At 34.2% G+C, this 128,999-nt stretch overlaps 7 protein-coding genes across 9 annotated transcripts; 4 read left to right on the forward strand and 3 right to left on the reverse strand.

The window, feature by feature from the left end:
* Window positions 1-497: 497 nt before the first annotated feature.
* On the reverse strand, window positions 498-3,848 carry LOC134271077 (large ribosomal subunit protein mL37-like). Its single transcript, XM_062753335.1, has 4 exons — window positions 3,698-3,848; window positions 2,225-2,352; window positions 1,731-1,907; window positions 498-643 (listed from the first exon to the last, which is right to left on the reverse strand). The coding sequence occupies exons 2-4, from the start codon at window positions 2,328-2,330 to the stop codon at window positions 513-515; spliced, it is 414 nt and encodes a 137-aa protein (XP_062609319.1). The 5' UTR covers window positions 2,331-2,352; window positions 3,698-3,848; the 3' UTR covers window positions 498-512.
* A 9,668-nt stretch (window positions 3,849-13,516) lies between these two features.
* LOC134271078 (ATP-dependent DNA helicase Q5-like) lies at window positions 13,517-44,473 on the reverse strand. Its single transcript, XM_062753336.1, has 13 exons — window positions 44,355-44,473; window positions 23,411-24,078; window positions 22,949-23,166; window positions 21,894-22,056; window positions 21,308-21,340; window positions 21,194-21,243; window positions 20,679-20,900; window positions 18,887-19,004; window positions 18,412-18,519; window positions 17,203-18,054; window positions 16,504-16,632; window positions 15,152-15,221; window positions 13,517-14,617 (listed from the first exon to the last, which is right to left on the reverse strand). The coding sequence occupies exons 1-13, from the start codon at window positions 44,449-44,451 to the stop codon at window positions 14,529-14,531; spliced, it is 2,817 nt and encodes a 938-aa protein (XP_062609320.1). The 5' UTR covers window positions 44,452-44,473; the 3' UTR covers window positions 13,517-14,528.
* Window positions 44,474-44,700: 227 nt separating this feature from the next.
* On the forward strand, window positions 44,701-77,649 carry LOC134271079 (alpha-1,3-mannosyl-glycoprotein 4-beta-N-acetylglucosaminyltransferase B-like). Its single transcript, XM_062753338.1, has 14 exons — window positions 44,701-44,834; window positions 53,769-53,917; window positions 54,746-54,911; window positions 56,138-56,310; window positions 60,164-60,297; window positions 60,599-60,648; window positions 62,422-62,535; window positions 63,411-63,486; window positions 70,887-71,001; window positions 71,104-71,234; window positions 71,333-71,440; window positions 71,667-71,860; window positions 73,215-73,476; window positions 73,977-77,649. Exons 2-14 carry the CDS (start codon window positions 53,818-53,820, stop codon window positions 74,016-74,018), a joined length of 1,665 nt encoding a protein of 554 aa, XP_062609322.1. The 5' UTR covers window positions 44,701-44,834; window positions 53,769-53,817; the 3' UTR covers window positions 74,019-77,649.
* Window positions 77,650-85,213: 7,564 nt separating this feature from the next.
* On the forward strand, window positions 85,214-87,312 carry LOC134271071 (complement C1q-like protein 4). The gene is made up of 3 exons (XM_062753329.1): window positions 85,214-85,300; window positions 85,710-85,933; window positions 86,956-87,312. Exons 1-3 carry the CDS (start codon window positions 85,249-85,251, stop codon window positions 87,235-87,237), a joined length of 558 nt encoding a protein of 185 aa, XP_062609313.1. The 5' UTR covers window positions 85,214-85,248; the 3' UTR covers window positions 87,238-87,312.
* A 6,831-nt stretch (window positions 87,313-94,143) lies between these two features.
* LOC134271076 (dentin sialophosphoprotein-like) lies at window positions 94,144-97,798 on the forward strand. Its single transcript, XM_062753334.1, has 4 exons — window positions 94,144-94,191; window positions 94,413-95,474; window positions 96,006-96,092; window positions 96,522-97,798. The coding sequence occupies exons 1-4, from the start codon at window positions 94,144-94,146 to the stop codon at window positions 97,692-97,694; spliced, it is 2,370 nt and encodes a 789-aa protein (XP_062609318.1). The 3' UTR covers window positions 97,695-97,798.
* A 9,250-nt stretch (window positions 97,799-107,048) lies between these two features.
* On the forward strand, window positions 107,049-109,476 carry LOC134271072 (uncharacterized). The gene is made up of 3 exons (XM_062753330.1): window positions 107,049-107,444; window positions 107,548-107,674; window positions 108,026-109,476. The coding sequence occupies exons 2-3, from the start codon at window positions 107,554-107,556 to the stop codon at window positions 109,351-109,353; spliced, it is 1,449 nt and encodes a 482-aa protein (XP_062609314.1). The 5' UTR covers window positions 107,049-107,444; window positions 107,548-107,553; the 3' UTR covers window positions 109,354-109,476.
* A 1,174-nt stretch (window positions 109,477-110,650) lies between these two features.
* On the reverse strand, window positions 110,651-120,095 carry LOC134271073 (uncharacterized). Of its 3 annotated transcripts, none has more exons than XM_062753331.1 (5): window positions 115,911-116,006; window positions 115,629-115,809; window positions 111,823-111,995; window positions 111,154-111,288; window positions 110,651-110,802 (listed from the first exon to the last, which is right to left on the reverse strand). In XM_062753331.1, the coding sequence occupies exons 1-5, from the start codon at window positions 115,989-115,991 to the stop codon at window positions 110,695-110,697; spliced, it is 678 nt and encodes a 225-aa protein (XP_062609315.1). In that variant the 5' UTR covers window positions 115,992-116,006; the 3' UTR covers window positions 110,651-110,694. The 3 variants fall into 3 exon arrangements, with proteins under 3 accessions (XP_062609315.1, XP_062609317.1, XP_062609316.1); XM_062753332.1 differs by having other exon boundaries at window positions 110,653-110,802; window positions 115,690-115,809; window positions 115,911-115,998; XM_062753333.1 differs by lacking the exons at window positions 115,629-115,809; window positions 115,911-116,006 and adding an exon at window positions 119,550-120,095.
* Window positions 120,096-128,999: the final 8,904 nt, after the last annotated feature.

Below are 128,999 nucleotides of genomic sequence, written 5' to 3' on the forward strand. Positions count from 1 at the left end.
CAATAGATGCTGTATACCAAATATGGTTGAAATTGGTTCAGTGGTTTCAGAGAAGAAGTGAAAATGTTCAAATGTTAACACACGACGCACAACGACGAACGAAAACGGATAGCAATAGGTCACCTGAGTTACTCAGGTGACCTAATAAAAGTTTGATATGCATCATAACAGAGTAGATGGTTGCTACTGATTACATTAGAAGATAAGTATCATTAAGAGCAAGCAGCTTGCCATCCACCTCAAAAGTGAGTAGTATTTCAAACAGCCTACATTGTTTTCTTCAAGCCATGTTTGTTTATCAATCTAAAAGTAGTGACGGCGTCACATGATGGATTTATTTAAAAATAGCCATTTTTCTCCTAGCAGGGTAATAAATAATTATAATTTGATAACTTTATAACGCGTTTAATTTTAATGGTGTAATTTACAGTATTTTTGTAACTTTTATTGATAAACAAAATATATAAATTTCCAATCTTATTTAAACTGGCTCAAGTTATAGCGAGTATACTTTAAGTAGACAGCACTTCTACCTTTATGATTACCTCATCTGGAATTTCAAACTCGCTGACAAGTTGCTGTACATTTTCTGGCATTCCCTCCATCCTCACTGATTTTGTTAGAAAACAAGCTTGTTTTGTGCCTGTAAGGAATTGTATTAAAATTTCTGGATAAATTCTTTTGTTAACTTTTGTTTTACATAATCATATTTCTTATTCTATACAGTTAATTCTCGATAAACCGCCACCTTTTGTAAGTTAGAAATCATGGCGGTATAACGAATTTGGCGATGAATTGAATTTCCTATCGTTAAGGAAACAAGAAGTAGAGTTATCCTTCTTAGAAATACCATTTAGCGTTTCTATTCTTATTATTACATGTACATGTATATAAAAACACATTTCTAAATTTGAAAATACTTCAAGTAATTTCTTTGTGTACAATTTCGCTAAAACAAAATTTACAGTTATGAAATAAAGACATGTACATGTGTATGCATGTAAATCTGCACGTCTCATATTGAAGAAAAAAAACATGCTGGGTCGATCGTCGTGATACTAGTATATAGCCAATAGTATGTAAAATGAATTCTTGAATAAATTCATTGTTTATAGCATCATTGTTAATGAAACGTTCACAATTTCTACCGTATAATTATTTTTTAAGCAAACTTTGCATTGTTTGAAGAAGAGATCATCAAAATATTGGCAACCTTTAACAACAACCGCTTTCGTAACAAAATTATTATAACAGTTCATGTTAAAATCATTGTTTATTTAATTCTTATCTAATTATTTAATTGCATGTACCTTGTCTGGCTTTGCATGCTTTACGAGGGAAGCGTCAACCAATTAGCCGCGCTTCACTGACCACATGCACCTGTGGGCGGTATATCGAGATAATTGACACTTAAAAATGGACGTTTGTTGTGAAAACAGGGTGGCGGATGGCGGTATGCGAATTTGGCGTTATAAAGAGAATTTTATATAGCAGGAAAAACGTTCTTGGGAAATCATGGCGGTATTGCAAAAATGGCGATGAATCGAATGGCGATAATTCGAGAATTGACTGTATTTCAAGTTTTTACTAACTGACAAATGAAACATACAGAGATAAAGATTCCTGTGAATAATATAACACCTGTAGTACCTCTACTAACATTGGAAGAATAAGATTGTGAACAAAATTATAGCAGATGAGATATTAGAGACTTAGTCTCTGAAATTAACCTTCAATAAATCTGCAGTTTTTGTTGTAAAGGAAGGCTGGTTTTTCTCTGTAATTGCTTCTTTCCTCTGGTTTAGGAGGGGAGTAAAACCTAGGGTCATCTGCTAGCTCAGGTGGCAATTGTCTTGGTAGGTTACGACTCACCACCCTGCTTTCTTTTACCTTTTCAATCTCAACATCTGAAATTTAATTAATCACATTAAATATCATTAAAAATCTGACATTTAATTGTAAAGTATTACATACTACGATTTGTCAATGGCAAACCTCGAAAATACGCAAGTACATGTATGCTAGTAAAACCTTTATCAGAAATAATCAGAATTTAATTTAGCCTTTCTTTTCTTTTTATGGCTCAGGAGTTCTGACAAAAAGTACACTAACCTTGACCAGAATGGCAGACATCTCACATCACTCTACGGCTCAGACAGCTAGTAATCAATGAAATCTGATTTCAAATGTATAAAAAACAAGAGGGAAAAATGTCATAGCTTACCTTTGAGAGCAGGAGCATTCAAAGGTAGATCCTTGTAAACTAATTTGTCAAATAAAAACTTGAATCTCTTTTTCCTTGATACAAATAATTGTCTTGTAAGCCGCATGATTAATTCAAATCTTCTTTGTCTGCAAAAAAAGAACAATCAATTTATTTAACAAATAAGAAGCCCATGGACCACACCGCTCAGCTAAGCACTTGTTAAGAATAAAAAAAAAACATACTGCATTGTAAAGTTTATAACCACAGGAGTCGGCAGTTTTATCAATAAACCAATGTAAAGATAACCCATGAGCTTCGCGAGCAAAGCAAGCGTTTGCTCGCGAAGCTCACAGGTTATGCTTACATTGCCATTGGTTTATTGATAAAACTGCTCCTGTGGTTTAATTAAATACATGTAAATTATATAGTCAGGGTGGAATGATTTGAACAAACTTGAGGATGTCATATTTCTTTGACTAACCATGGTTTAAGTAGATTGGTCAAGAATATTTTCGTTTACGATTGATCTTCTGTTGTTGCCTCATCCTAACCCCTTTGGGTCATGATTTGACCAAACTTGATTCTACACCACTAGAGATAATCCGAGATTCCTCTGACTCTAACCCCTGCTTTTATATTGTGGCTTGTGCAGAATCTCCCCTGCACATGTCACAATATTAAAGCAGGGGTTAGAGTAAGAGGAATCTCGGATTATACTGGAGGATACCTTCACCAGGTCCAGTCCAAAGACTATTTCTACCTACGTAGCTATTAATAGCTACCTAGGTATTAATAGCTACCCAAAGTAGCTATTTTTACCTACTTTTTATATTTTCTGCATTTTGTGGCCAAATGACCAAACGGCACAACATGGTGAACAAAATTTTTTGATACAGTCACAGTAATGATGAATATGACAAAAATTTTGGCCAAAAAATGAAAACTTCATATATTATCAATTTTGCATAGAAACTAATGTAAAATTGCCGATTCAGGAAGTAATCATTTTTTGGCCAAATTTTGTCATATTCATCATCAGTGTGACCGTATAAAAAAATATGGTATTCACCATGTTGCGCCGTTTTGTCTTTTGGTCGCAAAATGCAGAAATTATATAAAGTAGGTAAAAATAGCTACTTTTGGTAGCTTTAAATACCTAGGTAGCTATTACTAGCTACGTAGGTAGAAATAGTCTTTGGACTGGACCTGATGAATGTGACCAATCATGGCTTAGTTAATACTTGAATTTATAATTTTATTGGTTTATTACAGTTTCATCTGAGGTTTGATGCAGACTTCAATTTAATTACCTTCAACATTTATTCAGCATTGAATATGTTTGAATAAACGATTTCTTTGTATGAGCATGCTGTTCTTTAATGAGGAAATTCGAGTTAAAAGACGATAGAGAGAACTTATTAGTTTGGATTAACATAGGACGTCAATTTAAACTACACAAAATTCATAAAATAAAAGTATTTCTTATCTTACCAAGATATCAATGATAAATTGTAGAAAATAGTTTTGTCAGTGTTTCCTTTCGAATTCGCTGTCCATTTTTTTCTCTCGATTCTTCTCGAGATCGAGATCTCCGTTTTACAACGACGGGTACCTGACCGTTTCGTCTTTGAGCCTGTTAGACCCGGGGTGGGGGGTGGGGGGTAATATTTTATGTGTACGAAGACTGAGTGAATTAAATATTAATTCGTTGATCTATTTTTTTCTGAAATTCTTATTTTTTTATTCTATTAATGATTTGATCTGATCATATATATTTTTTTGTAATTTATAATAGTACATATATATAGTCTGCTTTAGGTCAAATTTGTAGCCATGGTAACCCCACCATATGGAGCTCATAAACTTGAATAATATTGAGATATTGTAAAGCTATTACATCGTTAGATCCAAGAGTGCCTGTCTGGACTACTTTCATATTTCACAGGTGTATTCCTTGTCAGAGAGGCCTAAAATTAATTGTCCCCTGCTTTCTCGAAAGCGAGGGGACATTAAATCTCATTCATCTGTCCATCCGTCAGTCTGTCCGTCCATTAAAAAAACTTTAACCTTGCCCATAACTTTTGATTTTAATTTGATATGTATTCCTTGTAACAAGACATTTTTTGGGCACCACCATATTTGACCCTAAAGTAACCGTCTAGGGGGTGTGCTTTACAAAATATTTATTAACATCCAACATATATACAAACACAATCACAGTGGGTTCTGGCCCGGGTCGACTCCTCACTCTGCTGCTGTCCCAGACACTTCCTGTCCGCTCGGCATCCAGGTGTAGAAGAGAGGGAGTGTGACTATCCCGCCATCTGAGGTAATACAGACAGTAAGTCGTACCACAGGACAGTCGCACAGATACTACACTCCCCCATGTTTTCTTTGAAAGGCTGGAGTCTACCACAGGAAAGAGGGTCCGGAACCATCTCCATCGTCGGGGCGCTATAAACACCCTCCCGGGCTAACTGCCCAAGAATAACAAGTGCCGGAGCAAGCTCCAGTCTAAACCACCACAAGGATTTACACAAATTTACCAGGTGGTATGTCCGGGATAATTCTGAGATTACCTCCTACAACTCCTGTTTAACATTCACCGAGTGGGCCAAGGTCACCAGGCCAACTTACAACTCAGAAACTGACAAAACTTACACCATCAGGCTCTTGAGGGCAATCTTGCCCTCCGGCGTCGCCCACGCCTCCGCCTGGATCTGTACAAGCGACAAGTACTTTTCTCCTCTGGTGGCGAATCAACAGACGACCAGGGACTGCCTGAATCATACGGGGATGTCCCCATTTCTGCAACATGGTCCTTGGTGACCTCTACCTCTGGGGTTGGGCCCCTGCCCACACAACATGGTAATCCCCAAGAAACATGACCATAGACCACCTTATTGAAAGAAGGTTGGGCTGGTCCTGGGGATAGTGTTTTGACACCGATATCCTCTATGGCAGAATCCAAGAGGAACTCCTTCATCATCTCTACTCCAGGGTGTGGTATACCCAGTGTACTTCCAGGATGGGTCAGAGGCACCACAATACCAAAGTCCCTCACTAAACGGGGAACAGACATACGCCTGTCTGCCTCAACTAGTGGGCCTCCTGTAAAGGTCACTCCTTCCTCTGGAATACCACCAGACCTCCTGAACACCACCTTTATGGCCTCATCCCCCAGAGTAAGGGTACACAGAGTGACAGGCCCCACTATAAATCCTTCCAACTCGGTGTTTTCTCCGGCCTGTCTCATGGTTACATATTCCAAGATTGGGGGCTTAGGTTCCAGCTGATCATACATCTTGGTCGACAACAAGCTGACCTCTTCTTCTCCAATCCCACTGCCATGGGTGACCTGGGATTACCCATCCCTGCAGGCGACCTCAGATCAACATTACATGGGTCCATCCTCCCCAGGTCTTGGGGTTCATCACCAACCATGGCTGGTCCAAACGGCTCCAGAGTGGTGTGGGGAGTTACAGTCCCCACTTCCTCTTCCATGGTGACCACTTCCTCCTCAGCCAAGCAAAGCAACGGTGATGGTGGCATCCCAAATTGATCTTTCAGCCTGCGGCGCTTGTGCCGGTGCCGCACACAGGAGCGGGGAACACTGATCCCCAACTCCTTGGAATCCGACCTAGGGAATGTCTCCACAGGGAGTCCTCCCATACTGGTCCCACTCCTTTGCCCGTCAGTAGCCACTGTCTTCCCTGCAGCTCGGGTGGGGCAATCTCTACGGGAGTGCCCCACCTCTCCACACTTGAAACAAACAGCAGGCTTCCGGTTCCGCTCCGTCCATCTACGTGATGGGGTACCACTCCTCTGATGTTTCTGAAGGGAGGCAGCTTCCCTCTGCCTAATCAACTCCTCGAGTTTCTCTATCCTGCTCCGGAGGGCTGCGAGCTCCTCCACAGCAACAACATTTACTCTCCCGGGATCAGTCTGCTTCATGTCATGAGCAGAATCCAGCTTTCTTACTTCCCTTGATGGCTTCGGCCTGTGACGCCGGGAGTGCTGGTAGTATTGCATGCGCTCCACAGCTTCCTCCACTGTCAGGGGAAGCCCATCAAGTGCGTAAATACCAGCATCTCTATCCTCAGCTCCATAGCATAGCCGAGGTATAGCGTGAGTGTGCACATCAGGCACACTGGGGAAGGCTCGTGTTGCCAAAGTCAGGACCTTGTCGGCCCACTGATGAAGTGACTCCCCAGGGTTCTGGCTGGCAGACTGGAAGTTAAGTTGATGAGTGAGATCGGGGGCAGAGGAGCCAAAACGCTTCTCAAATCTCTGCAAGATCTCACCTAGGCGGAGCTGGCTACTGGTTTCTAACAGCAAGGTATAATACTCGCTTGCTGCCCCTTCAAGGGAAAAACAGAACTGGTCATGCTGCTCCTCCTCAGTCCACAGCTGACTGCGAGACAACCTCACAAACTTATGCAAAAATGCCTTCCAGCTGGTCTTACCATCATACCTAAGGTCCTTATACCTGGGCTTACTCCCAGCAGCTGCCCTACTGGTGTTCTTTGCAGGTGTATTAAAGCTGCTATCCTGTTGGGCCGGGGCAGGGACAGCTAGGCTGACTAGCATAGTGTCCCAGCTTGGCTGTACCATGCACATGTGCTATCCTCTCCCACTCCCTTCCAAAATGGCAGGTTGGGGTATCGAGATAGGCAGGACTACAAGTCGATGACATGGGGACACTATGATGCTGTGATTCACTGGGCATAGTCATACCTAGGTGTGAGGTTTGAATATCCTCACCTCGGTACCATAGGGATTGGGAGTGATCGGGCAGTGGGGGTTGGGCATGTCCACCCTCAGTATTCACCAAGTCTCGGATAAAGGTAGTGTGTGGCATTGAGGTCCGGGGTTGAAAATCATCCCCAGGAAACGAGGACACATTAAAGTCCGCGGGTCCAGGCTGGGTTTGTACGGACAAAGGGTTCCAGGTGAGTCCTAAAGGGTAAACAGGCCTCTGATCATACTCAGAAGTGAGCTGTGCAGGCCTAACAGGCTGTTGATTGGCAAACAGTGCATGTTTTGGAGGGGCGGGGTCAAGCGAGTGGGTTATACCCTCACCAAAGCTTGGTCTAACTCCTATGTCCCCCAGGTTAGCTGTGTCTCCCACATGGACAGGTTGGCTACTAGCTGAGAGCACATGACCTACAAAATACCGATGTTCTAAACCTAAGCTCAAGGGAACCTCACTGTATTCATACCTAGGTGGGCTACAACCCACAGTGCTGCCAGGTGAGCCACACCTACACAGGCTACATAAAGAGGACTCCAAGGAATCACTGGTCATCATCCCTGGTGAGCTACATTGGGGCTGGGCAAACCTGAACTCTCTCCTTGACATACCATGTAACACACTACCCTCCCCACAGGGGATGCCCGAATGCAGGCCAGGCATAGGTGTAGAGGGACCCCCCAGGGGCAACCCCCCTCCCATGTGACCTGACATTGACTGAGCAAAAGGTGTGTGACGGGAGGCAATATGTTCGCTCCCGTTATAAACATATGGTGAATAACCCCCTCCCCCGGGAAAACCATACACACTACATGGAATACGGGGGTTAAATCTGTTGGACTGCATGACACTATTGATAGCCGGGCGTGTGTCCAGGCCTAAAGCCAACACGGCCTCCTCAACAGACATATCCATAAGAAATGTCACAAATAATCAAGTAAAATCAGAGACAATATTTACAAATCAATTCCAAAATTCGATTCAAGAAAAATACATGAAAAATCAACATGTGCTCTCACGTACCTAGCAGCACCAAAAATGGCGGCTAAAATCGATGCCTATAAAAAATACCTGACAGCAGTACGGGAATCTCCGGGCCCCATGAATTGGGCGCCAGTAAAGTAACCGCATAGGGGGTGTGCTTTACAAAATATTTATTAACATCCAATGTATATACAAACACAATCACAGTGGGTTCTGGCCCGGGTCGACTCCTCGCTCTGCTGCTGTCCCAGACACTTCCTGTCCGCTCGGCATCCAGGTGTAGAAGAGAGGGAGTGCGACTATCCCACCATCTGAGGTAATACAGACAGTAAGTCGTACCACAGGACAGTCGCACAGATACTACAACCCTTTGACCTTGGAGTGTGACCCACTTTAAAGTTTTAAATTTTACTTTGGTCATAACTTTTGAACGGTAGACATTAGAGCTTTCATATTTCACATATGTATTCTTTGTGGCAAGTCCTTTCATTGAATACCAACAACTTTGACCTTTTGACCTTGGAGATTTCCATACTTATGGAAAAACTTTAACCTTTGCCATAACTTTTAAACATCAAAGGCTAGCCCTTTCATACTTCACGTATTTAATCCTTGTGACAAGACCTTTCATTGGATAACAAGAACTTTGACCCTCAGACCTTGACCTTGGAGTTTGACCTACTACTTAAAAACTATAACCTTGGCCATAACTTTTGAAGGGTTAGGGCTAGGGCATTCACACTCCAAATATTTCATCCTTGTGGCAAAGCCTTTCATTTGATATCAAGAACTTTGACCCTCTGACCTTGACCTTTGAGTTTAACCTACTTTATAAAAACTTTAACCTTGGCCATAACTATTGAACGGTAAAGGCTAGGGCTTTCATACCCCACAAATGTAATCCTTGTGACAAGACCTTTCATAAGAAACTAACAATTTTGACCCTTTGACCTTGGAGTTTGACCTTCCTTTCAAAAACCTATCCTTGGCCATAACCTTTGAACAGGTGGTGCTAGGGCTTTCATGTTTCACAATCGTATGTCTTGTTAGAAGACCCTACTTTGGGTAACAATATATTTAATTTGCATTTCAGAAAAGTTTGATCTTCGCTAAGTTGCCATACGGTGTCATTACTGTTAAACAAACACATCTTGTTCATTATAACTTTTGACTGAGAAGAGATAGGGCTTCATATTTGACATGTGCATTACCTGTGACAGGATATTTCCAAGCATGCTATGATTTCTGACTCCTTGACCTTCAGGATTGACCTTATTTTTTAAAAATTCAACTTCGGTGATATTTTCTAAATGATACAATGAAGCGCATTGAAGTGGTTAAATTTCCCGTTTAAATGGAACGTTTTGAGCTATCTTTAGAACATTGATTGTCATACAATGACACGCCCATTTCTTTAGAAAGTAAAAATCGGTCAAATGGTTCATTCGAATACCTGTAGAACAGGTATTCCATAAATATAATATCCAATCAAATTGACAGTCTACATAAACACACAGCAAGCACGTGTTCGACCAATACATGTGTTAATAATTGGAAACTCCAATAAACATGATAAGTTCATAATTATGTACAAATTCATTGCAATACATGTTTCACAGAAGCTGGAACACTCTAAATCTCTCTTATAACTTTAAGAATATCCATTTTGGTGTATCTCATGTTGATTGTCGCAATGTGTAGGGTATCGTAAAACATTACGACGAATATTTCTTGTTCGTTTCTAAAGAAATGGGCGTGTCATTCTGTTATAATTGACGTTCAAAACATGACTCAGAACGTTTCATCCAAACAGAAAATTTTACCACTTCAGTGCGCTTCATTGTATATGATAAGTACATATTCATATTTGACACAATATGTAATAAAAAAATGACATCTCACCCACAAAGACACCGGCCAAAAGTGAGGGACCAGAATTCTTTGAATTTGCTTGTTTACTTTGACCTTGACCATCGAGTTTGATCTTGTTGAAAACATTCATTTTTGTCATAACTTTTGAAGGGTTTATCCTATGGCCTTCGTATCTAAAGTTTGACCTTTGTTTGGATACCAATATTTTTCACTTCATGTCGCCTGTGTGGCACAATGTTAAAGCGTCTGCTCTAGAGTCCCGCAGTGTTGATCCTTACGTTGCAGGTTCAAATCCCACTGTGGGATGTGGAAACTGGTCCTTTGGCAATCTAATTAAAATTAAATGTTATAGATCCGCTCGCATACTCACTACACTAAAATCTAACATCCTACTGAGGGTGACAAATCAGAGGTCAAACGTTATCAAACAATCAAATCGTCACCTGCAAAATCATTGTATATTGTTGAACCAAATAAGTCTAGAGTTGTTCCGAATTTGACCTCTGACTTGACCCTCTATCATTCAGGGATGTTGTTAGATGTTAGTGTAGCAAGTATGCAAGCAGATCTAACACCTAATTTTAATTAGATTGGTCCTTTGGATGAAACCCTATAAGCCGAGGTCCCGTAGGTGCTGGCAAGAAAAAGATCCCTCCCTGCAGTGCTCAATGGCCCTAATTGCCGAGTATAGGACAAAATTTGCAGCTCTCCACCGGCAAGTGGTGGCATCTCCATATGTGTGAAAAATTCTCAAGAGGGACGTTAAACAATGTACAATTAATCAATCGTGACCTTGGATTTTCATCTACTTTTGAGACACTTTTACACTTGTCCATGATCTGCCATATGAGGGCATCAATGATTTACAAACTGTCATCTTGTTAATTCTGTGAAGACCTTTTCATTGTTGCACCATTAAATGAATTGCCATTGTTAAGGTCTTCCGTTTCAACATAAGACCTTATTATTCTATTGTTTCTTTTCAACTTTTCTTTAATATTATTATTCTTCTTACCGATTTTGTGCAGGCGATTTCTCGCAAATATGTTGATGGATTTTCATGAAACTTTCAGCATTGATGACAAATTATGTGAACTTAAGGTGTTTTTTTTTTTATTTGATGACGTCACTTCCAGTCGTGAGTTATTCAAGATTTTCTCTTTTTTTCATTAAAATTTTGTCTGTCCCATTTCTCAAAAACGATCAAAGATTCAGTCATGAAACTTTCTGTGACAATAGTTCTTGATCAGTACATTTGCACCTGGGGTTTGGAGTTTTTCATCAGTACTTCCGTTGTCCACGGGAAGTAGTTTAAAAATGTGCTTTTTTGAAAAATTTTCATTTTTAAATGGTTATATGATAGACATAAAAGGTGTCTGAGATCAAGTCATTTTGTTTTCACCAGAAGTTCGGTCTAAAAACTGGAAATTGGGTCTTAGAAATCAGAAGTTGTTCAAAAATGCGTTTTTTTCATTGAAACTTAGAGAAGTCATGAACACACTCATTGTGGAATTTTTAGTTGTTTCGAGCACTTCCTGTCACACCAGAAGTAACTGAAAGAGAACCGGAAATGAATAAATATTTAAAAATCTTACTTTTTATGTGTCTTGATAACATATTTTGAATAATTTAAGCACTTATCTTATCTATCTTTACTTGTTCCTCCATCTTTAAGTGGAACTTTTAACGTCAAAATCGTAAATCGGACGGAAGACCTACTCATTGCTTTGCAACGAACTCGGCTCTAGTTATTATTATTTTTATTATAAAATTCTGAATAGCGCTAAATATAATATTAATGCTTTCATACCATTAATATGACAAAACATGGTTTTTCTGTTCTTAAGAAAAAGAGTTTTTCCCCTTCAAACTCTTATGTAAAACATTGATGCCCAACCCTACCCATATGGGTCATAATTTGAACAAACTTGAATCCAAATTATGTAATGAACTGGTTAATTCCTATAAGTTTAACTTAGCCCAGTGATCTTGAGAGGAAGATTTTTAAAACATCCACCAAATTTCAATTATTATCAACTGATATCCCCTCGAACAAGAGCATGGCCTTTCATTTGTCTATTGCCCAAGGATATTTTGTGGCAAGTTTGATTGAAATTGGCCCAGTGGTTCAGAAAATGTCAGGTGAGCAAAAAATAAAGGAACTGAAGTATGAGAAAAACCAGCTACTTGCTTGCACTGGTTATGCAACCAATATTTATGGCAATTAAGGCACAGTAAATATTCCTTTAAGTAGATGCTTTCTATTAATTGTTTATTAAAAAATCTGATTAACCGGTAATCTGAAATGTTGAGAGATTAATAAAGTGCCATGCCACAGCATGATATGCCCATCAAAAAATTACAATGATCTTAAACAGTTTAGAGTGCAAGAAAATCATGTCAACCTTGATTCTAAGATTTACATAATTTTCCCATTCCTTAAAATAGTTGTTTACCCATCCCGTTACGTAGGCATTAATAGCCCATTATGATTAATTATAACAAATATTACATCATAGATAGATTTCTATACTAGTTGTTTTAGACCTTGTCAAATGCCTACCATATTAAACAATATCAAATTAGTGTTAACAACTTAATCTATACCAAATTAATTTTGAAAATAAAAGGCCATCAAATACATAAGCTATAAACTGATCAAAATTTCTTCCGTCTCATTCCCAAAGGATACAGATAAGACTGCTTGATCAGAGATGCTCTAAAGAAATGATTGAGACAGCTAGCCTTCATACATTGAACTCATTAATCAATCTTTGATTGGATGCTTGTCTGCTCATTATTACCAAGAGATGAATCAATCTGCACTATCTATCAAAAACATTTGATTTTTTAAAACATTTAAAATACTCCATAATTTTTTTTTTTTTTTTTTTTTTTTGAGATTTAATGCCCATAATATCAGATTAATTTATTATGCAATATCAATTAAAACTCCAAGGCTAGCCAACAAGAGCTATTTTTTGATCCAACAGGTTGACCCATTTGCCCAACTCCCAAGGGATATAGATAACACCTGCTTCATCAGAGATGCTCTACCAGTTAGCTCCTCAAGCTAGACTCATTAATTTCTCTCTAATTTGACTTGCAATTTTCTGTTATCAAAATTCTTCTTGAGCAGTGCTTGATATGGGAGCAGTGGAATTTCTCTAACATACATTATATTTGTTATAGATTGCTGTCAAATATATGCTGAAAAAAATAAGTATTTCTTGATTTAACACTTTTTTTTATAAAGATAGTGCAATACTCTTACATTTTTGAGGGATGTGTAAATGAATAGTAAAAAGACACTTTTTTTTTTTAAAATTTCACTTAAATTAAAGGTCATAGTGACCTTGAAACAGGTCATGACACACCTTCTACCTAAGATGCATAAAGTGGCCAAGTTTGATGATTCTAATACTTTTCTAGCGATGGGCCAGAAGGGATTTTCCATATTTGGCTATAACTTCTCAATTAAACGTCAGAGTGACCTACTTTTTGTGTGTGACACACCTTCTACCCAAGATGTATCATCTGACAAAGTTTGATAACTCTAGGCCTTATAGTATTAAAGTTACGAGCCGGACACGAGATTAGCTAACAGACGGACGGACAGCAGGACGGACACAAATCCTATAACATAATATGTCCCATCTTAAGACGGCCGTATAAAAAAAGTTGCCTTATCTGATTGTACGTCAATGTTCCATCTCCTTTATTATATAGGGCTGTCTGATCCTTCTTGTGTAAATTACAATCACAAAACAGAACATTTCAACATTTATAAAATTAAATAATAAAACAACTTAAAATTATTTACATTTTCTACCACAAAAAAGCATATCAGTGGTCATATACAGGTGATATCACAGTCCTCATGTTAAACATTGGGTTTTTATCTGGCACATAAATGTTCAATTAGAAAATTGACTGCATGCAGTTATTCTAACAAGAGAAATTAATAAAAACATGTAAAATTAAAAAAAAAGTTTTGGCAGGACCTTTATCATCCAAAGGACAAACTCAAAGCAGCCAATGACTACACTAACCCTGAATATAAAATGACAGAATACTGGAACACAAAGGAGAAAATGTCTTGAATACAATAAAAAATCAGAGGAAGATAAAATGACCTTCACTTAATTTCTGTGAATAAACTGAATATGCTTACATACACACATATGCAAATAATAGACAGATTCAAGTACATTTGCATCAGAGCTTACATTAAAGTCATTTAAACATAATAAATTGTACTGTCCAATCCACACAAGAAACCTTGTCCTCACCTTGTCTAGTTGTCCTATTGAAAGGGACATGATCATTTATTTGAACAAATTTTATTAGTTGATCTAATAACCACAAAACATCCGAAAAATTATCCATCAGAAAGAGACCAAAAAATCTTAATAATAACTTGAAGATATTTTTCGGACATATTCACTACATTAGCTCCCTGCTACTTACGTTTTTTTTTTTAAATAAGACCTAGAGCCAAATAAGAATGATACCAAACAGATATAAAATAGTTCTAAGACATGATTTCAAATAAATAATCAATCCATATTTTGGAGTGCAATACAGAAATAATGCAAAAAATATGTCTGCAAGATGGCCAAGACTAAAACCAGAAGAAGAATTCTTATGTAAATCAGAACAGTCTGCTTGCTTAAGTAGATTCACTCAGTTTGAACACACAATGTCTTAAGTTCATTTCCAGCCATCAAATTCCTCTGTAGATGTTATTCTGGGATGTTTGGCAAAAATTTCTTTTATCAAGCGTTTACATTCTTGTTTTGCTGAAAGTAGAAAATCTAGAAATAAACAATCAGATAACAGCTAATTTATGGATGAAATCAATATTTTTAAAAATCTTAATAAGTATGAAATCATGTTACAGTAAAACTCGTTTAGTGCGAACACAGACACTGCGAATTCACAGATATAGTGAAGTCATCTTGGATCCCCAGCTATGTAAATTTAAAGAATTTCTAATACGGTTATAACGAATTACGGATATAGCGAAATAATTTCAAAGGTCCCAGCGACTTCGTTATAACAAAGTTTTGCTGTACAAAAGATAATATTAAGGTGTGTAAATTCTGTCATTCATATACTGTGAAAGTACTTTTTTCTATGGGGTCATGACTCTGAACATCAAATCAAAAATTCGATTTAATCTACAGGTAGTTCTAAAATAACACTAATTTCTAGGAATGCAATTGAACAACTGGACTTAAAATTGAATGCCATCAGCTCAGGTGAGCTAATAATACAATAATATAAGATAAAGTCCTTAACTCCTCTTCAATGAGAGGCCTTGTATTCCTTACCCTGATCTTCAGTACCAGATACAGACTGCACCTTGTGAGACAGCATCCTGGCCATAGTTTTGAAGATGTCCTACAAATATGTCACAAAGACTCTTTGAAACGCAATTAATTTTAGTTTGATTTAAATGGAAATCAACATCTACAGTGACACACATGTATAGAATTTGATTCAGTGCTCGCACTCAATCTGTAGCCTCATGATTCATGGATTCTGTAATAACTGGTTAAACACTATTTCTCTATGAAAAAAAAAAACTAATATAGTGTAGAAACACAAATTTTCGTGGGGATAAAATTTCGTTGATTGGTCATCTAAATAGTTTTGATAGCATTAAATTTTGTTGTTTTGAAAGTAACCCTATTCAATATATAGTCATATAAAATTTCATGTGGGATTTAATTTTGTAGATAATTGTTAACAATAAAATAAATGAATTCAAATTTAATCTTCTACAAATATTTGTGCTTTTACAGTATGTAAAATCTACGTTTACCACTTAAAAATAGTAGCCTAATCCCTTATCAAGCTTATCTTAATTGGTAAGTACATGTATAGCAAGAGACCAGTGTTTGAAATAATCATGCGCCTGACTGTTCGAGACGCACAAATTTTATCACGGGCGAACAGATTAGCATGTATTGATGCCCGGCTGGACGTGTAAAATTTTTTCATAAATTAAAATTAAGATATTTCATAAAACTCTTTTAAATCAACTTATACTACTGGTTGCAAAGAGTTATAAGCAAACATGTAGAATTCTTCAGCCTATAGGATCAGGATCCAATATATAGTGAACTGGCCCCATTCACATTGCTGCTAAAACAAACTTATAAAAGACAATTATTTTTTGGGGGGGCTGGTACATTTGGGTAGGACTGACAACTTTCACTAGCAATCAGCCCTGCACATCTACCTAATTTTACAGTGAGTTAAAAACAATGCAAGAGACCTATGATTAACCTTAGCCTGATTTCATCAGATTTTCAAAAGATTTTCATGTTCACATGAAAAAAAATGTTACTCCATAATATTACCAAATTTTAATTTTAAGTGTCACATCACGGGAGTACTTTATTATATGTGGCAAGTATGATTTACATGGCCTTGTAATTATGATACACTACATCAGTAGGCTTTCAAATAATTTTCATCCTTTCTGACCTCACGGTTCTAGAGAAGATTTTTATATTTTTTGCCTATTCTGGATTATCCCCCTTGTAATGAAGCTTGAGTCTTAACTTTGACAATCCAGTTATCCCCTTTACCTAAGGGGTTCTTTAAACCTTCATATTGGACCCAAGAAATTTACATAATTTACAGTAAGACCTATTATGCAATGCATTGCCATTACCTTAGAGACAATGTGCCCGTCCTTGTAATATGGAGATAAGTATCGCACCACCAGATCAGCTGTCTGTTTGACATGGCTGCTTGACGAAAGAGGTTTGTCAAGCTTTTTTCTTTTGACTTCTTGAGTTGCCTATAAAAATTGAATACAAATAATTTGATTGAAAATTATTTCTTTTAACTTGATTACTTAATTTTAAGAATGTTATTTTCAGTTCAGTTCTTCATTCCTTAGGAATAGTTGTATTAGTTTGAAGACACTTGGTCTTCGAGAGTAGTATTGATGAACTTGTTTCTTAAATAGTGAAAACCATGAAAAACCGGACAAATGAATAAAAACTGAAAGTCATCTTCAATATCATTCAAATTACAAAGATCACATTTCCTATTATTATTCCTTATTAAGTTCTCATATCTTCCAGTTTCAATCTTTAAATTAAAGCATCACTTAATTAAGAATGTTGACAGTTATAGAGATTTTTCTCTCATATATTTTTGCCATTCATGTATTTAAGTGATTGCTCAAAGAAGGAAATCCACACTACGACTATGAGTATGATGGCCAAGGGGAAGTAGTATGGAGGCAAAATATGTCACAGGAAAAATATCTACTAGTATATTATCTCTACAAAATTACAAACAGCTTATCAAAGGAAATGCAATCATGATTTTCTTCATCCACAGATTTGTTCTAAATTCATACCTCTTCTCCTGGACTGGCATGTCTTTTTAAGTCTTTCTGGGAGAACTTCTTCTCACTAGCTTTAGCACCAGAAGTGACACTTGGTTTAACAACATTTTCTGATGTTTCCTGGTGAGCATTATTTATAATATCCTTTTCTTCTGATTTCTTGGCCCGTTCAAAGAAATAAGTTATTTTGGGGACAGGTGGCTTGTTAAATGCCTTGGGAATGGAAGATGATGACTTGCTTTTATTGTTATTGAAAACATTACTATTGTTAACTAATTCACTTGCTTTAAGAAACTGAGTACTAAATTTTGTAGAGTCGTTAGGCTCTTTTCCATCTGGTACAGGACTAGAAGTCTTGCCATTTTCAGATTTACAAGAAATTCCATTTGTTGTATAATTAGTAGCAGAGTACGGATTTGAAAGATTTGGCAATGAAGATGATGGTGAACTGCTCTTCATTAGAGAACTTGCTTTGACAAATGTTGAGCCTAATTCTGGATAGTCCTTTTCCACTGGGTCATAGAAGATACAGGATTCTGGTGTTGGGGAGCCTTGCATTGCCGTCTTGTCTGGTGTCTCACTAACTAGGTCATCACAGTTATTCTGGTTCTCATTTCTAGGAACCAGACAACTGTGAAGTTCTTTTGAACCTGTGCACTTCTTAATGTCATTAATGGTCTTCATAATTGAGGCTTTATACACATTGGCCAACTTGTTAGCCTTCAGCACATCATATTCAATGTCAATGGCACAGGTCTTAGGAATGTAGTCAGATGCAGCCAGTTTTGTTGGTATATCTACATAGTATCCAATGTAGTTATTCTTCAAGGCCTCTTCTATCATTCCCAGGCAGTGTTCTCTTATCTGCATCATGAAATTTAATACATATTTCAATAGTATCTGAACAGGAAGTAAGCCCACTGGTTGAATGTAAGAAGATAAGACAAATTTACGCCATTTGATTTGCAACAGAGTATAGTCATACTTAATCATATGCATACATGTACAGGTACATATTTTGTATTTTATAAGAAACAGTTAAAGATTTATACGTAATTTACTGTAGTTTTTTTCATGCTTCATATCGATTATTTTCATGACTGTATTATTTAGCAATAATTACAATCTTTGTAATAGCTTCGTTATGATAAAAAGATGGAAGACAGATGATCGCTATATGAACCAGTCATGTTCTTGGTCAGGCATAAAATCATTATTGACCTTGACAGTGAGTTTAGGAATGCGCTGACTTGCCGGGTCTCTCAGGGGGCAGTCCTCAGCGGGGGGAACAAATTCTTCTGTCTGTTTCACCTCATCACCACCGCTCCTCTAATCATACAAAAACAACCTTTAAAATAGAACTTGTTTACATTCTTTCAGCACACAAATGAATTAGTCATTGTTAATATGTTTGTTTATTAACTGTGACAGTCAATTATGAAATGAAAAGTTCAGTGAACATGATGAGAGACATTCTCATAAATGAGCACAAACAAGAGGCCCATGGGTCTTGACAGTCACTTGAATATAGCAAGAGAACACCTTCCAGTCTAGAGTAAATTAAACTATGGTTTCAACAGGCTCTCTTATAAGTTCCACATATATCAAACATGCTGTGCTTAAGCTGTCACCAGTTTGCTAGATCAAGTTACCTATTACACTAATTTTTGTGAAATGTTTTAACATGTCGTCTTACTTTTCGTTTTTGGAATTCCTTTGCTATGAGTGCACTCCTCTGTCTCTGTTCTGTTTCACGTTCCATTTGGTCCTGGTGATACTCAGAATATTCCTCATCTCCATACTCATCATAATCCCTGTAATATGCGGAAACTTACTGTAAAATTACAACTGTTCATCTCATTTATAACCTCCCTGGTTCTATCAGATATATAGTCTTATTCAGTACCGGGTTTATTCTTTTTTAATTTTGTAGATGAATTTAATTTGCAATAAAGTTCCTGCATGAAAAGAGATGAACAAACATGGTCGAAAATATACTTGCAATTATGAAGGAATAGTAGTTAAATGTGAGTCAACACTATTTTATTTCAAAAGGAAAAAACCCAATGCAAACATGTTGTAAAAAGAAAAACTTAATATTGGAAAGTATCAAGAGTATCCTAGTTTACAGTTGTCTGGTTTGTTTACCTCTTTGATCCCAGTGTACAGATGTCTGGTTTGTTTACCTCTTTGATCCCAGTGTACAGTTGTCTGGTTTGTTTTACCTCTTTGATCCCAGTGTACAGTTGTCTGGTTTGTTTACCTCTTTGATCCCAGTGTACAGATGTCTGGTTTGTTTTACCTCTTTGATCCCAGTGTACAGATGTCTGGTTTGTTTTACCTCTTTGATCCCAGTGTACAGTTGTCTGGTTTGTTTTACCTCTTTGATCCCAGTGTACAGTTGTCTGGTTTGTTTTACCTCTTTGATCCCAGTACAGTTGTCTGGTTTGTTTACCTCTTTGATCCCAGTGTACAGATGTCTGGTTTGTTTTACCTCTTTGATCCCAGTGTACAGATGTCTGGTTTGTGATCCCAGTGTACAGTTGTCTGGTTTGTTTACCTCTTTGATCCCAGTGTACAGTTGTCTGGTTTGTTTTACCTCTTTGATCCCAGTGTACAGTTGTCTGGTTTGTTTACCTCTTTGATCCCAGTGTACAGATGTCTGGTTTGTTTTACCTCTTTGATCCCAGTGTACAGATGTCTGGTTTGTTTTACCTCTTTGATCCCAGTGTACAGTTGTCTGGTTTGTTTACCTCTTTGATCCCAGTGTACAGTTGTCTGGTTTGTTTTACCTCTTTGATCCCAGTGTACAGTTGTCTGGTTTGTTTTACCTCTTTGATCCCAGTGTACAGTTGTCTGGTTTGTTTTACCTCTTTGATCCCAGTGTACAGTTGTCTGGTTTGTTTACCTCTTTGATCCCAGTGTACAGATGTCTGGTTTGTTTTACCTCCTCCCAGTGTACAGATGTCTGGTTTGTTTTGCCTCTTTGATCCCAGTGTACAGTTGTCTGGTTTGTTTTACCTCTTTGATCCCAGTGTACAGTTGTCTGGTTTGTTTTACCTCTTTGATCCCAGTTTACAGTTGTCTGGTTTGCTTACCTCCTTGATCCCAGTTTACAGTTGTCTGGTTTGTTTTACCTCTTTGATCCCAGTGTACAGATGTCTGGTTTGTTTACCTCTTTGATCCCAGTTTACAGTTGTCTGGTTTGTTTACCTCTTTGCACCCCTTATCCCAGTGTACAGTTGTCTGGTTTGTTTTACCTTTGATCCCATTTTACAGTTGTCTAGTCTGTTTTACCTCTTTGATCCCAGTGTACAGATGTCTGGTTTGTTTTACCTCCTTGATCCCAGTGTACAGTTGTCTGGTTTGTTTATCTCTTTGATCCCAGTTTACAGTTGTCTGGTTTGTTTACCTCTTTGATCCCAGTTTACAGTTGTCTGGTTTGTTTTACCTCTTTGATCCAGTGTACAGTTGCCTGGTTTGTTTACCTCTTGGCGCCTCTCCTTCCTCCCTCGTACATTTCCTCATCATCCTCTGACACAGTGTAAATTGCCCCTCCAGGGACCCCCTTCTTCATACTGCCATAAGCACACCTCTGTAGGTCCTCCATGGCTTTCTCTACCTTCTTTGGTTCTGTACAGTGATCACAGGAATTATTACAGTCTGGCTTCTCATCTCCAAAGTACTTGGATATGGACCAATGCCTGCAACTATTTACCAAAAACAGCCTAAGTTGATAAGTTGTTCCAATATTCAAAAATATGAATTATACATATTTTACATGTTTGGAGCTTTAGATCTGAAGATCATTATACTAAATGCTCATTAAAATGAATTCGACTAAACATATTATATACATGAAAATAAATATTAATCAAGGGAGGAATAGTCATGTGTATATACCATAGTACTGTACAGTCTAAAGAATTGTTTATTAATGAATTCATCAGAAGTCTTTAAAGGGCGGGTGTAATCTCGTGCTTAAAATTCTGATATATCATACCTTAAGCTCTCACAATATTTAACCACAGCATCAAAACCACTCTCGGCAGCCTTCTTCCTTATTTTTTGAGCTTCTGCAATATTTAACCACAGCATCAAAACCACTCTCGGCAGCCTTCTTCCTTATTTTTTGAGCTTCTGCATTTTTCTAAAGAAAAAAATTATGATTGTATAGTCATCAATTTTCTTCTTAGCCCAATTCTGCCAGAAAAAGTTATTTAAACTAGGAGGAGGATCACTTCATCAGTGTTTAATAATTTCTTGGTAATAGAAACTTAAATGGGCTGTTAATATTTAACAAGGAAAGAAAAGTAGACACTTTGAAGATTAATTGTTGTTTGCGATTTTCATTACTGCTTATGATGTACTATATTATTACAGTTTGACCCATTTAATCATTTTCTTTGAAATAACTGTAAAGCATACAATGCAAATAAAAATAACAGACCTCTCTTTTTACATCCTTAATATTACTATAGTAGGGGATTCATGTTTCTTGAAATATTTTAGTTTGCATATAAGTTTGACAATTTAAAGTTTATGAGGCCTTATACAGCTCTGTGTGAAGTAAGCTAAACTTAATAGAAAACCTAACCTTTTGCAGTCAGACATCAGATCATCTTTTTATATCTTAATTAATACCAACTTAATATTAATAACAGTGGAACTCCTAGTCATTTCAAACATTTCTACTTCCTCACTGTATATCTAGAGTTTTCCTGATTGATAAGGAATGCCACTGTATCCCTCTCTCGTCTGGAGTAATACATCCTGCAGTAAGACTGGGCCCCGTCCCTCCCCGCTCGTCCTGATTCCTGATAGTAGCCCGACATTGACTTGGGTATTGTCCAGTGAGCAACAAATCTGTAAAAAGATAGGATCAAAACTGTGTATCTCTCCCACAGCATACAGTAAGATTACCATTATAACCATATAACAAGAGATGTTTGTGAAACATTATCCCCCCTCCCCTCTATACATGCTAAGAAAATGAATGGAAAATGCAAATAATTGGAAGTTTTCTAAGTGTAAGAGGCATAATTCTGTCAAAAATTGCTTGATTGTACGAAAAACAAAACCTGACCTAGATAATCTTATGATAAATCTGTATACCAAATTTCATTATGTGCAACCTCTATGAAGAAAATGAATAGAAACTGTTGGTGGACTAAAGGCAGCAACAAAGCAATATACCGGGTATGTCCTCCCTTTTTTGAAGGGGGGTATAATAATGATTACAGTATTTCAGTTTTTTTAAGTGATTAAATTTATCTGTTATGACCATCTTAGTTTTTTTTTTAATACTTGAGGGTTTGTTCCCTGACAGCCCCCACTGAGCCTACTATTTTCATTAATTAAAGTGAGAGAAACAACCTCTGGCATGTTTCAAAGCAATTCAATAATTTAAGTATTTGAGGTGTGCCATTGATATTTGATCTTTCATTTTCATTAAAACATACAGCAACAAAATAAAATATAATTCAAATTTATTAGCACTTGTACATTGTACTTTATGCCTACAGTAACTTTGGATGTTCCTTAGCTGACGTTTGTCAATGATGGTTGTTAAAAATATGCATAAAGATGCTACATACTGTATTGTTGTTAAACATATTGATTTTCTACATGTTCTAGGACTCATTACGAGTTTTGAACCAAAATGTTGCTCCCCCCAAAAATCTTACTTACACACAAGTTTCTGCAATATCAAAACAAAGAAACAAACAAACTGATAATTGCTGTACACATGCACTACCTAACATTAGGTTTGTCTATCCCCATTCCAAAGCTGATGGTAGCGGCCATCACAGGAAACTTGCCCTCCATCCAGTCTGTTTGTACCGTTTCTCTGACATCAGCTTTCAGGCCGGCATGGTATGGCTTGGTTAATACACCCTTTCTGGTCAGGTGAGATGCCACTTCTGCACAGGCATCTCTTGTTCGACAGTAGACAATACCACAACCAAATTCTGTCTGAAATATGAGACGGATAAACTTCAAAACTTCAAAATTTTATCATAAATGTTGACTCGCACCATTATAATATTTAGCATAAAATACATATGAATGCACAAGTTACAAGATTTTGGAAATTTAACTTTTATCTGTAAATGTAATTATGACATATCCTACCCCTGTGAACATGGTTAAATAGATATGAATATTACACTTTTTCTCTCAAAAAAAACTGCATAGGTTAGCTAATAGCTGATTTTACCCAATTTTCTATGAAAGAATTCTCTTCCTTGCTGAAGGATTCTCTTTTCAGTGCTGTCAGTGCAAATTTCATCAAATCTTCATAAGGGTCATGGACAACATCTTTCATTACAACATCATAATAGATGTTTGACCTAAAACAGCTACTTTTGAACTTAGCTACAGGTTCTTTGAGTTTTAACTGCTGGATAATGTCTTCTACTGTCCGCGCTGTGGCAGTAGCAGTTAATGCCACACATGGTACGTTAGGCATTATTTTTCTGAAAGAACCAAGCTTTAGATAGTCAGGTCTGAAGTCATGTCCCCACTGTGACACACAATGAGCTTCGTCTATGATGAAATACTTCAGAATTTTTCTTTTGACGAGTCCCTCTACTATTGTTTTACACCCCTCTGATGCGGCTTGTTCGGGAGTTATGTACAGAAGTCTGGTGTTTGGTTTGCTTTTGTTTAAATCTGCCACAACTTTAGCTCTCTGTTTGGCTGTCATCTTACTGTTGATAGTTTCTGCACGGATGTTGAGGAGGTCCAGATGATCCAGCTGATCTTGCATGAGAGCAATGAGTGGAGAGACCACCAGAGTGACCCCCGCCGACGCAACAGCTGGAAGCTGATAGCACAGGGACTTTCCAGCCCCTGTTGGCATGGAAACAAAAACATCATGTTTTCCTGAAAATGCATGTAGATAAATTTAAAATTTTGGCCAAAAATTGAGTAGAGCAACACAAGGCTGCTCCTATATGCTACAATACAACTATATGAGATGCATATTAACTAGCAAAAGCAAGTCCTCATATACAGTTTGATCATTCTTACAAGAGACAAGCTTTTTAGAAGAGAAAAAAAAATTTAGCAATTTCTGTAACAGTCCTAATGGTCTCACAATCTGACATACATGCATAGATAAAGCACTCAACATAAAAAATCTACTAATAGGGATTAAAGTAAAATACCCTTTCTGTTTAAATTGGGAAAATCAGTCAGGGGTCTGGGGATCACTCCAGCCAGTGCAGGGTGAGCACTGCTGGGGGGGGGGGGGGGAGGGGCAATTGAATTTCACCATTTTCAGGAGTTGAAGACCATTTGAGTGTATAATTTAAAGTAGCAAAGTAAAACCATATTTCTCATATACTGAAAACTTTTACTGGAGTGGACCATGTACATTATAATGAAGGGGAAAAAAAAATCAAAATCAGCACATGCCCATGATCGGCCTAATCCCTGTTGAGATTCTGCTGGGCTAGATATTTGGACTGACGCCGTCGCAGACTGCGGGCCTCAGTCCAAATATCTAGCCCAGCAGAATCTCAACAGGGATTAATGATCGGCCGTATTTCTGAAAAATTGCCAATTTCAGTGTTTGTTTTCTTTATATTTAAATTATATTATTATTTATGCTTTAAAATTCATTAACAATCAATTCCAATACATAAAAGGAATGAATAGTAATATTAATCATAAAACACCCTGTTTACTGGGAATAAACGTAGTTTGAAAAACTTGTAGTGTTGTGCCTGACGTTTTGGGTAATTAAACATTGCGAAGAAGGAGTTGCCTATCCAGTTAGTATGTAGGCCCCTGTCAATATTTTTTTTTTTTTTCCTCGTATTTTCATTACATAAAATACCTTGATCAAGGTATTTGTAATATCTTGATAAAGCTATATAGCTTTATCAAGCTATAAGATAAGATAATTAAGATATGTTTTATTACTAATTCAATGCCCAAATGAGCATAGAGACAACAAACATAAGAAGGAAAGGCCTAAAATATAGTTGAAAAAAAAATCATACATGCACCTATATAAACATGTACATAATGTGGTAGGGGGCATCAACATTATAATGACAATTAATGTACATGCATGTATATGCATTTTCAAACTTAATGCTTATAAGATAGAAAATAAAAAATGCAAAGTACATTAGTACATGTAGTAGAGACTGAAGCATACATGAATTGAAAAATTGTTTTTTTTTCTAATGTTTTACTTTTATTTTTTTTTTATTTTTATTTTTTCAAGAGGTTTTTTTCTCTTAATGAAAGATTTGGATGAAAAGTCACATGTTTAAGTAATATAATGTGATCTTCATTTGTCATAATCCATAAAAATTTTTGATTGTTGGATAGAGTGTTGAAATTTTTATAAGTGTCGCTTAAGAAGTTGAACAAATCTTTCCTCTCTTCATTATATATTAAATAATTTGTAAGGAAATGAATTTCATCTTCAATACAATTTGAATTACAAAGAGTGCATATCTGCCGACTTCTTTCTAGAGGGATCTTTTTCCCATTAATATCTTTAATTTGTATATTCATATCTACCATGTTCAATTCTCAATTCATGTGCACTTATTCTAAATTTACAGTATTTCTCAATGGCAAAGGTATACTTCAACAAAAGCTATGTATCAAGTTTTCCATGTATTTGACCCTCATCATGTATTTTAAGCCAGTATTCATAAAAATGCTTTTTGATAAGTTTTCTCAGTAATCCTTTAAATGTGGTCATATTTCACTCAGGCTTGGGGTCAATTACTTTCAAATGTAATTAATTACTTTCAAATACATTGATAATTTTGTCAATTACTTGCAATTACAATTACAATGATTTTTTCAAATGTAATTAATTACTTTCAATTACTTTGACAAATGTAATTAAATACATTTCAATTACTTCGATTTAATTTTTTTTTTATGAAATAAAAAAAAAAATAAAGATTTTTTTAAATAAGACTTTTTTTTAACAATGGCTTTGGCACGTCTCCGAATCTGCTTCAAACTTTCATTCAGTGTTTTTGTTCTTGGGTATAATAGGGGTTCACACCTGGTCAAAATTAGACCTTTACCTTATAATGAGTGTGACACACTGTATAAACAAATTTTGTATATATGAGACAATTAATTATTGTACAAACACAAGCCCATGCTACACCAGTATGGTGTATGGCAAGATCTTTTTTGTTACTTTCTCAAATCCATATTTTTGACAACAAACAAGGAAATAATATAATATCTATATAAACATTATTTTCAACATTATAATGACAATTAAAATGAATAGCATTTTCAAATACAGGTAAATAAAAAATGCAAAGTACATGTAGTTAGTGAAGCATACATTATTGAAAAATTGTTTTTTTTCTAATGTTTTACATTTTTTTTTCATTTTTATTTTTGCAAGTGGGAATGAAAGATTTGGATGAAAAGTCACATGTTTAAGTAATATAATGTGATCTTCATTTGTCATTTATAAAATTTTTGATTGTTGGATAGAGTGTTGAAATTTTTATAAGTAATATAAACCTCTCCATTATATATAAAACTAAGGAAATGAATTTCATCTTATCAGTATAAGACACTTTTTAAATATAAACTTTCATTTTAAAAAAAGTAATTGAAATGTAATTGAAAAGTAATTGAAAATACATGACCTTTTTTGAATTGTATTTAAATACATTCAACTACTTGTAATGGAAGGCTCGCTCAAATACAAATTACTTCCAATTACTTTGAAAAATGTAATTAATTACACTCAATTACAATTACTTTATTCAATTACCCCATCCCTGATTTCACTGTTTAAATACATGTAAATTAAGACCTAACATGTCTAATTTGTTACATAAAAATTTAACAGAGTCATGCCAGTTATTGATATCAGACTGACTAAGATTTTTCACTCATTATATGCACAATGTCATAAAGATGAATCTGACATATTTTCTAATCTATGCCAATAGGATAGCAAACTAATGATGATTGAACAAAACATGGGTAATCTACCAAGTTCAGAAAGAACAACAATATTTGTACTCTTTTTACCAACACCAAGAATAAATTTACAAGATTTTCGCTTAAACTCATTGAAAAACAATACATGTACAATACAAACTTCTTTCAATGTGCTTGCGTGACATTTGTTTAATACTTGTGCAAGTAGAGTTTATTTGAAGTTTATTAAAAAAAAAAAAACAGTACCAAGATATTTGAGTCCACTCTTAAAGCGGATCTCTCACACCTGAATTTTTGTGATGTTTATAAATTTTTGACAATTTTTTCAATTTTTTTCAATTTCTTTTTTTCATTGTTTTTACCCTTTGATATTATATATCTTTTCAGATATTGAAGAGGATCCAACCAGCTATTCTCAAGAAAATGCTGTTTTAGTTTTTCTTTTGTCTATTTTTGTAAATTTAAATAAAAATTATGTTGATTTTATTTTTAACTTTGTTGGTTATTATTTCAATATTTTATAAGGCCAAAAATAAAAATAGTCATGTTTCCTGCTACCCGACCTACCCTATTTTTTTGCACCCGACCCTAAAGTTTTTTTTAAGTTTTGGGAAAAAAAATCAGGAATTTTTGGAATTTCATGTTCCAAAACTGAAAAAAAAAAAAAATGTTCAATTGGTATTTCATAAAATTCTATGTTTTATATATGGAATTTTATAAAATACCACTTGAGTTGTGCATCAAAAGACTGTAGACTTGAAATTTAATTTTAAAAGGCAATACTGATCTATATGGCATGTTAATTTGATATTGTATTTGTTCATATCAAAAGAAACACCGTCAGAAAAAATAAAATAAACTAGAGCAAAGCTAGTTGCAAAGCAACGAGTAGGTCTTCCGTCCTGTTTGACCGGAAGTAGCTTTCATTTTTAACAACAAGAGGCCCATGGGCCACATCGCTCACCTGAGCACTAAGGGTAGGAAAAAGTAGAAAATGGCTTTTTATTGTCAAGTTTAAATCCAAATGTAGACAAATGACCAATAATGGATTTGCTATTTTTTATAAAATGATTTTTAAAGAATTTTCCTATATATATCTTTAAAAACTTTGGTCGGCCATTGTGGCCCCGCCCTACCCCAGGGGTCATGATTTGAACAAACTTGAATCTACACTACCTGAATATGCTTCCATATAAATATGATCAATTATGGCTTTGTCATTCTTGAGAAGAAGATTTTTAAAGAATTTTCCTATATATTTCTAGGTAAAACTTTGGTCGGCCATTTTTGGCCCCGCCCTACCCCTGGGGGTCATGATTTGAACAAATTTGAATCTACACTACCTGAGCATGCTTCCATATAAATATGACCAATTATGGCTTTGTCATTCTTGAGAAGAAGATTTTTAAAGAATTTTCCTATATATTTCTATGTAAAACTTTGGTCTTGAGAAGAAGGCCTATATATTTTGGCCCCGCCCTACCCCCGGGGGTCATGATTTGAACAAATTTGAATCTACACTACCTGAGCATGCTTCCATATAAATATGATCAATTATGGCTTTGTCATTCTTGAGAAGAAGATTTTTAAAGAATTTTCCTATATATTTCTATGTAAAACTTTGGTCGGCCATTTTGGCCCCGCCCTACCCCCGGGGGTCATGATTTGAACAAACTTGAATCTACACTACCTGAGGATGTTTCTCCATAAGTTTCATCTTTCCTGGCACAGTGGTTCTTGAGAAGAAGATTTTTAAAATATGCCACCAAATTTTCATTAATTCCCAATTATCTCCCCTTAAATGAGGGCGTGGCCCTTCATTTGAACAAACTTGAATCCCCTTCACCCTAGGATACTTTGTGGCAAGTTTGGTTGAAATTGGCCCAGCGGTTCTTGAGAAGAAGTGGAAAATGTGAAAAGTTTACAGACAGACGGACAGACAGACGGACGCCGGACAAAATGTGATCAGAAAAGCTCACTTGAGCTTTCTGCTCAGGTGAGCTAAAAATGAGAAATAACGCCCAAAAATGCTTTGAATCCTCTAAAGTTATGGTAATTAATACAAAAACAAGCCATTTTTTGCTACTTCCGGTTTGACCGGAAGTGACGACGACGCACGGAAAATTAATTTTTAAACTCCCAGAGACATATGTCACCCAAAAACTTGTCAAAAACGGCAAAAATACGCAATTTCCGACTACTTCCGGTTTGGCCGGAAGTGACGATGCTGAACGTATTTTGACGACTCCATTAGATTAACCTTGACATTTTCAACAACTTTGCTTCTTTGATGTATAACAAATTCTCAATACATTTTGAGATATCTGGAAAAAAATTTTGGCCCCTCTAAATCCCTTAATTTAGGGGTCAGACCTTTTTCCGACATATCATTTGAAAGATCTTCTAATTCTGCACATATTATGTTCTATATATCTTAACAAAATATTTTTAGTTTAGAAGATAAAAAGCAAAATATGAGTAGTTTTTGGTTCTTTTAAGCGTTCTAATTTTTGACCCCTATATAGCGCCATTTTGAATAGAGAAATCGAAAAACAAAAACCGATGTGCACAACTTCAATCCTTTCATTATCTAAAATCAGTAGAATTTCTGGTCCAGCTTTAGCCGTCTCTGAGCCTTTGTCTGGAAACGAAAGCCTATAAATTTTCGTTTAAAGGGAAATAACTCAAAACTGGAAGCGACTTTTTGAAATTTTAGTTTGCATTCTGATAAAGTTTATAAACGTCTATAACCTCTGAAAATTTGAGCGAAATCTGTTGAGAAATGAGTGAGATATGAGGCCTCAAAGTTGTGGTCTAGGAAGTAGAAGAAAAAAAAAGAATAATAATCTTTACCATCAGAATCAGTAGAAGGTCTTCCGTTGGAAACGGAAGACCTTAATAAGAAAAATAAAATAATTTTCCTACCTACCTACCCTATTTTTTTCAGGCTGGTAGCAGGAAACAAGACTATTATTTTTTTTGGCCTAACACTAAACTTTGAAGAGAAATTTAAAGCACTGGGCTTTTAAAAAATACAGATAGGAGGGATTTTAACAAAATAAATAACATATTTCAAATATTTCTAAAAAATAAATTGAAATACTTTGGAACCTTATTTTATCAGATATGGGGCCTATTATCAGGTTGGGAACACATCCCCTTTAGCGAGATCATCTCGCTAAAGCGCGATTATCCCTCTGTAGCGGGAGAAAATACATCTCGGTAAACCGAGATTTGTACTTCTATTCAAACTGTAATCGTGTCAACTTCTGAAAAAGGAAAATCCGGGAGTAGGTTAACCCATTTGATAAATATTTATTGTCTCATCTCAATAAATTTGCTTCAAAATATTGCCTCTACTGCTGCAAATCATGGAAATTAGAATAAGTTTATGAACAATAGCGTAGCCTTCCTACGGAGGACCACAGGTGATAATTATCAGTACAACTAAACTTACTTCGGTTATACGGTGTATTGTAATTGCACGTTTACCTCATTTTTTTTAATACGCCTGCTTGAAAAACAGGAGTATATACAGCATGATATAGTGATGGGGTGTCCGTCACTTTGAAGTTTCCTTAGAGCATGACGATCTCGACACGAAGTCTGTTTGGTGACCTATAAATTCTTAAATCGTCTGATTGACTGATATTAAGTCCCACCTTCTTACTGTAAGAAGCGCTCTCATTGGTTCTTTGCTACACTCGTAAGAGTTTCCAGGATCTTTTAACAGATATATTAATTCTTCTGAGTGTATATTTTACCCGTGAAAATAATACGTTCAGTGTCAGTTTTAAATTTTCGTCCTACGTAAATTAATCAACCCTAAAAATTATTTTATCCTATACTATGCACTGTCTCAAACTTTGCAAGTTATATTAGAAACGTGATATTTTAGGTGGGGGGGGGGGGTGTACTTGGAACAAATATACATGTAGTAGGTAGGTTGTGCGACTAGATTTCTTTAAATGTATCATATACCAAGACTCTAATCAGGCATGGTAAAAGCTATCGACATAACCATTTTTAAATCTTTACCATTTTAATTGAAAGTCTTATCGGTAATCAATCAAGACTCGATCTTCTAATAAGGAAGCTATTCATAAACATTAGATCATCATCGCTCATATATAAAGGTGACTCTCTTATTAACTCAATAAAACAATTACAAGGTAAAATAAAATGTAAAATACGAAGTATTCCATGCAACGTTCGTAGATATTCTTTAAAAATAAAGCATGTCATTAACAGTATTCATCCGGCGCCAAAATTAAATAGGGCTGAAATTTTGCCGACTCGGCATTTAACAATAACAATCAACACTTTTAGCTCTTTTTATTTATTTGATTTCTGGGGGCACATTTTTCAGAAGCCCCCCCTTTTTTTTTAAATATAAAAATGCCACCTGGTCTGTATTCTTTCATGCAGCCTATGATTTGGAAAGTATCTGATTCCCTATTAAAATTTACACATTTTAACTTATGCAGGATCTCGACATAGAACTGTTCATTGTCACCAGTAAAAACATTAAGAATTTATGTCTTTAAAATAGGAATACCTAGGGAATACTTCTTTATATTATAATTAACAACACGTTGGTAGCAGTAATTTCAACAATGCAATTTTGCATTTCTGTTTCTCTAATTTCGTATTGTTATGAAATTTAATTCAAGGTAACATGTTTACACTTTCAACATGCACGTTTCAGTGTTAATGAAAAGATGGGTAAGTGGTAACTGAAAAAAAAAGTTCGAAGCTAACCCCCCCTCCCCCTTCTACCCGCACGAAATAGAGATTTGCACAAGGTCAAATTCTCCTCTTTTTTGTCAAGTTTTTTCAGGTTGAATTTTTTCTCTTTGAATTTGCCACCCCCTTTTTTTCCAATTTGCTTCCGACGCCGTTGAATCATGCTTTCCTGAATTTTAAAGTTTACCATGTATCAACATTTGTACTAAGTCAATATCGCTTAGACTCAATATAAACCCTTTTTTTTATTAATTTGTTTTCAATATTCCATTAAATTAATGATTTATCCATGTTCTATACACATCTCAGTAGGGCTGGGTATTGGCCCGAGATTTCGTATTGCGATATATTGCGATATTTTTAACTGTATTGCGATATGTATTGCAATATTTTCAATGTAATAAAAATGGCATTTTCTTACTATATTTACTTTAATTTACATGCAGAATGTACATAACTATGATAAGTAACCAACACGAAAAAAAAAACTTGTTGATTTCATTTAAGTTATGCTCTGAAATGTTCCCACAAAACAACTTCTGACTTACTGTTTGGCTTAATAACAAACTTTCATAAGTCCATTTTTATATTTAATGACAAAATTCCTTAATCTAAAAATATTGCCAGTATATCGATATTACAAAATCGTATTGCGATACGATATTTTTTGTCATTGTATTGCAATATATTGAAATATCGATATTATTGCCCAGCCCTACATCTCAGTTTATACTTGTTTTTTTAAATCATGACTTTTCCACAAACGTTAAAACCCTGTTGCGATTCCGTACTTCTTAGCGTAAACCAAAGATCAAATATTTAAGCAAATATCATGGGTTTCTAGAGAACTTTATTTTTAACTTTTGTACAAGAAAGGAAAGCTAAGATCGTAATGAATATAATTTGGATATCTATACATATTTTATATGCTTCCCAAACATATATATGACTGTAAATCTTGAAACCTTCGCTAAAAAGGCACGATTTACACGTGGATTTCAGCATCACATTCTCACACGCAGCAGTGATTGCCTTATATTTCTAGCCAATATTGTCAGTTTTTTGTAGTAAATTCACGCTTCAATGCAGTTTTCTCCCGGATTTTCAATACGCACGAGCTTTTTGATTATTTTATAACGAAAACAACAAAATTCCCGTTTGTGGTAATGTTTTTTCTTCCGCTAAAGAGGGATAATCGCGATTTAGCGAGATGATCTCGCTAAAGGGGATGTGTTCCCAACCTGATTATTATAGATATGGCAAGAAATTGGTACTGCGTTTTTAGGTGATACTTTTGTACCCTAGGGTACACCCTTATTAAATGTATGGAGAACAGGTTACAAAAAGGGTACACTATTTATTCCTACTGAAAACGAAAGTAGATGCTTCCCAGTGGAAGGAAGACTGTAACATCTATATAAGTAAAATTAAAAATAATGTAGCCGATGCTCAGGGTACAGTGGGTACAAAGGGTACACATGGGTACAGCAGGTTACAACACTATAAGAAATGGATACAAGGGTTAAGAAGGCTGAAATTTTCTAAGTTAAAATTAAAAATAATAAGGCGGATGCTCAGGGTACAGTGGGTACAAAGGGTACACATGGGTACAGCAGGTTACAACACTATAAGAAATGGATACAAGGGTTTAGAAGGCAGAAATTTTCTAAGTTAAAATTAAAAATAATGGAGCCGATGCTCAGGGTACAGTGGGTACAAAGGGTACACATGGGTACAGCAGGTTACAACACTGTAAGAAATGGATACAAGGGTTTAGAAGGCTGAAATTTTCTAAGTTAAAATTAAAAATAATGAAGCGGATGCTCAGGGTACAGTGGGTACAAAGGGTACACATGGATACAGCAGGTTACAACACTGTAAGAAATGGATACAAGGGTTTAAAAGGCTGAAATTTTCTAAGTTAAAATTAAAAATAATGGAGCGGATGCTCAGGGTACAGTGGGTACAAAGGGTACACATGGGTACAGCAGGTTACAACACTGTAAGAAATGGATACAAGGGTTTAGAAGGCTGAAATTTTCTAAGTTAAAATTAAAAATAATGTAGCCGATGCTCAGGGTACAGTGGGTACAAAGGGTACACATGGGTACAGCAGGTTACAACACTATAAGAAATGGATACAAGGGTTTAGAAGGCAGAAATTTTCTAAGTTAAAATTAAAAATAATAAGGCGGATGCTCAGGGTACAGTGGGTACAAAGGGTACACATGGGTACAACAGGTTACAACACTGTAAGAAATGGATACAAGGGTTTAAAAGGCAGAAATTTTCTAAGTTAAAATTAAAAATAATGAAGCGGATGCTCAGGGTACAGTGGGTACAAAGGGTACACATGGGTACAGCAGGTTACAACACTGTACGAAATGGATACAAGGGTTTAGAAGGCAGAAATTTTCTAAGTTAAAATTAAAAATAATGGAGCGGATGCTCAGGGTACAGTGGGTACAAAGGGTACACATGGGTACAGCAGGTTACAACACTATAAGAAATGGATACAAGGGTTTAGAAGGCTGAAATTTTCCAAGTTAAAATTAAAAATAATAAGGCGGATGCTCAGGTACAGTGGGTACAAAGGGTACACATGGGTACAGCAGGTTACAACACTATAAGAAATGGATACAAGGGTTTAGAAGGCTGAAATTTTCTAAGTTAAAATTAAAAATAATGAAGCGGATGTTCAGGGTACAGTGGGTACAAAGGGTACACATGGGTACAGCAGGTTACAACACTATAAGAAATAGATACAAGGATTTAGAAGGCTTAAATTTTCTAAGTTAAAATTAAAAATAATGAAGCTGATGCTCAGGGTACAGTGGGTACAAAGGGTACACATGGGTACAGCAGGTTACAACACTGTAAGAAATGGATACAAGGGTTTAAAAGGCTGAAATTTTCTAAGTAAAAATTTAAAATAATGTAGCGGATGCTCAGGGTACAGTGGGTACAAAGGGTACACATGGGTACAGCAGGTTACAACACTATAAGAAATGGATACAAGGGTTTAGAAGGCAGAAATTTTCTAAGTTAAAATTAAAAATAATGGAGCCAATGCTCAGGGTACAGTGGGTACAAAGGATACACATGGGTACAGCAGGTTACAACACTATAAGAAATGGATACAAGGGTTTAGAAGGCTGAAATTTTCTAAGTTAAAATTAAAAATAATGGAGCTGATGCTCAGGGTACAGTGGGTACAAAGGGTACACATGGGTACAGCAGGTTACAACTCTATAAGAAACAGATACAAGGGTTAAGAAGGCTGAAATTTTCCTGCATTGAGCAAGGTTTAAATTTAGTCAAACATCTGTTTTTGTCTTGGTGCACGAGCAAAATCCTTTGGTGCAGGGGGTTTGAAGTTAGGGAGGAATGACAGAAAATAACTTAAACAAATTATTATTTTATTGAAGCTTTTTTGGAAAAATAACGTGTTTGAGTTACTAAGGCTGGGAAGAAGTAGGTCATAGCAAAGAGAAGTAATTCATTGAGACTCATTTGAGTTATTTTTGAAAATAAATTGTTCAAGTTATGCCCCTGACTGATAATGTGACTGATACTTTAAGGTCTACTAGGCCGATGTGGACCCATATCTTGGGGCATCGCTCACACTACAGATTACCTCCAATTACCACTACGTCTATGGCCACCGGCAGGGAAATGTGAATATGATTTTGGAAACCCGTGTCAAAAAAGCCGTGCCGTATACCATATACGGCATCACAGGATCTGTGAATTTGTTTAGATCTAGGTCATGGCCTTTAGAAAATCCCCAGATGTAACTGTGGATGACAAAATGGTGACTGAAACCAAACTAACCTCCCATTGCTTTACATTAATGCTTAGTTTTAGAATTTTGAAAGTTAAAAATCTTACATGAATATGTCCATTTACTTTCTGTTAAAGATTTACTTTATCAGTTACAATCCATGCTTAGTTTTAAATTAAGATTTTAATGATAATGTGCAATATTCAATTGTAATTTAATCTAGTAGCTAAGTTTGCACAATCTGAGAAAGAATTTAGTTAAAATAAAACTTTCACTAAAACAGTGATGTCACAAAATATAAACTATAAAGGATTAGTGAAAGTCATTCAAATTAACCTAAACTCTTTCATCATGTTCATTGTCAACATTGCAATACAGGAAGATCATGAAAATTGAAAAATTGACTTATTTATTCTAGATTACACTTACTGCATTTAGTTCAAAAGTGATGAAATTATCCCAGACTGACATATATACAATTCCATGCAACTTAAACATCTATTAGTTTAATATTCTTTAACTAGAGTAAAAAAGACACATTCTTTGCTCATGACCATGAATCCCTCCAATTTCATATTCAAATAAAGGAAGTTATGATTGAGCATGCTCAGTAAAAAGCCGTGAGATATATAAATAAATAGTTTTAAGCAAAACCCGCCAGAGTTAAAAAAAACCCTCTACCTGGGACACGGATTCTGTGCCTCCACATGGGTTTCTGTGAGTAAGGATTCCTCACTTTCAGACACAGAAGCTGTGTCCGTGTCTTGGACATGCAGAACCCGTGCGTCTTTTTAAAATCCCGTGCGGATTCCGTGTCTTAGCCAAGCCCAAGCCGTGCCTATTCCGCCTCGAACTTTTGTACAGGAAGTTTTGAAGAGGCTGGTTTTTTTTGCCATTTTAGCTCAGCTGAGCTGAAAGCCATTAAAAAATCATATTCTCAAGAACCAATGGGTCAGAAAAGCTGAAACTTATGTGGAAGCATCCTGGGGTAGTGTAGATTCTAAATTGTTCAAATCTAGACCCCTTAGGGTGGGGCCATAGCGAGTTGTATAACATTACATTGCAAAAACCTAAAAGCTTCTTGAGATATGAATTAAATTACTTCAAATTGCCATGAAAATTAACTGATCAGAAATTTATACCCACGTAATGTATAAATTGATAATCTTGACCTTGCAATTGATGTTTTCAACCAAAATAAGAAGTCTCCTTATATTAGACCAAAAGAGTTATGGTATGGGATCGGGGGATTATCCCCACTTTCAAAGGACTTGAACAGAAGTATGTTTTAACTTTGCGAAGTTTGCTGCTAGAACTAAGCATTCACAGACACACCCTTTCAAAACTTCTTCCCTTTCGGGCACATGACATTTGTATTTTTTTAGGGATGGCAATTTGTAACCGGTTAACCGATTACTCAGTCGGAACGATTGCAATCGGTTAGAAAATCTGTAATCGGTTACTCGGAAAAAATAAAATTTATGTAATTTTGAACCAAATTTTGATAGAAATTCATTTTTGAAAAAAAAAACTTTGGACAAATGTTGATAATTCAGCGTTTTCAGAAGCTGACTTGGATGTTATTATCGTTCTCCGGACTGATATTATAAGGTAATTAGCCATTGTGTGTTTGAAGTGATAATTATATACTGTTAAAACACCGCAAGTCGTTACCCTGACTGTCCTGTATTTCTTTAATGATGATTAAATCACCGTCGAGAACTGAGATTTAGTATGTTTTTTTTACAGTCATCTATCGAATAAATTGCTAAACAAACTTTGTAAATCAAGTGATGAATACTAAGTAATAAAGTATTAATTATGGTGACAACACAACTGGTGACAACTGGGAAAATATCAAATGAATGATTTAATTCTCAGACATGATTTTTGCTTTTCTTAATTTTTCCCTATTCTTTTTTAAAAACTCAAGTACAATTACAGTATTATATATGTAGACTTTATCAGTCTTTTTGTGTATACAATAGATCTACATACTATGTACATCAAGAAAATGCATATTTTGATACGGTTAACCAGTTAATCTGTCGGAACGTCTTGCAGTTAACCGATTAGCAATTGTGTATTCGATTAATTGCCATTCCTAATTTTTTTTAAACATTGTTCCACCTTTATACGTTTACTTTATTTTGCACTTTATATGGTATCGATCCCAGTTATTGTTTTTTTACTGTACTTTTCTACTTGTCAATTATTGAATGAAATTTAAAAATTATTCCTTCGTATCGAACACGTGAGAACAATTAATAAAAGGCTTTGCCAAGGACTGCTCCAAGTTAGTTGCTGATCTGCTGTGTAAAAAGCTTTCTCACATATATGAAATAAGAATGTCATGCCAGAAAAAATCCCAAATTCGCGACTACAGATATGAAAATGCTAAAAGGAGAAGTTAAAAAAGGAAATTTTTTAACATCTCATGCACAGCTATACATTGTTTTAAGCGGAGAGCATAACTGGTTGTAATCTCATGACCGTGGAGGAGCACGGAGGGGGGGGGGGGGGGGGGGGGGGGGGCTTAATAATAATGTTTTGTTTGTGTCCCCTCAATAATAACGTCCTAGAGGAAATTAGATGCAACCACGCATCTATATAAATAACACTAACAAGTGTTTCCATTTATCTAAAATATCATTTTTCAAATTCTATTTAAAGGTACTTAGACACAGATATGAAGTTATTATTTTCTCTATAATATTATGACTTATATATTTTAATAGCATTTCACACAAAAATTAATTAAAAATCTTATTTCATTTAAAAGATATTAAAATTTCAAATTTTTTGGCAGGTTTGATTGACACATCCTTACTAGTAGTTCATTGAATTTTCTCTCCCCAAACACATTCTCTCTTTCCATAAGAAATTTTGTATATGCAGTCGCAATATTTAGTTTCTTCCTAAGTCATCGATTTACCTTTCCTAAAGTTACGACATAACTTAGGAATATCTTAAGATAAGACAAGGTTAGTGAAACAGATAAGTAATGACATAGGAAAAAGTTCCTTCCTAAGATATAACTTAGTCCTAAGTAGGCTTTGTGAAACAGGCCCCTGGCATTTTCATCATGATTTCAAAAGCATGCACACAGTGCCTGAACAATTATAGTAGAAATACAGTGGGGATTGTAAATTTAGGTTTGCACCAATCCAATATGGGAATTTTGTTTATTATACCCCCCGCTTGAAAATAGTATAGTAAATCGGTATTTCAGTCCCATCCGTCTGTTACGCTTTGGGGTACTCATCTCTTATCCTTTTTAACTCCTCTCATACCACTGAAGGAAATTTAGTGAAACTTTCTCAGAATCTTTATTACATATTGCCATTGTGCACCTCCTATTTTACTTTTTGATCTGACACATATTTTGGATTTTCCAGAGGAAAACATGGACACAGCCATTTTATTCATATGGGGGGGGGTATCATTTAGTGAGCTCATTGCTCACAGTACCTCTAGTTTTTTAGTAGTTTTTATTCATTTCTTTCTCAGTATTATGAAACCTAGCTAAAACATTTAAATTCTAAAACATAATCTTATCTGAGGTTGATTGAATATCTTAATAAAAAAATAATTTTCCTCTCTTTCTCTCTATGTTTTGTTTGGCTATATTTATAAGTTCTTGTTTCCTGTCGCAAAGAAAAAAGTGGAGAAGGAGACATGGAGTCACTGATATAAATTTATATCTAATATTGTATAAAGTTCTAACAATATAAACCCATCAAATCCCACCAAAATTTAATTAAGTTTTCATAGTCTTAAAAAAATTGGATATTTTTTCCACTTTTTTTTTTGTGTTATTAATAACTTAAATTTAATTCTTATGTTTGTAAACTATCATTATTGGTGGACATATAATTATGTACAATACTGATATGCGTATCACATGAACATCGCTCGCTCTTTTTTTTTTTTTTTTTTTTTTTTAACATGTTCTGGCTTAAGGAAGAATGCCACACCATTTTATATGAATATATTTTTTTGTAAAACTTAATTGTAATAAAATGTTACTTACATGCCATAGGTGCTTGATGTTTTAAACTTATTAATTTTTATACAAATATTCCAGTTACTTTGTATAATACATAGTGGATTTTTTATTTATGAAAAATAGGCTTAAAACATAAAGTGCCAGTGTTACATGCTGTAGTAAGGAAGGGGGTCACATACTTTATAAATTTAACAAATGAATCAATATATTTTTTTCTATTTTCTTATTCAAAACCTTTATTCCAAGGGGGGGGGGGGGATTGTGAAAAATATGTACATGCAATGTAGACCAAAATCTGGTTCAAAGTAATTGTGAACCCTATCTCCTCCAAACAAGTTTACCTCATTGCAAATTGAAAGACCCCTTCTACTTTTCACACCTTTCCTGGACATGACAAAAGAACTGTATATTTCTTGTATATTCTATGCGAATTGGAAGGTTTTACAGTTTGACACCTGGCCAGGAGAACAATAAACATGCGACTTCATAGGTATGTGTATACCAGGTGGATTATCACCTGATCTTCCTCAGATTCTACCTTAGATCTGATTTATACAGTACACATACAACAGCATTTCAGTTGACCCCCACCCCTCCACAACATATTTCATTAATTTTCTTTTTTGCACAACTGCCTCTATATGTCATCATTTGCTTTAAATATAAAATTAGCTCATATCCTAAAGTAATCCCCAAAAAGTAGATGAACTTTATTTATAAAAGTAATCTTATTTGTTAACTTTAATTTTTTCTTTTTAATTAAATTAATATTTATTGTCAAAATTTCTGTTTACCAAAAATTATGCAGTATTTATTATGATCACATGATATACATGTAATCATGACCTAAGACTACTTGTATAAAAATAATTAACAAATCAGAGGCGGCAGCTAGGCCAGAGGCATATGCTTTTAAATTCAAAATACTTGTAAATTTCTCTTCTTTCCTTCTATTTTCTACTTTATAATCATATTCTCTTCTTTTTATGATACCTATGTAAATTGGCAGAAGAATAAAATGCATGCCATATATAACCAGAAGTCTCTGTCGAGACTGAAGCTCTACTGGTTTGTACTTATAGCAGAGGAAGAGAAAAGTACTTACGCAGTTGGAAATTGAAACTTTTCAACAGCAATAAATGGAATAATGATCCTTGATTAAGTCTCTTTATGTTCTTAGTGTAGTCTACTTGCATGCCACATTATATTATAATCAGACTAAAACTGTATTTGGAGTAGCATTTTAAGAGTATTTAACAGAAATTTCTATTTTTAGTAACCATGGCAACACCATTCATTGAAGTGAAAAACTGATATACAGAATTATGTATCTTAGTGTAGTCTACTTGTTTGCCAAGTTATATTGAAATCAGACCAAAACTTTAGGAAATGTAGCATTTTGAAAGAATTTCACAGAAATTTCTATTTTTAGTAACAACAGCAACACCATTCATCAAAATCAAAAACTGATATACAGAATTATGAACCTTAGTGTAGTCTACTTATGTGCCAAGTTATATTGAAATCAGACCAAAACTGTAGGAGGAGTGGCATTTTGAAAGAATTTTACAGAAATTTCTATTTTTAGTAACAACAGCAACACCGTTCATCAAAATCAAAAACCGTTACACAGAATTATGCTTCTTAGTGTAGTCTACTTGTGTGCCAAGATATATTGAAATCAGACCAAAACTGTAGGAGAAGTAGCATTTTGAAAGAATTTCACAGAAATTTCTATTTTTAGTAACCACGGCAACACCGTTCGTCGAAATCAAAAACTGATACACAGAATTATGTATCTTAGTGTAGTCTACTTGTGTGCCAAGTTATATTGAAATCAGACCAAAACTGTAGGAGAAGTAGCATTTTGAAAGAATTTCACAGAAATTTCTATTTTTAGTAACCACGGCAACACCGTTCATAGAAATCAAAAACTGATAAACAGAATTACGTATCTTAGTGTAGTCTACTTGTGTGCCAAGTTATATTGAAATCAGACCAAAACTGTAGGAGAAGCAGCATTTTGAAATAATTTCACAGAAATTTCTATTTTTAGTAACCACGGCAACACCGTTCATCGAAATCAAAAACCGATACACAGAATTATGTATCTTAGTGTAGTCTACTTGTGTGCCAAGTTATACTGAAATCAGACCAAAACTGTAGGAGGAGTAGCATTTTGAAAAATTGTTTACAGACAGACAGACGGACAGACAGACAGACAGACAGACAGACAGACGGACGGACGACGGACGCATTACTATCGCATAAGCTCTTCTGGTCTCTGACCAGTAGAGCTAAAAACTAACACCTAAGTTCACCTGCTCGTTACATATAGCTGCAAGACTGCAGCTCTAATAGGAAAAATTGGGATGGAAAACCTAGAGCTACAGTGCCATCTATTGAAAAAAAAAACTTTTACAAGTCTGTTATTTCTCTATTTCTTTCTCTGTTTACATGCATTTAAACTAGCTGCCACCTAAAAATTTCACTGGCTTTTCCTAGCATACTTGATTTTGCAACTTTATAATTCCACTGCAAAACATTTCCCAAACCCAATGTTTACATACCTTCTGAGCCTTAAATTTAGATTATCAAAATTTTCACAGATTTATATGCATGTTTTACCAGGGTTCATGTATATACTGCCATATTTTAGAGCTACATTGAAAGAACATATAAATGTCCTATGCCGAACCTGATCTAGAATTTAGTTTAATTTAAGAAAAAAAAGAAAAGAAAAATAATTTCCTCTAATCCAAAGTACTCGATCAATTCAGGAGACTTAAAAAAAAATCAGGTCGGTGGATCCGTAAACCAAGAAATAAACAAAATGTCACCTTATATATGATCAATCAGAAATTTTGAATCAAGTCAAAAAGTTTTATCAAGATTTATATTCTAATACAGATTATAAACTGATTGATATTGATTTAGAAGAAATTATTAACTCAACTGAAATTCAAAAATTAGATAAAATCACTTCCTTGATTAAGAAAAAGATATTGAAGAAAATGAAGTTTTACAAGTTTTAAAAAATATGAAGAATGATAAATCTCCTGGAAGTGATATGGTAAAGCTGAATTTACAACTGAATTTTTTTTTAATTTTTCTGGAGTGATCTTTAAGTCTACATACATTATGCGAGCTACAAATTGTATATTGTCAAAAAAAAAGAAATTCCTATTTCACAAAGACTAGGGATAATTTCATGTATACCCAATGGGAATAAACCCAGACAATTTTTGAACAATTGGAGACCGTAACTCTACTAAATTACAGAATAAAATATACTCTGGATCTTTTGATTTCAGACACTCACACTTAATTCCTAAAAGGAAGATATTTGGGTGAAAACACCAGATTTATTTATGATTTAATGGCATACACAGAAGCTAAAAATATACAAGGATTGTTGGTTTTAATCGATTTTGAAAAAGCTTTTGATTCAATTTCATTGTTCATGGTCTTTTATTTATAAAGTATTGAACTATGTTAATTTAGGAAATAATATAATAAATTAATTGGATAAAAATTCTTAATACAAATTTTAAAGCATCTGAGTTTTGCAATGCAGATTTTTATCAGATAAGTGACATATATTATATTCATGGTGATGGGAGGGGCTTAAATAAAAAAAAATCTCTGTGCTGGTAAAAATCTCAAATCTACCAGCCCATATGATACTTGATAGCAGGGACCTAGCTACCCATGGTATATACTTTTGTTAAAAAAAGGTATTAAATGATCTGTTCAAAGTACTAGTACTATTTACAAATATATTAATAAAGTTTAGCTAAACTTGTTTAGAAATTACTAGTATATAACTTTAATTTACTAATCAAAATTGAATTGGATAAGATAAATACAGTGTATATGGTAATTTAAATTAGTCTGGCCTGAAATGGAAGTAAATGATCACCCAATCCTACATGATCACAATGATTTGATCAGTTTGTGTATAGTACACACCATCAGGTACTGTTAGTAGAGTTTGTGTTTGTCAGACAGAGTGGGGGTACAGGTAAATCATTTGCGATAGGTATACAGTATCAGGTGTGTCATGCAATGCTCAAGTCTGGAATATAATTATCAGTGTAGCTAATTATAACTTCAAGAATCAGGACTATTATAATCATAATTAAAGGTAAGAAGCTGACTTATACCCTCTTAAATACTTACATGAGTGTGGTTGTTTTTTGTAATTAGACCTTTGAAGCCATTAGGTCATGATCATGCTAATATGAATCAAACACTTTAAGTTATGAAAATGTCAATTGTTGTGATTTTGTAGGCATATAGTTTCCTCCGTACCCTGTTTAAATTCTAAAATCAAATAGTTTTAGGATAAAAGTAGAAAAGGTGTTATTACTGTTAATTATGTTAATAAGTAACCACTGTACCCATTGTAACCCGGCTACATTGACAGTCCTTCAGAAATTTTCTACTTTCATTTTCCAATGGTTTTGTACTGTACCCTAATTGTAACCTTATTGGTAAAGGATAAATAGAAGTGTACCCTAGGGTACAAAAGTATCACCTAAAAACACAGTACCAATTTCTTGCCATATATGGATTATTAGAAACAAATACATGCAACAAAAATCAGTTATACTTTACAGGTGTAGAGATCCTCCTTAATATTGATAGACAAAATAAAATAGAAAATACCTTCAAACACACATTTCACAGCCTTTTTCTGCAAGTCAGACTTAAAGTTTTTGTGTTTAAACACTCTTTTTAAAACTTCATACAATTTATCCTCCATCAGTGCAATCCATCAATCAGTGTCACTTGCGCGCTTGTAAACATTGCACACAGGATTTTTAACAAGTTTTTAAAAATTCATGGCGAATGAGTTATTGTTGTATCAGTCTGAAAGTAAGAATCTTCTAGCATGAAAGAATGAAAATTATTTAAAAATAATGAAATATATTCAGAAAATGTTTGTGAATTATGATTCATTATCACATTCCGTTTTATCCGCTTTCCTTTAGTTTTCGGTTTTGATATTTTCTACAAACATTTATGTGACATGGTAAATTTTTGACTGAAGTTGAAGTCGAAGCGAACACATCACCAATTATCTGGATATTTGTAAAACTACAAGCTTGGAAAACTTTCTCCAGTGTTAATTTAGTTTACTCTCTGGTAAGAAAAATAATTTGATTTGTTTCTCTGTAGCCCCTCCTTTAGGAAGCAGAATATCCAGCCTGCCATCACAAGTCACTTGACCCCTTTAAACAGTGTTAAAAATATTTGCATCATATTTTTTGTATAAAACAGTTTTTTTAAAAAATCAGATATTCATTAATTATTTTCAGATGAATTCAAAGTTGAAAATGATCACTGCATCAAATTGAGATTTTCTGCACACCCTGAGAAAAATGCTTTTTTATAGTTCTAAATGAATTGATTTGGTAGCTAAATATAAAGCTACCTCAGGTAGGTAAAAAAAGCAAAGTAGGTAAATCAAGCTACATAGCTAAATCTAGTGATTGTACCAGACCTGGACATTTACAGATATGCATGTATAGACTCTAATGTACGTCACATGATGTCATATGCAACCAAACCAAAGCCTGTATATATAACGTAATTTTGTTAAAAGAACATTTAATCTACTATTTATATGCAATTTTCATGAATGAATAGTTATAGGTTTTTTTTAATTTGTTAACTTTTGTAGTTACTGCGAGAACGTAGTTTATTGTTGTACAAGGACCAACCTACTAAGGGGGCGACTGAGGTGAAAATGGTCGCTTTTGAGCTCAAAACTTCGCTGTATTTATCTTGAAAGTGAAGTTTAAGTGGCCTTTACATTTGCAATCCTTTTATCATGTTTATCGAAAATCGTGAAAAATCTATTAAGAAATGTGGTAGAATCATCAGTATTTTATGAATATTGTTTTATTACTGCTGAAATAAGTGAAACAGCAGGGCACTTGCACCTGTTTTGATATTAAGGTGGGGGGGGGTGCATTGCAGTGAAAGACATCCACCTAATCCAGTCTGGTATTCTTAGATTATAGTTCCATTTTTATGGAGGTTGTTCTCAGTGTTATGTAATAAGTCAAACTTACTTACCCTTGATTGAACATCTGACAGTTTATAAATATGCAGAGGTAGAGATACATTGTAAGAATAGGTCTGGAATCAGAATGGCCTAAATAAAAAAGACATGTATTAAACTTTCCCCTCACCTCCTCTATTCTGTATGAGTATGAAACATACACTATTTACAAATATTTATGTTCCCCAAACGAAGTTGGGGAACATATTGTTTTTACTCTGTTTCTTATTATGTTCCCCAAACGAAGTTGGGGAACATATTGTTTTTACTCTGTTTCTTATTATTATTATGTTCCCCAAACGAAGTTGGGGAACATATTGTTTTTACTGTGTTTCTTATTATTATTATTCTTATTATTTTTCTTCCTGGGAAAATTTTGTCCGCGAGTGATCTTGTAAACTACACATCCAACTTAGGTGAAACCTTTTTAGGGTAAGTAGGCATGTTATGTAGATTTGCGGAATCAAGGTCATTTTGCGCGCACGTGCTTGCAAGAGCGCGCACGTGCGAAACTTAAAATGACCAATATATAATGGATATAACCGTAACTTCTCTATTTTGTGACGAAATGTTTTGAAACTTATAATGTAATGATATATTAGTAGTATGCACAAGATGACATGGTCAAAATAGCAAGATCGCACGCGCATGCACGTGCGCTTCGCTCTGATTGGCTGAAACTAAAGTCTCAATATCTTTTTTGTTTTTTGATAAAATCATTTGAAATTTTGAACATAGTCATACATTAGGGAGATCTACAGCCTGTAATACAAGATTTTTCATGAAAGCATGTGCATGCACATGTGCTTGCAAGAGCTCGCACGTGCAACACGAGAAATGTCCAATATGATTGATACAGACGTAACTATTAAAATTATTGAGGAAATGCTTTGAAACTCATTTTATAAGTATATATTAGTAGTATGCACAAGATGACATGGTCAAAATAGCAAGATCGCACGTGCATGCACGTGTGCTTCGCTCTGATTGGCTGAAACTAAAGTCTCAATATCCTTCTTGTTTCTTGTCATAATCCTTTGAAATTTTGAACATAGACCTACATTATGAAGATCTACAGCATGATATACAAGATTTTTCATGAAAGCATGCGCATGCCCGTGTGCTGAAATCTGATTGGCTGAAACTTTAAATGGCTATATCTACTTTGCTTTTTGACGAAATGCTTTGAAATTTTAAACATTGTCATGCATTAGAACATCCTACAATATGATATAGAAAAAAAATCATGAAATCACGCGCATGCACGTGTGCTGCAATCTGATTGGCTTAAACATGAAATGGCTATAACTCCCTTGATTTTCAACCAAACAGGATGGGATTTAGAATATAGATAAATGTAAGGGACTCCTACAAGAAGGTATGGTCATCATGCACGTGCACGCACGTGCGTGCATTTGGAACGAGTGAAATGAAAAATACACTTGAAAGAGTGATTTTTCATACTTTTGGACTGAATGCTTTAATATATTGTATATTAAAATATGTAGATAGTGTAGACAAGATGATATGATCATAACGCACATGCATTCACATGCGCACGGGTGCAATGCTAAAATTTGAATATAATTGGTATCCTTCTGAGAAAACGTTGTTAAAGTCAAAGTGCACAGAGTTTGTCTTATTTAATGAAGCTTACAGGGAATATGGCACCAAAAAGGAGTTGGGGAGCGTTTGGGGAACATCTGTAACGGTCCCCGTTACAATTAGCACTAGTTATTATTATTATTATTCTTTTTTTTCTTCTTTGTTCTCCGGTACTTTTTTTGTCCGCGAGTGTTCTCAGAAACTGTTCACCCAACTGAGTTAAAACCTTTTTAGGGTTAATAGGTGTGTAGTGTAGGTGTGCGGAACGAAGGTCATTTTGCGCGCATACGCATGCACGTGCATGCGCGTGCAATGAGTGAAATGACTGATATATTTTATATAGACGTTACTTTTACATTTTTTGATGAAATACTATAAAACTCATTATATAAGGATATACTAGTAGTGTAGATAATATGACATGGTCAAATTAGCACGAACTCACGCGCATGCACGTGCGCTGTGCTCTGATTGGCTGAAACAAAAGTCTCAATATCTTTCTTGTTTTTTGCCGAAATGCTTTGAAATTTTAAACAAAGTCATACAGTAGGATATGCTACAGTATGATATATAACAATTTTCACGAAAGCACGCGCATGCACGTGCGTTGCCATCTGATTGGCAAAAACTTTAAATGGCTATAACTTCCTTGATTTTCAACCAAACATGATGGGATTCAGAGCATAGTTGGACATTATAGACTCTTACAAAAAGGTATGGTTATCATGCATATGCATGCACGCGCATGCACGTGAGCTTTGCTCAGATTGGCTGAAACAGAAATCTCAATATCTTTTTTGTTTTTTGCCGAAATGCTTTGAAATTTTAAACATAGTCATGCATTAGGATATACAACAGTATGATATATAACAATTTTCACGAAAACACGCGCATGCACGTGCGCTGCAATCTGATTGGCTAAAACTTTAAATGGCTATTACTTCCTTGATTTTCAACCAAACATGATGGTATTCAGAGCATAGATAGACATTATAGACTCCTACAAAAAGGTCTGGTCATCATGCACATGCACGCGCGTGCACTTCGCTCTGATTGGTTGAAACAGAAATCTCAATATCTTTTTTGCTTTTTAACGAAATGCTTTGATATTTAAAACATAGTCATGCATTAGGATATCCTATAATTTGATAAATAATAATTTTCATGAAATCACGCACATACATGTGCGCTGTAATCTGATTGGCTTAAACTTTAAATTGTCATAACTTCCTTGGTAATCAACCAAACAGAATGGAATATAGAACGGAGATAGACATAAGGGACTCCTACAGAAATGTATGGTCATCATGCACATGCATGCACGTGCATAGAGTTCGTCTTATTTAATGAAGCTTACAGGGACTAAGGCACAAAAAGGGAGTTGGGGAGCGTTTGGGGAACATCTGTAACGGTTCCCGTTACAATTAGCCCTAGTTATTATTATTTTTCTTCTTCCTGGGAAAATTTTGTCCACGAGTGATCTTGTAAACTACACATCCGACTAAGGTAAAATGTTTTTAGGGTCAGTAGACATGTTATGTAAATTTGCCGAACGAAGGTCATTTTGCGCGCACGAGCTTGCAAGAGCGCGCACGTGCAACACGAGAAATGACCAATATAATGGATATTGCTGTAACTTTTCTTTTTTTCGATAATTTTTTTTGAAACTCATAATTTAAGGATACATTAGTAGTATAGACAAGATGGCATGGTCAAAATAGCAAGATCTCACGCGCATGCACGTGTGCTTCGCTCTGATTGGCTGAAACTAAAGTCTCAATATCTTTCTTGTTTCTTGTCATAATCTTTTGAAATTTTGAGCATCGTCCTATATTATAAAGATCTACAGCATGATATATAAAAATTTTCATTAAAGCATGCGCATGCGCGCATGCTGCAATCTGATTGGCTGAAACTTTAAATGGCTATATCTCCTTTGATTTTTGACAAAATGCTTTGAAATTTAAAACATAGCCATGCATTAGGATATCCTTCAATATGATATAGAAAAAAATTCATGAAATCACGCGCATGCACGTGTGCTGCAATCTGATTGGCTAAAAATTTATATGGCTATATCCCCTTTGTTTTTTTGACGAAATGTTTGGAATTTTAAAATATAGTCATTCATTTAGATATCCTTCAATACGATAAAGATAAAAAATTATGAAATCACGCGCATGCATGTGTGCTGCAATCTGATTGGCTGAAACTTCAAATGGCTATAACTCCCTTATTTTTCAACCAAACAGGATGGGATTTAGAACATATATAAATATAAGGGACTTCTACAAGAAGGTGTAGTCATTATGCACGTGCTTGCACGTGCGTGCACGTGAAATGAGTAAAATTAAAAATACACTCGAATGAGTGTATTTTTTAATACTTTCGGATTAAATGCTTTGATATTAAGTATATTAAAATTTTAGATAGTGTAGACAAGATAATATGGTCGTTACGCAATTGAACACGCGTGGAATGCCTATTTTTAAATATATTTTGTATTTTTCTGGGAAGACCTTGATTAAGTCTAAATTCCATAAAGTATTTCTTATTCAATAGAGATTACAGGGAATATGGCACCAAAAGGGAGTTGGGGAGCGTTTGGGGAACATCTGTAACGGTCCCCGTTACAATTAGCACTAGTTATTATTATTTTTCTTCTTCTTCTTCTTCCTGGGTACTTTTTTGTCCGGGAATGATCTCGTAAACTATACATCCGACTAAGGTGAAATGTTTTTAGGGTCAGTAGACATGTTATGTAGATTTGCGGAACGAAGGTCATTTTGCGCGCACGTGCTTGCAAGAGCGTGCACGTGCAACATGTGAAATGACCGATTTAATTAGGGCCCCGCAAGGATTTGCGGGTGCCCTATAGTAATCACTCTGTCTGTCCGTCCGTCTGTCCGTCTGTCTGTCCGTCTGTCACTCTTCCGTCCACAAATTTTCTGTTTTTTTCTAATAACTTTTTTTATGGTTGCCCAATCAAGTTTAAATTTGGTATGGTAGTTCAATAGGCAGAAATACATATTTTGATGCTAAATTTAATTCTCTATGTCTTCTGGTTTGGAGCTGGGGTGGTGGGGTAGATTCCTTAACTATGCATAAGAATGAACTTGCAACTTTTTTTATGGTTGCCCAATTAAGATCAAATTTGGTGCAGTAGTTCAGTAGGCAAAAATACATATTTTGATGCTAAGTTTGGTTCTCTATGTCCCTTGGTTTGGAGCTGGGGTGGTGGGGTAGATTCCTTAACTTTATATAAGAATGCATTGGCAAAGAGAGATAACTGCTGAAGTTGTTCCCATTCAGTAAACTGAATGCTTCTAGGAGCCCCATGGGATTAATTAGCTTTCCTCCTGAAGAAAATCCAGAGCATTATCTTTATCTGTCACATTGAGATTAATTACCACCTCTGTCTGCAAATGAAGTTTGTTTTGAAGTTAAATCAATTTGGAATGCTATGAACACTCTGAAATGTGGATCGATTTAAATATAATTTTTTATTTATTTTTGTTTGATAGTTATGATTTCATTGAATTCTAAAAAAAAAAAAAAAAATTGATTAAAGAAGATTTTTTTATTTACCAGGGTACTTTTTTTTCTCACTTTTTTCACTTTTTTTTTTAAATATATTAATTTAAGAATATTTTAAATTTTAATGTAGTTGTATAAAAACCCCATTCTATCATTAATACTGAAAAAGTTCTTATTGTAAATTTAGAAGAAAATGATGAGAGAGGTACAATTAATCCCTTGGGATTATCTAGCCTGCTGCAGAAAATTTAGTAGGCTTTTCTTTATCTGTCACTTAAGATTAATGAAAACCTTTGTCTGCAACTGCTGTTTGTTTGAAGTTAAGGTCAAGCCTTCATGATATTTGCATTCATTGAAGGCTGGCATTTTATATAACACAAGATTCATAATTGTTTGAAAATACATTCAATGTTAAGTTGTTCTTTACTGCCTAATGTAAATACAAGGATATTATTTTCAGGTTTTTGAATATTCAGGAATTATCTTGAAATTTTAAGAATACAGTTGCTGTTGCTTTTTCTTTGTACATTTATTAATCATTCTGTAAGCTGCACCCTTTTAATTCTTCCCCATGGCGGGGCCCTTGCTGACTGGTCAGTTTTCTAGTTGATATAGGCTTAACTTTTAAAATTTTTGATGAAATGCTTTGAAACTTATAATATAAGGATATATTAGAAGCATAGACAATATGACATGGTCAAAATAGCAAGATCTCACGCGCATGCACGTGCGCTTTGCTCTGATTGGCTGAAACTAAAGTCTCTATATCTTTCTTATTTTTTGACAAAATCCTTTGAAATTTTGAAAATAGCCATGCATAAGTATATCCTACAACAAGATATATAACAATTATCATGAAACACGTGCATGCACGTGCGCTGCAATCTGATTGGTTAAAACTTAAAATAGCTATACCTCCCTCGATTTTCAACCAAACAGGATGGAATTTGGAACATAGATAGATATACTGGACTACTACAAGAAAATATGGTCACAATGCACATGCATACACGTGCATGTACGTGCGCTGCAATCTGATTGGCTGAAACTTTAAACAGCTATAACTCCCTTGGTTTTCAACCAAACGGGGTGGGATTTAGAACATAGATAGATGTAACGGTCATCTACAAGAAGATATGGTCACCGTGCTCATGTATGCACGTGCGTGCACGTGAAATGAGCAAAATCAAAAAACACTTCAACGAGTGTATCTTTTTAATACTTTTGGATTAAATGCTTTAATATTTAGTATTTAAAAATATATAGATTGTGTAGACAAGATGATATGGTCATTACGCACATGCATTCACATGCGCACGCAAAATTTGAATGAACTTTGTACACTTCTGTGTAAACGTTATTAAAGTCTTAAATGCATCGAGTTTGTCTTATTTAATGAAGCTTACAGGGAATATGGCACCAAAAGGGAGTTGGGGAGCGTTTTGGGAACATCTGTAACGGTCCCCGTTACAATTAGCACTAGTTCACAATGAAATTAACAATATTTACACGTCATGCATGTACAGATTTTAAATCGATGCTCAACATTCTATTATGTTGGAACACAGTGTCGTAGTTAGCTCATAACATGCTACCGAGTTGACACAGGTAAGCATTGTGGCCTATGAGCCTATAGTTCTTTCATTTTGGGCAAACTTTTGTTAAAATAAACATATGATTGCATGTGTCGTGTCCTTTAAAGAGCTAGTGCCATGCTAGTCTAAACACCATTTATAAATGCTGATGAACTTTTTATGAAATGTCAGTTTAATTTAATCATCATAAATACCATTTTAAGTAGATAATTATATGCTCTAGCTATGTATGATAAACCCCAGTCTCTGTGTAACTTAATATAACCTTTATCTGTATACTGGTACTTTAGATAAAGTGAAATTGTATACCTTTTCTTACCGCACACAACTGTTTTGGAGTCTTTATATAAGTACATGTGCTTTTGTGAATCTGGTAAGTTTCAAAAATGCTGAGCCTGATACTTTCTTTCATTTAGATAAGGTTTAAGAAGGATACATGTATCTTAGCTGTGATCTCAATACAGAAACACAGGTCATTTCTATTACATAAAAGTCTGACATTCTATGTCTCTACAGATACTAAACTTTAACCTACATATTGAATGTGTAAATTATAAAAAGATAGTTTTGCATAACTGCATTTTTTATGTACAGAAAATATTATTTAAAATGTTTCAATTATTCTAACATCTTTTTAAAATGATATAAATTGACTTTGAATTGTACATGCAATAAGGTGGTTGAGTGTTAGAGCCGGTGTCTGTAGCATTCTTGTACAGATATCTTCACTAAAGTATACTGAATTATTTCTTCAGGGATATATTCATGCTAACTTATACAGTATATTGGTATTAAAATTTTCTGAAAGTTTAATCTCTTTTCTCAGACTAGCTGTCACATTTATACTTCAAAGCTGACATCTAAATAAGATTTTATAAATTCTATGATAAGAGTTGCATGGTAAACATGCATATATGACAGATAAATAAATCCATTTTGTTGTTAAACAGAATGACATTAATTAAATGTAAAGAATAGGAAAATATAAAATTCAAAAATTTTAGAATTATGTATTAGGTCCCTTGAATTATTTCAGTGATTTATTGCTGTATCCTTCATGTTTCATCATTGCATGAGATTGACCACATTTCCCTATCTCCACCTGCCTCACTTCAGGTCCAACTGCCACTTTCTCTTCCTCTGTTATAAGTACAAACCAGTAGACCAACAACTTGTCAAAGACTTCCTGGTTCAATTGGCAAAAATCCATATCTAAGCATGATGAGTGTGACTTGAATTATATTTTTGGTAAATATTTTTATTTGATCACTGCAGGTCAGAAGTATGAGTCAGTCTTAGTGCCATGTAACACATAATTAAGTGGATGAGGATTCCAATGAGAGCAAAGCCCAAGAATGTCCTGTTCTTGATCCTGTGTGTCTGCATCATTCCTGTGTTTTGGATCTCACTTGTAACTAAACAAAGTAAGTCTCTCAATGTATCTCTTTTATACTGTATGTGGGGTTTACATCTATGTTAAGGTCAACAGAGTCACTATAAGGTAACATACAGTACAGTACGTTGTATTGCTATCTGTTTAAGTGTTTTCAGCAGACAGCATGCATCAATTGTTAAATTTTGAACAATATTATCTATCTATGAAAAAAAGAAGTAACTGTAGCCAATTCATTCACAATATGTAGAATGTGTGGGTTAAAGATGCTTGGGCACAGGTTTGAAGTTAATAGTTTCTCAAAATTTCTGTATAATTTCATGAGATTTATCTTGCTATAGCATTTCATACTAAAATATAATAAAAATCTTAATATTTTATCTCAAAGTTATTGAAACTTTGAATTTCTGCCTTTTTCTGGATGTGTTTGATTGACACATCCTTGCACTTTCACAAATTTTAAATTCATTCTTAATACTTAAGAAAAGTAGCAATTTTGTTGTGTATTAATGAAAAATATTAAAACTATAATCCAGAAAATTCAGAGAAGTAATCTGAGAAAAAGCAAAACCTACTCACAGTATTGTAAGTCCGTGCTCAGTGGTGTGTACAGAGTTTAACAAATTGTATTGAGGGAAATTTTTTCTTTATTTTGAAAAAAGTTATTCCTGTTGGATAAGTAACCTGTGTTAATATCTCGTCTGTGTTTTATGTTTACCCACGTTAGCCATGGTTTTGGATCCAGTCAGTGTATTTGTGTTGTATGCATGCACTTAAATAATTTGTTTTGTAAGTTTGAACCTTTACAAGGATTTACCCAGGATACCTTGTTAAAAGATGTAACTTGATTTTTTGATAGATGTACCATTCCCTAGGACTGATCCTAGTGGACTGGAAGATATACAAGACAGGTTACAATTAGCAGAACATGTAAACAAGAGGAGGGAGGCAGATTTAAAAACACTCCGCAGTAATTTTCTTCAAATCTTAAAGGGAGTGATCCATGCAACTAATCAAACAAACAAGTAAGTAACAATGGTATGACAAACTGCCAACTAACCTTTGACCTAGAAAATGGTTCAAGGTCACTGCACACCCTTTACCCAAAGACACTCTGTGCGTGAAGTATGAGCCAGATTGGGCCAAGGAGAGAGATGTGCTCTGGACAAGAGATCTCGGATGGACAGACGGGCAGAAGGACTGACGAACAGAACAGACTGATCACTATAGGGTGCTCGCAAAGTGGGGTCTTAATAATGCCTTAGTCACATTGCCCGACCGGTAGCCGTAGACCGGTGGTAATCTGTGGTGTAAACAATGCCCCAACATCGGTCCACAATGGCCTAGCAGTCCTTAAAGTGTCAGACACATTATCCCATGATGGGGTATATGATGGGCAACCAATGTGTTTTTTGATAAAGATGACATGGTTGCCGGCTGGACTTACAAAGGCCCAGTGATTTATGACTAATCATAAAATGAAGTTCCAGGGTAATCGGCCTATGTATATTACATCGCTCATACATTGGTGAACATCGTTCGTATGTTGGTCGACTATGGGCGAATATTTTGTTGAACATCAACAGATGTCTGTTGCCCACCACTTAACCCCCTCAGATTCAATGGACACTTGACATTGCTCAGCCATACATCGGCCAATCCTTGAGAGATGTGTTAATGTTGGGTTGCCGATCAGGAGCGATGTGGTACATCGGTGAAGACATAGCTGATTTTTAACTTCAACTTATTTTCTACCGATGACCCCCACAGATTTGCCAAATGGCCTCAGTCACCGTCTGATTACTAAAGGTGTCCGTCCGGCAACCACGCCATTTTTATAAAAAAAATGCATCGGTTTCTCATTGTATACCCCATCGCTGGATAATGTGACTGATACTTAAGTAGTATTGAATCAATTTGCAAAGTTATGAGTAAAAGGCAAGATCATCCGTGGATATTCAACTATGATTTCTGCTTTTAATTATATACACATGTATTTCAATATGGCTTACTTTTTGAAGGTAATCTGTTGCAAAACAAATGACTGACATTATGAATTTGTCTTTGACAAAGACATATACATGTGTATAATTTTCTGCTGATAGAACTACCAAAATTGTTCCATGTGTAATTGCTAAGTGAAAACTGAAGGTTGGAATCTGTGGTTGAGCAAATGGATTGATCGAGTTTGATACAATAAATTATTGATGACTGACATATATTTTCTGCTGAAGTTCCATTTGTTTTGTAGATCCATTGCGGGTATGTTTCAGTCAGATCTGGCTTTGCAGCTTAGCAACATGAGCAACATTTCCTCTGAGAATTCCCTGCAGCTCCCCAGTCTGTTTACATACCTCCCCCACATCATCGGCAAGCCTCAGAGTCTTAGGCCTAGCTTCCAGCTGTCACAAAACAGATTTGGGGGTAAGCATTAAACAAACATTTATTGATCACAGTATCCAAAGGAGTACAGAGTGGGCTTAAGTTGGTTATATATTGAAAATCTTATTCATGGACAAGTAGCAGGGAAATTGATCGATTATAATTAGAAATGAATATAAACCTTCTACAAAATTTATAATATTCATGTCCCTCAGGTTTAAAGATACAGGTCCCAGGGCGAGGCAGGGTTGGTCATACATGTTTTTAGCTCACCTGAGCCGAAGGCTCAAGTGAGCTTTTCTGATCAAAATTTGTCCGTTGTCTGTCGTTGTCGTTGTCGTTGTTGTCGTCGTAAACTTTTCACATTTTCATCTTCTTCTCAAGAACCACTGGGCCAATTTCAACCAAACTTGGCACAAAGTATCCTTGGGTGAAGGGGATTCAAGTTTGTTCAAATGAAGGGCCACGCCCTTTTCCAAGGAGAGATAATCATGAATTTGTTAAAAATTAATGGCATTTTTAAAAAATCTTCTTCTCCAGAACCGCTGGGCCAGGAAAGATGAAACTCATGTGGAAGCAACCTCAGGTAGTGTAGATTCAAGTTTGTTCAAATCATGACCCCCGGGGCAAGGGTGGGGCCAAAATGGCCGACCCAAGTTTTACATAGGAATATATAGGAAAAATCTTTAAAAATCTTCTTCTCCAGAACCACTGGGCCAGGAAAGATGAAACTCATGTGGAATCATCCTCAAGTAGAGGAGATTTAAGTTTGTTCAAATCATGACCCCCGGGGCAAAGGTGGGGCCAAAATGGCCGACCCAAGTTTAAGTGTTTTACATAGGAATATATAGGAAAAATCTTTAAAAATCTTCTTCTCCAGAACCACTGGGCCAGGAAAGATGAAACTCATGTGGAATCATCCTCAGGTAGTGTAGATTCAAGTTTGTTCAAATCATGACCATCGGGGCAAGGGTGGGGCCAAAATGACCGACCCTAGTTTTACATAGAAATATATAGGAAAAATCTTTAAAAATCTTCTTCTCCAGAACTACTAGGACAGGAAAGATGAAACTCATGTGGAATCATCCTCATGTAGTGCAGATTCCAGTTTGTTCAAATCATGACCCCCGGGGCTAGGGTGGGGCCAAAATGGCCGACCCAAGTTTTACATAGGAATGTATAGGAAAAATCTTTAAAAATCTTCTTCTCCAGAACCACTAGGACAGGAAAGCTGAAACTCATGTGGAATCATCCTCAGGTAGTGTAGGTTCTAGTTTGTTCAAATCATGACCCCTGGGGCAAGGGTGGGGCCAAAAAGGCCGACCGAAGTTTAACATAGGAATATATATTAGGAAAAATCTTTAAAAATCTTCTTCTCCAGAACCACTGGACCAGGAAAGATAAAACTCATGTGGAATCATCCTCAGGTAGTGCAGATTCAAGTTTGTTCAAATCATGACCCCCGGGCCTAGGGTGGGGCCAAAATGGCCGACCCAAGTTTTACATAGGAATATATAGGAAAAATCTTTAAAAATCTTCTTCTTCAGAACCACTGGGCCAGGAAAGATAAAACTCATGTGGAATCATCCTCAGGTAGAGCAGATTTAAATTTGTTCAAATCATGACCCCCGGGGCTAGGGTGGGGCCCAAAATGGCCGACCCAAGTTTTACATAGGGATATATAGGGAAACCTTTTAAAATCTTCTTTACAAGTACTTCAAAGCTGGGATTAGTGATATTTATATGGAATCATCCTCAGGTAGTGTAGATTCTAGTTTGTTCAAATGATGAACGCCTGGAGGGGTGGGGGTGGGGGGGGGGGAGTAAATTCAAGCCTGATGTGCTCAGGTGAGCGCTGTGGCCCCTGGGCCTCTTGTTTTAAATCCATTATACTCTTGACACCTCATCTTCCAGGAAACAAGCTGTAGGAATGTGATAATGATAGTAGAGTCTCACCAATAAAAATGTTGTCACCCGAGTCCTGATCAGCTCCTGGTTGGGCCAAAGTGGCCATAACTTGAAAAACTCATGATCCTGGGGTGACTTTAACACAAGTACACTTATTAACTAAGAAACAAATACCATTGTTCTGAATGCTGTAATTCTTGATTTTAATTAAGCCCATCACAAGTATGTTTGAGGCATATGGTGGTTATTTTTTTTTATGTCTGTTCTCCTTCTGATTGTTTCTTTGCCCTTCTTAATTTGCATTCAGCTCAAGTTCAAAGAAAGTACATGTACCATATATCCGTTTTTTTTTCATGTATTGGAAATTTTGCGAAAAAGGGGTAGATTTGTAGTTTTTATTTTGCTTAAGTTATTTTTTATGATTAAAGATTTTTAAAAAAATGGTAATGATTTTATGTCATATTTTAGCTGACATAATTTCAGCATGTTTTAAATTGTGCGAGTTAAAAATGATCGCAGAAAAAGTGAAAAATAGATAAAAACCCCCCCCCCCCCCCCCCCCCCCCCACGGATATACGGTATTTGAAATTCTTAGACTAATCAATATTGATTAAAAGTATTCAACTATCACATTGGCATAATTTTTCTGTGACTCCCTATAGTTGTAATTTAAAAGTAACTACCGGGTAGTAAGTAACTGTCCAAACTCTCACACTAATACATACTGGTAAGAACTTTTCATGCCTTGAACTTCTCTATGACCTTGACTGCACTTTTCCTCATTTTGCATTTAATATAAGAGATATTTTTTGATAGTAAAACTTAATCATTTGCTTTGTGATGTTAACAATTTTAGTGAAGTTTGGTAGCAAAACAAAATATGTATGGGTTAACCATTATAGAAATGTTTAGGAGTGTGTTCAACAGCGTAGCTGCTATATAAAGTTACTCTCTTGAATGGAGAGCTAGCTTAGCTGCTATATAAAGTTACTCTCTTGAATGGAGAGCTAGCTTAGCTGCTATGTAGGGTGAGCTATCATAAATATTTTATGCTAAATTCCAAATCCAAGATGGCCTCCTTGTAATAAAATATGGAATAATTTTGTACATTTTAGTGAATTAAATGTGAATATATATATATATATTTTTTGTTTGATTAAAGTAAACATTTTTTGGTTCCATCAATAAGTTAATACTGATACATTTTTATCCCAAATTTAACATTTAACTGCTAGGCTAGGGTCCGTTTAATAGAGATAGATATCTACGGGTGCCCATCACCTATCTGCTAGGTTAGCCACTACGTGTTGAACAATCCTGTATCTATAAATGAAAATCACACAATGTATAGTTACATACAGCTACATGTATTGCGAATCTAGTGTGGACAATTAAGGACATACGCAAGGTACCTTACCTACTGATAATTTTTCCAAGATATTCTAAATTTAAACTTATAATACCATTACATGTTCTTAGACAAAAAATTAGAAATTTTTTGCATTATTCAAAGAAAAATGTACAGAAATTACAAAACATAATTTCCAGATTTTTTTTCATCAAAATTTGTTTGAGAAGAGGTGTACAAATCCATATATAGACATTAAAAGTATTGCACACAGGTCCTTCATTTAGTGGAACTCTTCAACTCCAGGGAAGAACCCAGTAAAGTAAAAACTACGTTGCATATGACCTTAAGGCAAACTTGTTGGGAAACAATTACAGACCTTGGATACTTCAGAAAACACAACCAACAACATCTTTATAAATTGTATGATAATTAATTAAAAAGATCAAGTCACTATATCCTTTTCATTAAATGAATATGTATGTACTACACTGTAATTGAAAAATTGGCTCCTACAAACAAGGAAGACTGGAAATCATTCATATCAATGTTGTGTATGATTAAAAGCAGTTGAATAAAAGAATTGTCAATTTGATTTGTTTATAAGTATGTTCTTGAAATTTGAATGTTATGTTACAGTATCTATTGTGATTGGAATTCCCACGATTCGTCGTGATAAGAGTAGTTACCTACAACAGACTGTTAAATCACTGGTTCAGGGCATGTCAGCTGAGGAACGCAAGGAGTGTCTGATCATAGTCTTCGTGGCCGAGGTCTTGTTATCTCTGTCAACTGATAAAACACTTCCTCATTGAGATTAAAGAAAACTTACAGCAGGAGATAAAAGATTGATTTCAAATTAAAACAATAGTTTTAAATTTTTTGTAATGTTCATGATTCAAAAAAAAAAAAATTCCCAGATTTAAAATAAGGAGAAGAATTTCTATTAATGTTTTGTTGGTATATTATTACTATAGATTTATATCTTGGTATTATAGGTGTTCAGTATTCTGTGTTTATAAATGATACCCCCACTTATTTCACCAATTTTGCTGAATTTTTCTATGTTTACAGCCTAATGATCCTCAGTATGTCAAAGATGTGGCTGAAAGTCTGAAAAAGCAGTAAGTCTTAAACCTCTTTTATGTTCAGACAACATTTAGAAATTTAGCAAGGATATAGGCCAGTTTTCCTCTACGACAACAACTTAGCAATCATATGAATTTCTTTTTTATGTAAATAAGAACTAGCCCAGCTGATGCATAAGAAATAAAAACATGTAAGACAGGCTTGGGTGAAATGAATCCATGGTTTTATTTAATAGTTGAACACACATGTAGAGTATGAAACATTACATAATTTGAAAAATGTGGAATAAAACCATGCTCCAAGAGCTAACTAACAAACTAACTAAAACTAAACTAATCTTTAATGCCAAGCCCCCATCTATGATTCTGAATTGACTGAATGTGACTTTTTCAGAGCTGCCAACCCTTACGATTTTGGCGTAAGGCGTACGAAATCAGCGTCTAAAATACGCCTTACGATTTGTCTCTATATTCTTCCGATTGCAGTTTTTTTTTCAATCAAAGTCTATAATACCCGTATTTTCATAGCTGGCAGTCTATATAGTTTCTACTATTATAATATGTTCATTATTCTTACAATGCTTGCTTGTAACATCGTTTCGGTTTTTGAAGGCCAATCACATTCATGTCAATGTTTTAAAGTAAACAGAATAGAAACATGCCTCAAATTGCATGTTCATTTACAAAACAACATCAGCGGCAGAGGGCCTAGGTGGTCCGTAGACCTCGCCTTACTATTTGTCATTTCAGAATGTTGGCAGCTCTGCTTTTTTGAAAATGGCAGAAGAAGAAGCTAGAATCATTATCTATTCTTCCTGTTTCTGTAAGGCAGTGTATACTTATATGTACTGGACATTTCATTTTGCAGAAGGCCAAACTTCTTAGAACAAATTAAATTCTCTGAGAACATTTTGTCATTTTTCATTTCATTGACTAGACAAACTTAAACTTTGAAGAGAGATTAGATCTGTCCTTTGTGTCAATTTAAGTGTCCCAAAGTAAATTAGAAGTATTGCCATCCTCAATACGCAAGTTTCAAGATTATCTTCCTTGGTGCGCTCTTTCGTTGAGGAGGGGAGTTTCGTTGCCGCGTAAACAGACAGGTGGGGCAGATATTTATATATTGGATACATTGTGTCATCGATATACTGGTTTATCAAAACTACATGATTGTCAGGATGTACACTACAACTTGTGAATAACCGAATTAATGTAAAGACATCATTTTTAAAAGCAAAAAAAAAAAAGTAACAAAAAAGAAAATATCAGTGGATGTGAGACTTTTCATACGAGGGAAGAGATATGGACCTCTAATAAATACGGTGCACATCGGCAATCTAAATGAAACATTGATTCTTTTCCTTATTATAACTTCAAAAAACCCTTTAACTATTTAGAAAATGTTTGTACAATCAAGAAAATGGGTTATTTTTTATAAGGACTACGGTGTTTCTTTCGTTTTCAAGTACCCTATAATTGAAAGTTGATTTGTAAATATACATAATTGAGCTTGATAAAATCATCAAATGCATCACTGCTTAACATTATAATCTTTCGATAACATTTAATAAATTTTAAGAACCATAAATATCGTTCTTTTATTTATGCACGTTTGTATACAGAAACAACCTGTCCCACCTCCATGCTGAAATGGATACTTTTTGTGCCTCTATCGTAGGAGAGTTACAATCTCGAAACTCGCAAATTAGGAACACCTACCAAGTGCATATATATTTATCTTATTCTTTTTTATTCATTATCATAATTAAAAACTTAATTGTGTGACTTATTTTGTACGATATATTGTAGATTTCCAGAGGAGCTACAGAGTGGTCTGCTAGAAGTGATAGCTCCCCCTGCTGAGTTTTACCCTGACTTTAACAATATCAAACAAACGTACGGGGATACCAAGGAAAGGGTCAGGTAAGTAGTCAGAAAGAATCAGCAAAATCTATTGAAGTTCAAACCTATCCTCTGTACAATGCACTGGTAGCATAAAATCTTGTACTATAAAATCTGTGGGACATGTTTATTATGATAAATTAAATATGAAGGCTTTTAGATATCAAGGGTGATAACAAGGGTGAAGAGACTTCTTTTTATGTTAAAAGTATACATGCTATAACTTGCGCCAGTTTAAATAAGATTGGAAATTTAATTATTTTGTTTATCAATAAAATTTACGAAAATACTGTAAATTACATGACTAAAATTAAACGCATTATAAAGTTATCAAATTATAATTATTTATAACCCTGCTAGGAGAGAAATGGCTATTTTTAAATAAATCCATCATGTGACGCCGTCGCTACTTTTAGATTGATAAACAAACATGGCTTGAAGAAAACAAGGTAGGCCGTTTGAGATACTACTCACTTTTGATGTGGATGGCAAATGTCTTACTCTTAATGATACATATATTTTAATGTAATCAGTATCAACCATCTACTCAAATATGATGCATATTAACCTTTTATTAATAATTGTTGCCATAATGCAACATACCTCGTTGTCTGTGATTTCCGGTGGACATGCGTGTCTATATATAGGCTTACTGTTTATGCACTTCCTTCGTCAATATTCATGAAAAGACTGAATTATTAATTTTCAGATATTGCTTAATTGTTTTGTTATTAAAACAACGTCTATAGTAAAAAAATTTTCTCATTGCACTTTATGTGTTTCAAATCATTAATCATTTTGTTTCTGATCACACAAAATTTGGCATTCATATAGCATGTATTACTTTAACTTTTCTCTCTTGTTTATGTTGTTAACTTTTCTCTCTATTGTAACAGATGGCGGACTAAGCAGAACCTGGACTTTTCCTTCCTTATGATGTACGCAAGGAGTAAAGCCATTTATTATGTACAGGTAAACATACAGACCAAGAGTTTATTATTCTACTGGAGAATTTTATACCTACAAATCTCTTTCTTTATTCCGTTTCACAATTATTTCACATTTACTGATAGAAAAAATCTCAAACGATTTTTTTTTTTTGAATTAAAGCATGAAAACTATTCAGAATTTTAACAACTGTTGTGGTCTCTATCTTTGATTTTATATTACTGTAATGATGAATTAACTTAATTTAAGCTCTTGCCAATAAAGACTAAGGAACCATTATAAATTCAGAATATACAGCCCTGACAAGGAAGCTATTAGAGATGAATTTTGTGCATGTTGTCATTGTTCATAGTGTTAACATGCTATAACACTGGAATGATTATGTGAATGAATGTATTTGCATTTTGTTTGAATACCTCTAGCTATTTTTGGGAATGTTTATTAATGTTTCAGATTAAAGAGTTTTGGTAAATGTGCCACACATTTTTTTGTTTACTTTTTCTTTTCTTATTCTTTTTCTAATTGAGTTATTTTCTTTAATATGAATTATAAACATTTATCACATGTTTTACCATTTCAGTCAGTAAGTTAACACCTAGAAGATTCATGAATTAAAATTCAGAATATGAAAATGTATTTGAATTTGGACAAATGTAATGAAATTTAAATTGCAAAATCACTTATTGTATATACATGCAGTGTATAAAGTTCAGAAATTCATAAAGTGTCCAGTTAAAGATAAAAATCAGGATAAAGAAAATATTAGAACTCTCTCATGTGGGACCTCTTCTTCTCATCCAATAATTATCTTTGTCAGCGAGATCATCATGTAACTACTTATTAATAATTTATCATAACAAAATGATAACATTGTGGCATTGGTATTAAGAACTAGTGGAACGCCTTACAGACTTCAAGCACAAGTAATCATAAATGTACACATTTAACTCTTTACAACTTACTGAACTGTGACGCAACATACACTTAATGTCACGTCATAAAAATATGACTTTACCGTTTCCACGCAAGCACTATATGGCCACAATATGGTACAAGTTTTTCTAATTTAGGGTAAATAATATTATGACATAATATTTTAATAAGAAAACAACTTTTCTTTGATTTAAGCAAGTATAAAATAGATGGAATTTGGCAATAAATTGAAGATTAAATGAACTTTTTAAAGTGCATGAAATGCGTGATTGCAGGGAAACGGTATATGCATGATTTTGCCTTAGAAATAGGAAATGGTATATGCGTTAAAATGCGTGACTGCGGGGAAGGGAGTTAAAATTTGAAAAGGTTATCTCAAATTAACAAAGGAAGTTAGAATTAAAGTGAGCACAATATCAAGCAAACTGTATGATTTCCATGGCAGAGGAAAAGTATTGTATTATTTATATCATAAGATACCCTGGCCCTGTACATGCCTTATTTGTCATTGTTTGTAGAGAGTGGGAAGGGTTTAGGCAGATCTACACTCTCTAGTAGTGGGACAGTACTTAAACACCCAATTTTATGTTAACGCCCCCAAAATCTACCTGATTGAAGATCAATAATTTACCGCCTGTCAATCATTAAAAAAACAATAGCTTCTGATTTGATTGACAGCTCAGCTACCTGTGCTTCCTGATAATCTGAGTTTGCATGTTTTGAAAACAATTACCTGGTCACGCGTCAAACGCTTTCATGTACCCGCATAGTATACACGCGGATTAGAAAACTCCAATATGTTTGAATTTTATTTAAAAAATAATTGAAAGTAGATTATTAAAACATTGACATAATAAAATATTTCTTTTCTATCTTCATTGCTGTTTGTTACTTGTAAGTGTTATATCGTCCACGTTTATCTGTAGAAAAAAAGACCGCGTCCACAGAAACCGTCTCTATATTTTTGCCGTAATTATAGAAGTCCGACGAATTAAATTATTTTTTAAGAAATGGGATATAAGAAAAATATTCAGCACTGATAAACGGCATAGCATAGTTTTTAAAAGATGTTTTATTTTGTAATATTATACTTTCATGTAAATTACACGAATCTGATTCGTCGAGAAACATTTGATAAAAAACACTACTCCCCGCTGAATAATGAAGCCATGCCCTCCTGCATAGCAACAGTCACCATTGCTTGACGACGGGTGGTATTCCAAAAAATAGCGACTGCGCGGAATTTATGCGCGCACGGTTCACTGTAATATGTATTTGTATAAAACATTCAGTATAATATAATAAATATTGCATGTAGTTGAGTGTAATATTTAAAATTTTCACCCCTCAAAAAACATTGTCAAACTCGGCTGCGCCTCGGTTGACAATGGTGAAAATTTTCAATGTTACACTCAACTACATGCAATATTTATATACTATGGCTACAATCCGCACGATGTTGCACAGAAATTGATGTCAGAATTAATGCTCGAATTTCCTCTAGCGTCTGAATATACACGTAATGAAAATGTGAAGATAATTAATAGTGACCGATTCTGAAAAGAAGTCTTTTTTTACAATAAAATTTTGTTAACACACGAAGAATAAAAAATATGGAATATTTTGGACAACATTGTTAGCCATAAAAAAAAACCAACATTCCGATCGCAGTAAATGCATGTTCACATGCACGACGAATAGGTGGATCAATATTTTTTTTTTTTCAATAGTCAGACTTTTTAAATCAATATTGATTTCTTTTATTGAAGATTAAAAAAGATAAATATTATTGATTTGTAGTTTTTACTCGTGAATTTTTCTTTTATGCAAGGAAAACATTTTCTAAAACGATATACATGAATCTTATTATTTTTTTTCCTTCAAAACATTACTATGATTACGATGAAAGCATTTAGTTTACAAATAAATTCCATATTAAAACTAGTGCTAATTGTAACGGGGACCGTTACAGATGTTCCCCAAACGCTCCCCAACTCCCTTTTGGTGCCATATTCCCTGTAAGCTTCATTAAATAAGACAAACTCGATGCATCTGAGATTTTAATAACATTTACAAAGAAGTGTACAAAAATCATTTAAACTTTAGCATTGCACGCTTGCACATGTGAATGCATTTGCGTCATGACCATATCATCTTGTCTACACAATCTATATTTTTAATACACTGAATATTAAAGTATTTAATCCAAAATTATTTTAAAAATACGCTCATTCAAGTGTATGTTTGATTTTACACATTTCACGTGCACGCACGTGCATACATGAGCATGGTGACCATACCTTCTTGTAGAAATCCATTACATCTATCTATGTTCTAAATTCCACCCCGTTTGGGTGAAAACTAAGGGAGTTATAGCTGTTTAAAGTTTCAGCCAATCAGATTGCAGCACATGTACACGCATGTGTATGCATGTGCATGTTGACCATACCTACTTGTAGAAGTCCATTATATCTATCTATGTTCCAAATCCCATCCTGTTTGGTTGAAAACCGAGGGAGTTATAGCTGTTTAAAGTTTAAGCCAATCAGATTGCAGCGCACGTGCATGCACGTGTTTTCATGATAATTGCTTTATTCCATTTTGTAGGATATCCAAATGCATGGCTATGTTCAAAATTTCAAAGGATTTCCTCAAAAAACAAGAAAGATATTGAGACTTTAGTTGCAGCCAATCAGAGCGAAGTGCACGTGCATGCGCGTGAGATCTTGCTATTTTCACTATGTCGTCATGTCTATACTACTAATATATCCTCACATTATGAGTTTCAAAGCATTTCATCTAAAAATAGAACAGTTGTGGCTATATCTATTATATTGGTCATTTCACGTGTTGCACGTGCACGCTCTTGCAAGCACGTGCGCGCAAAATGACCTTGACGCAAATTTACATAACATGTCTACTAACCCTAAAAAGGTTTTACCTACATCGGACGAACAGTTTACAAGATCATTCCCGGACAAAAAAGTTCCAGGAAGAAGAAGAAGAAGAAAAATAATAATAATAATAATAATAAGAAACAGAGTAAAAACAATATGTTCCCCAACTTCGTTTGGGGAACATAATAATTATTTTACGTAGTTTCACTCAAAACCAGAAACAAAACACGTAATGTTGACCCTGATTACCAAACACAGACTTCCTGTGTAATGCTACATATACACAGATTTTTGACATCTTGGGTATTGGGGGTCTCCAGGTAAATAGCACCACTGTTACTTTGACCACTCCCCCTCCTCAGGTAACCGTACGGTAAAAAAATTGGGTCTTTATCAATATGGAACTATATAGGTATAAACATCTGGGAATTGTTGGTGCATAAACATGTGATAAAAAGGATCACAACTGTTGTCATTGGATAATGATTTTCATTTACCGTGAATCACTTTTATTCGTGAGAACTTAATTTTCTTGTAATTACATGAGACAGACAGCTTGTGAAAATTTCACTCTTGATTTTTTTATGTATCTAGATTATATAAAGCAATAACAAGAATTCATGAAAATTTCATCCCAATTATAATTACCAAATAACTTCTTCACAAATATAAGATGTTGCAAAGAACTGATCAAAAACAAAATCCAGTTTTATTTCTTACAACCAAAGTCTTGTTTTAAGAACCAATTTATGGATGAATTTCATATTCATTGACAAAACAGTGGAGATCTTACATGTATAACTTGCATGCAAATTGTAGTGTTAAACTGCATATACATGTAGTCATGTACAGTGTATTTGTGTAAACTAATGACTGTATTGTAATTTGAGCTGAGATTTGAGTGCTGTTTTGTTGTATTCATTAACATTGATGTATCACAGCAATACTTGTATCACATATGTGAGTAAATTTGTCCACCTCACATCATGTAATGTTAACAATACAACCTTAACAAGTTTGATATACTAATAATGTTTGTTTTAGTTTTGTGTTTGACTACTGGCTATTTGGATATTTTAAAATTCAAAAACAAGGAAAATCAGTAACGTTGCTTATGTGGATAGTCATTAAATTATTGGTATAAGAACTTGTCGCATTTTTTTATTACAATGCATAGAAGTTTAATTGTTAAATCCAAAGTTACAGTGTTTTTAAATAATTCAAAATTTATTCTAAGTTCTTTTTTGTTTTTTAGCTCACCTGAGCCAAAGGCTCAAGTGAGCTTTTCTGATCACATTTTGTCCGGCGTCCGTCTGTCTAGCTGTCCGTCTGTCCGTCTGTCTGTAAACTTTTCACATTTTCAACTTCTTCTCAAGAACCCCTGGGCAAATTTCAACCAAACTTGCCAAAAAGCATCCTTGGGTAAAGGGGATTCAAGTTTGTTCAAATAAAGGGCCACGTCCTCATTCAAGGGGAGATAATTGAGAATTACTGAAAATTTGGGGGTATGTTTTAAAAATCTTCTTCTCAAGAACCACTGTGCCAGGAAAGATGAAACTTATGGGGAAACATCCTCAAATAGTGTAGATTTAAGTTTGTTCAAATCATGACCCCCGGGGGTAGGGCGGGGCCACAATGGCCGACCAAAGTTTTATATAGAAATATATAGGAAAATTCTTTAAAAATCTTCTTCTTAAGAACAGCAAAGCCATAATTGCTCATACTTATATGTAAGCATCCCCAGGTAGTGTATATTCAAGTTTGTTCAAATCATGACCCCCGGGGTTAGGGCGGGGCGACAATGGCCGACCAAAGTTTTATATAGAAATATATAGGAAAATTCTTTAAAAAATCCTTCTTAAGAACAGCAAAGCCATAATTGCTCATATTTATATGGAAGCATCCCCAGGTAGTGTAGATACAAGTTTGTTCAAATCGTGACCCCTGGGGGTAGGGCAGGGCCACAATGGCCGACCAAAATTTTTTATAGAAATATATAGGAAAATTCTTTAAAAATCTTCTTCTCAAGAACAGAAAAGCCATAATTGCTCATATTTATTTGGCAGCATCCCCAGGTAGTGTAGATTCAGATTTGTTCAAATCATGACCCCCAGGGGTAGGGCAGGGCCACAATGGCCGACCAAAGTTTTATATAGAAATATTAAGGAAAATTCTTTAAAAATCTTCTTCTCAAGAACAGCAAAGCCATATTTGCTCATATTTATATGGAAGCATCCCCAGGTAGTGTAGATTAAAATTTGTTCAAATCATGACCCCCGGGGGTAGGGCGGGGCGACAATGGCCGACCAAAGTTTTATATAGAAATATATAGGAAAATTCTTTAAAAATCTTCAAAACCTTCTCTCAAGAATAGCAAAGCCATAATTGCTCATATTTATATGGAAGCATCCCAAGGTAGTGTATATTCAAGTTTGTTCAAATCATGACCCCCGGGGGTAGGGCGGGGCCAAACTTTTGGATTCAAACTTTTCAGTAGTAAACCAATTTCTACTTTTCCTAGCCACAATGCTCGGGTGAGCGATGTGGCCCATGGGCCTCTTGTATTTGTTCATGTTCTTTATGTTGTTTTTTTTATAACTGTAATGCACATGTAAGTTGTTTAGTAAATTAACAATACTGAAAATGAATGAATATTAAATTATATAGATTTTATTAGGAAATTTTTGAATAAAAAAAGAGATGCGTGTTATGAAATATGTTTATTAGATAATTATTTGGTGAGTGGGGGATATTCTGGAATCACCCTGTCCGTCCATCTGTCTGTAGACACAAGGTAAAGCTGTCAGTTTCTGGCTTCTAAGTCAGAGTTACAGGTACCTATGGATACTTATGTTGATGCATGTTTCAGATGCTGCCCCTTTTGTTCATTTCATGCTTTAGTGACATTTCAGTGTATAGGCTAATTCCTGGCTCATCTCCAAGAAAATTATAAAAAGCAAACTCAGAGGTATTATGTATCAGTGGAAACCTACTCAGTAGTGTATAGTTTGATGGAAGCTGCATATGATCTACATTTTTTGCTTCCAAAACTAACAAATTCAATGCTTGGGTTTGTCCTGGTACACAGGTGGATCTGATGTAATGGATGCTTCACATACTGCTGCGGGATCCTAATTAAGCAACATTTTACATTTGACTAACTGACCACAGTGTCAGCATTTTCATGTCTTATCCAGGATATTGAAATTAAACTTGAGCATATGGTAGTGATTGTAGTTTATAAGGATCAGCAAACATATAAAAAAAAGTTTTAAAACTCCATTATGCACTCATGGCACCTCTATGAATGTGTTGCTTGATAGTGCTGGCATGGTTTGTTGCATCTATAGTGTACCTAAGATTTAACAGTTTTCATTTTATGTAACTGAGGGGGTGTCAGTCCCATTAGGACAAATCTACTACATTTCTTTTTTCTGTTGAATGTTGTATTTATGGATTTGCCTGGTAGTAGACTGATTTAGACATTTTTATATGCATGATTTGTTAAATATTATCTCCATTATCAGGATTACAATACACCAGTTTCTTGCTAACTCAGACATGTAATTATTTCTCTTTACATCTATGGTGTAGTTGGAAGATGATGTGATATCCAAGCCAGGCTACTTCACCATCATGAAGACTTTTGCTGAACAGCAGAGCTCCACTACCTGGATATTGTTAGAGTTCTCAACCTTAGGCTTTATAGGTAATCCTCCCAAGTTAACTGAGTTTGATTTATTATAGGAATTTATAATTATATTAATGAACTTATTAGATTGAGCAGTCTATTACCTGTTTTGTTACATAGGTAAAATGTTCAAATCGAAAGATTTGCCGGTGGTGGTGGAATTTTTCCTGATGTTTTACCAGGACAAGCCCATTGATTGGTTGTTAGATTATTTCCTGGCTGTTAAAGTCTGTAATCCAGAGAAAGACCATGTAAGTCACCACAAGAAAGATCTTTGTTATAGACAATCTCATATTAAGTTTATTATGTGTGACATCTTGTTCCTAAATTTGAAATGTTTTTAATTTAGAAACACTGCAGTCGAATGAAAGGAGAAATGCGTCGGAGATATAAACCTTCTCTCTTCCAACATGTAGGGACACATTCCTCTCTCAAAGGAAAGGTCCAGAAATTGAAGGTGAGTGTAATGTATCTTAAAGCCCCTCTGTTTTGTTGTAATTTTGTAGCTAAACTTTATTTTCTGTTTTTGTTCTGTTTTTTTTTTTTGGCTTTTATGTAGTTGAAAACCTCTAACTATGTCAGACTTGCTTTCAATTAGTGTTAAAACTTGGTCTTAGAAACACGTATGTTTAGTGTGTGGATAACTCAAGTAGCTAAGCTCAAACTAATTTTCTAATCCTCAGGAGAAAGATTTTGGAAAGCTGATGTTACACCGTGCCCATGCTAATCCTCGGGCTGAGCTAAGCACAAACCTGAAAGCTTATCAGAAGTTTACTCTGAGGAAAGCCTACATCGGGGAGGATGTTTTCTGGGCCCCAACACCTGCCAAGGGGGACTTCATCCAGATCAAGTTACAACCTCCTGTAAATGTAGAGGAGTAAGTAGTCACTAAATCATGATTGTGTTACGTAAGGGGAGGGCATAAGGCTAAATAGTTTTGTAACTGATAACTATATATTTGAATTTTTTTTATCTTGCTAATGATTGTGTTATGATTCTTTACAAAAAAAATGCAGTTCATTTTCTCATGAACTACGTTACGTATGTACCACGAATAAGCATGAAATCTCCATTGTTATGTCACAATACCGCTCTTGATGTTGAAAAATATAGTGCACGCTGTTTTGCTTTAAAAATGACAGTTGAATGGCGTAATTTGTGATAACTTATCAGAAAATAATGTAAAGCTAACGCGCTTCATGAAGTATGCCGGCGTGAAGCGTCGTAGTTCATAACCTCATGAATCTTCAAAAATTAAATTCATTTCTTAATTACCCTTGAAAAATCACACATAAACACACACACGCAAGATATCTTAAAGTACTTTTTCTGTACTTTTAATGGTACAATTGAGTGTGACAGTACTTAACCTAGGTTAAATGTGAGTCCTTCATGTAGATTAATCTACAATACCTATAGGCTGGTGCAGACTTAGCAGAGAATAGGTAGCTATACAACAAATGACTAGACTATCAGGATGGATCAATTGTCTAATCGCCAGATAACCCTTTAGACCAATGGCCTTTTTTATGCATTTTCAATATTTATTACATACTTAGTAATAAATACAGGATTTTTGCATATGCGATATGCCTGACGTCACAATAGCCGTATCAGCCCTGCAGGGCTGATTTTAACTTTTTTAATGTAAGGATAATCTAATTAACACATAATAGATTATTTTCAAATTACGGATCGGGCACATTTGAAATAGAAGTACATGTAGAAACAAACCAAAACCGTATGAGACAGTAAGCCGTGTACATGTAAGAAGTCCGTGCATGATTATTTACTTATTTTCTTCTCAACTTAATGTGCTCTGTATTTTATTACTGAGTATGTAATAAACATAATAAAACATACCCTTTTCCACATCACACTGTATCATCATGAAATCCACCAAGGGCCGAAGGCCCTAGAAGGTATTTGTGGTACAGGATGTGATATGGAAAAGGCTATGTATTATTCTCTATATATAGCACCATCATGAAATCCACCAAGTTTAGAAGGTATTTGTGGTGGGTCAGCTTTATGAGATGAAAATAAGCAAGGAGTCCTAGTATACTTAAAATATATATTTTATGGATAAAAAAATAAGGATCTTCATACATTACAATTTTTAGTGCATTTAATACTTTGAAGGTATCAGTTGTTAAATGTGATGCCTGTTTCAATATAAAAAAAAGTAAAATGGTATGACAATACAGATCTGTAAAATTTTTCTCACCCAGGATTTTGTTCCGGACTGGAAACCCTGACCATAAGGCTGATATTCTGCTGAATGGATCCGTGCTCATCAAACCCGAGGAGTCCACTACTCCATCTGATGTGTTACTACAGGCAGGATTCACTGTAACCGGTACGGGATTCTATATGGTGGCTACATTCACAGATGGACTTGCTCAAATCAAGTTTAGTGAAGACATTGGAAAAATTCAATACATAAAAGTTTTGGTGGAGGCAAACAACGAAAACTGGATGATTGTCAGTGAGGTATGTACACCCCCACCCCAGTTATGCTGGTGCCTGGTGGTTCATCACTCTGTATTTCTCTCTGCTACTCGATAGTGCGTTTCACAAAACAAACAATATGCTAAAACTGATATATTTTCCATGGAGCTCTTGATCAAAACTAGAATGTAAATCTCGTGTGTAAGAATTAAAGATATGTGTGAAATAAAACATTAATAGGCAACCAAAGTAAACTTTACAAAATTTTCTTCACAAAAGTCATACCGCTTGGGTAGTACTTGTACCGTATAAGTGGAAATTTTAGCGAGACGCAAATTTAGCGATTTGTCTTTAAAAACTGGTAATTTATTTTTAGCGAGATGTTATTTTAGCGATTTTTAAAATGCACATTTAAGAAGCTATTACAAATAAAATGCAAGTAATTTTTAGCGAAATTCAATTTCAGCAATCGCTAATAATGCCAAAATTAAAAGAGAAATTTCTACTTATACGATATATAAATGTATGATTTTACTTTTCAGATCCATATAAAAGAGAGAAAGTCTGTACCCTCCCAGAGATAACACAGGTCCTTCAGAGCTTCCTGCATGCCTTCAGAAACATTTAGTCAGTTCAGCTTTTTGCAGAGAGGCCTACACATCATTCTTATAGTACATGCATCAGCATTTGCCTAGTGTTAACACTGTCTCATTCTGGAGCTGAGCCCACTTCAGTAGCAATGTGGTGGTGAATTTGCTGAGTTGTCTCAGGACAAACTGATCTTAGTCTTCCTGGTGTTCCTGATGGAGAATTCATTGTACTAGTCTAGCATTTGCATATAGTCATCAAATCTTAATATAATCTATTATTTATTTTATGATTCTAGTCGCATTTTGTACGTTTCATTTTTTGCATTGTAACAGGGAAATTTTAAGAATAGCATTTTTTTTTAATTACAATTGTTGAAATTTGTTTTATTTTATACTCATAAGTGAATACCCTTTTTATTGGGAGGCTACTGTAGATTCCTTATTTTAAAGAGTACTTGATATTGACGAGATGACAATTGCTGGAAAATGAAATCATGAGTGAAAGTTTTTTCCATGCATTTCAACAGTGTAAAACAAGTTTCTTTTGAGGCATGCCCCTTAGAAATTTTTTGATAATTCCTTGCATGTTTTTAGGAATTTAACAGTATCCTTACACTGCATTTTTATAGGGAGATTTTCTAAAAAGAAAACTGTTTTCTGCATTTTGATAAAACTATTGAATGTTTATTTTTAATTCCATATGATGGAATTTTTTTATAGACTAGAGTCATGAAATTGAAGTCTTGTGGCACAGTCTTAAGTTTGCTGAACCAAAAATTTAAATTTCTTAGTTATCAAGTCTTCTATTTTGACAAGGTCAATTTCACTTGGTTTTGGGGTGTAGAATTTGTGTCTGTAGCCCAGTATTTTAGGTTTTTAAGGTAACACAGAAGGTTATACTTGATCTGAAGTTTGGTTAAATTCAGTATTTATTTAGAAAAGGTCACAAAGTATAGGAGAAGAATATTGGTAAGACATTCTTGGTACAAATATAGCTTGTCAGTATTGTTTGGGTCTAGACTTTGTGAGAAAATTGTAGCTTGTACTTTTATCCATGAAATAAGGTATTCTCATACTCTACCATAGCAAGTGTAGAGCCACTATTAGGGGCCTTTAACCATTATGTTTAAACATGGTGAAGAGTTAAACTCCTAGATTTTCCAGTTTGTTTGTTTGTTAGTTTTTATCTTTGTTGTTAAGATTGTCTTAGATAGCAGGGATTTTCTTTCACTTAGAGGTATGATCAAGTATACCCTTTCTCGAGTTTCAATCTAAGGGTAAGTCAGGGTAAGCATAGCTGGGGTATGCCCTACTTCAGTACGTTAAACTTAGTCATTTAACTTTGATTTTTTTTAATATATATGTTATCAAATGTGTGTACCACTAAATATTTTAATTGTTATGTTGTTTGATTCTCAGTGAAGTGAGCTCTGTACATATTATTTTATAGGCATATAATGCTAAGGTCTATATAAAGCACAGCAAGTCCATTTGTGGGATATGGCTGGATTATTATGACTCATACAGCATTTTTGCTCTCATGTCTGTAAGCTAGTTGCCTGTACAATCAATAGTATCATCATTTACTTTCATAAAACTTTTTAAAAACTTGTTTTTAAGTATACTTTGGCATCTTTCAATAATCTGAAGATTCACAGAGAAAGTAGCTCTCAAGATTATTGAGATTCCACTGTATTCTACTTTTTTTTTATCACTTATGCTTTCAGTTAAGTGCACTTAGTTTAAATGTAAAAGCAACAAAAGAACTGTTTTCAGATATTTTGTTTAGAATTGAAACCTATCAAAGAGCAAAATCAAAGACTTCCATACATTTGCCTAGTCTTGCCCTTACTAACTAAATCTTTTTTTTTTTCCTTTTTGAGAAAAAGGTGTTTGGATTTTCAATGAAAAATTTTCTGTAGGATATAATTATAAAGGCTTTCTTTGTAAGTTTGGTTGCAATTGATTGCTGAGTAATTGTGATGTAAAAATAAGCTTTAATGTACAATATATATATATAGTTTGACGGAAGGGCAAGGTTTTTTAGTAGTTATGAAAAAGATTAAGGGTAAGATTGGCATCTGATAAATACTGTATGTATACTTACAACAAGGGGGGCTTCATATTTTAGCGGCTTTGGCACAGACAGTGATATGTTATTTCATGAATATCGCTAAGAAATCATTAACAAATACAATATACGACAAGGACATGTGCAACCCTAAATCATGATTAAGCAAACAACAAAATATCCATTGATTGCACTAAATTTTTAATATGCCAAATTATGTACACCTACAGTATCTACAGGAAATCTCAACTACTGTATCTATTAGTTCCTTGTAGTGGAACCTTGATCTACATGGTCAGGGTCTTTCACTCACTAGATTAGTCTGAGTACTTATTTTATGACTGGAACAGTGTCTCGGCCAAAGAGTCTATTACATATTACCAAAGATTAAACAAAGAAGCATGATACATGTACATGCTACATTCTTCTTTACTTAGCTTCATGCTAAATATTTATTTCATCTAATATCTATACAATTTGAAGTTACTCTGATGAGAATTATCTTTGGTGGTGAGATGCTCTTACTATTGAAAACAAATATACATAAAAATGAGATTTAGAGTAAAAATGATGGAATCCAGAAAAGAACAGAATTGAAGTGACCTTGTATTTCATTAAAATGTACATGTTGTTCTATGTATTGTTCTGTGTCTACCGAGATTGCATGCTGTAGACTTTTGGAATTTGTTGTTTGAAGGAAAGTGGTTAAAACAAAGGGCTTGTTATATATCAAGTAATTTATTTAATTCTTGACAAGTAGAAAATTTGGATCTATTCTTCACACAAGAGAGCATTTACCCATATTACCATGGTAATCCACATCAAGTTTGTCCTATTGTTCATACTTGTATTTTATAACCAAAAATGTGTATACAATCAAAATGGGAGGGGGGAGAGGGGTTATCTGTTTTTCTGTGTAGAAAGCAAGTATTTTTAATTACTCTACAGAAAATAACATTAATTAAGTCAAAACAAGTCTTATGTTTCAAAATTAGACTTGTGAGTACAAACTACTGACTTTACCCTAATTTATAATTTACTAATACAAGGTAACGTGTTTACAATCCATTCCATTATATAGATACCTAAAAATGTAATTTTTTGCTGCAATAATGTTTATAATAGTGTTATTTGTGCAATAATTTATGTGCCATTGTTAATTGATTCGTAAAATTATTTAAAAATTTGATGGTGATTGATTGTACTTTTAATTATAATGATTATTTATGTAAATGATTTTTTTTAAGAACACTTGTTTCCATTTGAAGTTGTGGGTAATTTTTATTGTTAAAAATGTAATGGGACTTCTTAAAGCCATATCATATGCTAATTATTTTTCAAAAATAAGGTTGGGAACAGGTATATTTGTAAGAAGCTAGGTGATATTGTAGTGTTGGTTGTTTGGAGTGGTATCTTGTTGTCATGGTACAGTGACGTCTTGTCACTTGTTCATTTTCCATCTGTAACCCGGTTCTGTTTGATGTTTCTTGTTAGTAGCCGAATTTTATATCCAATTTATAATTCACCTTATTGATAAAATGTGAATATGAATCATTTTGTGTCTTTAGTTGTGTTTCAACCAGGTAAAGAGCAAATCTAACGACTTATTGCTCTCCGTTTTAACTTCTTCTCAAGAACCACTGGGCCAATTTTAACCAAACTTGGAAATTAAATTGTTACAAGATAAGAAATACGCACGCTAACTCTCGATTCCCGCCTACATTTTGGAACCATTTAATTCAATATAAATAGCATTTTGGCTATAAAATCTTTGTTTAATACAAACAGTTCAATGGTAATTGATGAATTGTCTTAATACCAGTGCTAAACAGTAAATTATCCATAATTCCAGCTCTTGAAAAAAGGGCAGAAGACGATATTTTCCATTGAAATCGGAGTTTCATGCATCACCATATTTTGAAATAGTCTAGGATATGATTAAATATTCCTTATATCTTTTCTTATGTTTTAGGCAAATAAATAAAACAAAAATATATCAATAAAGTATAATGTTTCAGTTGTAAATCGCTTTGAAATTGTGGAAAATAAGCATTTTTATCAATTTTTGTCAATAAACATATGCCCCACAAAAAGCTTTGGTATGAATTTGTGAAATAACATTCCATATTATTACCTGTAAAAAGGAATTTTTGTGGCACGGGGAAAGGGGGGATGTTTTAAAAATATTTTTCTGTTGATTTCTATAGTGAAAACACAAGTTTTACCAAAATTTTAAAGTTATCTCTCTTTGTTTTCCCAAATAAGTAATGTTTTATAAAAATCCATATATATATATTAAAAATTCATTGAATATCTTAACTTTTGAACATTGACTTGGAGGTAGGCGGGAGAACAATATTATCGTTCGCAGTTCTTCAGAGATTTGTGTCCCCTGCTGAAGAGAAAAAAGAGGAGGATGCTCGGATTGGGGGTTCGACCCACCCCTTTCCCCTTTTGTATAATTATTAAATTATGTTCAGAAGCAAATAAAAAATGCCAATATGGATATAAAGATTTGACTGTTTAATATTTTAAATGTGTATACATGTATGAAGATTCTTATTTATCACACAATAACAATATTTTGTAAACGCCTTACGTCATAACTTCTTCATTTCAGATGCTAAATATCATTTAGTAAGGGCTTAATTGATAAAAAAAATTAAATATTTTATTTAGCTTATACATGTATTTCTTTTGTTCTCTACATGCACACCTCTCCGTCTTAGCCAACACAGATTAACCTTAGTTTTCTCTGTATATTTTTTCAAAATGTTGGCCAAATGGAAAACACCATTTTTAGTCATAAGAGCATGTGTTTAGTTATAGCTAATTATAACAAGAGGTCCAGGGGCCACATCGCTCACCTTAGAAACAGGCTCGGTGAAAGCAAAAATCAGTTCAGTATTGAAAAGTTTAAATATAGAATTGGATTCAGGGGAGGGGGGATTTGAACAAACTTAAATCTACACTTCCTATGGATGCTTTTAAATTAATATGACATATAATGGCTTTTTTAGCTCACCTGAGCTCCGTCTGTCTGTCCGTCTGTAAACTTTTCACATTTTCGACTTCTTCTCAAGAACCACTGGGCCAATTTTGAACAAACTTGGTAGAAAGCATCCTTGGGTAAGGGGAATATAAATTGTTAAAATGAAGGGCTAAGTCCCCTCACAAGGGGAGATAATCAAGAAAAGACAAAAATAGGGTGGGGTCATTAAAAAATCTTCTCAAGAACCACTGGGCCAGAAAAACTGAAACTTATGTGGAAGCATCCTTGGGTAGTGTAGATTTTAAATTGTTCAAATCATGACCCTCGGGGGTAGGGTGGGGCCACAATGGGGAATCAAAGTTTTACATAGAAATATATAGGAAAAATCTTTAAAAATCTTCTTCTCAAGAACCCCCTGGCCAGAAAAGCTGAAACTTATGTGGAAGCATCCTGGGGTAGTATAGATTCTAAATTGTCCAAATCATGACCCCAGGGGGTAGGGCGGGCCACAATGAGGAATCAAAGTTTAACATTGAAATATATAGGAAAAATCTTTAAAAATCTTCTCAAGAACCACTGGGCCAGAATAGCTGAAACTTATGTGGAAGCATCCTAGGGTAGTGTAGATTCTAAATTGTTAAAATCATGACCCCTGGGGGTAGGGCGGAGCCACAATGGGGAATCAAAGTTTTACAATGGGGAATCAAAGCATCCTATGGTAGTGTAGATTTCGAATTGTCTTAATTATGACCAGTGGGGTAGGGTGGGGTCACAATATGTATTACAAGGGGGAAATCTGGTAAAGAACAGAATGGTCAAAGCTTCTCAGGTGAGCGAAGTGGCCCATGGGCCTCTTGTTTGCTTTTTAAGATGAACATTTTTATTGATAAAGCCTTTATATCCCTTTGTTATGATCCACTCTAATGGCTCCTCTATTCTCCTGACTGGTCATGATTTGAACAAGTTGAAATCCACATTACCTTTTTTGATGCTTTTATGTTTATGATCAATCATGGCTTTGTTGTTCTTGTGAAGAATTTTAACTATTTCCCCAATGTATTCCTATGTAAAACCTTGTTCACCCATTGTGGCCCCACTCTACCCCTGGGGATCGTGATTTAAACAAACTTAAATCTATACTACACTGTTTGATGCTTCCATATAACTATGACCAATTATGGCTTTGCTGATTCTTGAGAAGAAGAATTTTAAAGACTTTTCTATGCAATATTCTACTTTGATCACCCATTATGGACCCACCCTTGCCACGGAGGTCATGATTTGAACGAACTTGAATCTACACTACCAGAGGATGCTTCCAAATAACTATGGCCAATCTTAGATTTGCTGTTCGTGAGAAGATTTTTCCTATGTATCCCTATGTAAAATTGTGACCCCCCAATGTGCCTCCATCCTACCCCCAGGGGCCATGATTTGAACAAATTTGAATCTACACTACATGAGGATGCTTCCACATGAGTTTCATCTTTCCTGGCCCAATGGTTCTTGAGAAGAAGATTTTTCTTATGTATTCCTATAAAATTTTGATCCCCCAATGTGCCTGCATGGCCATGATTTAAACAAACTTGAATCTACACTACCGGCATCGTTGCAAACCACGGCCAAAATGTACGATCCTCTTCGTAACTATGAATGTGTTAGGTGTTGGTTTGGTCCTAATTTTCCCATTTAACATTGTTAACATGTTTAGAGCCCCATAATTAACATTTACGGCAAACAATTGGCAATGACTGTTTCCTAAAGTTGAAGGCCTTAAGTAAACATGTTTGGTAAATGAACTACTACATATATTACTATGGTAACAAAGTATTCAGAAGTAAAATTAAATTTTTCATTGAATTTTATAAAGGCATACACGTAAAAATAAAAAGGCAATTATAGGATGGAATGTGACCAAATTGTAGAGAAAAAAGCCTTGAAACATGTACCAAGAACAAATTATGATATTTCATTTTGGATGGCAATGGTTGCCAAGGTTTTTATACCACAGAGAGCCTTCAAATTTACACTGTATGTTTAAATCTGTTCTTATCTTTTGAAAAAGCACATTTCCTCATAACTAACAAAAATGCCCTATTGTATTTTATAAGAGATGCCCAGAGGCCCTATCGTTGATCTAGGCAACTTTATACTTTCGCCAAATTTAGTAATTTTACAAAATCAAATACAAATCAAAAGATAAAGTACAAATAATTTTTTTTTTAATACTTTTTGGTTGGTATTAACGCTTTGAAAATATATAATTTGTTTTTCAAAGTGCGTTAACACTTAGTCCCTTTAAACCACTTTGTAAAAAAAATTTCAAAGTGCGTAATTATTAAAATGCTTTATAACACTGTTAATTTTGTTCTTGAATTTTGAGATTCAAATTTGTTATCCTCATATTTCATCTATTTGTCATATTGTAAATTTTTATGCAATCACATATCCATGTCATTTAAATAAAAGGGTTCCTGGAACAGATACCGGTTATATAGAAATAAAAATTGAAAACAAACATGTAGGACTGTTCATTTGAGAGTCACTAAATAGTCCCTATTTCCAAAAGAAAAGCCGGTTTTTCGAGGGAATCTCTCGACTGAGACAGGATTTTAAAAAATATATTTTCTCTCATTTATCGACTGAGAAGGGATTTAAAAAAAAATCACTCATGATTCGCACTCGTGAAAATATCAGAAAACGTATAAAATACCCTCTCTTAGTCTGAGAATTTTGACCTGAATAATGACCAAATCGTCAGTCAACGTTCAACTTGACGATAGTTGATGGTATTGGTAAACACGAAAAAGTTTTCTTTAAACGAGGTTGTATCGGCAGAATAGACCCTCTACGAGATTGTTGATTTCTTTGAATCTTCAACTTATTTGTCAGTGGCTTGCCTCGTTTTAGAAATTGTTCATTCGAAGTAACGTCCTTTCCATTTGAATTAACTGGAAGACACAAACAATGGTGCATTACTACATAAGTAGGAGAAGTTGTAAAGTTAAGTCTAACATTATTAACCTAGATAAAGGGAATCAATACTAAATGTATATTAATATTTCATTTTCTTAATTTATGTGTTTTCGCGCACATTTCTTATTATAAAATAATTAATAGGCACTACCATTTACTTTATTGTCCCCCGCTTTCGCGAAAGCGAGGGGACATTAAATCTCATTCGTCTGTCTGTCTGTCCGTCAGTCTGTCCGTTACAAAAACTTTAACCTTGCCCATAACTTTTGATTTAGTGGAGCTATGACTTTCATATTTCACAAGTGTATTCCTTGTGACAAGACCTTTCTTTGGGTACCACCAAATTTGACCTTTTGACCTTGACCTTGGAGTTTGACCCACTTTTACACAAAAATTCCAAACTTTTACTTTGGCCATAACATTTGAATAGTAGTTACTAGGACTTTCATATTTCACATATGTATTGTTTGTGGCAAAACCTTTCATTGGATAACAACAACCTTGACCTTTTGACCTTGATTTTGGAGATTTACGTACTTATGAAAAAACTTTAACCTTGACCATAACTTTTGAACGGTGAGGACGAAGGCTTTCGTACTTCACATATATAATCCTTGTGAGAAGACCTTTCATTGGATACCAATAACTTTTGCCCTTTGACCTTGACCTTGGAGTTTTAATTACATTTTAAAAACTTTAACCTTGGTTACAACTTTTAAACAGTAGATACTAGGACTTTTATATTTCACATATGTATTCCTTGTGGCAAGACATTTCATTGGATTTACTAAGTCAAAAGCCCTACTGAAGTTATATTTCCAACAATCTTGGACATTTTGACCTTGACCTTGGAGATTTATGTACTTATGAAAAAACTTTAACCTTGACCATAACTTTTGAACGGTGAGGACTAGAGCTTTTGTACTTCATATATGTGATCCTTTTGAGCAGACCTTTCATTGGATACCAATAACTTTTACCCTTTGACCTTGACCTTGGAGTTTTAACTACTTTTTAAAAATACTTAAACTTTGGTCACAACTTTTGAACGGTAGATACTAGGACTTTTATATTTTACATATGTATTCTTTGTGGCAAGTCCTTTCATTGGATATCAACAACTTTGACCTTTTGACCTTGACCTTAAAGATTTATGTACTTATGAAAAAACTTTAACCTTGACCATAAATTTTAAACAGTAAGGGCTAGGGCTTTCATACTTCACATATGTAATCCTTGTGAGAAAACTTTTCATTGGATATCAACAACTTTGACCCTTTGATCTTGACCTTGGAGTTGACCTACTTTTAAAAAACTTTTTACTTTGGCCATAACTTTTTAACGGTCAGGATTAGGGCTTTCATCCTTCAAAAAAATCAACTTCAGAGTTACTTTCTAAATGAATGACATATGATAGGATGTTCATATTACACACAATATGTCATAAAAATAACATCTCACCCACAAAGACACTGAAAGCGGGGGACCACAATTCTTTGAATTTGCTTGTTTTTTCAGCATGCGCCTGATCCACTGCAAATACAAATCGCCTTTCGTCTTTGTCGTTTGTGTTGGCATGATCGCTTTTCACATTTTCATCTTCTTCTCAAGAATCACTGGGTCAATTTAACCAAACTTGCCTCATTTACATCCTAACGTTAAGGGAGTTAATTTTTTTCTCAACAAAAGGGTCTTGTTATATTTCTTTCAAAGAGATGATTTTAAAAGAATTAGTGAAAATTTACGCTCAACTCTAAAAAATAATATTAATAAAGAACCATAAATTAACCAGAACCGATCAAACCTTTGTTTAAGATAGGTATAGCAAAGATTTTTTTCAATCTTCTCAAAAATAGCAAATGTTTGATCGTGTAAACCGTCCTACTAACTCAGAAGTAATGCCCACAATTAATTTCCGTCGTTTTAATTTTATGATAACATTTGAGAGATTTTCTAAAACAATTTTTTTAAGACATGTACATAAAGTTAAATAGAAACCTTACAGTCCTAAAGGAAATTCAAATTATCCCTGTAAAATCTGATGAAATGGAGTTCCCTGGCGCATTGGTGAGATAGGGCACGGCGACAGGTGAACATTTATCATCAGGTACACGATTAATTGTACTGCAAGAACGAGGATACAGATGTCCTGCTGCGAAACATGCAAACTTGTCGGGGGTGGAAGGGATGGGCTCTCTCATTAAAAGCATTTACATTTTTTAAAACCCTAAAATACTTTGCTATAATCTGTAGAATTTCTTTTGAAAGCCGGTATGTGTCTTACACAAAAAACGATTTAGTAAATTGTTGTCAGAACGAAGCACAAAAAGCCATAGAAACAGGAGAGTCTTGCGTCATTAATATCTGGAAATGGCAATAACTCAATTTTTAAGAACTTTTAAACAAGTTTTCAAATTGTTTGTTTATCCTAAATGGATCTGTGATATTTTAATTTCTGCAATTCTTCACTCTTAAAGTTAACTCTTGACATATCTAACTATTCAAATCGAAATCTCAATCACCAAATATGTCAAAACATCAGATTTAATAAATCCTAAGTAAATAGATTCCCAAAAATTAATTTGGTTATTGTAAGATAACAGATTATGAACCTTAGAGTTTTCATTCCATATTGAGATGTTTTCATGTAGTCAACGAAACAAAGGAATTCAAAGATATACACCCACTTCAGAATAAAAAATGACCGTTGTTGATATATATATATAGCCCACCAAGGGTTTGGTTAGAACCACAGAACGAGTGAGAACAGAAACGGGGTAAGGAATCTATCAGTTTAAGGAATCCATCACTTTGTAGAAAACATCAGATAAAGATTAACAAGATTTTTTTAGTGATGGGTAGGAGTTAACTTAAATATTGTCTCTAATTTTGAAATTTTCTGTTTTAAAAATTATTCATAAAAGAATTTTAATTGTTATTATACAAAATTGTCAGTGTATTTTTGTATTTCATTGGTTGGTGCAGTTTCTTTTTTCTTCAAAAGACCAGTATGAAAGTCAATACCCTATTTGTACTTCAAAAAACGGCTTCATATTTTGCCTGATTTAGCATAGCCAATCACTTTGCAACATTTTTTTAATGATTAAATGATATTATTAATTCTTTTTTCAAACATATGCTAAGCAAATATGAATTTCTGTGTCTTTCAGATCAAAAGTGCAAATATGTGGAAAGTACTCACAATTCTTAGCCTTGCATTTATTTCAACCATATATGGTAATTTACATTCATTGTTTTATGGTTTATATCCATATAACCTTGTACAACATCCTTGGAGGACATAATTAATACCTTATAATCTTAATGTATTAATCTTTATGTTTATAAACCCTGAACTAAACCTTTTAAACTACGAATATTTAATTTCCAAATTACATCTGAAAAGAAGTGCAGTGAATCTTAAAAACTTTATTTTTAAGTGTTGAATGTCAATGACGTTTGGTAGAAAAAAAAATGTTCACTTAAAATTACTAAATGTTAATGCCATGAGATTAATGATAAATAATAAATAATAAGGTAAACTTTGCTTTAATATACTGGGAGGAATTTGAATTTTTTTCCTAGTTTGTCTGTTATGTATCATATCTTTAACTAAAATGGTCCCCCATATGTCCTCCCTTGACAGCACAAGACGGGCCCGCGGGATCCTCGCTAGGAGATCATGGTCACGGCGGGGTAGCTTTCTCAGTGGGGCTCTCCCAGACCATGCACATCATGAACGCCGAGACGGTGGTGTTCAACAAAGTGTTCTCCAACCTAGGCAGCGCCTACTCCGACCATACCGGGATATTTAAGTGTCCTCACGCCGGAATGTACGTGTTTCACCTCCACGCCTATGATATGAACAAGGTGAGGAATCTAATGAAAAAAGTAGTAATTCATCCAACAAGACACTCATTCAGTTACTTCAGTACTTTCAAAGTGTTTCATTGTTTAAACAAATCAGCCAAAAAAAATAATAAAGCTCCTTGAGCAGTTTGAGAGGTTGGTTAAATATTTCTGCATGCTACAGGTGTGTCATTACATTCTGCATTGATCTCCCCGTAACTGTAATGAAGCAAAATGTTATAGTATACATTTAAAGTATATCATTGAGGGAGTTGGCAAGATTCCAGTTTCCCCAAGACCTGGTAGAGGGGAACTGGAATCTTGCTAACTCCCTCATGATATACTGAGTACTTTTTAACTGTTTTATTATACCGATACAAAAGTAAAATTATTATACCGATACAAAAGTAAAAAAAAGAGGATTACGAATGACTGGGAATTAGCTTCTTAAGCGGGGATTATCTCACTTGACTAACACACGGGGATTAGTCCATTAACATACTGTAAATGTTTTATATTTAGCGTGTACAATATTTGACGGAAATTGATTTTTGTACAAGTTAGCGTAGATTTGATTTAGCACCTTTCTCAGTGTTCTTCTTCATGTTTATGTGTGCAAGACATTTAGTGTTGTACTTGAATTAGCCGGACTTTCTCTCCTCTAAAAGCGCTAAATAGAATACACAGTATTATACCGATACAAAAGTGAAATCCAAAGGATTGCGAATAACCGGGAATTAGCTTCCGAACCTGGGATTAGCTCATTGGACTAACGCACGGGGATTAGTCCATTCACTGTGATTTCTAGGGAATTGTTTACATTTTACTACCTAATTCTTATATAGGAAAGAAATCAGTAGAGGTATAATAATCCGCTTTATTACATTTTGTGCTGTTATCCTTATTGCTTAGTAAAGTAATAACGCGCCAATTGACATAATTGGACATCAAATGAAGAAACCGATAATTTTAAAACGCAAGGACTGATATTTAATTAAACAGAATCTGATGTCTAATCAAAGATTTTAAATTTTTTTTACTAGGACAAAGCTATGTGGTTAGAGCTGAAGAAAAATAATGAGCTGCTCGTGTCAATATCCGGATACGATAGCCATTCCACCGCCGGAAATACAGTACTCGTGCACCTTAATCGCGGAGATACAGTTTATGTGAAAGCTCGACAAGGACAAGAATTTTCACTGTTTGGTCGGCAGGATGAAATATATGCTACATTCACGGGATACAAGGTCAGTGACGCCAACTACCAGTCTGCACCAAGCCCCGACCAGGACCCATTCGCCTTTCTTCAAGGACGCAGGCGATAAAGTAATGCAGACATTTTGTTAGGCGTGAGTTTTATGTCAGATGTGAAGAATGCACTTATGTTATTAATTTTTTTTTAATAAATGCAACTGAATCCTAAAAAAAGTCTCATGTTTTCATGCGCCAACATCCATTTGAATCATAATCCTTTATTTATCATTCTTAAGTAACCGTTTTGTGATTTATGGTCCAATTTTCAAATTAGTACACCCTACCACTTCTCTTACACAAAATATGAAAATGATGGTCGATCTTATTAAAATCAAAGAAACTGCACTTCGTCTACTATAAGCTGAAGATTATATTTTGAAAATATTTTTAAAACGCTTTGTTTTCAAATTTTTCTTCCGCTAAAAATGGTACAAAAGAATAATTTATGCATGTATATTGCGGAAAAAAAACAGTTATTTATATGTATTAATAGTATTTGCCTAAACTTTTACTGAATATACATTTATGCAGACAACCCGAAGGTAATTATTTTTTTTATTTTCTACCTTATAAACCAACGAAGCCTTAAACTAAACATATTGTAAATTGTGAAGATTATGATTAGTAATCAGTCCAAAGAATATAGTAAACATAACGAGTCAAGAAGGGGGCAAACACGGACCACTGAAAACAGCAAAGGTTGGATCAGGTGGGGAGGGGGAGTAAGCATCCCCTGTTGACCAGAAAGGTTTTGTCATAGGTAGTACACAGGTAAAAGATATGAAAATCATGCCATCCTGCGTACGATCAAGATTCAGTTTTTTAACAGCAAGTTAGGACTCTAGATCAAGAATAATGGTTTATTGAGAAAGGACTTGTTACAGGTAATTATATGTTTGTGACAGTATAAAAGTCCGGGCATGCCCAAATCATGGGGTCCCTTGCGCATGCTCATTAGAAGAGAAATATTCCTGCCTCGGACAAGTGGATGACGGACGCAATGCGTCTGCCGAAATACTTTGGACGACAGCCTGTGACCTGGTTGATTAAACCTATCATTCAAATTTACAGAGAAAAAAAAACAGTGCAAACGTTTTCTTGCTTTTAAAAGAAACTGTTTAATGTGCATCCTAACCGCCCATGAATCATTGCGGTTTGATTTAATAAAGTACCTCTCTTCAATGAAGTAATCAGTAAACAAAAGTTGTACTTATTGTGACATAAACTGTATCAGTCGTTGTAGTTTTTCATTTGTATTGTATAATATTCCACCTCAATGTATTTTACTTTTTCCTTTTGTATTGTTTTATTTTCAAAATAAGTTTTTACATATTAATAAAGATGGAAAATTTGATAATTCAACTGGAAAATTAAATGTTATCAATAAAAATTTACAAATGTAAATAATATCACTTTTTAAAAACAAATGGAAATCATACAATCCAAATGGGAAGTTATCCAAAACCAGTTGGAGATTACGGAAGCTGTTGTAAGCTGTCTATATAAAGTATATACATGTATTACGTCTAGTAGCTCCAAAGTTTGTTTCAAAACTATCCCACATTTCTGGGATTTCTTGATTTTTTCAGTCAGCAATTTCCGATCACTGTTGATGATTATTGGGTAATTTTCCACCTGTCACCATGGTCACATAAACAGATTTTTCTGTGGTTTCAGTAAAGTAGATTTTGCAATTGCAGTTTCGTCTCCAACAGCTAAAGATAAAATACGTCTTCTATACAGGGGCTATTATATTACCCCCCCCCCTTCTCACGTTCTTGGATTCAAATAGACTATGTATTAAGGAGCAACCATAATAAAGGGAAAAGCATCTGCTTTGTTCCCACTTCCAAAATTGCCAGAAATGCGTCCACTGAGAGAGGTGACAAGGTTTTCTAGTAAATGTATTCTGAATACATTCTTGCATTATGCAAGAAGATCATCCAGATTAGTTGGCTATGCTGCTCTGTCTACCCAGAAGGTATACTGCGTTGAGAATGATCTTTTACAACTTGCAGTACTCCCGCAGTGGTGATTGTATTAAATTGGTGGATCCCCTGTTCCTTTTTTGTTTAACCAAGTGACCTCTGTCGCATTGTCCTGATGACTGTTAATGTTGGTCAAAATTTTCGCCGCTATCCTACCCCTTTTATTTCTAAAACTTTTTTTCTATCCCCCAGAGCCCCCCCCCCCCCCCCCTCTGATTGATGAGCTGTGGAACGCTACCCTCTCTTTTGCTGGCCCTGCATGACAGAACAAATCTCCATAAAAACATGTTTTATGTGTAAATGATTTTTATATTCATTTTGCCATTTTCAGGCGATGTCATTGACATCTAATTCGATGTATAAAAATAATTAATTAACAATGTTTTCTTTAAAATATATTGTTTTTGGGGTTAAAGGAATTCAACATTGCCTTTGTGCAAGAAATGTCTGCCTGTGAGTTCTTTTTATTATGATGTAACACCAAGTTCCTTCAATGATATTCACAACGCCTCGTCATATTATGAAGCATTTATTTACATACTTTTCATGTAAAGAACATAAACATACCGACTTAGGACAATTCTTTTTTTGTAAGTCGTTATTTCTTTAACAAAAATAGGAAAATGACTCAAAAAATGCCGGAAAAATTTATAGTTATTTACATAAAATTACGATCAAGCTATTCTCGTCATTGGCAGATTGTCGTGTATAGTCCCGTATTCAATATGTTACTTATCTTTTATTGTTGTGGTATGGCCAAAATGACAGATACATGGGCAAATTAGTAGAGGCGTAATAGGTTAGATAAACCCATAACTACCGACTAACATAAACAGCGACCGCGGGGAAGGTGATGCTAGATTATTTGGGACCCTTTTCTTCACTTAAGCTTACAAGGTTTGTAAAAAGTTTAATATTTGATTAATTAATTTTTTTAAATAAAATTCAAATAAAAGCTGGTAGTTCACATTGTAAAAAAAAATTTTTTTTTGTAATTTGTTAAAAGATCTAAATACACCATTTAATTAAAACTAAAAACAAAAATATGGTGGTCAGTTTGTCTCTTGCAGTGCATTTTTACCCTTCTCTAGATTATGGCAACAATATATATTTTATCTTAATTTATGCAAAGGATGGATACAGGGATTATTGAAATAAAGTTAGAGATTACATTTACTATAAAGCGTAATCATTTCTTTTACATTTATATTTTAGAATAATTCAGAGATTTAAACTTTCAATTACATATGTGTAACCTTTCTGCACTCATGCAATGCATTTTCTGACAGTCAGTTTAACAAAAATAGCACAATACGCAATAAAGATCTTAAGATTTTACATAATATACAGTAGACTGATTAGAATTGTAACAAATTTAATAAAGAAAATTAAAAAAATCGTTGATCAATGATTAAAATCTTTGATAATTCGAAGAACATCTTTTCTTTGGGATTTTACAAGATACGGCTTTCATGTTTGTCACAATACAATGATAGAATTCATATAAATTAATTAAAATTAATTTGTGAAATTCGAACCAACAAACAATACATTGCTGCACAAAATACAGAGTAAATATAGTTTGCATGGGATTCTAAGCTGCACAGTATTTTTTTTATATAGAAAATGATTCTTTTCTTTTAGAAAACATTCCACCATAAAATTTATTTCCTCGATCTCTTAATTTTCATTTTATGGAATTTCATAATAGGTGTTTTTAATTGAATATACCCTGGTATATTACTTAGCATTTTGGAACTAAAATATGATTTAGAATTTTCAGACAAAAAAATTCTTAAAGCTGAGGAGCAAATCTCTTTGAAAAAATTAACCGTCTTCTAATGAATTTTATATATTTCAACCTCTCCCCAATCAATTGTCGAAGGATCTCTACACAACTAATGTGATATGCATACCCCCCCCCCCCCCCCCAAAAAAAAATAAAAAGAAACCTGATTACTTTCTTTTATTTTTGCTTTTACGAATTTTAAGTAAAAATATTGATCGTGTACTTTTTAATAATTGCATGATGGTGAAACTGGAATTACTAGACATAGCTTAATGAGTTTTCTTCAAATCTTCCTGTTCATGTATGCATTTGAATACAGAACGGTTAAAATAAAATTTGAATCATAGTTAAGTTTTTGTTCTAGTAAAATTTGTAGTAAAAGAAAAAATATGAAGGTGTCTCATATACAGAAACTGACATTGAATATCCAAATAGGATTTAAAATGAAGGGTTTTGATCAGAATATTTCGAAATGTTGTGTTCAAATTCATAATGAGCATTTTTTATTTTCTACTTTTATGTGCGATGTGGGGGTACGCAACGAGCCTTTTTAACCTTTCTCTTTTCTCTCAGTTTCCCCACACCATCCTCTTTACCCGAATGGATCATATCAACTAGAACAAATTGAGGGTTGGGGTGGGAGTAAAACTCGTCTTATTGAATCATTTCAGAACAATATTCTAAGAAGAAGGATCAATTCAAATCAACTCAAAACGACAGTATAGTAAATATTTTAAAAATAATATCTGTTTGTGAAAGAATATTTCAATTAAAAAATCACTTTAATTTTTAATTAAAAGGGGATAAAAGTTTGTGTTTTCTTTTAAAGTTTTTTTTTTCATTTGACGGAAAGGGATCTTTGTCCGTCTGATGAAACGCCATTTCCTACTTTTCTTACTCTGAAAACTGCCATTTATGCATAAGAACGTCTAGTTCAGTCTTTGTGGTTTAATGAGTGAAGTTGCCATGGAATCCCGTGACCGCATTGTCCCCTAAAATTAGCCGATATCGTGTGCCCTTTTTATGTCGACATACCTAAAGATTATTTTATCCAAGAAAAATCGTCAACGTAATATGAAATCTGTATATATTGTTTTATTATATGATTGAATAATTTCCATCTCTCTGATTGGCTGAGATCCAACTATGTTAGAAAAATACTACGTTGTATTGACCTGCACGTGACGTTCCAGGTCAATACAAGGATTTATTTCCTTTACGTTGATCTAAAAATAGATCGAGATATTCCAAATTGATAAAAATTGATTTGGAAAGCCATTTAAACAAGTATAATTTTTTTTTTCATTTGATGAAAACATAACGAATATACCGGTATATTTTCGGAGGAGGGTGGTAAGAGGGGATACAGGGACACTCCTCCAACACTTTCACTGAACAACAATTTTTACTTTATGGCAGTCAGTTTTCCCTGATGATGCTCCTTCCTTTAAAAATCTATCCTAGAAAAAAGACTGACATAATTTTTTTTTTCATGGCAACTAAAATTGATTAAAAAAAACTTAAAAAAAAAAAAGAAAATAAAAACGACCTGTAAGGTTGATTAACATTTCAATTCTGCTTCTCTCTTAATTGTATTTGGATATGACTTAATTAAATGCAAACAAGTAATGGGTTTTATCATTTTACTAGTGAATCATATAATAAAACAATTATTCGGTCAATACAATGATTTAGCCATCTTCGAAGTACAATATTCACCTCGCCCTCCGGGCTCGGTGAATATTGTACTCCTCAGATGGCTAATTCATTGTATTGACCTCAAAACACAGCAATAATTGTATAATATTTACCCAGTATTCATTTAAAAGTCAAGATTTATTATATTTTAATTTTTTTTAACCATTTGCTGTATTTAAGTTTAATAAATCTCGTAGGTAATTTTGATATCTTACTTATGTATATACATATTATTTATGTCGGAACTTCTGTCTCGGTGCTGCTGACGCCTCTCTGCTATTCTAGAAAAATCCTCTGAACCAATCGTTCTCAAGCATTTATGGACAAAAGTTCAAGGAAATAAATATCTCCAGAACAGACGCATAAATACTGGAATTGTAAGTAATAACCTGAATATACCCAAACCTGTTTCCGATTATAAAGTTGACCACAAATGTCCAACTCCTGACAATAATACACTATGTATCTGATCTGCTTGTCATCAATCAGACATGGTGTCGGTAGTGACCCCTACGTTGGTTAGGAGACCAGACAGATTGACCGACCAGTCCTTATAGATCCCCTCCTTTATTGTACACGTAGATATCCTTTCTTTTCAAATATTGAATTAAGTACGGGGGAAAGATTTTTACATTTCACTTAACATTGATTCAAAAACATTTACCTATGAATTTTAATCATTCTTTTTAAAAGTTGTAAAAAAAACAGCATGCATTTTGCGAGTTCTTTCGAAAAGCATGCTGTAATTTTGGTGTTTATTGCTGAAACTATCATGCACAATTAATTAACATATGTCTTTGTTTAACGTTGCTGAAAGTTCAGAATTGAACACCAAGAATGACTTTAACAATGTCTGATTGACAATTTTTTTTTCTTCTACACTGGTATCTAATTTCTGTGAAACTTTTCTTCAATATTGGCTAAAAACTAGTTTGGGATAATAGGGCATAAAAATTTTGATCATTTTTAAGTATTTGAAATGCTAAGGTATACCATAATAAAACATGGCAATCTACACTTTCCTTCGAAAAAATAAACTTTTAATTTGACTCTCGTCTTAAAGATTTGGAGATCAAAATTTGGTCTTTAGGCCCGATACAGTAACCAGTGAACTATTGTGAACTATTGTACTTAGCAAAAATGGCTGTAAACGATTTGACATTAATAGTGTTAGGAAGCACGAAGTCGTTAACGGTGTTTATTAGTGATATAAGACCAAAAGCATGTCTTATAGTAGGCTAGCGGTGCATGCTAGCATGTTTTATGTTCTTAGACGAACTCAGTGCCGATATAGAAAAATAAGACCGTCAAAGACACCAGTTTGTATCCAGATTTCCTCAGCCTCAGCTTTCAAAGTCGTAACAAATTAAAATCATTAGATGTTATTCAATAATAAGGAAATAATTAATGAAAAATAATTATGCATACTTCATTTCAGTTATTAACCCAGGATGTATTCAGCATCATTGTTTGTTTGTATGTTCTTGGCAACAACGTCTGGTATGACGATATGGAAACCTAATATGCCAGACAATAAATACAAGTTAAAGGTAATATTTATCAAATACAAAATCATGCATATTATTATATAATGTTGATTATTTTGTAAGTTAACAAAATTTAGTCTTGATCCATCAAAATGAGAAGAATTTAATGCATGTCCCCAAAAATGTATCATTCTATCATTCAAAACTTATCGATTCAAAATCCTCAATTAAGCTTTATTGAGACAATTTCATTATCTATTTTTCTAATAATTCCATCAACTCAGATTGCATCCAAAGCAAAGGACTTTAATGGCGGTACTGATACATTAAACAATGCATTATCAATGGATATAATGAACGAAATTCCCGGACTAGCGAAGACATCCTCTACTACCAACAAAGACGGCACTTACACGAGAACCGTGGTCACGAAGACGTACACCAGTACACATTCTCTAGATGACTTTGGGAAGTCTGCGTTTGGTACTTCTTTAAAGGGTAGAGGGAAATTTGATGATCGGATAAGCATGAACACAGAAAGACGTTCTGACAAATTGAAGCTCAACACTGTAGCGGGAGCGATGACAGGGGAGCTCACATCCCGGACACTGGAATCGGCACCGCAGGCATCGACCTCTAATAGAAAAGTTACAGTCAGATCCCTCCCCCCAAGGTCCTTCAGTACCCGGCGAGTTGTCACCTCCAAGACCAGTCCTGAAATCACATCTAGGACCATAACAACTCGTACCTCTTCTGTAAAAATACCTCCTCGAGTTACCTCCACATCAAGAAGAGTTGTAACAAAAACCAGTTCTGCAGATACCATTCCGCTATTTTCCTCTTTGAGTAAGTTTGCCACCAAAACAAATTCGATGCAAAGCAGACCTGTGGTCACGTCATCAGGAACAAACCCTGTTCAGTCCTCGATTTCGGAGTCGTTTTCATCCCAATCATCTTCTTCTCGCAGAAACCTGGCAACTAGAAGAATAAATAGTGACGCACAGCCCATCAGATCTGCTTTTGTAGAGACATCAACGCCTGCTAGACAGCTGTCTGATATGTCTTCTGCCATTAAGACTGGTATTGAGATCCCAACATCAAAAACTGTTTCTACGTCCGAGTTTTCCTCAAGGTTTACATCTGCCAAAGAACTTCTGCCACGTTCTGGAGCATCCGACTTTACGGTGATAAGAGTGCGAGAAAGGGCGCCAACATCCAACTTTGTAGAACAGTCGTCAAGTGGATCATCGATGAGGAAGACAACAAAAAGATTCAATAGTTTTGAGCAAAACAGCGGTTCCCTGTCATCTTCCCCTACATTTGTTACTTCTTCCATGTCAAACTCCGCTCGTTCTTCAAAATCATTGGTGAGACTTTCCCTATAAATGTGTAGAAACCTCACTCAGGAGGGCCTTGCGCGTTTGTTTCAGTATATGGATATATATAACCTCTACACTGATAACATACACGTGTAAGTAGGTATCGTTTCAGATGATCTGCACTGGTTGGAGGCCAATATAAATTCATGTATTTATTCGGAGGTACAATGCTAGAGGAAGAGTCTTGGAGTAAATGTTAGCACATCGTCTTGTTTTGGCAGGGAATTATAATTGCACTATTGAGTGACCAACTAACGTTTCCCTCCAATCCTTTACCCTGAATGTTCGTTATGTTTAGATTTTGACATAAAAAGCTGTCTATTCTAAAATATGTATTGATCTCTGAGTTTGCATAAAACTTGCACATTTAAACACTTTTTTGTCTTGTACTTATTAACTATTTAGTTATTGCAAATTATTTACAAAAGATAATTTTTTAGCGTTTGATATGGTGTTTGAACGTTTTAATAGAATATTTTGCCTTTGTAATTTATTTAGAATGAAGCAACGATTGCCTCCCCTGAATTAATGCCCGTGACAGCAGGAGGATCCGCTCAAGCATCAGCTTCAAATAATATGATGGAGGTAAAAACAGAGGAATTGGGAAGGCGCGATATCTTAAATATTTACGCAATGTCTTTTTTTCTTTACCAGTCCTGCAAATTTCTCATTTCCTAAAAATTCTCATAGGTCCAATAGTCTGGGTAGGGCAAATACATTTTTCCTGAGATTTTAAGACCATAACTCTGCATACAAGTTTTTTGTTTTAATTGATCGGTTTACTATTTCTTAAACAGTAAAAATCTACATTATGTATGATACATGTACCGTTACATCTATAATAATTTTAAAAAAATACTTGGTGATGTTTTAAAACCACATTTTTGTATTTATATATTATATTGTACCCAAAGCATCTTTTTTGTTATAAATTTTTTAATCTTTTTTCCCTTTAATTTTCTGTTCTGTATATTCTGTGTTTTAAACTTTCTAATTTTCTTTTGATATACACAGACTATGGTCGCTGCTAGTATAGCTACCGAAGGTGACACAAATGTTGTAGAGGGGGCAGCAGAAGTGGCCGGTAACGTTGTTGAAGGTGCTCAGGAAGTGGCGGGAAATGTGGTGGAAAACGTGCAAGAGGGAGCTGAAAAGGTAGTGGAAGCCGTCGGTAATGTGGGAGAAAACATCGCCGAAGCCGGAGCAAACGCCGTGGAAAATGTTGCAGAGGGTATGGAGAAAGGAGCAGAAATGATTGCAGAAGGTGCTGAAAATGTCGTAGAAGGCGTAAAAGAAGTCATCGACGATGGTTTACCTGATCCGCTCTTGTCAGCAAGAGGCGACTCGGATAACACACTGGACATAGGGGAAGTTGATGATAAAGAGTTAGAGATGGAAGGTTCTCTAAGGGATAGGGACAGCAAAAGTCGAGAAATTGGAGCTTCCGGTCGTCTGCGTATTGGTGACGGAGACTCAGGGGAGGATTCAAATGGTGACGGAAACAGCGACAGCAAGGAAATAGATTCTAATTCCGGTGAAGATTCAAACGGCGACGGCGACAGCGATAGTGAAGAACGAGGAGGAAGGTCGTATTACAGTCGCCGAAGAACGTCAGATTCAGGCGAAGATTCAAATGGAGATGGAGACAGTGACAGTGAAGAGAGAGGTGGAAGACGCCGGGGAAGCAGACGAGGAAGATGGTGGAGACGCGGAGGAAAGGGCTCTGATTCTAGCGCGGACAGTGATAGTTCAAGTCGAGGCTCTGATTCCAGTGACGAAAGCAAAGATGGAGACAAGGACGACAGCGGGTCCGATTCCAGCAGCAGTGACTCAATGGAAGATGATTTCGATTACTTTGAGGATATGAATGATTTCTGGATGAATGGTGGCTCCAGGTCTTCGAGCAGACGAAGTGAAAGTAGAAACCTTAACTTACAAGCATCCTCGTCTACTTCCAGTCAAACCAGTCCAGGTTATCAGAGAGGGGACATGAGGAGGATAATCTCACAGATCAGAAACAATGGCGGGGCTGTCATTTCTCTGCCCGAGGCCAGGTCTAATACCATGGTTCATTTCTTTGTCAAATGGAGAAAGTCAAATATTTCTAGAAGAGGACAGAAAATGTTTATCAGGACACCCGAGGCAACTGTTGCTATTTTACGCCACCCAAATCGTCGTCGAAATTAATTTTGATTCAACATGTACCTCTACACAGATAACTCATGTACATAAATAAAGACACACATGTATGTTTTATAAAAGTGGTAATCTCTAACATGATGTAACATACTCATTGAAGAAAACATTTTACAATAAAATAATTTAATTTTATTTGTATTCTCGCCTCTCATTGGTTGATTTCCAAAAAGGAATGCATAACATTTTGTATAATCTGGTTTGGTATGGGGACACACCCCCTTGACGACCAGCTTAATCATCATATCCATGCAATCCCCTCATTTCCAGTCCTCGGAATCCATGGAAAATTCCAGATTTAATAAATGTACCTTCAACTTTAAACAATTACTCGTTCTTACCTCATGTAAACAAACATCATGGCTGCTAGATCTATGTATCAGTTATTACCTCCCCTCGCTTCAAATCACTTCCGTTACTACGGTTGTATTATTGCGCGGTAAATTTGAACTTATAAAAAGCAACATAATTTTACATCAAAAGTTGTTTAATTATTTTAAAATTAAATTATAAGGAATGACTTTAATTCTTGGCCATATTATCGAGTATAATCTGGTTTGGGTCAGTTTACGCTTTTTTATAATCCGCTTCGCGGATTATAAAGCGTAAACTGACCCAAACCAGATTATACTCGATAATATGGCCAAGAATTAGAGTCATTCCTTAAAAGAAATAAGTTTATACAGCGTTAATAAGGAAAATATGTATGGAACGCAAATTAAAATATATTCAAATATTTGTACCTATCTTCAAATAAGTGTACCCTTCTTCAAATCATTTGCACCTATCTTTAATTCAGTTGAACCTATCTTTAATTCAATTGTAGATATCTTTAATTCAATTGTACAGGATCTTTAATTCAATTGTACCTATCTTTAATTCAATCTGAAAATAGGTATAATTGATTTGAAGATAGGCACAAAAGCCATGATTTAAAGATAGGTATAATTGATTTAAAGATATGTGCAACTGAATTGAACCTACATGTATCTTTAATTATTAAGATACTGACAATAACTACTCCTATGGAACTCCATCACTGCCTTATAGCATAAAACTATGCATTCATTATGTCAATCTATCATTACGTGATGTGGACATATCTTTACCTTATGTCAATTTTTGGGGTGATGTAAAAATATCTTTAAATCATGTCAATGCTGCATTGCATGAAGTAAACACATTCTTCCATTATGTCAGCACTTTATAACTTGAAGTCCAAAGTTCATTATGTGAAGTGAAAATATGTTTACATTGTGTTAAAACTTGATTACGTGAAACAATGTTTCTTTATAATTTCATTTCTTTAATATGTGAGGTCAAAATTGCATTACGTTAAGTCAATTTCGTTTTACATGTGTTCTATGATTAATTTATCATTACGTTAAGTCAAAGTCCATTCCCTTTTGTGAGTTTATATTTCTATTATAACTAAGCATTATTACGTGATGTTAATGTATCTTTATTTTGCGCCGAGGTCATCACAATGTGATGTGAAAACATCTTACCTTTATGTCAGTGCTTTATTACGTAATGTAAAAAGGGTTTTAACATAATGTGAACATATTTTATGGAGATAGTGTTCCATATTATACCAACACTTTATTCCATTATGTCAAAACTCCATTCCGTGATGTGGATATATAATTACGTTAGGTCGACTCTTTCTTATGTGATTTAAAACTATCTTTACATTGTGTTAATTCTTTATCATGTTGATTACAAATGTTCATTACGTGCTGTAAAATACATTTACATTATGTCAAATTTGATAACCGTCCTTTCACGACTGGGAAGGGGGGGGGTCCTGAATAATTAGGACGAATTACAGATACATTATATGAGGGGGGGGGGGGGGTCTGGCTTCCTCTTTTTTCCCGACATAACTTTATATCATAGAAAATGTTCATTGAAATTCGCCCCACTTTTTGCTGAAGTATATGGGTAATGTAGTATATTTGGAAATTTTTTTTAGGACTGATCGAAGTTGGACCCCCCCCCCCCCTTCTTTCACCCAAAAAAGGATTTTCGAGTTTGGACATTTTTTTTTTTTTTTTTTTTGCTTTTTCTTGTACGTTATTTTTTTGCTGGCTGACAAACCTCCCCAAACTTTCAAAAACGATGCAACGTCACTGGAATGAGTCATTTTTCAACCATTCCAGGACTAGAATTCTGTTACAAAAATCTACCAGTCCCACTTAAATCAATTGACCATTCCAGTAAACATGGGCACATATCAGTGGCGATCTTGGGTTCTTGAAAAGAGTACCTATAGGGGGACGGTATGGTGTCTAAGTTGGGGACCAGGGGATGAAAGCCTGCAGGCTCTCGGGCTTAATTCAGTTTTTTTATATAAAACATTTCAACTTATTTCAGTTATACTTTATGTGAGACTTATGCAATGTCCTACAAAGTAAAACCAATTAATTAATTTCATGCATATTTTGGTCACTAAAGATGGGAGGGCAGGATCCCCCCTCTCCCCACCCACCCACCAGTGCACGTATGAAATACGATGTGTTTACACTTTTTTTTTCTTAATAAGAGGAGGGTTAAAGACTGATAAAAAGCTAAGGACAGTGTTTTGTTGTTAGATCAGAAGTTTGACTTTTCAAAATAATTCAAAATAAAAAGGAAAATATTGCTACATAACCCATACTATTTGATTTGCGATAATTATGAGATTTAAAGGCCATTGAATTTCGACGTTAAAAAAACAATCGTCAATAAAGATTCCACGGGAACATGATCCTATTTATAAATTGGAACCTGATATTTAATTAAGAATTAATTAAGTCTTGTGTATATAATTTAATATTTGATATGTTTAATTTAAATTATTTGCATGTTTAACATATGTGCATGTAATATTGAAAACACAAAACGAACTTTTAGGCATAACCTAAAAACATAATAAAGAGTTGAAATATTCTAAGATATACTGACAAGAGGCTAAGCATTTTAGACACAATGTAAAGATACAGTGGCATAACATAATAATGAATTGTCAAAAAGTTAGGAAAAATTGACATCATGTAATAGATTCCCGTCGTCCTGTAGCATATTGATGACACAATATAGTAAAGTATTGGCCACATGTGACAATTTTTTTCACATCATATAATGAAATTCTGACATCGTGTTATAGCGACTTGATATTGAATTAAAGATAAATTCACATAATGTAATGAACTACTTAGACCAAATAGTAGAGAGTGCACATGTAATAATGAGTTGAAATTATATAAAAACCATCTTTACACCACGTAAAATTGTTTTGACTTAATGTCATAAAAGGCTGATATAATGCAATGGAAGATTGGCGCAATGTAATTGAAGTACGAGTTAATGCCATAAAGACTTAATATAATGTAATGGAAAGTTGACATAACGCAATAGTAGAGTGTGTAAATGTCATAAAGAGTTAACATAATGTAATGGAAGGTTGACACAATGCAATAGTAGTGTGTGTAAATGTCATAAAGAGTTGATATAATGATATGGAAGATTGACACAATGCAATAGTGGTGTGGGTTAATGTCATAAAGAGTTGACATAATGTAATGGAAAGTTGACATAACGCAATATTAGAGTGTGTAAATGTCATAAAGATTTGACATAATGTAATGGAAACAATAGTAGCGTGTGTAAATGTCATAAAGAGTTGACATAATGTAATGGAAAGTTGACATAACGCATAAAATAATGTAATGGAAAGTTGACATAACGCAATATTAGAGTGAGTAAATGTCATAAAGAGTTGACATAATGTAATGGAAAGTTGACTAAATGCAATAGTACTGTAAGTAAATGTCACAAAGTGTTGACCTAATGGAATGGAAAGTTGACACAATGCAAATGTAGAGTTCTGCTATAAGGCAGTGACGGCGTTCCATATACTCCCAATGAAAATATTTTGTACAGTTCTCTTCGTGTTCAAGTCGCTGTCAGGCAGTGATTTCAATATTTTCAATAACAGAAAAAGAATTGAACCTATGTACAATTGAATTATCTTTTATAAATTCTTTTGAAGATATGTTTCCATTGAACCTATATTAAAAAAAGACAAACAAACAAACAAAATAGAATTGAAGAATACTGGCATCCAAGGGAAAGGGATAGTGAATGTCAAACCCTAGTTTCATGTCTGGTCAAAGAAAGAATAGTTTGATAGACCTCCGCTCTGCATATGGGTAATTTAGGGCAACATCCGCACATCTACTTTTCATTAAGGGTCCAACAAAATGAAATATCTAACTGACATGCTCATGTTCCATGTTTGTAAGTAAGCATGTTATAAAATTCAAGCATATAAAGTTCTTCTTCATTAAATACGCAAACAAAGAATTATTAAATGTATACATGTATACTGAAGCAAATAAAATACATGTGTGTCAATATATTTTCTGCTTATTCTTTATTATGTGTATAAAGTTATGGAATGCCCTTATAATTTTAAATTACATTCATCTTTTGCATAAATAAATAAGGCTGTTTATCCAATCCAAAGATTAAAAAATCAAGAATGAACATTCTATAATTTTTTTTTATAATAGCGATAAAAATTTTCTCTTCTTGTAGAAAATGCATTTCCCCCCCCCATTATCCTTTATTCTAAATAAACTATAAAACATCTATGTGTTATGATTTATATAGTTTATATCACAAGGAAAGCACACAACTGAGTCAGAACTTTGGACCTCAAAATCAATACATTAGGCCACAGGGAAACAAAAAGAGAGGGAAAGTGTGGGAAAGGGAGAAGCTTATTTTGGGGTGGTCAAAATAAAGAGTCTTCAGGAGAAAGAGAGAGAGAGAAAAGGGGTAAGAGTTAGAGGGGGTAGGTGAGATGGAGGGTGAAAGAAAGAAAAAGAGAGGCGGTAAGAGGGAGAGAGAGAGGGTGATAGAGTTTAAGAGGGAGAGATAGGAATGGAAGAGAGGCAGAGGGTAAGAGAGAGAGAACTTAATTAAGGGTCCAACAAAATGGAATATCTAACTGACATGCTCATGTTCCATGTTTGTAAGTAAGCATGTTATAAAATTCAAGCATATAAAGTTCTTCTTCATTAAATACGCAAACAAAGAACATTCATGTACGATGAAGCAGTATTGAGAGAGAGTTAGGCCCTTATAATTTTAAAGGGAGAGAGATTAAAAAATCAAGAATGGAGGGTCTAAAGGATAAAACATCTATGTGTTATGATTTATATAGTTTATTTCACAAGGAAAGCAACTAACTGAGAGAGATAGGATAAAAGAGAGAGAGAGCGATGAAGGGTGAGAGAAAGAGAGAGGGGTGAGAGAGAGAGGAGAGGAATGGCAGAGGGTAAGAGAGAGAGAATAATGGAAGGATGAGCGAGATAGGGAGAGAGGGGAGGATGGAGGGTAAGGGATGAAGAGAGAGGAGAGAGGGAGAGAGAGAGAGGGAGGTAAGAGAGAGAGTGTGTGTGTAAGAGAAAGTGTGTGTAAGAGAATGAGAGAGAGGGCTAAGAAGCTTTAAGGAAACAATTACTTACCGTTTATGCTAAGAAAATTTATTTTAAAATTATTTTTGTTTAAAGTTCAACTTACATAAAAAGTAAAATTTAGTGATATCGACTTTGTGAAACATGGGTACTAGCATTCTTATACATCACCTCCTGTATATCGAGTGATAGGTACAAGAAATAGTGCGTTTGTTTTTTTTTATTCCTACTACTAAAAAAAATCCTTCACTAATGTTTGTCTTTTAAGATATATTTTAATTAAGGTAGGCCCATACTTTTAAAAACTTCTGTCGAATTGATAACATTTTTATTTGAATACCTTGAATAACTCATAAACTAACTAAAACACCCATAAAAGACACATCTTTGCAGGTTAATTTTCAAACATGTGTCAGAGTACTTAACCTTTCAAACTGAACAGCCAAAATTGAACATTAAGAAGTCTGATATCATTTTTATGCCCCCTCCCCTTTGATGAAGGGAGGGCATATTGCTTTGCTGCTGTCTGTCGGTCGGTCTAGCTGTCTGTCTGTCGGTCCTCATGTTTCCGCCAATTATCTTCCCAGTAATTGCGCATACTGAAATGAAATTTGGTATACATATTTATCATCAAAATATGTAAGTCAAGTTCTGTTTTGGGTACGATCGAGCCTCTTTTTTGTCAGAGTTATTCCCCTTGGACTTACAAAAATTCCAGTTATTTGGGGGAGAGGGGATAAGTGTTTTAAAATATTTCTTGTTTAGTTAGCTATGTACTAAATCACATCAAAATTATATTCAAACTTATGAAAATCAAAAATATTCATTTACCAAGAGAATATTGAAATTTTCACTTGAAAACATAACACATTGATGCTGAATCTGTCCACGTCTATCAGACAAAAATCTCAAAAAAATCTTTATTTTTGAAAATTCTCAAAATCTTAACTGTTTATTTGTCATTTTTTCTTTAAAACTATTAATAATTAGATCTAAGGTTCACAAAAACACATAATTTATTATTGTTTACTAAACAGATTTTACAAAACAGCATTTTGAACACGAATATACTCATTTTCGGAATATTCATTCTTTGCAAAACTTTGAAAAAGTAAAATTTAAAAGGAGATATCGGCTTAAATCAATAAAGATAGATCCCAAGTTAGTTTGTTAAATTTTTTTTTAAACTTTAGGTCCATTAAGGAAAAATTAGGAATTTTGTGTCTGTGTGTGTACTTAATAACAAAAATGAAGAATGCAAAGTGTTAATTCCATAAAAATGTGTATTAAATGCTTTGTATGCACAAGGGCACTACATGTATAATAAACAAATATTTTCTTGCTATATTATTATCAATCATACAAAACGAATTTATTTCAATAAACAAGTGATAATCAGAACTTATATTGGCGTAAAAGTATGGACCTTCCTTAAGTAGATCTAAAACTATTATTTAAATTGGAAAAAATCCTTGGAACATCGTGTATTTTTCTAATTTATGTCAAAAATCTTGACTTGGGTCTGAGAGAGGAAAGACCGACAACTCTGCAAAGGAAATTTGGGAACTACCCGCAAAACACAGGCGCTTGACGTTTTTAACCTTTCTTTTCATAAATAAAAAAATATCCCCATAGTTACTATATTCTTTTATTTATGAAAAGAAATGTTAGAAACGTCAAGCGCCTGTGCTGCGGAACTGTAGTTTACTTGTTTTGGATATTTCGGACAGATAAACCAATGCGCAACAGATCCCAGCATTGAAAAAAAACTTTTGATTTTTGGCGGGCGATTACTTTGGGTTACTTGCTTCGGGTTCTATATCTACTTTATAGGCATTCCCTCGCCTAAAGCATAAGACGTCTTAATCAAGCATATATTTTACTCCTATTCTTGATACTTTATTTATGGTTAAGCGTTCCAGATAGCTCAAATGACCATGTAATCGCAGTTTTAAAAATTAGCATTCCAACATCTATGTTGCTAAAAGGGCTAAAAAGTGCCTTGGTTTTGCCCCAATTTAAAGGCACTTTAAAAAAAAGTTCTCAAAGTATATATGTAATATTTTCTAAGTGCGTTGCCACAGCCCATTAAGGGCGGATTTGAACCGTTCAAAGGTACATACTGTAAAAAAAAAAAAAAGTTTTTACAACGATTGGATCTGAAACGCTCTGGTTTGTTTGTTCGAATTTTCTCAGTTCTGCAACTACTCGTACATGGGTACTAGCTGCAGAACTCTATACAGATTCAAGCATTGTTAATACCATCAAATAAGAGCGAACTACTCTTATTTAATCTTTCGCCTCGGGTTTTTTTTTCTTGATTATTTTTGTTTTAAAATGCTTTAACCCCCCTTCCCCGCAGTCACGCATTTTAACGCATATACCATTTCCTATTTCTAACGCAAAATCACGCATATACCGTTTCCCTGCAATCATGCATTTCATGCACTTTAAAAAGTTCATTCAATCTTCAATTTATTACCAAATTTCATCTATTCCAAGAAGATATAATAGAGGACTGATTTGAATCATTGAAAGATATTAAGACTGATATTCCAAGAAGATATGACAGAAATAGAAGGAGTAAATTAAAGTATATGATGATTTCACGGATTGCAATCAGAATCAAAGATGTTTCGGGGGCAATAACTGGCAAAGACATTCTTAGAGAGAACATGTAGTCAATTTTGCTAACGAAATACAGAAAACAAATTCAAGGTATGTAAAGTTAGCAATGTAACTTTGAGCATCTCCAGTGACACTACTGACCTTTGCATACGTTTCCAGCTCTTTATGATATAGGAGAACTGTGTGTAAAGAAGGCCAGTATAATTAAGATCATTGTCGCAAACCACGGCCAAAATGTACGATCCTCTCCCATTCTGGCCGTAGGAGAGAGCTTTATGCGGACTCCGGACCGTGGCTTGAGACGATGAATTAAGATGTTTCAGATTAGAAATTGTGCTGAAGATTATGCAACGCCTGGGCTATCTTATCATGGCCAAAATGAATTATGAGTTGTATATTTTTGTCATTATGTGATGTGCTTTTGTCATTTTGTGATGCGCTTTTGTCATTATAATGTATGTGCATTTATCGTTATGCAATGTATCTTTATCATTATGTGATCATGTGATTATATCAAGATAACAAATAAATATCAAAATGTTTTTTTAATATGACACTATCAAACCTATTGATTAAAATCATTAACATGGGTTTTCTATAAGATGCAATAAAATCCCCAAAGAAAACCTTACGTGGAAATTAACACGTTATTTACTAATGACGAGCGAAGAGATAAACAAGATTTTTTATATCTACGACAAAGGAGATCACGATTAATTATAACTGATTAACTCGTCAGTTAACATGCATACCACGATAATGACCTATCGGAAGTGCAAGTTTGACCATTCATACGTCACTTTACATGCGCCCACAACACGGTGAGCATTGGCGCTAGTGAAAAAGAACTACCAATCAAATATTAGAAAAACTTTTTATGAATGTATTGCGTGTTAAGTAAAAAAAATCTTACAATTAAAAAAAAAATAAATAACAAAGAATAATAAATATTATTAAAATCTGACAAAACCTCTACAAAATCTTTTCAAACATACCGTGTCATCTTTGTTCGATTAAAGCAGTCAATTAAATAAATAAGTTCAACTGATGGTGAATGTTTAAAATACTGTATATAAACTTGAGCGAATGAACATGTTACATTTGATGCTTTTTATTAATTATACTGATACCTCAATCTGTGAAAACCTTGTCTTAAAAGTACAGCGTATACTAAAAATATAATGATACCATTATTTAATATACATGTACATTATTTATTGTCTTGGTGCTGCATGTACTTTTATATTGAGACAGGGACAGCTATTTACTGCAGCAATCCTCCACTGAAATGTTCACCTCTTGATAACATTAATTTGACTAATGAAATATGACATGACAGAGCCTAGCCATACCATTGCCTCACCTGTCAGCTGACCCACCACCGTCACAAATGGTCCGTGACAGCGGGACAGGTTATGTGTGGTTTTTCTCCCTTTCGCGTGCATCAGTATTTATATTGTCTTAATCATGTTTCTTTCATCCTACGACCAATGCAGAAAATAAACAAAACTCTCGGTTTACGTCAACCTCTAAAATTATTCCTCTGCGGAATTTTTCGGGATGTGCCGACCCTTAAAACTAAATGGTATATATTAGCTTAGATCTGTCGGGAACAGCATTAACCATCGATTGAGTCGGACAGAAAATCGTAAGTTGACAATCTGAGATCAAATTCAATCACAGCAAATTAAAAGATATACATGTAAACAAAAACCGTTCAATTCAATATAGTAGGGCATTTTCTTTTTCAGATAAAAATGAAAATAGTACAAGCAAGCATACTTCTTTTCTGCGTATCCAATGTTGCCGGTTTTGGCCTTCTTCGCTTAATAAAGAACATCATGAATTCTCAATCAAGGAATGATTTTCGAAATAGAGGTAAGCCTTCAAAATCTTTTGTATATCAGGTGAAGTTTATACTTTTTAAGGAGTTATGACCCTCTGCTCAAAATTTCTTAATTTTTAAAAATCTTACCTGCATTGATTTTCAAAAAGAGTTAAAGCAAAAGTTTCAAATAAAAAGTGGTAGTAGGTATACTAATTTTGTCAGAAAAGATTTTTTTATGCCAGACCATGATACGAAGAAAAATTTAATAATACCGAGTTCTACTAAAGAATTTGCTTCTTTAGAGTTCTATGAAGAACTGTTACAGTGATTTTGTTGTACATATATACATGTATGTGATATAGAACAATGTTAGAATATATTTTTTTTTATTTTATTAAAAGGTACACCTATAGTAAATTCAAGAAATGCAAACAAAATGGATGTCACATACTGGTTTAATGATGGTGACTCGAGTAGTTCTGAGGAGGGAGGTTTTCGCATTTTAAATCGATTTGATTATTATGATGCTGCAACCGATTTAGAAACGACAACATTTTCCTATCCCAAGACTACCACTGAAGACGACATCGAGAATAATGAAGAGGTAAATAATTCAACTGCTAGCGAAGAGATAACTAATTCAACCACTACTGAACAACCATTAATAACTACAGAAGCAGCATCAGAAGAAATTGAGATCAGCACAAATCCAGAGACAACACAAAAAACAACATCGACTCCGTCCACAACAGCAGCGACGTCAGCGGAAGAGGGTGAAGTGAGCACCACTCAGAGGACAACAACTTCTGATGAAAAACCTACAACCTCAATAACAATGACAACAACAATGCCTATAACAGAAAAAAGCACAGATGGACTCACAACATCATCGACCATGCAGACGACATCATCACGTGACGACGACACCAGGACAGATGCAGCTAGTTCAACGACTGTTGCTCCAACAACTACTACATCCTACATTACAACAGACACCTTTATAGAGGGAGAGCTGTCCATTGACGATACTGTCAACACAACAGATTTAAATTCAACAGACGACGACCTTCGTAAATTAATAGAAGAATACAACGACTATTTTGATCAAGGTCCAACCAGAGGTGATCTGCCAGATAACAGAAAAACGACATCGCAAAATATACTGGCAACCACCCAATCTTCTGCTGGTAGTGGAATCATAGAAGCGTCGTTTACTGGAAGTAGTACGAATGATGCTTCTAAGATAAATATCATTACTAATTCACAGTCTATTCCCAGGGATAAAACTGCAGACCTAGTAGATGTAACATCAGGAAAAATTGGAAACATTCCATCTGATGTAGTAATTCGATCTTTAAACAATAAGCTACAAGTAAATTCCCAGAGAGGACAAAAGATTGTATTTGAAAAATCAATGTCAGGTCAACTTCATGACACCATTAAGAGAGTAAGAAATGACGTCATTAGCACCATTCCTCCAAAGCCAACTGTGTTTTTCACACCGCCTGCCTCTCAGAAAGATATCATTTCAGAACCTCAAAAGAACATTCTTTCTGAACGAGTGGCTAAAATAGGCAATGATTTTGTCATTCTACCAGACTTTAAAAATGGGGCAATTCTTATAGAGCCAATTGTACCTTCAAGTGACATGAAATCAGACACAATTTCAAACTTTGATTATGTACCTCCTAAAACCTTATCCTACAAAGCGATACCTGAAAATGTATAATTCATTGACATTGTAAATTACTTTGATAAGCATAATGTACACATTGATGATTCATATTTATAATAACTAATGAAATCCTATTATTTATATTCCTCTTTTATTTTTTGTAAACTATTTTTTTATATTCTACAGTTTGTATTACAGTTTTAACGGCCACCCGAAATACTTTCAGTTCCCCCCAACGATTTTTCCTATATATTTTAACTGGAATAAACGGCCACCTGTGTAACGCGGCCAGCGGCCACTCAAATCCTCCCCCAACAGCCTTATTAACACTGTAATAGGCGGCCATTCACCTGCTTTCTATTATGTCTTAAAAACTCATTTGCTTGGGTAATAATATGCCGATAGCCAATTTAACCCAGCTATTAATGCAATTAAACAAATTACTATTGGATACACTGAACTCTGTTTGTATTTATGAATAAACCTGTTAGATAAAATTGTAATTATTTTTCAAGATCGCCGATTGAAAAATAGAAAGAATTTAAATACAATTGATACTTTCCTCTACCTAAAGAAATTCACACCTTTTAGATTTTTTTCCATGTAGAAGCCCTAATTGCTACTCTTGTGAAAACAAAGTGCTTCATATGGCATGATTATCTCGTGAATTTCACTATAAAAATCGATGGGGATTAGTCACGCTCCACTGCATATCACACCTGTGTTATGGAATGATTTTCAACTGCGTCAATACATCTCTCTGGTCAAGTGGTTAATTTTATTTGTGTGTCTGTGTATGTTACATAGAAATCATGACAGCTTTATAAACAATAAGATTTATCAGACTTTAAAAACTTCAGCAAGTAAGTTAATTGCCGATGAATTAATTTGGGGGGGGGGGGGGGGGGGGGGGGGGGGGTGTTACACTGATGACCATTTTTGAACATATGCAAGTGAAATTTTAATTGACAAAGTCTTACTTAAATTTCTATGCTTTATTTTATTTACCATTAAACTGTATTTTTGTGTAATTTTTTCTTCTTTACAAAAAAGGATAATAGCCAGGCACTGTATGTATTTTTTGTTTACCTAATATGTAGGATCAGAAACATGCACAAAACCTTTAAAATTTCCAATTCTTTAATAGTTTCTTGAATGAGCTTGAATTATTATATATACACAAAAAAACCTTTGTTAAATTGACCTGTTTTATTATTTGAGTAATTAATTGAACTGTAGTGCTTTGATGTCTTTTTCGAGGGCAAACTGGAATAAGAGGCCACCTGTCTTAAGTGGCCAGTTTCCAGACTTCCCAAAGGTGGCCTCTTAAAACAAGTTTGACTGTAAATTAAAAACATTTTTAAAAGCACATTTTTTTCTTTCTTCTTTGGATTGTTACCAAGCAATGAAATAAAAATCGTGAGCAGCTGGAAGATGGTTTGTTAGAGGATGATCTCCAAGGGAATATATTAGTGGAGGATTATTGCAGAGTTCCGTGGCAATCTGAAGGAAAAAGTATATAAACAGAATAAAACATTGACTAGGAGCAATGAAACGGGTTTTTCATAAAGAACGATAAGTAAAGCTATCATCGAAGAAGAATGAAAATGAAAGAACACTTACATTGTATTAAGAATAGATTTTTCAAGCATTTTAAACGGTTAGAATGCTGTATGAAGTGTGTCAAAATACTACAACTTTTCTTTTTTAAAAACTGAAGTACTACTTTTGCATAAAACGTTTTCTCCACGCTGATTTTGTGAAGAACATGTCTGTGCTTTTTAATGTTGTGCAGCAAGTCTAAAAAAAAAAAAGACAAACGGTAACTTCAAATTGATAATCTTAATACTTTACCTTAATTCCATTCGACTCACAGCTGAGAAATATTGCCGTTATTCCGGAATCTCCGTGGAAGTCGTGTCCATGAAACGTGGAGATTGGTTTATACTCATCTGTGACATGCGGATGCGCGTTACAGTAGTCCTCAACCTGTACGAAAGCATTCAAACATGGCTTTCGATAAGTTAGATAAAAACAATCAAATCAAATAAAATGCATACGGCGGTTAAGCCAAGCCTGTACATATAAGAAACTACTTTTTAGTACTTGTGTGAGTTAAGAATCCACAGTACTACTGTTTGCTGTCTGAGGACAGGTCTTCAAAGGAGCAGAGCAGTTGACTTTTCTCATATTAATTGTTAGACCATATTTACACACTGAGTCGTCAACGGATTTTTCATTTTTCCCCGAACATGGCAAGTATTACACAGTGGGTGTGACCGTTCGACAGGGGGTGCTCACTCATCCATAGCACCTGATCCCACCTCTGGTGTTTTAGAGGTCCATGTTTGCCCTGCTCCTATTTTGTATTGTTTAATGGACTTTTGAGCTCAAATACTGTTCGGTATCTGAACTTGATTCACAAATTAATCAGCATTATATTCATTATTTTTCAAATGAGAAAAGAAAGTAAAGAAACTCCACTCCGGTAGGTAATTTTAAACCTTATACAAGTCATCTTACTCGTTGTCCCCTCTTCCATGAGGTTGTACTGTTGTTCCCGCAGTAATTATAGACCAGTGAGTGGGTGGTCAGCTGGTGGTGGACGCAGTCTATGTGAGGGACGTGCAGAGGGTGTCCAATCAATATCGCCTCTATTACTTTGCTCTTATTGCATTTGTGAACCTCTTCATGATCTGTGAGAGGCATTATTCATGTAACATATTTATCGTACATGATATATCATTATTGGTTTCTTCAAATAATAATGCTATTCACAATAAAGAGCAATGTTTCTTTTGTTGAACTGAATTGTAGGTTGAACAATCTGTCGGAAATCCCTATGAGTACTAATTTCGCTTTTTACTAGCAAACCAAATTTTGTATTCATGTGAAGAATTTATTCAAAATCATACACGAGAAGAAGAAAGGTATTTATATATTTTTTCCTTCTGTATTCATTTAAATTCTTTTAGGTCTTCATTGCTGCATCTTAATTAAACTGAATTGCACTACGGTTCACCGTAATGTCATTTAACGTCACCATTTTGGAGTGTTATATTTACCACTTCCCATTTCGAATGCTTAGGAAACAGCCAAAAATGAAGCAAATGCCTTGAAATTTTCAAAAAGGCAACATAATATCTTTTTTTCTTAATCGTGCGCAATAGGACCCTACCCTGTGCACATTCAAGCAAACTAAAGTCTTTATTTTTGACTAGATTTTAACAAAACAATTTAGATGCACTTAAATATGATAAATAATCATTTAATGAAAATTTAACCGGACAACCCGCGAACATTTAGCAATATACCCATATCAACTGTATATATTGCTTATTCAGTTGATTCAATACTTTAAGAATATTCTTTACCTATGAACAAATTTTAAAACACAGCAAGCTATTGTCAAATAAGTTTGATGAACCAGATATATCAAAAGTCTCGTTTAAAGTAATCATTTCTCGATTCTATATAGCTATGACCTTGTCAGCAAACACAATCTATCATTAAGTAAAATTAACAAAATTCAAACTGATATTTTTCATACTTATTGTTAACTGATATAGTGAATACACTAAATTATCTCGGATTTTTTCGTTTTCCCCGATCATGAAAAGGAGCCCTTGGAGGGTGTGACTGGTTGGCAGGATAAGCTCACTCCTCCGTGATATGGCACCTGTCCCCAAGACCATAAACTGAGATTAAGTCAAAATTTCAATCCAATATAACATTTGAAATAATTTTGATAATGAAACAAAATTTTCAAAATTTGTTTAAAGGATCATTTAATTATAAATAGGGATTTGACCTATAGGACCAGACTTGGTTTTTTTTCTCTACAAAAACCTTGTCGATTTCCGTTCTGATTAATGGCATTAAGCTGAATACATATTAATAACAATTTGTTTTTCCCAAATCTTTTTTTTTCAGCGAGTAGAGGTAGGAGGAACCCTTTCATTGATTTCCCGAGTTTGTTATCTCAAAATGTAATAATTGATATTTGTCTTAACTTCTCAATGTGCATAATGGTAATGTTTACTGCCTCTGAAATTCTATTCTTTATGTCTAGGCTATTTTATCCGTGAATATAATACAACATTCCATTAATGTGTGCAAATTATATAGGCCTAAATCAAATCCGAGGGAGTACAGTTACTGATCATTATATGTAGTCAAAATCAATTTTATTAAATTCTAAGGAAAATATACAATTGACATTCATCGTAGCTCAATGCTGCCAATTGCTCCGCCTGACTGACAACTGTACATTGGATTTTTACGATTTGATATCTCTTTACTGTTTCTTATATCAAGAATGGGCGTGCATAAAGGATAGACAATTGAAGGAAATATAAAAAAAATATCAAAATAGTCTTTGAAAAGGCGAAAATTTAAAACTTTAAAAGTGTGGTACCAGGTGGATTCGAACCCCAAACTTTAAAATGTTAAATTGAACGGTGTAATAGTCAGCGCACATATCAACTGAGCTAGTCTGACTATGACATTTATATGTATAAATTTGAAGCAGATTATCAAAATCAGGTCTCCTTATTTTTTGTAGGTTTTTTGTAAATTTCGACCCTAGGCCAGGGGTGCCCCTAAAAAAAATCCTATCTCAAATAATTCCTTACATCCAAACCTATCAAAATATCACAATTTTATTTAGGGGCAGGCCTGCCCTGAAGGACTTCATGGCCAAAATTCATGCAAAAATCAACGCTTTAACGGACAAAATGGTGTTTCGGCCAACTTTGGAGGTTTATTGTAAAGTTGTAAAAAATAAATTTTATGTATAAAATACAAATTTGAAAAATTTAGACATACATTTATCTATATACGGTAGAAAACAACAAATAAAGATTAATTTTTAAATGTCACTTTTTCCGGGAAATTTTTCTCTCTTATAGGTCAATTCTTTTGTCAAAGTGAATACATCCAAAGTTTAATTCAAAATTGCAAAATTTTAAGAAATATTGTGAAATGAAACTCATGATATTAAAAATCAAAATTTTGACTTAAATCTATTCTCTGTTTATGGTCTTGAGGCCTGATACCACTTAATGTCTGTTTTGAAGGTCTGTATTTCTCTGCTCCTGATACGTTTGTTTAAAGGGCCATGGACACAGTTTCAGCTAAAAATTTTCAAAATTATTTTTCCATTCTTTAAAGATCATCAAAAAAATTTGAATTTCAGTTGTCGAGATACAAGACAGATTAGAGCTCCAAACCTTTATTATATAAATAGTGCATGTGTCATGTTTTTGATTACTTATACTAATGATATGTTCGCTCAAAGAAGATTTTTTTATAAAGAAGTTAATTATAAATACGATTAGACAGTTTCTAGTGATTTACTGAATCTCATTTTGTTATAAATATGATATTTTCTATTTGTAAACAAAACAAGGCTCGAGTCTTGTTGACATTAGTTCTGCATCTGCTTTGTAAATCAAAAGATGATGCTAAAATTTTTACTGATCATTAAAATTGCCTTAGTTAGGAATTATAAACATTAAAATTGGTTTTAAAAAATTCAGTTGAAACTTTTTCCATGTCCCTTTAAATGGACATTTTACTTTGATTACCGTTTGTTTTATTTACATTTCATAAAACAATTAATGAAATATGCCTAAAATGTCGATAATTATAAATATAATTATCGAAATTCTAGAAGATTCATTATATAGCCAATAAGTCAGGAATAATATTATGCTAATTTTTTAAATAAGAAATCTTCATTTTTATTTTCTTTACTCTGTTATTTTCCTTAGATTTTTTTTTTGGGGGGTGGGGGGTGGGGGGTGGGGTGGGGTATATTGTCATATTGTATACCGGTATATTGTTGTTGGCAACAATGTGAACATATCCTCCCAACACATATTGCCTTCCATAGACACTATCTGTCTACGGTTGATAAAATTTTCTGACCAAAATGTGTTTTCCTCTATTTACAATTCTCTCTGCCAAGTTCGCTGTCTGTCTGTCTGTCTGTCTGTCTGACGCTCCTTCTTTCTGTGTGTGAGTGTGTGTGTGAGAGAGTGTGTATGTGGGTGAGGGTGAGTGAGGGTGTTTGTGTGTATGTGAGAGGATGTGTTTATGTATGTGTGTCAGTCTCCCTCTCTTTCTTTTAAAGACCTCAGTAAATATATATACTTTAAAAATATTGGCGAATATACAAATGTTCATAATACAATCTTCAATAACATGATGTGCAGATTTTTCACTATATTTTTTGTTCTATTTGTTCTCCATTGTGCAGAGGGATGGGCGACAATATATGCAATAAGGGTAGGTACTGCCGACAAAATGTACAGATCAAAAGATACCGTCAAAAGGATTTCGTCTTCCATAGTTTGTAATGAAATCAATAGAGTAATATCCTCTTACGGTGGTTCTGAACACACGTGCATTGATGCCCAACACAGTCAACTTGAAAGCCATTGCTACAACCCACTCCAGAATGATTGCATTCTTCCTTATTGTGACAGGGTGTGCTTTGTCCTGAAACTGAATCAAAAATTTGAACCTCTCGCTATGTGGAATCTATTTTGTTTAAATCTATAAACAAACTTTGAATAAAATTAAGAATATAATTAAAATTAACTTACATAAAACCAACAAAAAGGCAACGTAAACCAACATGGTTCCTGACTAACCTTGAGCGACCGAACAGATTGGTTATTTCTCATGATTGAAATCAGTGATAATATTCATAATTGAATGCAATACATACACCATCACTGATTTTGGATTCTCGAAGAAGTTATGTTATACTGTTCATAGGGTGTCACCAGAAAAAAAAATCTTTTAAATATTCAGGACAGAGTCTGAATACAAAAATTAACAGAGGAATTCAAATATATACACATCAAGCATTAGGGAAAAAATTCTGACAGTGGTGGTACATTTGAAGCAATATAATAGTTACTGGTACAACCGTATTGATTGTACCAGTAACTATTATATTGCTTCAAATGTTTATAATAAGAAGATCGACATATATGTATTGTGATTGTTGCCCTCTACCCCCATATTTATTCAGTGTCTGATTGTGTGGAGAGGCCTTGATTTGCTCGCCCTTTGAGAACGCTACACTCGCAAAAGTGTAAGCTTTATCTAATTAACCACGGGGATTTATTTTTAATAGCTGATATTCAAAACTTTAGTTCATACGCAATGTTTCATCCAGAGAAATCAAGAAGAATTCTAAATGTTATTTATACACAAGATTGATTCAATAATGACCAGTATATTTCGTGTAGAACAAGAATAAAATTGTTTTTAAAAAACATAAGGTATGAAACAAAAGGATTCGTTGACGTTTTATAATAAAATTACGGTGATCATTGGGCAAGATAGTCCGAAAAATCTGACGTTTTCTAGGCATTTTGATATTTTATGTGCCAGGAAAAAAAACGTATTTTTACTGGCGCATAAAATATCAAAATCGTAAAAAAAAAAAAGCCTGAAGAACGTCATATTTTTCGAATGATGGGCAAGTATCCAGTAAAAAGGTTAAGAAACGTAAAACTATAGATATAGATTACAGATACTAGTATGTTATACTTTTCCATTCGACGTATTGGATATAGATGGAAAGATAAGTCTTCTAAAACTGTGTCTTTTGGATAGAGTTGTCATTCCTTGATCCCTGTTTAGAATTCATAAAATGTTAAATGAGCACTTTTTAGGTATTTGTGGTCAAACAAATGTGGACGGTCTGATATTTTCACTTCTTTTTGAAACCACTCACGCTTCCCTATATCTATTTCTGAACTAAAATGGATTAATTTTTTCTTCTTTCCTTTTTTTTTTGCAGTTTTTGACTTTTATGGCTGAATGTTGACCAGGATTTTTCTATTGTTTCCTTATTCAGTCATAACAATATCAGGAATGTTAATTAATTAATTTACACACAATGTGTGTTGAATGGAAACCAAGGAATTTCGCTGTCTTTAACTCCAAGTTTAATTATCTCAACTTCTGTATTGATTGCAATTTTGTTTATTTGAAAAACCATAGAAAATATTAAAGAAACGTTTAATTCCCATTCCCTTCTCTTTAAAGGATTTTATAAGATTTTATGTGGTATTTTCAAATAAACAAAATTGCAATCAATACAAAAGAAGAGGTAATTAAACTCTTCAGTCTACTTTTTCAAACTTTAATTTTGCCAGTGTTTGACCTTACAGCAACTAAAAATATGGCTGGGGGATCACAATCTGAATGCAAACTGACGTACTGAACCAAGATTTCTCAGAAAAATGGGAGGGTTCACCCACTCATCCTCTTTGCATATCCCTGATCTGCTAAATTCAAAATGTACCAAATGTCATTTTTGTGTATTACTTTCCTTTATATTTGTAACATTAAAAGTTTAAATCGAAAGTTTAAATTTATCTTTAAATATCGTTGTTATAAATAAGTTTAAACTTTACATTAAAACTTGAAATGTAAAATATTTATCAAAGAGAAAGAATCAAAGATTATTCAAATGATAATAATCGTGCTCATTAAAAAAGAAGAGTAATTTATACATTAAAATAAATGATGAAAGGGAAATTGTTTATAATGATACAGAGTCGACCCAAATCTCTATCATCTGGAAAGTTTATTACAATTTTTTATTTAAATAATTTATGAAACTTTAAGGATTATATTTTGCACAGGAAAATTTGCAGATCTTTCGAAATACGAAATCCCCGTTGTTCTCTTCTACATTGAAGTTGCTATTTCGACGCTCATGTTTCTTTGACTATAATTTTCTTTCACTTATTAACAGTTCTCAATTGGTTTAGTTTGTTAAATATTCATTGAAAATTGAAAAATGTGAAAGACAATTATATGAACATTTTGAAATAAGCAAGATATACCAGGTAAGTGTAAAATAAGATTACAGATGTTTTGAAAAAAAAAACAGAATTTAAATATATTTAAATTTTGGGAGAAGAAACCTTAAATTAGCCCTGAAGAGACAGATTAAGATTTTTTTGGTACCTTCTGTTCATTTTGATTCTATAGAAGAAATAGATTTCAAAACTGTGTGAAATTTCATTACAAAACCAGTGGTATGCTTTTGTAAAGTACATCAGGCATGGTATAATTTTTAAAAAAAAAATCCTAAATAGGTTTGTTTAAGTTTAGTTCAATAAGATAAATTCAATTATTCTTACGAATTCTGTTGAAGAATTTCCTTTTTAATTCCAGAGACGTCTCTGATAATTCTAATCAGGAATCCGCATGTTGGTTTGAAATCTGAAAAATAAGGAATTAATTAATAATATTACAAGATAAGAATTTCTATCACTGATGGTTATATGATGATAGAAAAGAGTATTTCTAAAAGTTAATGTATTTTCTGACATTAAACATATTAGTAATAGTATATTATTTTAAGAGAAATAAGATAAATATTTTCCGCTTCCAAAAATATTTTTAGAATCCTAAAACTTTAGTAGCAGAGAATATTTCTTAATATAAAAATTACTTTTAATTATAATAAGTAAAAAAAATTGGAAATACTTACGAACTGAGAATTTCATCGATCGACTTCAAAAAGAAAAGACTATGTCATAAGTAAGTACAATTAAGGATGTTGAAGTAAAACGCTAAAAATTCAATTTTAATGGTTAAATGTGTTGCAAATAAAAACATTTGTTGATTTTGCAGTTTATATTGAGAAGAATCAAATGTTAATTATGTTGAGCTTAGATTTTTTTTTTTTAATCTGCTCTTTTAACTAGGTGGAGTTTTTGTTTTCGTATAATTTTTGATAGTCAGCTGTCAGGGTTTCATTAAGAAAGAAAAGGATAAGCATGTATTTGTAGTGGGGAAATGAGCAATATATGAAAAATAGATACTATAATAATTGCAACGGGTCAAGACAATTTATCCAACAATCCATCATTTATTTCCTGCATTTTCTGAGTTAAAGGTATTTTACTTTTGTTTCTATTTAAAACTATGAGAGAAAAAAATATGTTCATGAATTTTAAAGCATAAAATGGTTATTTTAAGGCATGAGGTGGTTATTTATTTGTATCTGACCTTACTCTCAAATTTGACCGACTTTTTAGAAATATACTTGGATGAATGATACAAATATATAAGGGATGATGAGTTTTAAATTTGTAATGCTAACTTAATTTCAGTGAATCCCCAGTTAAGTTTTGTCCTTAGAAATTGTCAATCTTTAAACAACAAATGCATTAGAGGCTTGATTGTTAATATGGTCAACAATTGCCTACCATTGATCATCCTTGTTAAGAAATACCTTTCGTGAACCTCCAAAGAAATTTATCTGACGTCAGCAATCATCTGTAATATGTATACAGCTTAAAATCGTCTAGACGATAAGTCAGCAAAAAACGAGAGGCACATAGTATTCTGGAAGGTGACAGATCACTCGGATCAATAGAGGTAGGGTTTACGGCAATAACCGAGATATTCCGAATATTAAATGTGCTACTTTACCGGATATCAGCAACACAACCGAGACATTCACCAATCCGGTATCCGAAATGACTCATATTACAGGGTCCTAATGAAACTGAGTACTAAAAAAAACCTTCAGTCGTATAAAGGACTATTAATACGTACAACTGTAATATTGAATTAAAAATAGAATCGAAGGGAGATATATAAGAAGGACCCTATGAAATCAGTCGGCAAAATAAGTCCTCTCCCTCTGTCTTTTAATTAATATATAAGTGACTCATGTAGTAATAACCTAACCAGGCCACTGACATTTCAGCCAATTATTAGTCATGATAATCAACCATTATTCCAGGGTTATTATGTAATCTATCAAAACTGTATATCCTGTTTTGTCATGTGACTGATTTGAAAATATTTATATAATTGAAATCAAGGCTTTTTGAAATCAAAATGTTGCTTTTTTCAATAATTATCAAGATTGAACTAGTAAATTTACTTACCTTGTCACTGAACATTTACAATATTATTTTGTTAAAGCCTAATTGTAAATACAAGTACTCTAGAGATGACATTCGCTAGATGTATTATTTTCTATGTATGTAATTTTTTTTAGATTAGGTCTTTCAGCAACCTGTCGAAATTACCATATGAACATCAACTGCACCCCGTTATAAGCAGAGCTATAGTTCTGTACTCATATGAAGCAAACTGTATTCAGAAATTTGTACACGAGAAGAGAAAAAAAAACTTGCTGTGGCCTTCAATTCGACATTTAGATATATCGACGAAGTATCAGCAATTAACAATAGGATATTCCATTCATTTATCCACTCGATATATGTCTTTGAAATTCAAATAAAAGTTACCGAAAAGCTTCTGCTTCTCATTTTAATATTTTGTTAGAAAAGGTTATTTATGGTTTTTCTACAACAAAACTTCATATTTAACGTTATGACTTCAACTTTTCAATCGTCAACATCCCTCACTTACTAGTATATGTAGCAGTACATGTATATCTTATCAACTGCATATAGGGTTTATAATTCTCAGTTGATTCGTCAAACAAGAGTATGCTCTACGTGAACACAATTTTTAAAACGAGGCAAGCTATTGACAAAGAAGTTGATGAAACAAATTTTTCAAAAATCTTTATCTGAAGTCATTTTGCATGTTCTATGGTCGATATTATGACCTTGTCAGCAATTGCAATCTTACATTGAATAATGCTGATTGACGTTTTACATATTAACTTATATTATAAACTTAGAAAACAGATTAATTATAATTGTAATAGCTTAAAAAAGAATTAAAAGTTATTATCCAAATTTACTTTACCTGGTAATTCGTTATGTCTAACTTTATAACTGTATATTTTTTATCTTAAGTACACAATCCCCTATTTCCGCACAATGTGTCTTACTAATACAATATAGGTTTCAAAACATATCGTTTACAACTACATGTAACAATAATAGAAAATAAAAGATAAAAAAAAATACGTACAAAGTGCATGGAATTCTCATGTTGCATATACAAGATACCTTAGCAGTTAACTGCGGTTAAATAAAAAGATTAATAATATTTTAATTTTAAAAATCGAATGAGAATTATAACATATTATATATTAAGTAATTTACTGACATCTTGAATTTACTAAATACAGCACTTTTAAACAATTAACAATTCAACATCCCGAAATCTATTGTAGAGACCCCAAACCAAAAACAATTCATTCTATCTTTAAAATATTTTAACTTCAATAGTCAAATATTTCGTAGAACGCCAAAAACCCTCAAAAGTCAATTCTATTCTAGATTCTTCAGTCTTAAAAACGATCCTACTTTTTTCTAGACACCCCAAAACTTTCTATAATTAATTCAGCACAGAGGAAGGATAACTCCATCGACCTAAACATTAAATGCAGTGCTTATACGCGCTGCCACTTGACATTAAATAATTTTCATATAGATAATTAAAAAATGGTTACAACCCCATTGCTTGTATATCAGGGTGTTTTATTTTTGAATATGAAAAATATGAAGTACCTACAGGCTTTATATCTCTCAGTTGACATGATCAATTATGAAAACGAGGTAAATTATTAACAAACAAGTTGCTGAAACAAGTTATCAGCAGTCTCATTTAAAAGTCATCATTTCGTAAGTTCTACGGTGGATGCATTGATCTTGTCAGCAAATACAATTTAACACTAAGTCAACTGCTGACTGACGTTTTTCATACTTAATGTTAGGCCATTATATACACATTGAATTGTCGTCAGATTTTCATGCATGCCACTAATTGATCACCATGTACCCTTGATATTGGATAACTAAATGTAGCCAAAACATGGTATCAACTGCAGAATGCATACTGTATAATGTACTTGTAACCCCTTATTTTCTCAACCACATATACTACAAAATCCAATTCCAGTTCATCTTAATTTAATTTTTTTCCTTTCACATGTTCAGATTCTTTTGAAATTCAGTTGGTGTAATTTACATAGCAAGCTTACATACATAATACAAGAAGCATTATGGGATATACCCTTGGTTCCTGTAATCTTTCATGTTTGACATCTTTCATGATTAAGTCCTAGGAAAACTGGTTTCTCCATTTGACTAAAATTTTAGGCTGTAAGATTGGCCAAGACAACATTCACAAAATTATAATCCTAAAATACATTACCAGTAGGTTTTAGTGGAACTATGGAAAATTTATACATTGTAAGTAGAACCATTAAATAGAAAAAAATAAAGAAAGTTTGGGTATATTCTTATCTTGTCACCAAGGCCGTCTATCACTTTTTCTCTTTCCTGTAATTCTTCTTACAATTTTTAAAGAGGTAACCTATTCATCTTTTGGAATATGACAAATGGTGTCCTGTAGGTTTCAGAGTTTTCATTTTTACCATGAGGACCAAACGAAAATATTTTAAGCAGAAGTCAAATCATCTGGTTGGTGGTGTTCTGTAGATATGCATTAAGATTTCGGAATTTTAATTTTTTTTTCACTCTCGGGACAAAATGGGGGTCGAAAACATTGTTGTTTTTTCATTTTACAAAAGACTGATTTCCAAAACTTATTTTACATGCTACACAGTGTCCTTTCATCTTTTGCAAGATCATCGATGGTGTCTTAGAGATGTGCAATACGGTTTTAAAATTTTCAGTTTCATTATTTGGTTCAAATAAAGGTTGAAGAGAGCATTTTTCAATTAACAAAAGCCTGGTTCCTAAAACTCCTTATATTTTACACAATAGCCACATCATCTTGTGCAAAAAATGAATGGTTGATCCGCAATTGTGCAAAATTGTATCTTCAGAAAGTTCAATTTTAAAAATGACTCAAATACAGTTAATATTGATGTAACTCAAAATACTACAGGTAATAACATGCTGTCACTTATTCATATATTACCATAAGATACAGGAAACGTGGATTAATCATGTCTGAAATTCATTTCAGAGAAAATATTAGAGATGGGATCAAGAGCCAGGAAGTAGTGAATACCTTTTGTCGAGATGTCATGACCGCCCAAAGCCCATGTCTTGTTTGGGTAAACCGTAGCTAGATAGACAATTCATCATTCACCATCCGCCCGAACGCCAACTTGCAATAGCAAACAAGGCCATCACATTGAATATTATATTAACCAAATGTTGACCAAAAAGAGGATTGATGCTATCCTTGTCAGTTGAAACAACTTCAGTAGCGTGTTTGAGTTTTGAAATACTAGTACTTCAAGAATTTGTTCTTGCATATAGAATCAACTGGGCAATATAATTACCTCGCAGGCGATGAAAATATATTGCGACACAAATAAAATTGACGTCATCAAGTTTATCACAAAGTTTAAACTGTAAGTTTGCCATCAAAGATTTTCTATTCTGAAATATTCAGATGCATGTACCTTATAACCTTTATTTTTGGCAGGAATACCGCGGTATTATAATGGCCAATTTTTGCATTCTATCCAGATTCACCAAACATAATAATTGCTAATTTTGAGTTCTTCTGTACATATGTGGTTTCTATTCATGGTCAGTGAATTAATTTACTTAATACCCGATTTGTGGAGAGTGTTGATACAAATGCCTAGTTCAATTATAAGTATTTGACGAATTTCTTGTTTTCTTCATACCTGTACTTCAGTAAACTGGAACATCATGTAAATAGGACATTAGCGATATACTTGATTTATCGGAAGATGCTCTCCGAGAAGGGGACTTTACAAAATATGCAGCCAAATGGAAGTGTTTACAATAACCATTTGAATTTGAAATAATACTGCACACAGATCAAGTTATATCTTATCTATATAACATATTTTTTCATTGTTTTATTTACAAAGTACCTATCACGAAAGCATCATCCGCTAAATCAAGTAGCTCGCTAAATGTTCTTTTTACATTTATTCATATAAAGCACATTCAGTAAGCACATATTCAAATCTGCGCACACTTATTAAGAATGCAAATACCATATTTTGATTCACCTTATGAAATCAAATATGGAGATAATGAACTGTTATCAATTTAAACAATACAATCGGGAACAGAGCAAACATGAACCTCTAAAAATCACCATTTGTGGGATCAGGTGTCATGTTGGGCAAGTATCCCCGCTTTAAGGGGTATAAAAAGAGCTAAATGAATATATATATATATATATATATATATAGAAAGCACAAAGAAATTCACTTTTACATGGATACCCACTTCCGCCCCAGACAAGGATTGAACTCTCGACCTTCGGAATCTGTCTCCTAGCAGTGCAGGAACAGCGCGCTAGACCGCTCGGCTATCTAGGCAAGTCAAAAACTTGCTTTCGATGCCGATGGAATTCTCGCGGCGCTGCCCTACACTACACGGTCATTGAGAATAGAAGTGAGATACAGTTATTTGGACATTAGTTTTAACAGAGGATTGTTACCAATACATGTTGTAATGAAATTAATTATTATTTATATACCTTTTGACGCAGAGGAGCTACCTACTATACGAGGGACGTTCAATAAATAATGTCATCAGCTCGATAACATACAACATAGAAAACATATGCAATTAGGATTGACTTTCTCTAATTATTGAATCTTCAATGAGTTGATAACAGTTTATGTGACCACTTTTCATCACATAGTTCCATTGTGAGAAGCTGGAAAACAAGGGCTACTCGAGACACTGCATTTAAAATTGATAGTCAAGAATCAGTAAACTAGAGTGAAATTAAACGCTTCATTAAAGCTGCTGTAAAACTTGTTAAGAATCACAAAGATATACAAACTGAAATATGTGAAATTTACAGCAACCAATGTCTGTTTTGTACACACATGAACAGGTGGATTTCAATGAACAAAAATGATATAATGGGCATTAAAAATGGGTACCATCCTTGGCGATCAGGACATACAATAACCAATGTATATTTGCAGAAATTCAACAAATTATCATTGAGTATGTTTGATTGACTTTAAGACATATAGCAAATTTGATAGACATCATTTTGGGAGTAGTTCACACTGTTTTAAAGAAAAATTTGATAGTAAAAAAGTTTAATACTCATAGGTCACCCAATATTTTGAAAAATGAGTGAAAACGACTGTGTGTAGGAATATCTAAACAATTTTTGTAAAAAAAATAAGAAAATGTACTTATCCATGTTTGTCTGAAATTCAAACAGACAATGAAACTGGAATCCATTTTGCTTTAAACCCTCAAAACAAAGATACACCTGAAAAAACAGCAAAGTCCTGAAAAGAGCAAAGAATTGTTAGAGCACAAAAACAGTTTTATATGCTATTTTCTTTCATATTAGTGGTCTTGTTGTTCAAATTCTTATTGGGGGAGTAATTTCAATTTCTGGATGAGTCTAGAAAGCAAATTTTCTGCAAAAAAGTGAAAGGTTTATGAGAGGAAGGAGCCAGAATGATGAATTCACTACATTAAATTTCTTTATGACAGCGTCCAAACCCACAGGCCATGAAGCGTAAAGAAGTTCTGGGGATAAAAATAAAGTAATGTTTGGTCACACCAACAATATTGGCCAGCACTTTCAACCTTTGACTTGTTTCATTTCCCAAACTTAAAAGAAAAAAACACCTTTCAGAAAGAAAAAAAACAAGTACAGGACATCATAGGATCTGCCATATTCCAGTATACGAAGGGTCATACTCAAAAATGGGTTTTAAAAACAATGAGAAATTAGAATAAAAATGTTACGGACATGTGTTTTAATCAAAAGACAATATTTTAGCTTTTTCATTAAGACTAAATCATAGAAAAGCGTTTCTTGTTTCTTTCCGAGCACCGATGACATATTTATTGAACGTCCCTCGTACAGAAAAGAAAAAAAAGTCTGAATTTACACAGGGTCGATCGGAGATACACTAACGTATAATATCTTGCAATTAGTGGAAAAACGACTGGAATCATTAAGCAAAAATTATTCTTTAATATTTAATTTTAAAAAATTATCATAAGAGTCATTTTAGAATCGCTTAATTGATGTTTTGCAAATCCGAAATCCTGTCATGCAAGTCGATGTAGTTTAAGTCGTCCACTAAATTCGCTCATAATTGTATCCAAGATTTAATGCGGGGTGTGATTGGTCAACAGTGTTTTTCTAGAACAGATTTGAACAATCACTTTCCGCCTTCTGCCTTGCATGCGATTTTCCAAAATGTTGTCTGTTCACGGCTTGGGTCTTGCTATGAACGGAAAAAGCCAACATAATTCCTTAAATCGGAGAGGTGGTATGTTTTAATTATCAAAAGGTGAAGATGGTTTTCGTGAAGGCTGGTTCTCTAGCTTGCGTTTTTCTTATTCCAGAAAGAGTTCATGACTTGAGTAATTGTGCAATTTTTACCCGGTTATAGTGGCCGATTTAAAGAACATAGACTCGCACGACTGTAAATCGAATAAGAATAACCCATCCTAAACGCTTTGAAAATGAGTGAGGTCTTTAATTTGTTAAATCAATTAAGCATTAATCAATACAAAATGGACCAGAGCAAACACGAACCTTCAAAACATCAGAGGTTGGATCAGGTGCAATGGAGGAGCTAGCATCCCCTGCCGACCGGACACACCCGCCGTGTTCTACTTGTCATGATCAGGAACAAATGAAAAAATCCGTCGATAATTCAGTGTGGAAATAATAGCCAAACAATTAGTATGAAAAAATGTCAGTCAAAATAAAATTTGACTTAATGAGATATTGTATTTCTTACAAGGTCATCGTATCGACCATCGAACGTACGAAATAATGGCTTAAAACGAGACTGCTGATATTCTTGTTTCATCAAATTATTTAGCAATAATTTACCTCGTTTTAGAAATTGTACATACGTAGAACATGCAATGAATCAACTGAGAGCTAAAAAAAAAAACCCAATATACAGGTGATGAAGGTTATTGCTGCATAAGTAAAGGAAGTTGACGATTGAAAAGATAAAGCCATCAAGTTTATGATAAAGCTTGGATTTAGATTACCATTAAAGTCTTTTTCTAGTTTTAGAATTATTCAAATCTGAAACAGATTTGTCACATTTTGTGGTATCTTTTTTTTCAAGCTCACCGGGATATATTGTATCGACATCAAAATAGAAATAACCATTAGAAAGGACATACGCAACGTACCTTACATACTGATGATTTTTCAAGATATTCTTAATTCAAGATTATAGTGTCATCAAATGTTCGAAGACAAAAAAATCAGCATGCATTACCGAGGGTTTTGATAAGATATCAATAATTGAATCCACACTTTTAAAAAATTATGTCCCTTGGTCGCCATCTTTGGGGGAAAACCCATAAAATCCTCACAGTAGTCTTTATATTTTTCTTGTTTATAACTTTATCATCTGACTGGAAAAATTATGTGCATCTTGTATAATGATTGCCTCAAGATGGGGCTACCCTTGAAAAGAAGGATTTTAAACACAGTGGGTTTATGTCACATTTTGTGGTATCTTTTTTTTCAAGCTCACCGGGATATACGACATCAAAATAGAAATAACCTGTTGTTTATTAGAATAATTCAAGATTAAGTCATCAAAGGAGAAATGTCGAGGGTTTTGATTTCATTCCCTTTTGACCTTTTGGTTGATCCCGCAAAGGGACATAACTATTGCAAAATGTCAATTAGAATATTAATAGAAATTGAAAGGAATCTTTTAAAATTGAAAGAAAAATGTAAAAAAAAAAAAATACTTAACATATATTCTCAATGTTTTGTTTCTCCAAACTTGTTTCAGAAGAAGTGTGCAACAGCATATATAGACATTGAAATGTAGCACACAGTTCCTTCAAGTATTGGAACTCTTCAACTCCAAGGGAAAACATAATTAAGTTCAAACTACGTTGTGTATGTCTTTAAATGACAATACGTCGTCGATATATCTAAATGTCGAGTTGAAGGCCATAGCAGGTCTTTTCTTCTTTTATTAAGATTTTTACTGCTTTCATATCAATACAAACAAGAGGCCCATGGGCCACATCGCTCACCTGAGTAGCTTTGACCATACTGTTCTTTACCAAATTCCCCCTAGTAATACATATTGTGACCCCACCCTACCCCAAGAGTCATAATTTGGACAATTTAAAATCTACAATACCCAAGAATGCTTTCACATAAGTTTCAGCTTTTCTGGCCCGGTGGTTCTTGAAAAGAAGATTTTTAAAGATTTTTCCTATTTATTTCTGTGTTTAAAGGTTTTTCCTATTTCTATGTAAAACTTTGATTCCCTATTGTGGTCCCGCCCTACCCCGGGGTCATGAATTAAACAATTTAGAATCTACACTACCCAAGGATGCTTCCACATGAGATTCAGCTTTTCTGGTCCAGTGGTTCTTGAGAAGAAGATTTTTAAATTTTTTCCCTATATATTTCTATGTTAAACATTAATTCTCTTATTGTGGCCCCACCTTACCCTCGGGGGTCATGATTTGAACAATTTAGAATCTACACTACCCTGGGATGTTTTCACATAAGTTTCAGATCTTCTGGCCCAATGGTTCTTGAGAAGAAGATTTTAATTTTTTTCCCTATATATTTCTATGTAAAACTTTGATTCCCTATTGTGGCCCCACCTTACCCCCGGGGGTCATTACTTGAATAATTTATAATATACACTACTCCAGCATGCTTCCACATAAGTTTCAGCTTTTCTGGTCCAGTGCTTCTTGAGAAGCAGATTTTTAAAGAGTTTTCGTATATATTTCTATGTAAAACTTTGATTTCCTATTGTGGCCCCG

This window comes from Saccostrea cucullata, unplaced genomic scaffold (assembly GCF_032062105.1).
Source record: "Saccostrea cucullata isolate Sc308-1 unplaced genomic scaffold, CSIRO_AGI_Scuc_v1 ctg186, whole genome shotgun sequence".
Classification (NCBI taxonomy): Eukaryota; Metazoa; Mollusca; class Bivalvia; order Ostreida; family Ostreidae; genus Saccostrea; species Saccostrea cuccullata.

What these genes read in the sequence shown, in the direction of transcription:
- LOC134271077 (XM_062753335.1), bottom strand. Translation starts at nt 2,330, where the DNA reads ATGCGGCTTACAAGACAATTATTTGTATCAAGGAAAAAGAGATTCAAG. An exon ending in GAATGCTCCTGCTCTCAAAG is followed by an intron (nt 1,908 to 2,224) that starts GTAAGCTATGAC and finishes ATTAAATTTCAG; the next exon opens with ATGTTGAGATTGAAAAGGTA. An exon ending in AAACTGCAGATTTATTGAAG is followed by an intron (nt 644 to 1,730) that starts GTTAATTTCAGA and finishes AATTCCTTACAG; the next exon opens with GCACAAAACAAGCTTGTTTT.
- LOC134271073 (XM_062753331.1), bottom strand. Translation starts at nt 115,991, where the DNA reads ATGAGAAATAACCAATCTGTTCGGTCGCTCAAGGTTAGTCAGGAACCA. An exon ending in TGCCTTTTTGTTGGTTTTAT is followed by an intron (nt 115,810 to 115,910) that starts GTAAGTTAATTT and finishes TTTTTGATTCAG; the next exon opens with TTTCAGGACAAAGCACACCC. An exon ending in GTGAGTCGAATGGAATTAAG is followed by an intron (nt 110,803 to 111,153) that starts GTAAAGTATTAA and finishes TTTTTCCTTCAG; the next exon opens with ATTGCCACGGAACTCTGCAA.
- LOC134271071 (XM_062753329.1), top strand. Translation starts at nt 85,249, where the DNA reads ATGTGGAAAGTACTCACAATTCTTAGCCTTGCATTTATTTCAACCATA. An exon ending in ATTTATTTCAACCATATATG is followed by an intron (nt 85,301 to 85,709) that starts GTAATTTACATT and finishes CTCCCTTGACAG; the next exon opens with CACAAGACGGGCCCGCGGGA. An exon ending in ACGCCTATGATATGAACAAG is followed by an intron (nt 85,934 to 86,955) that starts GTGAGGAATCTA and finishes TTTTTTTACTAG; the next exon opens with GACAAAGCTATGTGGTTAGA.
- LOC134271078 (XM_062753336.1), bottom strand. Translation starts at nt 44,451, where the DNA reads ATGGAGGATAAATTGTATGAAGTTTTAAAAAGAGTGTTTAAACACAAA. An exon ending in CTCAAAAAATAAGGAAGAAG is followed by an intron (nt 21,244 to 21,307) that starts GCTGCCGAGAGT and finishes ATAAGGAAGAAG; the next exon opens with GCTGCCGAGAGTGGTTTTGA. An exon ending in GGAAGGAGAGGCGCCAAGAG is followed by an intron (nt 19,005 to 20,678) that starts GTAAACAAACCA and finishes CGCATATTACAG; the next exon opens with GGATTATGATGAGTATGGAG.
- LOC134271072 (XM_062753330.1), top strand. Translation starts at nt 107,554, where the DNA reads ATGAAAATAGTACAAGCAAGCATACTTCTTTTCTGCGTATCCAATGTT. An exon ending in GAATGATTTTCGAAATAGAG is followed by an intron (nt 107,675 to 108,025) that starts GTAAGCCTTCAA and finishes TTTTATTAAAAG; the next exon opens with GTACACCTATAGTAAATTCA.
- LOC134271076 (XM_062753334.1), top strand. Translation starts at nt 94,144, where the DNA reads ATGACGATATGGAAACCTAATATGCCAGACAATAAATACAAGTTAAAG. An exon ending in ACAATAAATACAAGTTAAAG is followed by an intron (nt 94,192 to 94,412) that starts GTAATATTTATC and finishes CCATCAACTCAG; the next exon opens with ATTGCATCCAAAGCAAAGGA. An exon ending in CTTCTTCCATGTCAAACTCC is followed by an intron (nt 95,475 to 96,005) that starts GCTCGTTCTTCA and finishes TAATTTATTTAG; the next exon opens with AATGAAGCAACGATTGCCTC.
- LOC134271079 (XM_062753338.1), top strand. Translation starts at nt 53,818, where the DNA reads ATGAGGATTCCAATGAGAGCAAAGCCCAAGAATGTCCTGTTCTTGATC. An exon ending in CTCAACCTTAGGCTTTATAG is followed by an intron (nt 71,002 to 71,103) that starts GTAATCCTCCCA and finishes TTTGTTACATAG; the next exon opens with GTAAAATGTTCAAATCGAAA. An exon ending in CCTCCTGTAAATGTAGAGGA is followed by an intron (nt 71,861 to 73,214) that starts GTAAGTAGTCAC and finishes TTTCTCACCCAG; the next exon opens with GATTTTGTTCCGGACTGGAA.